Raw genomic sequence first — 144179 nt, 5'->3', positions numbered from 1 at the left:
TCTGATGAAGATCATCAAAGGTAAGTGAATATTTCTAATGCTATTTATTAATATTGTTGACTACCCAACATGGCGGATATTTCTCTGGCTGGCGGAACCCAATTCCTAGACAGGTTTAAGCCATTAGACTGCTGAACAATTCATAAAAATTGGCACCGGACAATTTACATTGACCCCCTCTTGTATGCTGCTGCTATTTGCTGTTTGTTTGTTACCTATGCATAGTCACTTCGCCCCCACCTGCATGTACAGATTACCTCAACTATGAAATTCAAATAAATAATCAACAAAATATGGATATTAACCAGTTGGATATAGGGGGCGCTATTTTAATTTTTGGATGAAAAACGTTCCCATTTTAAACAAGATATTTTGTCACGAAAAGATGCTCAACTATGCATATAATTGACAGCTTTGGATAGAAAACACTCTGACGTTTCCAAAACTGCAAAGATATTATCTGTGAGTGCCCCAGAACTAATGCTACAGGCGAAACCAAGATGAAGTTTCATACAGGAAATGCCCCAGATTCTGAAGGCGCTGTGTTCCAATGTCTCCTTATATGGCTGTGAATGCGCCAGGAATGAGCCTGCCCTTTCTGTCATTTCCCCAAGGTGTCTGCAGCATTGTGACGTATTTGTTGGCATATCATTGGAAGATTGATCATAAGAGACTACATTTACCAGGTGTCCGCCCGGTGTCCTGCGTCGAAATTATTGCGTAATCTCCAGGTCCATGCGCGTTCCATTTCTTCAGAGGATAAACTAAACTGCCACGAATGACTTATCATCGAATAGATATGTGAAAAACACCTTCAGGATTTATTCTAAACAACATTTGCCATGTTTCTGTCGATATTATGGAGTTAATTTGGAAAAAAGTTAGCGTTTTAATGACTAAATTTTTGTTTTTTTTCTTACCCAAACGCGATGAAGAAAACGGAGCGATTTGTCTACACAAATAATATTTTTGTAAAAACTGAACATTTGCTATCTAACTGAGAGTCTCCTCATTGAAAACATCTGAAGCTCTTCAAAGGTAAATGATTTTATATGAATGCTTTTCTTGTTTTTGTGAAAATGTTGCATGCTGAATGCCAGGCTTAATCCTATGCTAGGCTATCAATACTGTTATACAAATGCTTGTTTAGCTATGGTTCAAAAGCATATTTTGAAAATCTGAGATGACAGTGTTGTTAACAAAAGGCTAAGCTTGAGAGCAAATATTTATTTCATTTAATTTGCGATTTTCATGAATAGTTAACGTTGCGTTATGCTAATGAGCTTGCCTAGAGAATTACACTCCTGGATACAGGTTTTTTTCGTAGCCAAACGTGATGAACAAAACGGAGTGATTTGTCCTACACAAATAATATTTTTGTAAAAACTGAACATTTGCTATCTGAGAGTCTCCTCAGTGTTGTTAACAAAAGGCTAAGCTTGAGAGCTAATATATTTATTTCATTTCATTTGCGATTTTCATGAATAGTTAATGTTGCGTTATGGTAATGAGCTTGAGGCTGTATTCACGATCCCGGATCCGGGATGGCTAGAATCAAGAGGTTAAAAGGGGTAAACCAGTTGAACGTTTGTCGGCTGAATGAGCAACACCGGTTGAGCATATCTACAGCATTTCCCTCCAGAAACCATGAGAAAGTTGTCCGGCTGTGTGGACCGTGCGAGGGGATTTATACTAACGTTACTATCTGTACTTACTGGTGGCACAGACGCTGTTTCATCCTTTCTACACTGAAATTACCCTTGCCTAACGATTGCGTCTAAAGCTGGGCTTGCAACACAGCTATCGTCGCCTTAAGGCGATTGTTCTCCTGTATATTATGAGTACAGCGACTGCAATTAGAAGGCATCATGTTAATATTAGTACTTAGCTTCGGCTGTTGGAGGTCCTGACGAACCACGTCCAGATAAAGCGTCCGGAGAGAAAAAGTTGAATGAAAAAAAGTTGAGTGAGGGAAAAAACAAAAATATAAACGGAAATTAAAACCTTTGGATAATAAAGCATTTAATGCATTTTGAATATATAAACCACCTGCATTTGTTTATTAGGCTACTGTGCAAGTAAGCATATCCTAAAATAAATGCTGTAGTAAACATGAGAAAGTGCCTAATTCCTGGTGACCTCAAGTACCATCAATAATGGTGGTAGAGAATGCGGGAGACCAGGGTTCAATTCCCTGACAAGGAAGGAGTAGGTAAGTCAGTTAATAACAAATTCTTATTTACAAGGACAGCCTACTCCTTCCTCCCCATCTGGGAATTGATCACCAGTCTCCCACGTGCCCTGCCCACACGACACGGAGATTCTTTATCTAAATAGCCCAGTACTGTACTGTTGACCGTCATGTTGTTTTTTATTTTATTTTTTTATTTTATTTTACCTTTATATAACTAGGCAAGTCAGTTGAGAACAAATTCTTATTTTCAATGACGGCCTAGGAACAGTGGGTTAACTGCCTGTTCAGGGGCAGAACGACAGATTTGTACCTTGTCAGCTCGGGGATTTGAACTTGCAACCTTTTGGTTACTAGTCCAACTCTCTAACCACTAGGCTACCCTGCCGCCCCCCTGTACAGTAAGTACCAGTCAAAAGTTTGGACACACCTACTCATTTCAGGATTTTTCTTTATTTTTACTATTTTCTACATTGTATAATAATAGTGAAGACATCACAACTATGAAATAACACATACGGAATCAGCCACTTACTAATGATCCTCCACTTTTTTAAAAATTCTCGCCTAAAATGACATACCCAAATCTAACTGCCTGTTGCTCAGGACCTGAAGCAAGGATATGCATATACTTGGTACCATTTGAAAGGAAACACTTTGACGTTTGTGGAAATGTGAAAGGCACGTAGGAGAATATAACACAACAGATCTGGTAATATATAATAGAAAAAGATAATAGAAAGAAAAAAACAAAATGTCCTTTTGTATCTTTTTGTACCATCATCTTTGAAATGCAAGAGAAAGGCCATAATGTATTATTCCAGCACAGGTGCAATTTAAATTTTGGCCACTAGATGGCAGCAGTGTATGTGCAAAGTTTTAGACTGATTGCATTTCTGTTCAAAATGTTGTTTCAAGACTGCCCAAATGTGCCTAGTTTGTTTATCAATTTTTATTTCACCTTTATTTAACCAGGTAGTCAAGTTGAGAACGAGTTCTCATTTACAATTGCGACCTGGCCAAGATAAATTAAAGCAGTTCGACACATACAACGACAGAGTTACACATGGAGTAAAACAAACATACAGTCAATAATACAGTATAAACAAGTACGATGTGAGCAAATGAGGTGAGATAAGGGAGGTAAAGGCAAAAAAAGGCCAAGGTGGCAAAGTAAATACAATATAACAAGTAAAACACTGGAATGGTAGATTTGCAAAGAAGAATGTGCAAAGTAGAAATAAAAATAATGGGGTGCAAAGGAACAAAATAAATAAATAAAATAAATACAGTAGGGAAAGAGGTAGTTGTTTGGGCTAAATTATAGGTGGGCTATGTACAGGTGCAGTAATCTGTGAGCTGCTCTGACAGATGGTGCTTAAAGCTCGTTAGGAGATTACTGTTTCCAGTTTCAGAGATTTTTGTAGTTCATTCCAGTCATTGGCAGCAGAGAACTGGAAGGAGAGGCGGCCAAAGAAAGAATTGGTTTTGGGGGTGACCTGAGAGATATACCTGCTGGAGCGCGTGCTACAGGTGGGTGATGCTATGGTGACCAGCGAGCTGAGATAAGGGGGGACTTTACCTAGCAGGGTCTTGTAGATGACATGGAGCCAGTGGGTTTGGCGACGAGTATGAAGCGAGGGCCAGCCAACGAGAGCTTACAGGTCGCAATGGTGGGTAGTATATGGGGCTTTGGTGACAAAACGTATTGCACTGTGATAGACTGCATCCAATTTGTTGAGTAGGGTATTGGAGGCTATTTTGTAAATGACATCGCTGAAGTCGAGGATTGATAGGATGGTCAGTTTTACAAGGGTATGTTTGGCAGCATGAGTGAAGGATGCTTTGTTGCGAAATAGGAAGCCAATTCTAGATTTAACTTTGGATTGGAGATGTTTGATGTGGGTCTGGAAGGAGAGTTTACAGTCTAACCAGACACCTAGGTATTTGTAGTTGTCCACGTATTCTAAGTCAGAGCCGTCCAGAGTAGTGAAGTTGGACAGGCGGGCAGGTGCAGGCAGCGATCGGTTGAAGAGCATGCATTTAGTTTTACTTGTATTTAAGAGCAATTGGAGGCCACGGAAGGAGAGTTGTATGGCATTGAAGCTTGCCTGGAGGGTTGTTAATAGAGTGTCCAAAGAAGGGCCAGAAGTATACAGAATGGTGTCGTCTGCGTAGAGGTGGATCAGAGACTCACCAGCAGCAAGAGCGACATCATTGATGTATACAGAGAAGAGAGTCGGTCAAAGAATTTAACCCTGTGGCACCCCCATAGAGACTGCCAGAGGTCCGGACAGCAGACCCTCCGATTTGACACACTGAACTCTATCAGAGAAGTAGTTGGTGAACCAGGCGAGGCAATCATTTGAGAAACCAAGGCTGTCGAGTCTGCCGATGGGGATGTGGTGATTGACAGAGTCGAAAGCCTTGGCCAGATCAATGAATACGGCTGCACAGTAACGTTTCTTATCGATGGCGGATAAGATATCGTTTAGGACCTTGAGCGTGGCTGAGGTGCACCCATGACCAGCTCTGAAACCAGATTGCATAGCAGAGAAGGTATGGTGAGATTCAAAATGGTCGGTAATCTGTTTGTTGACTTGGCTTTCGAAGACCTTAGAAAGGCAGGGTAGGATAGATATAGGTCGGTAGCAGTTTGAGTCAAGAGTGTCCCCCCCTTTGAAGAGGTGGATGACCGCAGCTGCTTTCCAATCTTTGAGAATCTCAGACGACACGAAAGAGAGGTTGAACAGGCTAGTAATAGGGGTGGCAACAATTTCGGCAGATCATTTTAGAAAGAAAGGGTCCAGATTGTCTAACCCGGCTGATTTGTAGAGGTCCAGATTTTGCAGCTCTTTCAGAACATCAGCTGACTGGATTTGAGAGAAGGAGAAATGTGGAAGGCTTGGGCGAGTTGCTGTGGGGGATGCAGTGCTGTTGACCGGGGTAGGAGTAGCCAGGTGGAAGGCATGGCCAGCCGTAGAAAAATGTTTATTGAAATTCTCAATGATAGTGGATTTATCAGTGGTGACAGTGTTTCCTATCTTCAGTGCAGTGGGCAACTGGGAGGAGGTGTTCTTATTCTCCATGGACTTTACAGTGTCCCGGAACTTTTTTGAGTTTAGTGTTGCAGGAAGCAAATGTCTGCTTGAAAAAGCTAGCCTTGACTAACTGCCTGTGTATAATGGTTTCTAGTTTCCCTGAACAGCTGCATATTACGGGGGCTGTTCAATGCTAATGCAGAACGCCATAGGAAGTTTTTGTGTTGGTTAAGGGCAGTCAGGTCTGGGGAGAACCAAGGGCTATATCTGTTCCTGGTTCTAAATTTCTTGAATGGGGCATGCTTATTTAAGATGGTTAGGAAGGCATTTAAAAAAAACAACCAGGCATCCTCTACTGACGGGATGAGATCAATATCCTTCCAGGACCCATTACGGATGCAGGCAATGAGGCAGTGATCGCTGAGATCTTGGTTGAAGACAGCAGAGGTGTATTTAGAGGGCAAGTTGGTTAGGATGATATCTATGAGGGTGCCCCTGTTTAAGGCTTTTGGGAGTTTACTGGTAGGTTCATTGATCATTTGTGTGAGATTGAGGGCATCAAGTTTAGATTGTAGGATGGCTGGGGTGTTAAGCATGTTCCGGTTTAGGTCGCCTAGCAGCACGAGCTCTGAAGATAGATGGGGGGCAATCAGTTCACATATGGTGTCCAGAGCACAGCTGGGGGCAGAGGGTGGTCTATAGCAGGTGGCAACAGTGAGAGACTTGTTTTTAGAGAGGTGGATTTTTAAAAGTAGAAGTTCAAATTGTTCAGGTACAGACCTGGATAGTTGGACAGAACTCTGCAGGCTCTCTTTGCAACACCGCCCCCTTTGGCAGTTCTATCTTGTCTGAAAATGTTGTAGTTAGGGATGAACATTTCAGAATTTTTGGTGGTCTTCCTAAGACAGGATTCAGACACAGCTAGAACATCCGGGTTGGCAGAGTGTGCTAAAGCAGTGGATAAAACAAACTTAGGGAGGAGGCTTCTAATGTTAACATGCATGAAACCAAGACTATTATGGTTACAGAAGTCATCAAAAGAGAACGCCTGGGGAATAGGAGTGGAGCTAGGCACTGCAGGGCCTGGATTCACCTCTACATCGCCAGAGGAACAGAGGAGGAGTAGGATAAGAGTACGGCTAAAAGCAATAAGAATTGGTGGTCTACAACGTCTGGAACAGACAGTAAAAAGAGGTTTCTGGGGGCGATAAAATATCTTCAAGGTATAATGTACAGACTAAGGTATGGTAGGATGTGAATACAGTGGAGGTAAACCTAGGTATTGAGTGATGATGAGAGAGATATTGTCTCTAGAAACATCATTGAAACCAGGAGATGTCATCGCATGTGTGGGTGGTGGAACTAATAGGTTGGATAAGCTATAGTGAGCAGGACTAGTGGCTCTACAGTGAAATAAGCCAATAAACACTAACCAGAACAGCAATGGACAAGGAGAGGCATGCTTAAATCGAGTGATCAAAAGGGTCCAGTGAGTAGTGAGGTTGATTGGGGTCACGGCGATTTAGACAGCTAGCCGGGCCATCTGTAGCAAGCTAGCATAGGATGGAGGTCTGTTATTAGCCACCTCGTGCGTTTCCGTTGGTAGGATTAGTGGGGTTCCGTGTGGTAGAGGGGATGAATCCAATTCGCAAAAAAAACCAAATCGATATAGTTTTATAGAGGCCCAAGAAAAAAAGTAAAAAAACTTTTTATGTTCAAAATTGTGCACTCTCCTCAAACAATGGCACGGTATTTTTTCACTGTAATAGCTACTGTAAATTGGACAGTGCAGTTAGATTAACCGGAATTTACGCTGTTCTAGCAGAAACCCTCGCCAACAACCAATGAAATCGCAGGGCGCCAAATACAAATCAACAGAAATCTCATAAATCTAATTTCTCAAACATTCAACTATTAGGCACCATTTTAAAGATACAATTCTCGTTAATCCAGCCAGTGTCTGATTTCAAGAATGCTTTACAGCGAAAGCTCCACAAACAATTATGTTAGGTCACCACCAAGTCACAGAAAAACCCAGCCATTTTTCCAGGCAAAGAGAGGAGGCACAAAAAGCACAAATATAAATAAAATTAATCACTAACCTTTGATGACCTTCATCAGATGACACTCATAGGACTTCATGTTACATTATACATATATGTTTTGTTCGGTAAAGTTCATATTTATGTCCAAAAATCGTATTTTTTCATTGCCGTGTTACATTCAGTAGTTCCAAGACATGCAGTGATTTTGCAGAGATCCACATGAATTTACAGAAATACTCATTATAAATGTTGATAAAAGATACAACTGTTATGCATGGAATTTTAGATCCACTTCTCCTTGCAACTGCTGTGTCAGATTTCAAAAAAAGATTACGGAAAAAGCACACCATGCAATAATCTGAGTACGCGCTCAGACAACATAACAAGCCATACAGATATCCGCCATGTTGTGGAGTCAAAAGAAATTAGAAAAAGCATTATAAATAGTCACTTACCTTTGATGATCTTCATCAGAATGCACTCCCAGGAATCCCAGTTCCACAATACATCTTTGATTTGTTCGATAAAGTCCATCATTTATGTCCAAATACCTCCTTTTTGTTCACGCGTTTAGTACACAATCCAAAACTCACGACGCACGGGCAAGTCCAGGTAAATGTTCAGACGAAAAGTCATATTACAGTTCGCAGAAACATGTCAAACGAAGTATAGAATCAATCTTTAGGATGTTTTTATCATAAATCTTAAACAATAATGTTTCAACCGGAGAATTCCCTTGTCTCTAGAAATGCGAAGGAACGCACACAGCTAACTCTCACGTGAGTGATCAGCTCAAGCCACTCTGCCAGACCTCTGACTCATTCAGCTCTCATTAGCCCCCACTTCACAGTAGAAGCCTCAAACAACGTTTTAAAGACTGTTGACATCTAATGGAAGCCTTAGGAAGCCTTAGGAAGTGCAATGTGACCCCATAGACATTGTATATTCAATAGGCAATGATTTGAAAAACTACAAACCTCAGATTTCCCACTTCCTGGTTGGATTTTTTCTTAGGTTTTTCCCTGCCTTATGAGTTATGTTATACTCACAGACATCATTCAAAGCGTTTTAGAAACGTTAGAGTGTTTTCTATCCAATACTAATAATAATATACATATATTAGAAACTGAGACTGAGGAGTAGGCTGTTTACTTTGGGCAACTTATTCATCCAAGCTACTCAATACTGCCCCGCAGCCATAAGAAGTTAACAAGCTGGAGAGGTCACAGTCAAATGTAGAAATGTAGAAAGTACCGGTCTGAAGTCTGTTTCGTTGAGGCAGTTCTCTCCCGTTAGTTCTCTTTTACACAGACAAGTTGCATAGGCATGGTTCATAGAGTTGTTTCCTGCATGTGTCTGGCACTGTCCCCCATCTTAACTTCTAGAATATATTCTGGCCGTTCTACCAGACGGTCTTGAGGAGGGGGTCATGTCGCCCCCCCCCCCCATTTATTTTCCATGCACAGGCAGGAACCAAGGATTATGCATGACATGACAGACAATATTAACATTTTCAAGGCTGTCTCTTCACACAATTACATTTTTCTTCTTTCTTTTTCTTTTCACTTGGTTGAATGGAAGTGACATTTTATGACAAGCTGTACAGTAGCTTCTTTTATAAGAAATCCAGAATGTTGCAATGAATGATCACTTATGGAGTACATTAAGGGTGTTTGGTAGTATGGTGATCCAGCCAAGCCAAAGCCCAGCCTAATTACAATCCAATTTATCCTCCCTGAGATCTAGAAACTTGTGTTAATGCCAAGGTTTTGGCTCAGTGGCCTAACGTGATCTTGTCACTGGCAGACAACCTGGTTTTGCTATATGGCTGGCCCGAACCTACACCAGCCAATACCAATCCTACCACAGCATAATCCAGCCTATAGCAGAGATCCCAGTGCCCTACCTGTCACCTATAGGCACCTGTGCTGATAAGGGGAGGCCACCCTTTCTCCACCCTAGCCCTGCAGTGTAGCCCTGCCCCATCCTAGACGAGGCTCGGCTCAGTCCGGCCCGGTCCATCCAGTTGCAGTAGCAGTAAACCCCGTTGCCCTACATGTCATCTTCTCTAGGCTCATGTGCTGACGAGGGGACGAGGGAGGCCGCTCTGGCTGTCTGTCACGGGGTTATTCGCAGGGCGGAGACGGTTCAGCTGATTCGCTGACACCGGCTGACTCGCACAACGGCTGGAAGGACGTGAGTATGTGGGCATTTGTCGAGGAGGTACTAGGGTTAGCCCTGCCAGCTGACAGGTAGGCAAGGGGAGGGGAGAGAGAATATCAAGGTTGGCTCCAGTCACCAGTTACACACATTCCCAGCTGTGTTGTTGGGGTCTGGAACACTGCACAACGTCCTTCAACTGGTGCTGTGTGTGCGTGTGTGCATTCATGCATTTGTGTGTGTATCTTAGTGAGGGAGAGGGAAAGACAGAGAGCAGAATGTAGTATAGTCCATAAACTACTTTTATGTCAAAGCCCAGTGAAAGACAGTTTATTGAGGTTGGGTGTATCCAAAGCTACAATTATAACACATACAAGGTCAACAGCTGTTGAGGATGATAATTTGATGGCTGCAGATAAAAACATAGCAATTCATCTCTTAATCTTCTGTCGTGATACCTTTGATATCAAAGCTACTATATGTCATACAATAAAATTATTCTAAGATATCTGGTTATTTTGTAGTTGCTCATAAAACTTGAGTAGACCTCACCCCATTCTGGCACTGGGACACACTCACTACCGTGTGTGTGTGCTGGGCCTTAACCAGGATTTTAGTTTTAGTGAGGTCCTGAAGGGGACCACAGGATGTTAAAAAACAAGTTGAAGATCATTTACTGCGTTTTTATACAATTAAAACATTTTAAAATGCTATTTTGAGAACAACATAAACAAGCAAAAATGACCTCAGCCATTTTCACCTTGGCTGCTGTAGGGTAATTTACCTCCGTCGATCTACAAACACATAGCCTATTAGCTATACAATTGTAATGATATACCCCTAAAAGGGGGTAAATATGATAAATGATGCACACTGACACATAGCATCATCGACTGTTCAGTCAGTTGTAATGATGAATTGAATAAAATCACCATACAGTAGCTATCCTTTTTCTCAAAATGCAGAATTTTCACATTTGTATTTGTATGATGACAGCAAGTACCCTAGCGTTAAGAGTATTGGGTCAATAACTGAAAGCTTGCCGTTTCGAATCCCTGAGGCACTAACCCTACCTGCTCTGGATAATAGTGGCTGCTGAATTACTAAAATAGAAATGTAATCCTAGGCATTACTAGTCAAGCTCCGCACAAAAATAAATCAATGTAGCACACAAATTATCGTATTAATATTAGTGGTAAAAAAAAAAATTGGGTAATGGGTAAACTATGAGATCGAGATAAAACAAACAGCCACCGATATACATGAAAACATACATGTTTTAAGTGTATTGTTTGCATTTTGATTGCATTTTACTGTATGCCTAGGCCTTATAGGGACTTTCTATTTTTTGTTCGTAACTTGTTTGATAAGATTTGTATATATTTTCTCAGGGCCCACATGGGGTTCCGACACCAAGTTTGGGAACCACTGTACTAACCTCTTTTCTCTGTGTCCTCCTGTACGCATTTCAGTATGCCTCAGCCTCACCACTTAGGGCACATCACTGTCTTTCTCAGTAGCCTACGATCTGTAAAACAAAGTTATTATGAGAACTTAGTAACCTATTTTTTGCTCATGCTGAAGTAGGATCCATTTAACATTAGCTTCTTACTTCCTCCTTCAAACTGGCTAAGTAATACTCCTTCAACTTTAATGCAATAGACGTTTCTGCCGGCAGCTAGCCACCGGACTGACTGGCATCTACAAGTGATTATATACCAGGTTTTGTTATTATTATTACTTACCAGAGCTGGTTTTTGTTTCTTTGGGATATTTCTGTAGACACGGCAGGAGTCGTGTCTGCAGTTGGCCCTTTATCCGGCATCTCGCAAACACATGGTAAGCAGCTCCTCTAGTTGCCGACTCCGAGATGGGGTGATTCATTTCATGTCTCAGGCCCTCGGCCTGTTCTGAGAGAGGACGGGAGTTAGCCGTTCGAGAGAGTGGTGAATGTGCTGCTAAAAGGGCAAATCTGGGAGGCGAATCCAGGGAATGCAGGCAAAGATGACAAACAAACCCCTGTTCATTATTCCACTCATTCGCAAAGAACCAGCCGCGATTAGAACTCAGTCAGATCAAGAATATAAGCGTTCTGAGCTTTGATCAATGCTGGGAGCAGAATTTAGATTTGGACCTGTAATTGATTTTCTTTGTGTACAAATATAGATTTGTATTATTATTATATATATTTTTTTTAAATGAGAAAAAATTGGATTTCCTAAATTTTTTCCAATTTGATTTTTTTTTTTATACACATATACTGTAGATTTTGTAGTTGCAGCCCTGTGTGTGTGTGTGTGCATGCTTGTGTGTTGTGTGTATGCGTGCGCATGTGTGTATTCATGTGCTTCTAACAAGCTCTCACAGTCTCATGTCAGAATTAGACATGCCAGAATCGAACATCAATGTTCGAATGGTTCCAAATGTCAAATTTCGAACTGTTTGGTTACTTTTCTGTATTGTTCTCCAAGGTTATGTTTAGGCATTAACTCCGAAATCTTAAGGTTAAACATTTTTAAGGTTAGGCATTAAGGTAAGGGATAAGGTTGGCATAGGTTTAAAACATAAATATCAAAAACAACTTTCTACCACTGGAATCAAACACCTTTGGAACCAGATACTTACAACCATCCACCATACCATCCATAGCAACACCAAAGCCTGTTCACTGTTGCCCCTAGTGGACGTTATGTCTTCTCTCGACACCCTCAGACATAGATGGACGTGGAATACTGACTTGTATCACGGTTTGATCTGCCTGGTGCCTGTGTTTTTGTTAGTGTATGCGTTCATGCCTTGTTTCATGTGTGTCTGTATGTGCAGTGTACGTGCGGTCTGAGCAGTCTATTATCTCTACCCACAGACATTAGTGGCTACCTGGTTCTCACCTCCAGCCCAGTGCAGTGTACTCTTTACTGGGGCAGAGAATCTGTGGTTTCTGGGGCTTGGTTGTCAGGGGAACCAGTGACGGTGGTGTTCTGGGACTTGTATAGGGATATGTGTACCCAGCTCAGGTTGCTGTTCTGGGGCTCGGATGGTTAATTTTTCAGGCCTTGACACTGTTTAGTATGATCCACAAATATGAAGCTAAACTGTGCGTGTGCGTGCGTGAGTGTCTGTGGTCCCAGCACAGTGCTGCTGTTGACATTGGCCATTTTGAGTCAGGTCTGCCGAGGCGCCAGCCCTCTCATGTGGTGCCATGATATGAGACATACAAGGTTGTTTTCCAAAGGCTTTGTACTGATATGCATGCTAAGTAAAGTGTTGGAAGACTTCAGCTCAAGTCTATTCTTATGGTTTTGGTCATTTAACAAACATTCCCACTCTTATGTACTTACACTCAATGAATATACAACAGGGTTGAGTAATACTATGGATACTATTGTTGTATTCTCGTTAAGTAATATGTCTTTTCATAGCTTTTGCTTCATTGGCATCTTCAAAGTAACTTGTTTCCCCTTTTGTTGTTCCTTTTTCAGTTAACATAAAATACATTTACTCAAATCTTTCTGTCAATCTCTCCAAATACCATGCCGTTCGACATTCTTTGTTTGTCTCACTTTAATAAAGAAACTGCAGGTTTGTAGATGAATACGGGCAGAACAACTGGCATCCTGACACTGCAAATGTGATAGGGTTCAAACATTTATTGCGCTGTTAATTTGACCCCAGGGGCGCCACGACACAATCAGATCGGCTGCGAATCACTTAGCCTAAGGATTAATGACGACCATCTAAAACAATTTGGTTCCCAATCAGTTTAACTGAGGAGGGTAAATCTAATATGATAATTTAGCCCGCGACGTGAGGCAGCCTAGCGGGGTGGAGGATGCTATAGCTAATCGCTCCAACCCTTACCTTTAGCAACCGGCGAACGCGCAGCTGGGGCGTGATAGCTCTCTCGCCTGCTATTAGGGGAGGGAGGGAACTTTGGGGGGATTTTGCTGAAGCGAGTTGTCCTCTTGGAGGACGAAAGGGTGTGGGGGGGTGAGTGAAATCCCCTTCAGACACACACTGAGCCCCCAAAACCCCCTTATCCCCATACCTTCACCCCCCTCCATTACTATTTCCATAATATGCACCCTGACATGACATCAATACGCAAATAAGTGTCTAAATGGTATCAGATGGAGTTTTGTGGAGGACTGAAGGTTTTAATGTGCTCAGAAAGAAGGAAGGATGACGACACCCCCTCGGGACTCTTATTGCCTCTGTAGAATATCAGTTACACAGTGGCGACAATAGGATCTTTATTATCTGGAGATATAGCTTTTGCGAGGGTGGAGGCAGCGGCGGAGAAGGCCCTGTCAGCTTGCAGTGTAGGGTGGTCTCGCCTTCCTAGGAGGAAGCTTTGTACAACTCAGTGGTGGAAAAAGTACCCAATTATCATACTTGAGTAAAAGTATAGATACCTTAATAGAAAGTTACTCAAGTAAAAGTGAAAGTCACCCAGTAAAATACTACTTGAGTAAAGGTCCAAAAGTATTTGTTCTAAATATACTTAAGTATCAAAAGTAAATATAATTACTAAAATATACTTAAGTATCAAAAGTAAAAGTAAATTCCTTATATTAAGCAGACTGCACCATTTTCTTGTTTTGAAAATGTACAGATAACCAGGGGTACACTCCAACAGTCAGACATCATTTACAAGCGATGCGTTTGTGTTTAGTGAGTCTGCCAAATCAGAGGCAGTGGGGATGACCAAGTGTGATCTTGATAAGTGAGGACCATTTTCCTGTACTGGTAAGCATTCAACATGTAATGAGTACTTTTGGGTGTCACAGAAAATGTATGGAGTAAAAAGTACATTCATTTCTTTGGGAAAGTACAGTGTGACAGGTACAGATATCCCAAAAAACAACTTAAATAGTACTTTTACTTAAGTACTTTATATCAATTGCGCTACTTACCATGCCCCTGCTCAGCCATGCAGTTATTGTAAGGGTTTTCCTGTGGTGAAGTAGAGGAGGACCAAAACGCAGCGTGGTTATATTGATTCATGTTTAATAAAAACAGATAAACATGAACACTACAAAACAATAAACATGGAAAACCAAAAACAGCCCTATCTGGTGCAAAACACAGAGACAGGAACAATCACCCACAAACACACAGTGAAACCCAGGCTACCTAAGTATGATTCTCAATCAGAGACAACTAATGACACCTGCCTCTGATTGAGAACCATACTAGGCCGAAACAGAAATACCCAAATCATAGAAAAACAAACATAGACTGCCCACCCCAACTCACGCCCTGACCATACTAAATAATGACAAAACAAAGGAAATAAAGGTCAGAACGTGACAGTTATCCTCCTCAATTCCTCTGTCATTAGATGGAAATGAAGACGAACACACAACAACCGTTTCACTATTTGACCAGTGGAACTGTAGCCCTATTGGCTTATGTCGCTCCTTTTGTAGGGGGGTGGAGTGACTCATTCAGTTGGCCCGGCTTTAAATTGTGGGTCACTCTTACCTACAAACCCACACTCCTCATCCACTATAGCGCTGCCTAGAATTTCACCGGTATATATCTCCTAAGGAGACTGAGAGATGTCCGTTGGACTCTGCAGTCAAGAAGCGATTACAATGACTTCCTTCGCAGTGAATGGGGAGTGCAGATGTCGGCCTGGCCCTTCAGCCAAGCAGAACAATAGCCTCAAAGGCTCCCTCCACACAATAGACACCCTTTTCTCCCTCTGCCGGAGATGTCTCTCTATAGCCTCCCTATAGTAGCCACCGCTAGCCTTGGTGGATGCTAAGCAGGTGGCTGACACAGACACACAGTCACAGAGACCCTGTCGGGCCCCTTTCAAGTCCACATGGCTGAAAGGGCCAAGGCCTCAGTGGGGCTAGATACTGTAGAGGGAGGGTGGAGGAGGAGAGGCCTGGGGATGGCAGGCTGCTCTATGTGGCTGTCAGTTTGGGTATTAGCATCTGGAGGTGCCATTTAGATGTGGATTAGTCTTGCTGGCTGTTCTCTAAGGGATTGTATCCCATTGATACAGGTTGGGGAGACCAAGGGAGCAGGGGCGGACTGACAATCTGGTAATATTTTTGCAGAGTGGGCCTGTCTAACGTGTTATTATATGCACAACATGATCATTATTGGGCAAATAATGGGGGCCTCAAGGAAAAAATGAGCCGGTGTGGGGGCTCTATCTCTGCCCCTCTCTCTTTTGTATGATGACGGTGGGTTCAGGATCTCTCTCTCTCTCTATTTCCCTTTCTGTCTCTGCTCCTCTCTCTCCTTTGTATGGTGACAGTGGGTTCAGGATCTCTCTCTCTCTATTTCCCTTTCTGTCTCTGCTCCTCTCTCTTTTGTATGGTGACAGTGGATTCAGGATCTCTCTCTCTCTCTACTTCCCTTTCTGTGTCTGCTCCTCTCTATTTTGTATGATGACGGGTTCAGGATCTCTCTCTCTCTCTCTCTCTATTTCCCTTTCTGTCTCTGCTCCTCTCTCTTTTGTATGGTGACAGTGGGTTCAGGATCTCTCTCTCTCTATTTCCCTTTCTGTCTCTTCTCCTCCCTCTTTTGTATGATGACCTTTGGTTTAGGATCTGTCTTTCGCTCAATCTCAATTTATCTCTATCTCTCTTTTTCTCTCTTCCTTGAAAATTCCACCATAAGGGTATTATAAATATGACTTCAACATTGTAGTCAATAATAACAGTTCCATAAAAACGTTATGCTTAATTTTTTCCACCATAAAGTGCTTATGATGCATGAATCATGAAACCTGTTTTGTCCCAGATCTTATGCATGTGAAATAGCAAGGTTGAAGATGTTTGTAAAGTGAATAGATGCGTTGCAAGTTGGCTTATCGTTTTTAATACACATTTTGAAATGGTTGGTAGTGGTGGGTGTTATGGATTTGGATTGGTGTGTGTGCATTGTTACTCATTTGTGTGTTTTTTTGCTTGTGTGTGTTTTTGTGGTTGTATGTGTGTGCACGTGTGTGTACACTACCCACCACGTGTGTGTACTGCCACTGACACTCCCTACTCTTGTGGAAGTGTTTATTTCCACAGAGCAGGATTTCCCATCCTCTTCCGACTCTTCCCTGCATTACCGCGGTATTCCCGGGCCCAGCAGCGAGCTGCCACCCAGGCCTCATAGAGTTAATGTTTAATGAATAAATGAATACCTAATGAGGGTGGAAGCTATTATTAGATGCCCACTTGTGTTAATCGTCATTGATGGAAATCTATCAAAAAATGTTGAAAGTTCCTCGTGCTTCTTGGGTTTTAATGTTAAGTTTTTAATTGTGTTGTGTGCTAACAATACAGGTTCTGGTGAAGGCTCAGTTGGGATTAAAATGTTTTCCTAATGTACTAAGCACCTGGGAGCATATATCAGTGTAGATTGATTTATGATCTACGTTACTATCTACTCTAACCCAGTACCTGTGAAAATTTATTTTTATACAGATGTGCAAATATCACCCTTCAATTATATGTTTTGTGCTAGTGAGCCATGAGCCAAATCCAGTTTTCTCTTTTGTTTTAGCAATCCTAATAATATTGGTTTATCTTCAGTGCATCTGTGGGAGATTGCCTTTTTTCTTCTTTACGATCCTTTGCTCATACTGTTTTATTTGGGTTAGAGTGGTGTTAGTTCAATATGAAGCTGATCAAAGTTGCTTCTGGGCTCTCGTGAAACTAGTCTGATAGAAACGCAGCATCCTAAGAAGCAAATCTAAATGTAAAAAAATATTATCCAAACACATACAGTATTTATCATTATAAAATGATGTACATGCAATTGCTTGAAGCTGGTTTAACATTAATTAGCCTAATGAACATGGCATTTAACACTTGTTGATGTTCATTAAGCTAAATCTAATAGAATCAATCCCCCATTGATGTGAATGCTGCCATGTTAGTATTTGGCATATCAGTGGTTTAGCTATTGACTCTGACCCAGCAGTCGCTCTCAGATGAAAGAGCTCAAAGCTCAGGCATTTCCGTTCATTCTGCTCCAACCGTCACACACACGAACTTGAGCATACTCAAATACATACACACACACATGCACGCACACACACACACACACACACACATGCACACAAACATTCTGCCAGGGGCGGAGTGGGACAAGAATTCGACCCTGGCTTTTTATCCACACCAGCCAATATCGCTGGGCTTACCGATTGCGTGCCGCCAACTCACCCCAGTTTTGACTTAAATCGGCTTGAAAATCTATGGAAAGATTCAATAACCAATTCGACAAAATAATAATGTACAAATATTGTACAATCCAGGTGTACAAAGAAAGACTCACAGCTGTAATTGCTGCCCAAGATGATTCTAGCATGTATTGACTCAGGGAGTTGAATAGTTATATAATCAAGATTTACATTTACATTACATTTAAGTCATTTAGCAGACGCTCTTATCCAGAGCGACTTACAAATTGGTGCGTTCACCTTAAGACATCCAGTGGAACAGCCACTTTACAATAGTGCATCTAAATCTTTTAAGGGGGGTGAGAAGGATTACTTTATCCTATCCTAGGTATTCCTGAAAGAGGTGGCGTTTCAGGTGTCTCCGGAAGGTGGTGATTGACTCCGCTGTCCTGGCGTCGTGAGGGAGTTTGTTCCACCATTGGGGGGCCAGAGCAGCGAACAGTTTTGACTGGGCTGCGCGGAAACTGTACTTCCTCAGTGGTAGGGAGGCGAGCAGGCCAGAGGTGGATGAACGCAGTGCCCTTGTTTGGGTGTAGGGCCTGATCAGAGCCTGGAGGTACTGAGGTGCCGTTCCCCTCACAGCTCCGTAGGCAAGCACCATGGTCTTGTAGCGGATGCGAGCTTCAACTGGAAGCCAGTGGAGAGAGCGGAGGAGCAGGGTGACGTGAGAGAACTTGGGAAGGTTGAACACCAGACGGGCTGCGGCGTTCTGGATGAGTTGTAGGGGTTTAATGGCACAGGCAGGGAGCCCAGCCAACAGCGAGTTGCAGTAATCCAGACGGGAGATGACAAGTGCCTGGATTAGGACCTGCGCTGCTTCCTGTGTGAGGCAGGGTCGTACTCTGCGGATGTTGTAGAGCATGAACCTACAATAACGGGCCACCGCCTTGATGTTAGTTGAGAACGACAGGGTGTTGTCCAGGATCACGCCAAGGTTCTTAGCGCTCTGGGAGGAGGACACAATGGAGTTGTCAACCGTGATGGCGAGATCATGGAATGGGCAGTCCTTCCCCGGGAGGAAGAGCAGCTCCGTCTTGCCGAGGTTCAGCTTGAGGTGGTGATCCGTCATCCACACCGATATGTCTGCCAGACATGCAGAGATGCGATTCGCCACCTGGTCATCAGAAGGGGGAAAGGAGAAGATTAATTGTGTGTCGTCTGCATAGCAATGATAGGAGAGACCATGTGAGGTTATGACAGAGCCAAGTGACTTGGTGTATAGCGAGAATAGGAGAGGGCCTAGAACAGAGCCCTGGGGGACGCCAGTGGTGAGAGCGCGTGGTGAGGAGACAGATTCTCGCCACGCCACCTGGTAGGAGCGACCTGTCAGGTAGGACGCAATCCAAGCGTGGGCCGCGCCGGAGATGCCCAACTCGGAGAGGGTGGAGAGGAGGATCTGATGGTTCACAGTATCGAAGGCAGCCGATAGGTCTAGAAGGATGAGAGCAGAGGAGAGAGAGTTAGCTTTAGCAGTGCGGAGGGCCTCCGTGATACAGAGAAGAGCAGTCTCAGTTGAATGACTAGTCTTGAAACCTGACTGATTTGGATCAAGAAGGTCATTCTGAGAGAGATAGCGGGAGAGCTGGCCAAGGACGGCACGTTCAAGAGTTTTGGAGAGAAAAGAAAGAAGGGATACTGGTCTGTAGTTGTTGACATCGGAGGGATCGAGTGTAGGTTTTTTCAGAAGGGGTGCAACTCTCGCTCTCTTGAAGACAGAAGGGACACTAGTGTTTTATTTTTCATAAAATGTTCTTCCACTTTGACATTACAGAGTATTTTGTGTAGATTGTTGACAAACAAAATACAATTAAATCCATTTTAATCCCACCTTGTGGAAGAAGTCAAGGGGTGTCCCGTGTAGATCAGTTGATAGAGCATTTTCTGATTGTTCTGGTTCAACAGAGATGAATTACATAGATCTTTATGTTCACTAACTGATATCATAGGCTAATTCATTTGGGGTTCAACAACTGAGGAAGAGGAATCTCAAAACACATGAACTAAATCACAAACTCTAAATATAACACCCACAGCTAGTAGCATAAAACAAAAATCTCAGATTTGCCAGAGGGTCAATCCGCCCCTGCACACTGCACAGAGGTAAATATTTCAATTTAACAAGAGAGTTAATTTTACAAAAGTAGTTTCTTTGCTCAGAGAAGTAGCTATAAGTGAGAACATATCGAAGAGACTGAATTGTCCTCCAAAGTTCCCAATTGAGAAACATGCTGCAGCATCAAACCTTGTCCTTGAGGACATTGTGATGGCACTGGATCCCACTGCATCATTATAGATTCATTGATTGATTGGAGAGATTAGTTACCCTTAGCCAGTGGGTGGTATATTATATTCGAGGGAAAACTAATCAGACCTTGAAAGGTAAGAGAGATGATATCCCAGACTGCATCTATCCAGGGAAGGAATATAATTTAGAGAGGATTATCATTGGGATTTTAATCCCAGTAAATGCTCTTAGACCGGGAGCTAAACTACAGTGGACGTTTCAGTGATAACCTACTAAGTAATTTCTGCTGATGTAGCTACAAATCAAGCTATTTCAATGTTTCATCTGAGCAGGATCCTTATGCATGCAACTGGGTTATGGGTCGCATTCTCTCTCTCTCCTCTCTCTTTCTCTCTCCTTTAATAATTTATTGTGTTTGTAGTAGTATTGTGTTGTAGTTGAGGAAGGTGGAGGAATTTCCTGTCGCTAGCAGGGCCAACATCCATCTCTGCACTGGTCCATATTGACCCCCTCTGGTCCCCTCTCTGTGTACAGACATTGTATCAAGGGGGATCGAGATGATTACTCCTTGCCGCTAAGAATATCACATTGCCTCCAGGTTACAAGTTGAAAAGCCTGATCTCTGACCACTCCATTGTTTTACGCTCTGACGCCGACCTGTGATTGGACGAGGGACTGACTTGTCCACGCCTCACCTGCAAGGTCATTCTGTGATTGGTCAATGGGTTGACTTGTCCCTGCCTCACCTGCAAGGTCAGACCTCTGATGGTTCAAACTGGTTGCCTTGTCCATTCCTCACCTGTAAGGTTGACCTGTAATTGGTCAATGGGTTGACTTGTCCCCGCCTCACCCGCAAGGTTGTGCCCACACTTCCTCGGGTCCCCTAATTCACTAAGTACTCGTCGTCAATTCTACTTCCTAAGGATTTTTGTATGTGTGGTACTTTAAGTATTTAAGTATTTAGACTGCAAATTGTATTTCATGCTAAAAAGGATCTACAGTAAATGGCTTCTTGGACGTTTTTAGAAGGATACGTGATTGATGTAATGTATTGTTGCTTGGTTTTATAGTGATATCCTGATCTCCAGAGACATTGAGAACAGACACATTAGGAGTCAAAGACTTTTCCAGAATAATAGAGGGACTCAGAGATAATGTATTCTCATGAGTGGGCCTCCGCATTAGCAAGCACCCAGCAGGACCTCCCCTCCCCTCCACACACACACTCATACATCATTGAATACTCACATACACGCGCACACACACACATGCACGCACAGACACACACCTGTATACAGACATACACGCTCATGTACACGTGCGCCAATAACGTCCCAAATACCTCAATGACAAAAGATTCAAGAGAGGAAAGTCTTTGGGCTTACTGCCACTTCTCTCAGAAGACAGATTGTACTCTACTCTACTCTACTCTACTCTACTGTCAACCCGTTCTCTCAACAGAAGCGTAATAGAGGGAATATTTTAAGTCATTTCTGACTGATCTGAATGCCTGGTGACTACGCCCTCAAGCAGAGTTGAGACGAATTGCAGCAAGTGAAGACTAGAAATTACTTTTGCTAGGAGGTAGGTAGGGTTGTCTGGTGCCGTAACACGCAGGACAATGCAGACGTTTTTTGTTTTCTAAGCCTACAGTACCCCAAATTTTACCAAATTCTTAACCACTCACCAACTTGCATAGACTTAACCTCACCCTACCACTTACCTTTCCTTAACATTTAATAGCTAATCTCTCATGGACAGATGCACATTACATATATGATAGTAGCATCTGTCGAAAGACTGAGGGGCGGCAGGGTAGCCTAGTGGTTAGAGCGTTGGACTAGTAACCGAAAGGTTGCAAGTTCGAATCCCTGAGCTGACAAGGTACAAATCTGTTGTTCTGCCCCTTTCAGGCAGTTAACCCACTGTTCCTAGGCTGTAATTGAAAATAAGAATTTGTTCTTAACTTACTTGCCTAGTAAAAAAATATATTTAAAAATAAATAAAGACTGTGGGATGTGATGACAACTTTGTTCCGGTACTCTGATTTTCCATTGCTGAATATTTGGAGAAATCACAATTTCACAGGTGCTAGCATTTCAGAAGGTGACTGGACATTCGACTGAAATTTTCTGTTTAGAGGGGTGGAGACTTTGCTAGTCTCATTAGTAGATGTTCTAACACTTCTTCCCCCAGAACTTAATCGACCATCTGATGCAATTGGGCTGGATTTTAGTTCTGGATGTCTGAAGACTACTTGCTAGCATGCCTAAACCTCTCACACTTGGACCTTTTTTGCTGATTCAGTTAATAGTTTGTAATGTTTCTCAGGCTCTTTGAATGTTTATTGTGAGATCAAGTTGGTACTGAAGAATGGTGGTTGTGATGCTGTGGATCTTGGAACTTAAAAACACAACCACTGACTATCAACCAGCAGCTTTCTCACGCACCATATGAGACAGTAATTTATATTTTTCTATAAATGAATGCCAAATCGTTATACTATATCTGCTGTGTCGTAAGCAACAGACCAGATTACATTCCTGATTAACACCTAAAAAATGTTGAAATTCAATGATTGTGAATCTGAGTCATGGCACATTTATTTTTCAGACTAGCATGGTCTATCAATATAAATACAGTACATTGAGTTTAGCTTAATTTATTCAATTTATTTGACAGGGACAATTCACCACTTCAATCAACATGTGTGTAAATTATTTTGTACATGTGAGATATGGCTGCATGTAGTCCCTCAGGCAGGTAGTTAAAAACATTTTAAGATAACTTAATATGGTCTTGAAGTAGACACTTTTAGCTACTGTCAACATTGACAGTGACACATTATTCAGTATATGCATACCTGATTTTGCCAGCATCATGCTCAGTATAACCCACCAATTGGAACCAATGACAGCACACAAAAGAGTAAGTAATATGCAACAGGGTATTTTACATAGCAGTACATTTGAAGTGCTGCAGTACATTTGAAGACAGCTGAACACCCTGACATGGCTACGTCCCAAATGGCACCCTATGGGCCCTGGTCAAAGTAGTGCATTAAATACGGAATAGGGAATATTTTGGACGCAGGCATAGACTCTGTATCTCTCTCTCTCTCCCTTGCTCTCTCGCTCTCTCTTGCTCTCTCTCTCTCTCTCTCTCTCTCTCTCTCTCTCTCTCTCTCTCTCCTTTCTCTCTCTCCTGTCCTATCATCCGAGAGAGAAAGTGCTTTCACCTCTCTCAGATTACACACATAATACCATACTACAAATCCAATTGGCAGCGAAGACAAAACTATTTGTTTGTGTTAAGCATGCAATGCTACATCTATTGCTTCCCCCCAAGTATACTTACTCTACAGCTAATTTGGCTCTAGTTGAATTATAGAAAAAAGGCATTTGAGAGATTCATTTTAATGGTGATCATGTACACACCTATAGGGCATCCCATAGGGCATTCCATAGGGCATCCATTTATTTTTAATGGAAGATGTCACACATTTCATGTTGTACATTTCAATAGGAGCTCAAGAAAGTAATTCCATTTTTACTTTTAAAAGAGCCAGTTAGGCATACTTGTTTCAAGGCTATTGTAGTGTTTTTGTCTTCCTCTCATTCTTTTCCCTTGTTTTTCTGGTCACTGAGGCTGGTGCATGTACTGTGAGGGCCTGTGCATACCTACTGTCAATCAACTTAATTTACTACTACAACCTCTATTGTACTACTTCTCCCAAGCAAACAAACATGACTACTCATAAATGTACAATACGTGTAACATGCTTGTATAGTGACATCATTGCCTGCTGGTTGATTGATCACCCTATTGGTCCATTCTTAGAAGATAGGGGAACTGGTGACGATAAGCAGGGGGTCAAACTTGCGGAGATTTCATAGTGGAATCACCCTTGCGTCACCTGCAACAACCAATGTCCACCCAACTGTCCACCCAACTACCCCACCTTGACCTATCACCAACACATTTTTTGCCATTTAACTATGATTTAACCTGCTTTTAACCTGTCATTGAAAACAAGTTTTCTTTTACTATAGCAACCTTATTAGTCAAAAGGGGGGAACAGTTGAATGAAAAGGTGACAATGCAATTAAACAACTGTACAGAGCTGGAAACAACTATAAAACAGGAATGCCCCTTTAAGTCCTCCACCTTCCAACTCGGCTGGACTACAGAGGCAGGCCCAGGAGGACAATAAAGCCGTGTCAGTTTGCAGAGAAAAATAGAGACGAAGTGAAAGAGGAAACAATTCGTTCACAACAGGACACACGGCTCGCTGAGGATAACCTTCAAACGATAGGCCTCGGTGTGGCCGGAGTATCGGAATAGTTCAGAAGTGGGCACACTTCAAAAGGCCTCCTTAGAGGCGGCTTTTTGCAAATCGAGTCGCTTTTTCCTGCTATTCTTTTTGACTTGGGTTTGGTTTGCTATAAGTAGCCTGCATCCTGTCCCCTCTGTGGTCTCAGGTGGATAGGTTTTGTTTTTGTAGCTGGGACCAAAGCTTTATTGGTTCTCTGTGATTCTAGACGCTTCTGTTTGGCAGGCCTGGCTGGCTTGTTAGCAACGAGCTCGTATATTACGATGCTGAAGTGGACTGAACACGTCAGGACAGGATATAGGGATCTCTGTCTGTTTTTGTGTAGGAAGCTCACTTAAGAAAGAATTGTAGTGTGGAAGTGAAGTATACAAGGCATGATAATGTGTAGCTGTGAAGCCACCTGTGTCCACACATGTAGTTGACCATCTTTTTCACCTTTATTTATTTACTGGATTTCAAAATATTTTGGGGGGACAGACTTGCACAGAAACATGCTATTTAAAAAAATACACTTCTGCTTAATTAAACAGAGCAGGCCTATCAGTTTCTGCATCAAATTGACTATGTAGGCCTCAGTACTATCTGCAATACATACCTAAGTGCCTCCAGTGGGTCGGCAGTGATATAAACATACCATATCCATATCCAAGTACAACAATCAACAATCCATGTTGAGGATATTACAAATATTGTTCAACAAAATTGAGCCAATATGTATAAGCATAGGCAGTCATTGCATTTGGAGGCTGCATTTTATACATATTCTAAAATGATATTATTCAATACGCTACATGTAGGTACAAACTTTGATTGAGAAATTATAGTGTCATTTAGTTGTATTTATTTGCTCTGGCACCTAAAACAATTGCACTACACCACTGGTCCTGCCTCGCCGCACCATTTGGACCACATCAGACTGATCTAAATTGTTAGTTAGGTCACGGGGTGGGGGTTTTCCAATGAGTTGGTCCTAAGGTTGTTGGAACTGAATCGGATTGATATAAAAGGACCTTAAGAGAAAGTGCTGGGGAACAAAACACATGGCCTAGGTGGGGGGACTTAAGTGTGGGCCAGCTGGCAATGACGCCTGATTTCAATGCACAAGTAAGTGTCACAGTATCCCCCTCACTCCAGGATAAACACAGGTTAGCAGTGCCCTCAATCTGCTACTTAAAACCCTCTACCTGTCTGCGTTTGATGTCTGTCCCCATCCTTTCTATCTTTTCGAAAACGCCCTCCAGGTTTATCAGTGGCGGTCTGGCGGTATGGCCTGGTGGTTTGGCCCTGGCCCTCCCATACCAGTCAAAGGAACACATGGCCTATTGTTAGGCCACCACGCCTAATTATCGTGGGGCTAACCAACAGGGGTGGCAAAAGGGGCCACTTAGTTCAGTAAATTTCTTTTGTGGTACTGTAATTACCTTCTTGTTAGGGGAGCGGTTTGTGTGGTCACCTGTCGGAGGCCGGAAACAGAATGCCAGAATGCACCTCTTCACGGCACCTCCTCCTATTGGACCCGCCTGCATCATGTTTGTGAAGCCACCCATGTCACATAGACCATCCCAAGGCTCCCCTCTGCCTTTCCCTTCCTTTTAATGACTTTCAACTTTGTCTGCCTTTCCTCCTCTCTTTCCTCCTTTCCCCTTCCCCTGAATCGCAGGTTAATTGCGGTATGCCCAATGCGACCCATAACCCAGTTGCATGCATAAGGATCCTGCTGAGAGAGAAAGTGGAGGACTTTGCCCCCTTGTGTGGTGGGGACGAGCTAGAGGGGAGCCACAGTATGTTTACATACCAGTAGTAGTGGACCTGAAGTAAAGAATTCCCTGTCATTGTTACCGCTTTACTAGTGACCTCTGCTCTCTAAGGGAAGAGCGGCCTGGGCTCTCTTCCAGGTATGGCGATAGCGACGGACGAACATCTGGGCAGAAGGTATGCTGACCTCTTCCTCTTGCTCCAGGAAGAACAGAGGCTGATATCCCAGGGAATACTCAAAAGGCGAGAGACCCGTAGCAGAACAGGGAAGAGTGTTGCGAGCATATTCCACCCACACGAGTTGCTTACTCCTTGTGGTGGGATTGGTGGAGACGAGGCAGCGAAGAGTCATCTCCAGGTCCTGATTGACTCACTCCGACTGGCCGTTAGATTGGGGATGAAAACCAGAGGACAGACTGGCTGACGACCCAACAAGGGTGCACAGCGCCTTCCAGAACCAGGACTAGAACTGAGGACCGCAAATGGAGACCATGTCGACCAGCAGTCCATTGATCCGGAAAACGTGCTGCACCAAGAGTTGGGCCGTCTCCTTATCTGAGGGCAACTTAGGAAGGGGAATAAATGGGCGGCTTTGGAAAACCTGTCCACCACCGTAAGGATGGGGATGTTGCCATTTGACGGAGGGAGGCCCGTGATGAAGTCCAAGGATATACGGGACCAGTGGCGGTGAGGGCAGGGAGTGGTTGAAGGAGGCCAGCCGGAGCTTGCCGCAGAGTATTGTTCTGTGCACATACATTACAGCGACGAACGCAGAAATGTCAGGAGCCCATTGTGGGCCACCAAAAATATTGTCGGACGAAAGACAAGGTCTGACGGGAGCCAGCATGACAGGTGAGTCTCGAGGAATGTGCCCATTCCGGGAACTGGAGCACAGGCAGAGTCCGGGACAAACATCCGGTGAGCCGGGCCCCCCCGGCTGGGAACACTGTGCCTTGCGGAACAGACTCTCTCTTTGGTATTTAGTAGCCTACATATCAATGCATACACACAAACTATCTAGGTCAAATAGGGGAGAGGTGGTGTACCGTGAGGTGTTGCTTTATTATTTTAAAAGTATTTAATCAGCCACCAATTGTGCAAGTTCTCCTACTTAAAAAGATGAGAGAGGCCTGTAATTTTCATTTTAAAAAATCCAGAAAATCACATTGTAGGATTTTTAAGTAATTACTTTGCATTTTATTGCATGACATAAGTATTTGATCACCTACCAACCAGTAAGAATTCCGGTTCACACAGACCTGTTAGTTTTTCTTTAAGAAGCCCTCCTGTTCTCCACTCATTACCTGTCTTAATTGCACCTGTTTGAACTCATTACCTGTATAAAAGACACCTGTCCACACACTCAATCAAACAGACTCCAACCTCTCCACAATGGCCAAGACCAGAGAGCTGTGTAAGGACATCAGGGGTAAAATTGTAGACCTGCACAACGCTGGGATGGCCTACAGGACAATAGGCAAGCAGCTTGGTGAGAAGGCAACAACTGTTGGCGCAATAATTAGAAAATGGTAGAAGTTCAAGATGCCGGTCAGTCACCCTCGGTCTGGGGCTCCATGCAAGATCTCAACTCGTGGGGCATCAATGATCATGAGGAAGGTGAGGGATCAGCCCAGAACTACACGGCAGGACCTGGTCAATGACCTGAAGAGAGCTGGGACCACAGTCTCAAAGAAAACCATTAGTAACACACTACGCCGTCATGGATTAAAATCCTGCAGCGCACGCAAGTCCCCCTGCTCAAGCCAGCGCATGTCCAGGCCCTTCTGAAGTTTGCCAATGACCATCTGGTTGATCCAAAGGAGGAATGGGAGAAGGTCATGTGGTCTGATGAGACAAAAATAGAGCTTTTTGATCTAAACTCCACTCGCCGTGTTTGGAGGAAGAAGAAGGATGAGTACAACCCCAAGAACCCCATCCCAACCGTGAAGCATCGAGGTGGAAACATCATTCTTTGGGGATGCTTTTCTGCAAAGGGGACAGGATATCTGCACCGTATTGGGGGGAGGATGGATGGGGCCATGTATCACAAGATCTTGTTCAACAACTTCCTTCCCTCAGTAAGAGCATTGAAGATGGCTGGGTCTTCCAGCATGACAACGACCCGAAACACACAGCCAGGGCAACTAAGGAGTGGTCCGTAAGAAGCATCTCAAGGTCCTGGAGTGGCCTAGCCAGTCTCCAGACCTGAACCCAATAGAACATCTTTGGAGGTGTAACACTTGTATTCGTCCGCTTCTGACGAGGAGTAAGAAATGTCAGACCAATGCGCTGTAAGTGTTCATCCTTTTAATAAACTGAAATGAACACTAAATACAAAGTAACAAAAGAGAACAAACGAAACAGCTTTGTCAGGTGCAACACACACTAACAGAAAACAATCACCCACAACTCAAAGGTGAAACCAGGGTACCTAAGTATGGTTCTCAATCAGGGACAATGATTGAAAGCTGCCTCTGATTGAGAACCATACCAGGCCAAACACAGAAATCCCAAATCATAGAAAAAATAACATAGACAACCAAGCCAACTCACGCCCTGACCATACTAAAACAATGACATAACAAAAGAACTAAGGTTAGAACGTGACAGTACCCCCCCCCCCCCCCCCAAAGGGTGCGGACTCCAGTCGCAAAACCTGAACCTATAGGGGAGGGTCTGGGTGGGTGTCTGTCCTCGGTGGCGGCTCAGGCGCGGGGCGTGGACCCCACTCCACCATAGTCTTTCTCCGCCTCTTTAACCGCCTCCGTGGCCTCTTTAGAGCGGCGACCCTCGCCGCCGACCTCGGACTGGGGACCCTAGAAATGGGTCCCGAATGGACGGGAGATTCCGGCAGCACCGGACAGGCGGAAGACTCCGGCAGCTCCGGAGTGAAGGGCATTCCGGCAGCACCGGAGTAACGGACGGCTCTGGCAGCTCCTGACTGACAGGCAGCTCTCTTACGCTGGGGCAGCTCAGGACAGATGGGCGGCTCTTGCAGCTCAGGGCAGACGGGCAACTCTGGCAGCTCAGGACAGACGGGCAACTCTGGCAGCTCAGGACAGACGGGAGACTCTGGCAGCTCAGGACAGACGGGCGACTCTGGCAGCTCAGGACAGACGGGAGACTCTGGCAGCTCAGGACAGACGGGAGACTCTGGCAGCTCAGGACAGACGGGCGGCCGGGTAGTGCATGGGCTCTTCTCGCTCAGTAAAGCCTCAAACATAACTTGTCCGCAACGCTGACATGGCAACTTCTATGTGAATTAATGAGGAGGCGGAACACACTTCAATTCAAACTGTTGTTAGAAAATAATTTGAAATTGACAAGTTGAAACAACATAGCCTATAGATAATTAGCAGACAGCGCGTGTTAACTGTCCTGATTCGTAATAATCCCATTTTGGAACAGTGAGTGCATTCTGACATCACGTGCATAAAAAAACTTACGCTGGGGCGACCATTAGAGATATTTGGAACTCACGTATGAAAAATTAAGTTGTATGTGAAAACTATGCATACTTTCAGTTTTCTTGAACACCCTTCACTCGCACATAAGCGTTGGGAGAAGCTTACGCTGCTGGTGCTGGCACATGCAAATCAAATACACCGCTGCAGGTGACTTAGCCTCTGAAGCCAATCACAGAATGTGACAACAGAATTTAAGCAAATCGTACAACCTGTCCAGGTTGATATCGAGATTTTCATTTGGTAACATCACACAGTGAGTGTGAAGTGATAATCTGATTTACAGTTTGCAAAGGCCTTTTGATCTCTACTTGGATGTCATAGGTGAACGCACCAATTTGTAAGTCGCTCTGGATAAGAGCGTCTGCTAAATGACTTAAATGGAAATGTAAATGTACTTTCTGAGATGAATTACATCAGCCGAGACTATTTCCTATTAACTACTGTGTGAACATGACATCATTATTTCCCCTTGAACATTTGACCGCAGCTGCCATAGATTAAGTAAATTTCCAGTGAGGGGAATGCTGTGAGATTTGGCATCACTTTTGACCTTTTTTAACATGTTGGCTAGAGTTTTAACTGTTATCTATAGCCCGAAGGAGTCGTAACATAATTCAACTGGACTCTGGCTAATACTATTTTATGATGTTTTTCTGATTCTCTAATACACAATTGATACCTATGTAACCCGGGAGCAGGCTAAACATTTGGTAACCCTTTATTTGACACCTAGCGTCAAAACACGCTATGACTCGTTCATAACCATGCCATAATATGTCCTAACAGCTGACAAAACGTGGCATAACCTGTCATATATGGTCAGAACACTGTCATGACACATATACTTAGATCTGTTGTGAGATATATTGATTTATTTTATGGCTGGTTATAACACCTACATAACACTGTCAAAACCCACAAATCTTACCACACAAGGCAAATCATTCCATTAACACCATAGTAAAGGGTATGACTACATCCTTGTAAACCGTATGATTATGTTACATAACATTTTCTGAAATTTACCATCTTAATTTATCATTGTAATGATCTGTTGCTGATAACTGAGATGAATGCAGGAGCAGATTTCAGGAGCAGCACAAGACACCCTCTTTGTGACTATTGACTGACATAAGGGCATGTACGTGATAGGCCTATCTGGCTTTCATGATTATGATCCTTCTTGAGAGTGTCATAAAGTGTATTTTCTTAGTCAAAGTAAAGTGACACAGGATGGTCATAATGCTTCTTCACATTGTTATAAAGTGTATTTTCCTAGCCCAAGTAAAGTGACACAGGATGGTCATAATGCTTCATGATGACAGTGTCATAAAGTGTATTTTCTAAGTTATAAAAATACGATGAAAAAAACAACAACAACACCCAATACTCAGCGTGTCGTTCTCTGCCATCATCAAAGCAGTGACTCTCTCCTAGAGGTTCATCCTCTACAACATCCATGGAGTACGACCTTTCCTCGCATATGGCGCAGGTCCTTATCCAGGCATTTGTCCTCTCCCATCTAGACTACTATAGCTCTCTGTTGGCTGGACTCCCCGCTTGTGCCATCAAACCTCTGCAACTTACCCAGAATGCCGCAGCTCACCTGGTGTTCAACCTTCTTAAGTTCTCCCATGTCACCTACTTGTTCGCACACTCCACTGGCTTCCAGACGAAGCTTGCATCATCTTAAAGACACTGGTGCTTGACTATGGAACTAGCCCTCCTTACCTTCAGGCTATGCTCAAACCCTTACATCCCAACCCGAGCACTCCGTTCCGCCACCTTTGGTCTCTTGGCCCTTAGCTATTCTCTATCCTGGCACCCCAATGGTGGAACAATCTTCCCTCTCAGGACAGCAGAGTCCCTGCCCATCTTCCAAAATACTGAAACCCAACTCTTTGAAGAGTATCTTAAATAACTCTCACGACAGCCCCAACGCCAATTAATACTTTGTTGAGGGAAAATGTACTTGATACGATTGTGATGTGTTGTTGTCTCACTTATCTATCTCAAGATGACTGTACTAAATGTACATAATAGCAAAATGTTCAAATGTAACTCTAAATCATATTATTTATTCAAATGTGTTTTTTCCCTGGCAAGAAGTTTCCTTTCGTTTAAAAGTTTGCTTCTACAGACTCCCTCAGGGTCTTTACCTCCACCGTTGGATGGAGAAGATGCATTACATTCTCTGAAAAATGTACAAGTTAATTATAACAACTAGCTAACAACAACTAGTTAGCTAACGTTTGGGGTTAGCATGCGGCCTTTAGATACACATTTCATAAAAAGTAATCCTCTAAAATACATATCATTAGCGTGGTTCATATGTACTCATGTAAATACACTTAATACAAACAATTGTTTGTAAAGATTTAAGAGCCAAAACAAAACTACATTTTATCCGAGACGCCATCTTGTCTCATTGACTTACATACAAAGTTAGCTAGCTTACCCCATTCCGTACAAATGTGCACAACCGCAACATTCAAATGAGGCTGCAAAGAAAACTAATGGGACTGTAGCGACTGTGTTGACATCAAAATCTGGGGTGTGAACTATGTTTCTATTCAAGCGTTGATTGACATGGTAATGGCTGTATAGTATTGGAGAAAAGTTGAAAAAACTGACCCCTCCAACACTTTCCGTGACATTGTGACGTGTCATGGTGTCACGTACAGCACACATAAAGCAACTAATTCTGTCTTACATCGCCTACAAGTGTGATCGAGGATTTCTGATGGAGAAGCCGTTTTAACCCATCGTCATACTATACTACTGTCTTTGGCTTTTCCCATGTGTGTTCTGGCTCTGGCCCAACCCATCTGTTTCTGGGACCAATCAGAATGTTTAGAATGTGTTTGTGTTCCAGAAATCGTCTGGGACGTACTCATCGCAGAGAAGAAACTAACGTCCATGTGCGTGGCATAGCGTTTGGCTGGAGCAAGGACTTTGGGTCGCCAGGCAAACACACACATCCACCTCATTGCTTATTTTGTCGCCTATAAAGCGAAGAAAAGCAGTAGTCCCAGACTGAGGTAAAAAGTTTAAAACAGACCCACCACGGCGACAACGGGTGCAACGGCCTCTAGCATCCTGATTTGTACAGTGTGGACAATAAGGGCGGAGGGAGAGTGAGAAAGAAAAAGAGGGAAATGTGCGAGGCAGCTTTTCATTATGAGATAGTGTGTATTACAGTAATCCAGTACGGCCTCCTACACTTTATGGTGCCGTGTACCTATCTCCTGGGTGGGCAATCTCTGAGACAGTGGGGAGGCGGCGGATTATATCTGGGCACATTTGGCACGGCCTAGATAGCTGGCACAGGAACTAGAAAGTGGAACAGAAGTCATAAAATAAATTTTCATATTTTTTGGAGGGAAACTGTTATGTTCAGCACTGATCATATAGTATGGCATCCATGATTTGTATCATCGATTGGACAGTCTATTTTGTGTATATGTTTTTATGACTAGGTGATTTGGTGGTTCTATTTATTTTGTATTTTGAGATGCTACTCTCGTTAAAATAAATGTCAGCCTCAGCTGAGAACAAGAGTTTTTAAAACATTTTTACATAATGTTTGGCAAACGAGGATGGCTGAAACTATTTCTACAATATCCCTACCTCCACCGGAGCAGTTCTTGCCTCACGCAGGTGAACCAATAATCCCATGGGACAGATATAAGTTGTCATTTGAGACATACATGCTAGCTACCGGACTGAATGTGGTTAGCCCTGAGAGGAAGAAGGCCATTCTTTTCCACTGTCTCAGCGCCGAGGGCCTGCGCATCTTCCAAACGCTCGCTGAAGCGTACACATATGATGCCGCTGTTGAACTTTGGACGGATATTTTGCAAAGAAACAGTGTGCTTCTAAAGAGGCTGCATTTTCGGCAGCGTGCACAGCGCAATGGTGAGTAAGTAACACAGTATGTCAATGATCTTAAAGGGCTAGCTCGGTCATGTCAGTTTGGTTATCTTAGAGATTAAATGATCAGGGACCAGTTCATTGAAAGAACCTCAAGCTCACTCGTGCGGGACACGCTTCTTCTTGAAGATGATGAGCTGACTTTAGCAAAAGCTGTAGCCATAGCTTCCCAAGTGGAATCAGCAGCTCACTGTGCAACTAATATCTCTGTGGCACAGATACTGTGCCAGTGCTGTTCAAGCTGTGCAGCAGTCTCAGTGCTCAGACTGTAGCTGTCACTCAGACAGTAACATGACTGCTTCGGTGCAGTTGATGAGACCTCAGGCACGTCAACAGTGTTCCAACTGGGGTTCCAATAGACACAATTCACATGTCCCTGACTGTAGACGAAATCAGAAACTATACCATTTTGCAAAGTGGTGTAGGTCAGCTCCAGCCCCCCGTGCACAAAAGCTCACATCCCATGGACACATCCCCTGCTGTCATTGACACTGTTGGGTCAAACCCAGATGGGTTTTCCACTTGGGCTGTAAACCTGGGCGACTCCTTTATTATTCTCATGCTAGACACAGGAGCAAAGGTAATCGCTCCTCAACATGGCTTCCTACGAGCAGTTCTTATCCCACCTGCCGCTCCAACCACCCAGCCTTAGCCTGTATGGATATGGGCACTCAGTGATTGATGTCGTCGGCTTTATACATTCACCTGTGCCGTATGACAGCAAGGCCCTTAGTTCCCCTTCCACATCACATGGCAGGGCACTAGAAGGTCTAGAAGTGTTCACCAGCCTGGGGTTCTCTCTGTTGGACAACAGTACCTCAACAATCCTGCACGTCGCCTCCCATGGCAAGAGCAATGGCCCACCCACTTCAATAGCCTAGGTGCTTTGACAGCGTACATACATAAGCCCCTCCTCAACCCTATGGTGACTCCAGTCATTCAACCTCTATGCAGTATTCCACTGGCTTTAAGCGAGGAGGTCACTACGGATCTACAAAAGCAGCTGGAAGATGGATTCATTGAAACAGTGGATGCCTTCCCATGGGTGTTCGCCTTGTCATCGCTAAAAAAAAGTCTGGAGAGCTGCAGGTCTGCTTGGATCTGAGAGGGGCCAACAAGGCCGTCATACTTTATTTTTATTTTTATTTTTTATTTTACCCCTTTTCCCCCCAATTTCATACTATCTTGTCTCATCGCTACAACTCCCTTACGGGCTCCGGAAAGACGAAGGTTGAAAGTCATGCGTCCTCCGATACACAACCAAACCAAGCCGCACTGCTTCTTAATTAATAACACAGCGTGCATCCAACCCGGAAGCCAGCCGCACCAATGTGTCGGAGGAAACACCATGCACCTGGCAACCTTGGTTAGCGTGTACTGCGCCCGGCCCGCCACAGGAGTCGCTGGTGCGCGATGAGACAAGGATATCCCTACCGGCCAAACCCTCCCTAACCCGGACGACGTTAGGCCAATTGTGCATCCATGCCGACCATGGAGGAACTGACCACTCACTTGTACGGATCAACAGTCTTTACAAAGCTGGACCTTCTCCAAGTTCCCGAGCACCCAGAGAGTAGGAACCTGGCAGCCTTTGTCACTCATATCGGGGGTGTTCCGCAACACAAGGATGCCTTTTGGTCTCAGGTCGGCCCCCAGCTGTTTCCTGAAGATAATGTCCACCATCCTTGCTGGGGTCTCTGCAGTGGCAGTGTACTTGGACGACATCATCATCCATGGTCCCAACACTGCCGTCCTTGACGAATGTCTACAAGCAGCCTTCACAGTGCTCAGTCAACACAACCTCACAATCAACCCTGAGAAGTGCCTGTTCTCAGTGCCAGAGATCGACTTTGGTTGGGTTTCGCTTGTCAGCGTGAGTGCTCTTGCCGCTGCAGTCAAATGTGGAAGCAATCCATCGTGTACCAGAAATGACATCTGCAACACAACCTGCCTCATTTCTGGGAAAGACGGGTTACTACATGTGCTTCCTGCCCCAGTACTCGGCCATCACTTCCCCTCTGAGTCAGCTGTTAAAGAAGGAGATGTATTGGGCCTGGACACCTGACTGCGCACAGGCTGTCCACTCTCTCAGAGAACTGTTGACCACTTCACCTGTCCACTTTAACCTCATCAGCCCAACTGTGGTCACCTGTGACGCATTAGGCACAGCAGTGGGAGCGGTCCTCTCTCAGCTTCAGGATGGTATTGTGGCTTTCGTGTCTCGCACATTGAGCCCCATCGAACAGAAGTACTGTTGGAGAGAGAGAGGCACTTGCATGCATCTGGGCGATATACCTTCTACGGATGTTCTTTTACCCTGCGTACTGACCACCAGGCACTCACAGCCTTAAGGTTTACCTCTGTATAGGGTCTCATGCCCCTCCGCATGTATTGCTGGTCAGACTGCCTTCATTAGTATAACTTTAAGCTGCAGGTACAATGAGGTGGCTGACCTCCTTTCGCACTCAGTTCCCCCAGACTCTATCTGTGGCCAGGTCGACTCTGAGGAAGACCTCATCCAGCTCCGACACTCACCTCTCCAAGACACAGTGTCGCTCCAGAATCAGCCAACGACCACATCTTCACAACCTTGTAGGAATACGTAGCCAATGGCTTGCCTGCACAGCTCCCATCGGAACTCCAACCATATGCCAAGTTCAAACATGAGCTGTCATGCTGGAATGACACATGTCTGGCTTGCAGAAACTGCACAGTCATAGCGAGCAGTTTCAGAGGACAAGTGTTGGCCATTGCTCATGAAGACCACCTTGGCATTGTAACGCTAAAGCAGTGCTGCCGGGAACTGGTGTGATGGCCTGGCATCGATGATGATATCGAAAGGCTAGTACGTGACTGTGCTCCATGTCTTGTCAGTGGCCACTGGCCTGGCCTTCCCGTCCATGGGAACATATCCAACTGGACATCTGCGGTGACCTCTACAGTGTGGGCATCACCAACACTTCATGGTGGTTGCGGATGACCTTAATTCAAAATGGCCAGAGGTCACACCCATGGGTTCTGTCACATCAGGGCCCATCGTAAACTTCATTGATATACTATTTTCTCACTGGGGACTGCCTGAAACTCTGACCACTTACAATGGCCCTCAGCTGGTCTCGGCTGAATTCAGCTCTTAAATCCTAAGCAAGGGGATCGAGCACCTCAGGACAGCCTACTACTATGGGGGGAAGATTTGGGGCAGTTCAATCAAACCCTGAAAGATGGACTGAGAGCGCGCCTAGCTCAGGAATGCTCCTTCACTGAGTCCTTGTCGTAAACTCTGCTGCACTACAGAGCTGCTCACCACTCCACCAACAGAGTCACTCCTGCCAAGCTGACGTGAACTAGAGCTGCCCCTACACAGAAACCATCCCTCTATTGGCAACCCGACAGCCTCAACAGTCAAAGCAGCAGTGCAAAGCCAACAGCGTAAAAGTCAGGAGCGCTACAACAAAAGAAAGAGAGCACAGCTTCCTGGAATCCAAGTGAGGGATTGAGTCAGGGTGCAAAAACCACACGTGCAGACAAGCCCCACACCTTCTTGTCAACACCCTGTCAAGTTCAATGTCAGCTGGGCCCAGCAACATTTCAACTGACTGATGGCTATCGCTGGCATTCCAGCCAACTGAGGAAGGTGCCACCTCCTGCATGTCCCCATTCTGCCATCGATGCCACCCTGAGTGGTTCACTACCATTGGCACATGCTCCCTTGGCACCAACTGAAGTACAAGTGCCATCCCCACAGGCACCTGCTGCTGTCGCTGCAGCACCCGTTCTGCGGCCTGTAAGGATGCGCTCCAGCCCTGCTCACCTTCAAGGCTTCATCACCTCCTTTCATGTCTAGTTTAAAAGAGGCGGGGGTGTTTTATTATGTTCTGCATTGTTTGTCTAGTATAGCATTCATGATTCATATTATCGATTGGACAGTCTATTTTGTTGATATGTTTTTATGACTAGGTAATTTGGTGGTTCTACTCCGTTGTATTTTGAGATGCTACTAGGAAGATGTTCCAAATGTTTGGTATACTCAGTGTATAGCATTGTGGTCTTGCTAATCTTGATCCACTTTTTTCAGAATTGGTCACTATGGTAATATTACTCTACCTACAGTATCATAACACATCAGCTGGAAGGGCAGTCTTTATTCTGACACCCATCATACTTTCAGTATGTCTCCCTCTCTCTCTCCCAATCCAGTCCAGCCCAACCCCTTCTCACTCCCACACTCCTGTCCTCTCTTCTCCTGCCTCATCTTCCCTCTTTGTTTTCATCCCTTTTTCATTCTAATGAGAGTTGTGTGATCATATTTCCCTGTCCAGATACTAAGGATGAGAGGATGAGAGAGAGAGTCTTCACCCTCCACCCCTCTCCTGCTATGATGTCCTTCTCATCTGGCCTCTTTTTGGTGGGCAGATTGAAAGGACTGTCCTGACATGTCTACCTCAGCCAGGCTTGGACACCAAACACCCGCACCCGCACCCAAACACCAGACCCAGCACTACGCCATGCCAAGGCCCACAGACCAACTGCCAAACCTAGGGGAGGGGAGTGGCTGGGCTAGGCAGGGTCATTGTTGTGAAGGAGGGAATTCTTAGAAACAGTAGCTGCATCACAAATGGAACCCTAATCCCTTACAGTTCATTACTTGTAACCAGAGGTCTATATGCCCTGGTCAAACGTAGTGCACTAAAAAAGGGAATATTGTGCCATTTGGGACATAGAGAGTGTTTACTTGGTGTCTGACTCCTGTCATGGATGACTCTGGAGTGAAAGCCCCCAGCCGAGAGACTGTCAGCTCAGCCTTGAAGACCGCTTGTTGGATCCCTCTAGGGGACCTGGAACTGGCCCCTAGATTCTGGAACCAGGCTCAAAGTTCTGGAAGCCAGTCAAAGTTCCGTCAGTGAGATTAGCGCACTATGACGCTGGCAGCAGACTGTCACTATGCTGGCACTAGGCTGGCACCAGGGCACGGTTCTCCGCTGGGAGAGAAAGAAAAGGTTAGCGTCCCACAGGAGTTGTGTGTGATGCCTGTTGAGGAGTCTGCAGGCGTATTGGCATAGGGCTGGCACAGTGATGTGTGGTGGAGGCCTTAAGTTTACCAACACATACACACGGAAGCACACATGTGCACCCAAGCACACACACACACAAATTGACACACACACATACACTTACACACACACACACATAAACACAAGAACAGGCACACAAGTGCAGGCAGGCACACACCCACCCAAAGGCACATTTTTAAATTTTCTCTGAAAAAATTCCCCTTCTTCTAAGGTTCACTACCTGCCTCCAAAACAGACATAAATCAAACCAGCATGTCAATAAATTGAAACAGAGCAGTAGACTAGGATAAACAGCCACCTCTGACAAGTTGCCTTGGTCCCGTTTAAAACTGGAAATTGGCCACTTGCTATTTTGCTTTTGTTTGTGTATAGACCTGTCTCTTGGTCACCATAGATACTTACACAACAATGGCCCATTTCCAAGGTTGCGACCCTGTGTGACCTGGGTTCAGCGGGAGGTCGTCGGTGCTTTCCTGGGAAGAATAACTGGGAAACGGGCATTTCCAAGACCTCCCAGTAACCCCCTGACTGACTGATTTAATAGCCCAGTGTGGTGTCTGATTGGCTTTATGGTGACCACTTCCACAATCCTTCCACCCGCTCTTCTGCTGATTGTCTTAGAAGGGATGGAGGGGTGTCCCACACTAAATATAGTCACCCCTATGGGAGTGTGTGAGGGTGACGTTATGCTCACGAGTGAAGGAGTGTGTGTGTGTGTGTGTGTGTGTGTGTGTGTGTGTGTGTGTGTGTGTGTGTGTGTGTGTGTGTGTGTGTGTGTGTGTGTGTGTGTGTGTGTGTGTGTGTGTGTGTGTGTTTCAATGTCACTGTTAAAAAATGTAATGGGGTAAGTTTAATGAGGGTTACAGGTTACTGGGCTCTCCATCTTGTGTTGTCGTAGGTAATAGTTGAGTGCACCTCTCTGTGCACCTTACCCAAATATATCCCCCACTACACACACACAAACTCAAATGTTTGTTTTACCAAACAATTGATTCCCATTAAAAATCATATTTTCCCTAACCTGTATCCCTAACCACCTTAACACCAAATCACTAACCCTAAACCTAAAACTAACCTTAACCCTAACCCCTAGCCATAATTGTAAACCTAACCCAATTGTAACCCAAACTCTAAACCTAACCACTAAACCTAAATTAGCCTTTTTCATTGTTGGGACGGACAAATGTTCCTAGTTTTACTATCCTTGTGCGGTAAAACCAAACACACACACACACGATCAATGCAATCCTGAATAGCTCCCTGCTGGAGTTAATGCTAACAACCGTTAGCTTAATCCATTCCACTTCTCCTAAAATGTGTGACAAGTTCACCCAGCACACCACCCCAGCTCCGATGACTAGAGGTTTGCTGCTCCTACTTTAACCCCTGGGGCCTCATTTGGTCTGTCCAGTAAAGGCCTCTAGAGGCTACTGGGCTTGTGCCTCAGTGGATAGAGTGTGAAGAGTGTGTGTGTGTGTGTGTGGCAATCTGTGTTTTAGATGCTGTCCATTCTCTCTAATGACAAAACTATCCTCCCCTACAGTAACTACAGAACCTAAAAGGCGAGGATGAGCTCTGCCTAGCAAGCCACACTACAGGCTTTGCAAAGAGAGACCAAACTAGGATTTTAATATGGTGGCTTTCTACTACATCTAAAGCTTCTCTATTTCACTCTCTGCTCCCCTAGTTTGAAGAAACACCAGTCAGAGTGGACTTAATTTAAAAGGCCTTTCTGCAGAGGTCAGAGCCTAACAAAGGCTTAAATGATTAGCAAACTCTGCCCAGGTCCTTAAGGACTTCTAATAGCTGGCAGAAAGTCACCATGAAATATGTCCAGTGAGCATGACCACCGGGATAATGGCGCCAGCCCTTCCCCAGACCGGTGGGCTCTCGCAGGCCTCCCCCACTCGGAGAACCCCATGCATGGGACAGATGGCAGGCTGAGGCCCTTGTCTCTCCTGGTTGGTTGGGTGGCAGGGAAGGGTCGAGCCAATGGGGTATGACAGTGGATCATGTGCAAATTGAGGAAGGAACAAAAGTGTCTCGTTTGTTTGCCTCTCTGTTCTCGGCAACAGTGGAAGAGTGATTAGGCTCCTGTGGATCGGGAAGAAATTATTTGGCGTGTGTAAGTTTATATACAGTGTGTGTGTATGTGCGTGTTGTTTGTCTGCGTGCGTGTGCTGTCACGTGTGTGTGTGCTTGCATGTCGAAAACCAGACTCTAGGAAACAATGACTAGGTTCTGGTTTCAATGATGGATTCTTTTGGAAGTGTTGACATAGTTCCTCTATAGGGTCTGGTTTTTTGAGACTAGTGTTTATTTGTGTGTGTGCGTGTGTGTGTGGGATAGGACACCAGACAAGCATGCTTTGATAGCTTTATGTAGCGCTAGACAGGCGTGATTTTTAGGACACTAGACAGGCATGATTTTGTAGAACATTCTTTTAAAATAACTGTCTTCCCCCTTTCCTCGCCTTGCTCCAATTTAGCTTAATCAGTGTTAAATGGTGCGTCAGTACTCCTTCTCTGTATTTGTTTGCAGCATGTTTCAGGGTGAATCAAAAATTGCATTACGCAAATTCTGGAGTAGTGTAATAGCAGTAAAGTGTCAAGGGAATGTTTGTACAACTGGACCTAGAGCTGTGGCGGTCATGATATTTTGTCAGCCAGGTGATTGTCAAGAAAATAATTGACCGTTAATTAACATGAACACATTTAGCATCTTCTGGCTTCCACGCATAGTCTACAAGCCACTGATGCAGACCGTTGCAGATCTACATTTTAAAAAGTATAATAAATCCATGTAATACAGCCTACTCCATCAAAATAAATCTAGTATTTATTTTAGACAGGTCTAAAGAAACAAGATATGAAGAAAATCTAGCCTATTTCAGAAGAATAGAATAGCATACTCTGAGTTATGATAGTGCCTGATCTGGCTGTGGGCTACACTAGTTCATTTAGCAGACAAGATTTGCTTATAATTCCATGGCATTATTTAATATTATTTTATAGTATGAAGAATATAATTGAACATAGCTGAATAAAATAGAAAGGATATTTTCTCCAAACGATTTGAGGGAGTGCTCACATGCGACTATTCTGTGTTGAGCAGTTAACAAAGAAACAGGTACTCCTATATGCTTCATTTAGAGTTATTTATGTAACTTTATTTGTGATACAAATGTTGGGGTACACTACTGGTCAAAAGTTTTTGGACATCTACTCATTCAAGCATTTTTTTTTATTTTCACTATTTTCTACATTGTAGAATAATAGTGAAGACATCATAACTATGAAATAACACAATCATGTCGTAACCAAAAAAGTGTTGTACAAATCAAAATATATTTTGCATTGATGACTGATATGCATACTCTTGGCAGTCTCTCAACCAGCTTCATGAGGTAGTTACCTGGAGTGTGTTTCATTTACCAGGTGTACCTTGTTAGAAGTTCATTTGTGGAATTTCTTTCTTTCTTAATGCATTTGAGCCAATCAGTTGTGTTGTGACAAGGTAGGGAGAGTATACAAAAGATAGCCCAATTTGGTAAAAGACAAAGTCCATATTATGGCAAGAAAAGGTCAATTAAGCAAAGAGAAACGACATGAGTCAATACGGAAAATTTGAAGAACTTTGAACGTTTCGTCAAGTGCAGTTGCAACAACCATCAAGCGCTATGATGAAACTGTCTCTCATGAGAACCGCCACAGAAAAGGAAGACAAAGAGTTACCTCTGCTGCAGATGATAAGTTCATTAGAGTTACCAGCCTCAGAATGTACCCCAACAGACACATCTCAACATCAGCTGTTCAGAGGAGACTGTGTGAATCAGGCCTTCATGGTCGAATTGCTATAAAGAAACTACTACTAAAGGACACCAAGAAGAAGAAGAGACTCGCTTCGGCCAAGAAACTCGAGCAATGGATAACCAACCGGTGGACATTTTTAGATTTTTGGTTCCAACCAACAAAAAAGCCCTTTGAATTGAATTGAGAGAGGGAGAGAGGGAAAAGGGACAGATACAGATATAAGAGAGAGAAATAAAGAGATAGTGAAATAGTGTGTTAGAATGAAATAGAGAGAGAATATGAGAGAGAGGGAGAGAGCATCATCTCTAAATAAAGCCAGTGGATGAGTGTCCTCTGGTTTGTGGTGTGAACTCCCGACCAGGGGCCACCGAGAATCAATGAGACAGCTCAGCTCAGAGAAATTGGAGGGGAACACAAATAAACGAGAAAGACTCCACTAGGAAGCTCCCACCACCTGCACAATGGACAAAGAATGAACAAACAGAGAGAGAGATGGAGAGGGGGAGAGAGAGAAAGAGAGAGAGAGAGAGAGAGAGAGAGAGAGAGGAGCTTAGGATGAATTGTTTCCCGAAGGAGAGGGTTTCTGTTATCTTTACAATGATTTCTATGACAAGGAATTTGATAAAACTTTGAGAATGTAAAATAGGAATAAAAAAACCTTGTCCAAATCATTTACCTTTTAAAAAAAAACTTTATTTAACCATGTAGGCTAGTTGAGAACAAGTTCTCATTTACAACTGCGACCTGGCCAAGATTAAGCATAGCAGTAAACAATAAACAAGTCAATAACACAGTAGAAAAAAAAATAGTCTATATACATTGTGTGCAAAGGCATGAGGAGGTAGGCGAATAATTACAATTTGGCAGATTAACACTGGAGTGATAAATGATCAGATGGTCATGTGCAGGTAGAGATACTGGTGTGCAAAAGAGCAGAAAAGTAAATAAATAAAAACAGTATGGGGATGAGGTAGGTAAAATGGGTGGGCTATTTACCGATGGACTATGTACAGCTGCAGCGATCGGTTACGTGCTCAGATAGCAGATGTTTAAAGTTGGTGAGGGAGATAAAAGTCTCCAACTTCAGAGATTTTTGCAATTCGTTCCAGTCACAGGCAGCAGAGAACTGGAAGGAAAGGTGGCCAAATGACGTGTTGGCTTTAGGGATGATCAGTGAGATACACCTACTGGAGCGCGTGCTACGGGTGGGTGTTGCCATCGTGACCAGTGAACTGAGATAAGGTGGAGCTTTACCTAGCATGGACTTGTAGATGATCTGGAGCCAGTGGGTCTGGCGACGAATATGTAGCGAGGACCAGCCGACTAGAGCATACAGGTCGCAGTGGTGGGTGGTATAAGGTGCTTTAGTAACAAAACGGATGGCACTGTGATAAACTGCATCCAGTTTGCTGAGTAGAGTACTGGAAGCAATTTTGTAGATGACATCGCCGAAGTCGACGATCGGTAGGATAAGCAGTTTTACTAGGGTAGGTTTGACGGCGTGAGTGAAGGAGGCTTTGTTGCGGAATAGAAAGCCGACTCTAGATTTGATTTTTGATTGGAGATGTTTGATATGAGTCTGGAAGGAGAGTTTACAGTCTAGCCAGACACCTAGGTACTTATAGATGTCCACATATTCTAGGTCGGAACCATCCAGGGTGGTGATGCTAGTCGGGCGTGCGGGTGCAGGCAGCGAACGGTTGAAAAGCATGCATTTGGTTTTACTAGCGTTTAAGAGCTGTTGCAGGCCACGGAAGGAGTGTTGTATGGCATTGAAGCTCGTTTGAAGCTTGTTTGGAGGTTAGCACAGTGTCCAAGGAAGGGCCAGAAGTATACAGAATGATGACGTCTGAGTAGAGGTGGATCAGGGAATCGCCCACAGCAAGAGCAACATCATTGATATATACAGAGAAAAGAGAACCCTGTGGCACCCCCATAGAGACTGCCAGAGGACCGATAAAGGAGAAGCTGCGAGGCTTGGGCGAGTAGCTGCGGGGGGGGCGGAGCAGTTGGCCGAGGTTGGAGTAGCCAGGAGGAAGGCATGGCCAGCCGTTGAGAAATGCTTGTTGAAGTTTTCGATTGTCATGGATTTATCAGTGGTGACCGTGTTACCTAGCCTCAGTGCAGTGGGCAGCTGGGAGGAGGTGCTCTTGTTCTCCACGGACTTTACAGTGTCCCAGAACCTTTTGGAGTTAGAGCTACAGGATGCAAATTTCTGCTTGAAAAAGCTGGCCTTTGCTTTCCTGACTGACTCCGTGTATTGGTTCCTGACTACCCTGAACAGTTGCATATCGCGGGGACTATTCGATGCTATTGCAGTCCGCCACAGGATGTTTTTGTGCTGGTCGAGGGCAGTCAGGTCTGGAGTAAATCAAGGACTATATCTGTTCTTAGTTCTGCATTTTTTGAACGGAGCATGCTTATCTAAGATGGTGAGGAAGTTAGTTTTAAAGAATGACCAGGCATCTTCAACTGACGGGATGAGGTCAATATCCTTCCAGGGTACCTGGGCCAGGTCGATTAAAAAGGCATGCTCGCAGAAGTGTTTTAGGGAGCGTTTGATTGAGGGCATCTAGCTTAGATTGTAGGACTGCCGGGGTGTTAAGCATATCCCAATTTAGGTCACCTAACAGAACAAACTCTGAAGCTAGATGGGGGGCGATCAATTCGCAAATGGTGTCCAGGGCACAGCTGGGAGCTGAGGGGGGTCGGTAGCAGGCGGCAACAGTGAGAGACTTAAAATTAGTAGTTCGCACTGTTTGGGTATGGACCTGGAAAGTTTGACATTACTTTGCAGGCTATCTCTGCAGTAGACTGCAACTCCGCCCCCTTTGGCAGTTCTATCTTGACGGAAAATGTTATAGTTGGGTATGGAAATCTCAGAATTTTGGTGGCTTTCCTATGCCAGGATTCAGACACGGCATTGACATCAGGGTTGGCAGAGTGTGCTAAAGCAGTGAGTAAAACAAACTTAGGGAGGAGACTTCTGACGTTGACATGCATGAAACCAAGGCTTTTTCTATCACAGAAGTCAACAAATGAGGGTGCCTGGGGACATGCAGAGCCTGGGTTCACCTCCACATCACAAAGGAGGAGTAGAAGGCTATCAAAACTGGTCGCCTAGAGCGTTGGGGACAACGAATAAAAGGAGCAGATTTCTGGTTATGGTAGAATATATTTAGGGCATAATGCGCAGACAGGGGTATGGTGGGGTGCGGGTACAGCGGAGGTAAGCCCAGGCACTGGGTGATGATAAGAGAGGTTGTATCTCTGGACCTGCTGGTTGTAATGGGTGAGGTCACCGCATGTGTGGGAGGTGGTACAAAGGAGGTATTAGAGGTATGAATAGTGGAACTAGGGGCTCCATTGTAAACTAAAACAATGATAACTAACCTGAACAACAGTATACAAGGCATATTGATATTTGTGAGAGACATACAGCAAGGCATAAAGTAACCGCAGGTCTTGATTGGGAGAGCTAGCTAAAACAACAGGTGAGACAACAACAGCTAATCAGCTAACACAACAACAGCAGGTAAAATGGCGATGACTAGGCAGAGAGGGTCGGATTAACTACACACAGAGCCTGAGTTCGCGGCTGGGGCCGACAGATAAAACACAAATAAACAGAATGGAGTACCGTGATTAATGGACAGTCCAGCAGGCATCAGCTATGTAGCCAAGTGATCATAGTGTCTAGAGGGCAGCAGTAGATGGAACAGGGGAACCGCCACTACGCTAGTACTCGGGCGACACGGCATTTGGTGGTGGTGCGGTGGGGGGCCGTGTCGACAGAGAATCTAAGCCAATGGCGAAAGAGGTATTGTAGAATTTAGTTTGCTAGCCGGGAGATGCGCCTGGCTCACGGCTAATTGGTGCTAGCTTCGTGGCAGTGGCGTTAGCCACTATAGCCAATCGGTAGCAGCGGTGAACCGGTGCCAAAGTCCAGAGTTTACAGCAAGGATCCGGTGGAGTATTGGGCTCTAGCCGTGTATGAGTGGGGTTCGGGTGAACAGCTGAGTAGGCCGGGAGGTGGGCCTCAGAGATAGCTTCGGTACTGGATGCCACGGTGAGTGGAAGTTAGCTGTGAGCTAGCTAGCTGCAAGCTAGCTGTGAAGATCAGAAGTAGTGGTCCAGGGATTACGGCAGGAATTTGGCGTTGTTGTGGAGAGAGAGTCCGATACTGGTAGACTGGCGAGTATTATCCAGGCTAAGAACAGGGCTGGTATCTGTGCAGAAGGTAAAAGCCGCTAGCAGTTGCTAACAATGACTAAATAGCTTGTAGCTAATTAGCTGGTTAGCTTCTGGAGGTTCTTGAATGTGTTCTAAAGTTATTTTTTTTTATATAATAGCGATACCGTATCACATTGGGTGAGGCAGGTCACCGGAAGGTATAATCGAATTAAAAATAAAGTTGTTGAAAATAAAGTTGAAATATATTTACAAAATAGTTTGTGACTTATAAACTTGATCTCCACTATAAAAAGCATCTAGACATTATCTCACATTTCTTTTAGACAAACATGTTGTTTTCAACAGCGGAGATTTGTATAAACCTTGCTGTCTGTCTCTCCGACATTTGCAACATTGTTTCAATATTCAAATTCGTTCTCCTGCTGTCCCATAGCAATGAACGTGTCGGGAGTCGGGACGAGACAGAAAAGCAGGCAGCGTTTCTCAGCCAGTCGAAATCATGGATCAGCTGGCATCAGTCTTATGAATATATACAAATTTAATTGAAAAAAGGTCAAATGAAATGCAACTAATTTGAAGTCTTTCCTGCTTCAATCCTGATTGTGTTACTATAGCTGTATTGTTGGCTAGCTCCTCTGAACCATAGTGTCCTGATGAGAGAGCACATTTTTTATGCCAGGCAAAATCGCGCCTCATTAGACATTTACATTTACATTTAAGTCATTTAGCAGACGCTCTTATCCAGAGCGACTTACAAATTGGTGCATTCACCTTATGACATCCAGTGGAGCAGCCACTTTACAATAGTGCATCTAAATCTTTTAAGGAGGGGGGGTGAGAAGGATTACTTTATCCTATCCTAGGTATTCCTTAAAGAGGTGGGGTTTCAGGTGTCTCCGGAAGGTGGTGATTGACTCCGCTGTCCTGGCGTCGTGAGGGAGTTTGTTCCACCATTGGGGGCCAGAGCAGCGAACAGTTTTGACTGGGCTGAGCGGGAACTGTACTTCCTCAGTGGTAGGGAGGCGAGCAGGCCAGAGGTGGATGAACGCAGTGCCCTTGTTTGGGTGTAGGGCCTGATCAGAGCCTGGAGGTACTGAGGTGCCGTTCCCCTCACAGCTCCGTAGGCAAGCACCATGGTCTTGTAGCGGATGCGAGCTTCAACTGGAAGCCAGTGGAGAGAGCGGAGGAGCGGGGTGACGTGAGAGAACTTGGGAAGGTTGAACACCAGACGGGCTACGGCGTTCTGGATGAGTTGTAGGGGTTTAATGGCACAGGCAGGGAGCCCAGCCAACAGCGAGTTGCAGTAATCCAGACGGGAGATGACAAGTGCCTGGATTAGGACCTGCGCCGCTTCCTGTGTGAGGCAGGGTCGTACTCTGCGGATGTTGTAGAGCATGAACCTACAGGAACGGGCCACCGCCTTGATGTTAGTTGAGAACGACAGGGTGTTGTCCAGGATCACGCCAAGGTTCTTAGCGCTCTGGGAGGAGGACACAGTGGAGTTGTCAACCGTGATGGCGAGATCATGGAACGGGCAGTCCTTCCCGGGAGGAAGAGCAGCTCCGTCTTGCCGAGGTTCAGCTTGAGGTGGTGATCCGTCATCCACACTGATATGTCTGCCAGACATGCAGAGATGCGATTCGCCACCTGGTCATCAGAAGGGGGAAAGGAGAAGATTAATTGTGTGTCGTCTGCATAGCAATGATAGGAGAGACCATGTGAGGTTATGACAGAGCCAAGTGACTTGGTGTATAGCGAGAATAGGAGAGGGCCTAGAACAGAGCCCTGGGGACACCAGTGGTGAGAGCACGTGGTGAGGAGACGGATTCTCGCCACGCCACCTGGTAGGAGCGACCTGTCAGGTAGGACGCAATCCAAGCGTGGGCCGCGCCGGAGATGCCCAACTCGGAGAGGGTGGAGAGGAGGATCTGATGGTTCACAGTATCGAAGGCAGCCGATAGGTCTAGAAGGATGAGAGCAGAGGAGAGAGAGTTAGCTTTAGCAGTGCGGAGCGCCTCCGTGATACAGAGAAGAGCAGTCTCAGTTGAATGACTAGTCTTGAAACCTGACTGATTTGGATCAAGAAGGTCATTCTGAGAGAGATAGCGGGAGAGCTGGCCAAGGACGGCACGTTCAAGAGTTTTGGAGAGAAAAGAAAGAAGGGATACTGGTCTGTAGTTGTTGACATCGGAGGGATCGAGTGTAGGTTTTTCAGAAGGGTGCAACTCTCGCTCTCTTGAAGACGGAAGGGACGTAGCCAGCGGTCAGGGATGAGTTGATGAGCGAGGTGAGGTAAGGGAGAAGGTCTCCGGAAATGGTCTGGAGGAGAGAGGAGGGGATAGGGTCAAGCGGGCAGGTTGTTGGGCGTCCGGCCGTCACAAGACGCGAGATTTCATCTGGAGAGAGAGGGAGAAAGAGGTCAGAGCACAGGGTAGGGCAGTGTGAGCAGAACCAGCGGTGTCGTTTGACTTAGCAAACGAGGATCGGATGTCGTCGACCTTCTTTTCAAAATGGTTGACGAAGTCATCTGCAGAGAGGGAGGAGGGGGAGGGGGAGGAGGATTCAGGAGGGAGGAGAAGGTGGCAAAGAGCTTCCTAGGGTTAGAGGCAGATGCTTGGAATTTAGAGTGGTAGAAAGTGGCTTTAGCAGCAGCGACAGAAGAGGAAAATGTAGAGAGGAGGGAGTGAAAGGATGCCAGGTCCGCAGGGAGGCGAGTTTTCCTCCATTTCCGCTCGGCTGCCCGGAGCCCTGTTCTGTGAGCTCGCAATGAGTCGTCGAGCCACGGAGCGGGAGGGGGAGGACCGAGCCGGCCTGGAGGATAGGGGACATAGAGAGTCAAAGGATGCAGAAAGGGAGGAGAGGAGGGTTGAGGAGGCAGAATCAGGAGATAGGTTGGAGAAGGTTTGAGCAGAGGGAAGAGATGATAGGATGGAAGAGGAGAGAGTAGCGGGGGAGAGAGAGCGAAGGTTGGGACGGCGCGATACCATCCGAGTAGGGGCAGTGTGGGAAGTGTTGGATGAGAGCGAGAGGGAAAAGGATACAAGGTAGTGGTCGGAGACTTGGAGGAGTTGCAATGAGGTTAGTGGAAGAACAGCATCTAGTAAAGATGAGGTCGAGCGTATTGCCTGCCTTGTGAGTAGGGGGAAGGTGAGAGGGAGAGGTCAAAAGAGGAGAGGAGTGGAAAGAAGGAGGCAGAGAGGAATGAGTCAAAGGTAGACGTGGGAGGTTAAAGTCGCCCAGAACTGTGAGAGGTGAGCCGTCCTCAGGAAAGGAGCTTATCAAGGCATCAAGCTCATTGATGAACTCTCCGAGGGAACCTGGAGGGCGATAAATGATAAGGATGTTAAGCTTGAAAGGGCTGGTAACTGTGACAGCATGGAATTCAAAGGAGGCGATAGACAGATGGGTAAGGGGAGAAAGAGAGAATGACCACTTGGGAGAGATGAGGATCCCGGTGCCACCACCCCGCTGACCAGAAGTTCTCGGGGTGTGCGAGAACACGTGGGCGGACGAAGAGAGAGCAGTAGGAGTAGCAGTGTTATCTGTCGTGATCCATGTTTCCGTCAGTGCCAAGAAGTCGAGGGACTGGAGGGAGGCGTAGGCTGAGATGAACTCTGCCTTGTTGGCCGCAGATCGGCAGTTCCAGAGGCTACCGGAGACCTGGAACTCCACGTGGGTCGTGCGCGCTGGGACCACCAGATTAGGGTGGCCGCGGCCACGCGGTGTGGAGCGTTTGTATGGTCTGTGCAGAGAGGAGAGAACAGGGATAGACAGACACATAGTTGACAGGCTACAGAAGAGGCTACGCTAATGCAAAGGAGATTGGAATGACAAGTGGACTACACGTCTCGAATGTTCAGAAAGTTGAGCTTACGTAGCAAGAATCTTATTGACTAAAATGATTAAAAATTATACAGTACTGCTGAAGTAGGCTAGCTGGCAGTGGCTGCGTTGTTGACTTTGTAGGCTAGCTGGCAGTGGCTGCGTTGTTGATTCGGGGGCTAGCTGGCTAGCTAGCAGTGTTGATTACGTTACGTTGCGTTAAAAGAATGACAATAGCTGGCTAGGTAACCTAGAAAATCGCTCTAGACTACACAATTATCTTTGATACAGAGACGGCTATGTAGCTAGCTATGTAGCTAGCTACGATCAAACAAATCAAACCATTGTACTGTAATGAAATGAAATGAAAATGTGATACTACCTGTGGAGCGAGGCGGAATGCGACCGGGTTGTTAAGTTCTATTCGGTAGACGTTGGCTAGCTGTTGGCTAGCTAGCAGTGTCTCCTACGTTAAGGACGACAAATAGCTGGCTAGCTAACCTCGGTAAATTAAGATAATCACTCTAAAACTACACACTCTAAACTACACAATTATCTTGGATACGAAGACAGCAAAGACAACTATGTAGCTAGCTAACACTACACTAATCAAGTCGTTCAGTTGAGGGTAATAGTTACTACAGTGCTGCTATACGGTAGACGGTGGACGTTAGCTAGCTGGCTAGCTGCTGGGCAGATAGCAGTGTAGGCTACGTTAGGACGACGAAATACGATAATTACGCAATTATCTTTGATACAAAGACGGCTATGTAGCTAGCTAAGAAGAAATTGCTAAGATTAGACAAATCAAACCGTTGTACTATAATGAAATGTAATGAAATGTAATGAAAAGTTATACTATCTGCAGACCGAAGTGCGTATGCGACTGCTCGCTCCAACCCGGAAGTTGAAGATCAGATTAGCTCATTGTTATGGATGTCTCCAAATAAATGTCACAAGAAAGCAGCTTAAACAAATGCAAATGCCGCTACTGTTGTTATTCTGGCTGCTCTGTTTGACGTGACTGTAAGTTAGCCGTAGTTGGCTAGCTAGCAAGCAAGAGATAAGAACGTTGCCAGCCAGTATGGCAATGGAACATATAGACCAAACGACTGGGTCGTGTCCATAGATACAGAACAAAAAAGACTGAACGACTGGGTCGCATCCATAGATACTGAACAAAACGACTGAACGACTGGGTCGCGTCCATAGATACAGAACAAAAAGACTGAACGACTGGGTCGCGTCCATAGATACTGAACAAAAAGACTGAACAACTGGGTCGCGTCCATAGATACAGAGCAAAAAGACTGAATGAATGGGTCGCGTCCATAGATACAAAACAAAAAGACAATGAATGGGTCGCGTCTCTAGCAACCCTCGAGACTATATCTTGTGGAAGGATGAAATAGTATGAATAAATTAATAAAAATAAAGTTTTTTATGAAAATGTGTCAATCATTATTTGAATATGTTGGTAACCCATTGTATGAAAGTGATAATGCCCTTGAAGCTGGTATTTGGAGAATATATTGACACGGTTTGCAAAACATCCATGCCAATATATTCTTCAAACAATGGCTTCTCGGGCATTATCACTTAAGGATAATACGAGCTCTTAGTACTCTCTTGTCTAAGTGAACTAAGTCTCTTGACCGTAGAGCCTAGGGACCACAGTATCAGATTCTTACACAAACACACGTAAATACACCACAAGTTCTTATAACATTAGTATTTAAAACATGTCTAAACCAACATGAATGTGTATATTTTTGTCTAATTAAACAAGTGCAGCCGGTTCAGACAGAAAACCAGAGTGTTGCATCAGCTGATAGCATAAGCTGTTATTGCACCAATGACATCATCACTCATATGTTAATATGATGTTCTATTTAGTCCAGCAGGTTGTGCACACACTTCTCTGATGGCTACTGTGTGCAAACTATGCACTGGTGTTCTTGGTGAAATTCTATTGCTGTAACATGCGTTACTCACATGTGTGTCTGTTTTCTGCTTTCCCACCACCCACCCGAGCCTCCACCTGTTTGGTTCTGTGTTTCCTTCCTGCATGGGGATTGGTATAGCATACCTTGCTTTCTGCCTGTAATTATCATTATCTTAACATTATGTATGCTTTGGCAGTGAGATACTCCTAAGGAGCAGAGCCTAACGCCAAGACTAACATATTGCATGTATTATAATCTTTTCTAATAAATGGTTAAATGAACACGAGGTGTTTCATGTGTGAACCTGATCTCTCTGAATACCTCCAAAGAATAAATGCAATCTGACAAGAGGAATCTGCATACGAAAACACACGGCTCTGGCGTACAGTGTTTCTGAATCTCCCCATTCACACAGAAGTCCTCTTGGGCTGGTAGGGTCTGTTCCGTCCATGCTCTAACTAACACAGATGGCAGTGAGGCATTCTGTCACACATTCAAACATCTGTTTGTCTGCTTGGCATCTGCCTGTCCTCTCACTCACTCATTCAACTGCAGTCTAGCTTCCTCTAGTTTAGTTGGAGAAGGGTATCTAGTGCTAGACATGTTTGTGCAGAAGGGGAATTTAAAAACATCTTGAGAAATCACCCCAAAACAATCATCTGGAAAGATGAATCAAATATAATTATATTGATTAATAAATAACAAACCAATTGCTACAGCAAAACCTGAATATAGCTTTTTAATCGTCTCCTTTGTACACTCACTCATCATAGTAAATTACATTTAGAATCAGACCTAGGGGCTAGTCTAGATTAACAGGTTCAAGGCATGCCATGCTCCTCTTCTTTGAACATGATCCTCTTCTGATGCTGATTCTCCATCCAACAAAGATCTCAGAAAAATCCAATGGGAAGTGTAACACAGTCAAGACCAGACATTCACCCCCTATGCTTTCATTCATCATTTTGTTGTCTATGTCCATGTAAAACATTGTAAAGCACACATGCGCGCACACACAAACACAAACAAGTGACCTGTATGTACTTTTTACGCTCCACTGCCCATTGAAGTGTCTTTCTCTGAAATAAAAAAAACACAGTTTCTAAACAGTGATCAGTAGGCATGGTGCTAGTGGGCATTTAGAGCAGCTCTTTTCAAAGCAGTGCCATCTCCATATGGTGGACACAATAATCTTTGCTCCTCCATCTTCAGTTCTCGCTTATTCTCTCTTTCGCCCCGGGCTACCTTTTTATCTCTGCATCAATTAGCACAGTGATTAATACAACAAGCAAGCAGTTTAGAAGTAATGGTACACAATTAACATCTCTCTCTCCACCATAAAGGGGTATGTTAAATGCCTGCGTCACTGCTCCTCTCTGCCTTAAATGGGAAATAAGTGTTTGTCCCTAATTCATATGCTCTGAGAAGTGGCGAGGGCCGTGCTTTGTGCTGTGATGCCATCATAGTGTTAATCTAAATATAGCGAGCTGCAAATGAAGCTCTGTCACACAAATACACACAATTAACAGGCACGTGCTTAAACATACACAGACACTCTTACACACACACATTATATCTATTGTTCTTTGACATTTAGCATTATGCCACCATGGAAACGTCAACCCAGACACTTCAACACCAACATGGGAATCCAACTGCTGCCTGATCGCATAATATAACATATTTTTGCTCTTTTCTATTTCACCCCCCTCTTACTCTTCTCTGTCCTTCTCCTCCTCTTCCTCCTCTTCCTTTTTATGTTGTCTTGAAATCTGGACAGTGTGCATTGGTAAATAAAGCTGTATTTACACTGTTATGTGCTCTGGAGGAGAGAGAATATGTTTGTGTGGGATAAGACAGGCATGTTTTGATAGCGTTTTGTAGTGCTTGGCAGGCATGATTTTTAGGACACTATGAACGCATTACTTTGTACCACATTCTTTTAAAATAACATTCTCCCCTCCTATCCTCACCTTGCTCCAAGTTAGATTAATCAGTGTTAAACTGTGCATAAATTCTCCTGTTTTATTTGCAGCATGTTTTGGGGTTTAATGCAATATTAAACTAATTATGGAGTAGCGGTATGTAGCAGTATAGTATGAAGGGCATTTTTGTACAGCTGGACCTCTATCTATACACTAAATACAGCAGAGGGAATGAAATAGAGAGAGAGAGAGAGAGGGGTCCTTGATGTGCTGGGGGAAAATATGATTTGTTGTGATTGACAGGTACCTTGAGAGTGCCCTGATGGAGTTGTCAAAGCCTGTATGCTAACAGCCTGTGCGACTGACACTGCAGATGTACTCTGCTCCGCTGTACTGCACAGACACTCGGCACACACACGCACATGCACACATGCGCTCTCTCACACACACACAAACACCCACACCCACATGCACACCCACTGTATTTGGTGACACACAAACACTCAAGGAACACACTAATGCACACACACTGAAACACACACACATTGAGATTTGTACCAGATCTGAATTGACTGCACTATTTTTGATCAAATACAGATCAATACGTAAAGATAGGCTAATACATACTCAATCCTATAGGAAACAATATTTTGCACTCAATCTTTTTTTCTCAATCAAAACTCAGAGCCTTGTTTTTGGGGATTCTTTATAGGTAGTGTTAGCATTGAGAACGCAGCGGGATTTATGGGAATGTTCCACCCTTTCGCATATGTTGTTGTTAGAAGGTGTGCACTTTACAGGGATGATTGTGTTACAACTGAAAACAGTATTTCATGGAACAAGTGTAAGTGATGATTGTAACTGTACAGATTTGATGTGAGAAATACTCTGTTGACACAAATCTACTGAGACCACACGGGATTGATCTCTATTCACGTTATGGTAAAGAATATTTCACACTTACACAACATTTCCAAGGAGGGTTTTCTTTTATAAAAATGTTGCTGTTGAAATATAGAATAATATCTTTGAAATACCTCCTTGTTGTCATTGCCTTAAAACAGAATGCAAAATATTTAAGATCTCACCCTCTCGCATCTCTTCTGCAATCTACACTGATGTAGATGGCAGTACAAAACATTAGGAACACCTGCTCTTTCCAAGACATAGAGAGAGAGAGAACAGGTTAATCCTGGTGAAAGCAATGATCCCGTAGTAAATGCACTTCAATCAGTGTAGATGATCAACCTATGGGGGCGCTATGTCATTATTGGATAAAAAGACGTGCCCGTTTTAAGCGCAATATTTTGTCACGAAAAGATGCTCGACTATGCATGGAATTGACAGCCTTGGAAAGACAAAACTCTGACGTCTCCAAAACTGCAAAGATATTATCTGTGAGTGCCCCAGAACTAATGCAACAGGCGAAACCAAGATGAAGTTTCATACAGGAAATGCCCCAGATTCTGAAGGCGCTGTGTTCCAATGTCTCCTTATATGGCTGTGAATGTGCCAGGAATGAGCCTGCGGTTTCTGTCTATTCCCCGAGGTGTCTGCAGCATTGTGACGTGTTTGTAGGCATATCATTGGAAGATTGACCATAAGAGACTACATTTACCTGGTGTCCCGCCCGGTGTCCTGTGTGCGTAATCTGTAGGTCCATGCGCGTTCCATTTCTTCAGAAGAGAAAGTAAACTGCCACGATGGATTTTATCGTCGATAGATATGTGAAAAACACCTTAAGGATTGATTCTAAACATCGGTTTGCCATGTTTCTGTCGATATTATGGAGTTAATTTGGAAAAAAGTTTGCGTTTTAATGACTTAATATATATATATTTTTTTCCCTCCCCAAATGTGATGAACAAAACGGAGCGATTAGTCGACACAAATAATATTTTTTGTAAAAACGGAACATTTGCTATCTGAGAGTCTCCTCGTTGAAAACATCTGAAGTTCTTCAAAGGTAAATTATTTTATTTGAATGCTTTTCTGGTTTTTGTGGAAAAAGTTGCATGCTGAATGCTAACGCTAAATGCTACGTTAGCCATCAATACTGTTACACAAATGCTTGTTTTGCAATGGTTGAGAAGCATATTTTGAAAATCTGAGATGACAGTGTTGTTAACAAAAGGCTAAGCTTGAGAGCAAATAGACAAATTTAATTTCATTTGCGATTTTCATGAATAGTTAACGTTGTGTTATGCTAATGAGCTTGCGGATAGATTTACACAATCCTGGATACAGGTTTTTTTTCATAGCTAAACGTGACGCAGAAAACGGAGCGATTTGTCCTAAACAAATCATCTTTCAGGAAAAACTGAACATTTGCTATCTGAGAGTCTCCTCGTTGAAAACATCTGAAGTTCTTCAAAGGTAAATTATTTTATTTGAATGCTTTTCTGGTTTTTGTGGAAAAAGTTGCATGCTGAATGCTAACGCTAAATGTTACGTTAGCCATCAATACTGTTACACAAATGCTTGTTTTGCAATGGTTGAGAAGCATATTTTGAAAATCTGAGACGACAGTGTTGTTAACAAAAGGCTAAACTTGAGAGCAAATAGATTAATTTCATTTCATTTGCGATTTTCATGAATAGTTAACGTTGCGTTATGGTAATGAGCTTGAGGCTGTAGTCACGATACCGGATCCGGGATGGCTCGACGCAAGAAGTTAAAACACCATAGAGTCGATTGACGCACCAGTGCGTCAATCTAAGTGACATCATTTAAAAATCCCATCAAAATCTGTCAGGTCTTTTTCTTTGCATTGGATGCGTCTCAATCCACCACATCCGGGGATGTCGCACTTCTGCATATGCGGTGACAGAGCTAGAGCGGTGTTAGTCAGACCATGAGACATTCCGAAGATCGGTCTTCTCACGAAAACGTCTGTAGCGTCTGAACGGTTTGATAAAAAAACTACACAATGAAGTTCTCCGTTTTGCTCTAGAACCCCCACAAGTGTCACGGGACTCGTCTGATGGTAACTGGTACCGATTGTTTTTTTATGGAAGTATGGATGTAGTTTGTGCCTACCCACAAAAGAGCTTAAATATGTGTAAAGAAATTCATATGTCTCATGAGCTGAAATAAAATATTCCAGAAATGTTCCATAGGCACAAAAAACATATTTCTCTCAGATTTTGTGCATAAATGTGTTTACGTCCCTGATAGTGAGAATTTCTCCTTTGCTTAATTTTGAGGCCGTGTGCAATTTGCATGCTAACTGCAGGCATGCAGTATATCCCACTGGCGCCACAAACACAGACCATGTGTATGGAATTGTGTGGGCAGTGATTTGCTGATGTCAACGTTGTGAACAGTGTGCCCCATGGTGCCGGTGCGGTTATGGAATGGGCAGGTATAAGCTAAGGACAACAAACACAATTGCATTTTATCAATGGCAATTTGAATGTTCGGAGGTACCATGACGAGATCCTGAGGTCCGTTGTCGTGCCATTCACCCTCCACCATCACCTCATGTTTAAGCATGATAATGCACGGCCCCATGTTTTTTAAAATATTTTTATTTAACCTTAATTTAACTAGGCAAGTCAGTTAAGAACAAATTCTTATTTACAATGACGGCCTAACCCGGCCAAACTCAGATGACGTTGGGCCAATTGTGCTCTGCCCTATGGGACTCCCAATCATGACCGGATGTGATGCAGCCTGTAGCAAGGATCAGTACACAATTTCTGGAAGCTGAAAATGTCCCAGTTCTTCCATGGCCTGCATACACACCAGACATGTCACCCATTGAGCATGTTTGGGATGCTCTGGATTGGCGTGTACGACAGCATGTTCCAGTTCCCGCCAAAATCCAGCCACTTCACACAGCCATTGAAGAGGAGTGGGACAACATTCGACAGGCCAAAATCAACAGCCTGATCAGCTCTATGCGAAGGAGATGTGTCGCACTGCATTAACGGAAAATTGTGGTAACACTGACTGGTTTTCTGACTGGTTTGCTTATCCACACCCCTACCTTTTGTCTGTGTCTGTGACCAATATATGAATATCTGTATTCCCAGTCATGTCATCGATTAGGGCCTAATGAATTTATTTCAATTGACTGATTTCCTTATATGAATTGTAACTCTGTAAAATCTTTTAAAATGTTGTGTTTTACATTTTTGTCCTAGATATAGGACACCAACTTTAAAACGTTGTTTCTTATGATGTATTTTTTGCCATTTATGAATGTGTTATTCAGTGCGTTTCTCTGGGCTATAGTAGTAGGAAAAGGAAAAATTTGATATTCTATTGAATAAACTTTGTATGTGTTTTGGGGGGGTACCTTACAGGGTCCTTAAATTCAAAATTAAATGGCTAATTGATTGACAGTATGACCATCTTAAACCAACTTAGACCCCACCCTACAGACATTTTACAATTAAAGAAGCATTTGTATGTATTGTGTCACGCCATGACCATAGAGATCCTTATTATTCTCTAATTTTGGTTAGGTCAGGGTGTGACTTGGGTGGGAAAGTCTATGTTTTCTATTTCTTTGTTTTTGGCCGAGTGTGGATCCCAATCAGAAGCAGCTGTCTATCATTGTCTCTGATTGGGGATCAGTTGTCATTTTCCTTTTGGGTTTTGTGGGATTTTGCATTCTGTTTAGTGGTTTTTGCCTGACAGAACTGTTCGCATTTTGTTTCTGTTTTTTAAAATATATATTAAACTCTTGAACACTTTCCACGCTGCATCTTGGTCCACTCTTCATTCAACAAACGAGAGTCGTTACAGAAGATCCCACCAAAAACGGACAAGCAGCATGGCCAGGAGGAGTGGACATGGGAAGAAATCGTGGATGGAGAAGAGCAGATGGAGGCAGCGAGAGCGGAACGGTGACGATACGAGGAGTTAGATCAACCTTGACGCAAGCACGAGAGCCAACCCCCCCAAAACATTTTGGGGGGGTGCACACGGGGAGATTGGCTGAGTCAGGGTTTAGACCTGAGCCAACTCCCCGTGCTTACCATGGGGAGCGTGTGACCGGTCAGGCACCGAGTTATGCGGTGATGCGCACGGTGTCTCCAGTGTGCATTCACAGCCCGGTGCCCTCTGTTCCAGCTCCCCGCATTTGCCAGGCTAGAGTGGGAATTCAGCCAGGATGAATTGTGTCTGCTCAGCGCTCCTGGTCTCCGGTGCATCTCTTCGGCCCAGGATATCCTGCACCAGCTCTACGCACGGTATCCCCAGTTCACCAGCACAACCCAGTGTTGCCTGTGCCAGCTCCCCGCACTTGCCGTGGTACAGGGGGTATTCAGCCAGGACGCATTGTGCCAGATCTACGCTCCAGAACTCCAGTGCGCCTCCACGGCCCAGTATATCCTGCCCCGGCTCTACGCACTATGCCTCCAGTGCGCCTTCATAGCCCAGTGTGTCCTGTGCCAGCTCTCCACACTCACCGAGCTAAAGTGGGTATCCAGCCAGGATGCGTTGTGGCAGCTCCACGTACCAGGCTTCCAGTACGTCTCCTCAGTCCGGTGAGACCTGTTCCGGCTCCACGTACGAAGCCTCCAGTGATGATCTATGGCCCGAAGCCTCCAGTGATGATCCATGGCCCGAAGCCTCCAGTGATGATCCATAGCACAAAGCCTCCAGTGATGATCCATGGCACGGAGCCTGCAGTGATGATCCATGGCACGAAGCCTGCAGTGATGAGCCAGGGAAAGGAGCCTCCAGCGACGGTCCCCAGTCCGGAGCCTCCAGCGACGGTCCCAAGTCCGGAGCCTCCAGCGACGGTCCCCAGTCCGGAGCCTCCAGCGAAGGTCACCAGTCTGGAGCCTCCAGCGACGGTCCTCAGTCCGGAGCATGCAGCGACGATCTACGGTCCGGAGGTCCCGGCGACAATCCCTGCACCAGAGGCGCCACCGAAGTGGGGGGAGCCTCAAGCGGAGCGGGGTCTGCGCCCCGCACCGGAGCCCCCGCCAAGAGTAGATGCCCACCCGGTCCCTCCCCTATAGGTTCAGGTTTGCGGCCGGAGTCCGCACCTTTGGGGGGAGACGGGGTACTGTCACGCCCTGACCTTAGAGATCCTTATTATTCTCTAATTCTGGTTACGTCAGTGTGTGACTCAGGTGGGAAAGTCTGTTTTCTATTTCTTTGTTTTTGGCCGAGTGTGGTTCCCAATCAGAGGCAGATGTCTATCGTTGTCTCTGATTGGGGGTAATATATATGTTGTCATTTTCCTTCTGGGTTTTGTGGGATCTTGTTTTCTGTTTAGTGTTTTTTACCTGACAGAACTGTTCGCTTTCATTTTTACGTTTGTTATTTTGTTTGAGTGTTTTTTTAATATGTATTAAAATCATGAACACTTTCCAGCCTGCGTCTTTGTCCAGTCTTCATTCAAAAAACAAGAATCATTACATATTGGGACAATAGAGATATGGATTCTGTATGTGTGCCATTCAGATGATGATGGGCAAGACAAATATTTAAATGTCTTTGAACAGGATATTGTAGGCGACACCGGTTTGAGTGTGTCAAAAACTGTACCGCTGCTGGGTTTTTCATGCTCAACAGTTTCCCGTGTGTATCAAGAATGGTCCACCATCCAAAGGACATCCAGCCAACCTGGAGGCATTGGAGTCAACATTGGAATGCTTTAGACACCTTGTAGTCCGTGCCACGGCGAATTGAGGCTGTTCTGAGGACAAAAGGGGTGCAACTCAATATTAGAAGGTGTTTCAAATGTTTTACACACAATGTGTACATTAACCCAGAAGAGAGAGAGAGAGGAAGAGAGAGAGAGAATTGTGTTGTATTGCATTGTGTCGCATCATGTTGCGTTGTGTTGGGTGACAGTGGTAACAGTTGCCCACAGAAAGCCTCAACACTAGACTCAACACTTAGAGTCCGGCCTAGCGGGACAAAGGTATAGTGTGACTACCCTTTACACCATATTTTGTCAGTGGATTTCTCACACACCCCTTATTCACTTTTTGTCGCCCTCTTTCTTCTCGTCTTCTCTGTCTTTCCCTCCCCTTCTCCCTCTTTCTCTCCCCCTCTCACTTCAGCGAACAAAAGATACGTTTTTCCCTCCAAACCTCTCCCAGATCAAGAGCTCAGTGCCTCTTCCTCAACAGGAAAAGGTGAAAAAAACCAACATGGAGGATACAGAGGAATTGGCTGTATCGCGATACCTACCTTCTGTTGCTTCAGAGTTCCTCAAACTGCTCACATGTGCACCTCTCCCTTGTCTACCCGCCCAGCTGCTGCCGAGCCTGGGAGGCTTCTGTGTGTCTCCCTCTCTGTCTCCCCGTGCCGGCTGGTCCCCTGGGAGGGAGGCGAGGCGGACTGACTGGCACCCAGTCTGCCAACCAGATGATGGATCCTGCCAGGAAGGATTGTGATTTTGATGGTGACAGGGAAGAGGTGGTGACGTGGGGTCTGGGCCATGCACTGAACCTAAGGATGAGGGGGCATAGTGGGCAGATGAGAGGATCTGTGAGGGGCTGCCGGGAGGTGTGTGTGTAGTCTGTGTGTGTGTAGTCTGTGTGTGCTTGGAAGGGGGGGTGAGTGGGTTGGGGTGTATTCGATTAGAGTACAGCATGCATGTGTACATATGTGCAGCTTAACTGTGTGTGTGTTCTTGCCTGTGTGCGTGCACATGTGTGCATCCCTTTGTGCATCTGTGAATGTGTGTGTGATGTACATCCCTGTGTGTGCGTCCACACGTCCCTGTGTGCATCTGTGTATGTATGTGTATGTCTGGCATTTCAATTCCCTGTGTGTGTGTGTGTGTGTGTGTGTGTGTGTGTGTGTGTGTGTGTGTGTGTGTGTGTGTGTGTGTGTGTGTGTGTGTGTGTGTGTGTGTGTGTGTGTGTGTGTGTGTGTGTGTGTGTGTGTGTGTGTAGGTTTTCACTCAAATCCACATTCCCCATCTGGACCTAGCTGAATGAATTCATTAGCTCCAGGAAGAAAAATCCCATGTTGAAGCTGACAAAGATGTCTGTGGTCTACGATTTTTTTTATTTGATGTCATACTCATGTCTGTTTACAGACCTACCAAAATCGAACAAGACAGATGCCAAAACACACATGTTCAGTGGTAAATCATAAATACGGGTATCCCAACTCAATATTTTAGAGCAGTCTTAACTGGGATTTTTCTTGTAATTTCTGTGTCCTATCCCAGGAATGAAAAGTGGTGCTATATAGTTGGTTTGGCCTTTCACCCAGTCCCAGTCTCAGCACTAGAGACTCATTTGTAGTCCAACCCTTGCCCCAGCCACGTATTTGTAGTCCAAACCTAGCCCCAGTCTCAGGCCTTGCCCTCGTCACATTTCCCTGGCCTCCCCCATCACCACACTTCCTCATTACCATAGAGCAGAGCTGTTCAATGTTGGTCCTGGAGGGCCCAAACACTTCTGTTTTTGATCCTATCCTTCTAATAAGGGACTAATTCAGACTTGGGACACCAGATGAGTGCAATTAATTCCCAGGTAGAAACAAAAACCAGATCGGAATTGAACAGCCCTGGCCTAGAGAGACTGAGTACTGCCTTCCTGACAAAAACTGAACTGCAATGTGACTATGCCCTGCAGTGCCAGACCTAACTAGAGACTGTGATGGTAAGTGACTGCTGTAATTGTCCTAGTCCCAACTGTGTCACTTTGCCCATCGCCCACATCTGGTCTTGTGTGTTTATGTGTGTGTGTGTGTCTTCTCCTCCCCCCGCAGGTAAACTTCACACATACCCTCTGCTAGTGCAGTTTAGGTTGTATTAGACATTGATTGGTTGTACTGTATCATGTTAGTGTTGGGCTGGAACAAAAACATGCAAATACTCAAATGGCCAGAGAGGAGAGGAGAGAAAGTGTTCTGCGTGGTGCGTACTGTACTGTTCAGCACATCAACTATTAAGTTGTTTACCATGGCAAATGGAGACATCTTAGTGCAGTCTGTTTGAAAATCCATGTATTTCAGCAGCTGAGGGAGAGTGCCGGGCTCATCTCTCTCTGTACAGTACCGAGATCACCAAGACATTCACTCTGTTCTCTCCCTACATCAGAGACTCCTCTATTAAATACACAGTGAGTGGAGAGTCTATCAATATCAGTCAGTATGTTAGTCAGTAAATCAACAGTAGGAATAGTGTCCCGGGGTGGTTTCTTTGTTTCTCTCCAGCTTACGTAACAAGAGGGAAGAGAGGAGGAAAAGAGGAAGAAGAGAGGAGGAAGAGGAGGAGGAAGAAGGGGAGGGGGGGGACTTGGAGATGTGTGTGCCATACCGGTGCTGGGCCATAGGTATCCCACATCTTTCTTTGGCCAGTCCGACACACACACTACACGCATGCACACACACACACACACATTGTCCATAACCAACCGGAGAGATCAGACTGCCTGTCTTTTCTATTGCCTAACCAGTAGTCAAGCCAGGCACCTTCTGAATAATTCACTCTATTTACCCGCTTCTCTCCTCACGACTTGCACTGTTTGTATTTTAGGACAAGTAAATAATAAACCAATAAATACAGTAGGTGGATGGGTAAATATATATATTGAAATGGCAGAGTATCCAACCTTGTGCCTCAGCCAGAGGTATGTTGCCATCTTCTGGATTTTCAGCCAAACTTCAGGGAGTGAAGAGATTGGCCCATAGAAACGTACACTACTGCTCCACTCTCATCGCCTGTGTTCACAAAACAATCATTTTGACTACAAAGGGCTGTACTTGAGTATTGAAGGCATATACAACATGTAGAGTTATAAACCTAAAATATAAATATGGTTACATTAGTACAATATGTCAAACATTGAGTTAGAAAATGTATATTATTTCTAAAAGCGTGTAGATAAATTATTATCAATAGTCTATTCAAATCTGAATAACATATTTGACATTTTTCTAACTAAATGTGACTGTATGGATATTTTCTTCTGTAGAATATGTAAGGGTTAATCAACAAGCGGCTATGTGTTCTATTGAAAATAATGAATGACGATGTGGAAGGTGTGTTCCCCGACAGCGGAGTGGAACTGACCTTCTGCAGAGTTGCATTAAGCAAAGAGCCCCAAGTTGATTATCCTGGCTATAATTTAACACATTTGCCACTGGGTAAATATGTGTTCAACATCCACTGAAGTAGCTAGCAAGTTTACTAGATAGTAGTTGCCGTGGTAACCAAACAAAAACAGACTTGCCAGTTTAGCTAACCAAACCATCAGTCCTAGCTTGCTATTATGAAAATTGAATTCAACAATACCAATACTGTTTTCAATTAGACTTTTGCTTTCAAAAGAACGTCAAAGAAAACATGTTAACATGAACTATAGCCATTTAATTATGCCGTGCAAATATACAGTGCGTTACCTGGAAATAATGCCCGCTCTAGAATGCCCTTCAAGCCAATCAGAAAGGAGTATTCAATGCCATGGTATATGATTACCCTTTCTGTGATATAATATAATTTTTGCCTTGCTTATCCTCGTGCACTCTCTCACTCTCTCTCTCTCGTGGCATTCATGGATTCCTAGCATGATCTGTGTTATGGCAAGGTGTTAATTGGCTTGGCCTTGTGTGTGTGTGTGTGTGTGTGTGTGTGTGTGTGTGTGTGTGTGTGTGTGTGTGTGTGTGTGTGTATCCCCTCTGTTCCTGACATGTTTTATGTGCCTCCCTGTCCCTCTGCTCTGGGTCTGTATCCCTGTCTCTCATATACCTAACACATGTCCCACTCTGATCCAGTGTCCCTCTCCTCGACACAGTGTGTCCTAGAATATCCCTCTACCCACAGTACAGTGTATGTGTCAATTGTGCTGCTATACTGCGTCCCTCACCTCTGTGTGTGTTACATGTACCCATGCTTAGAGTGTGTCATGTTCACTGAATCCCTTACCCTGTGTGTGTGTGTGTGTGTGTGTGTGTGTGTGTGTGTGTGTGTGTGTGTGTGTGTGTGTGTGTGTGTGTGTGTGTGTGTGTGTGTGTGTGTGTGTGTGTGTGTGTGTGTGTGTGTGTGTGTGTGTGTGTACGTGCATCTATCCGTGTGTTTTACTGTCCCTTGAGTCCTTGCCTGTGTGTGTTCAGTTGTAGTTTTGTTTTGATTGGCGGAGTGCACTGTGTGTTGTCATTACTCCATGGATGGAACCTTGTGTGTGTGTGTGTGTGTGTGTGTGTGTGTGTGTGTGTGTGTGTGTGTGTGTGTGTGTGTGTGTGTGTGTGTGTGTGTGTGTGTGTGTGTGTGTGTGTGTGTGTGTGTGTGTGTGTGTGTGTGTGTGTGTGTGTGTGTGTGTGTGTGTCTGTGTGTGTGTGTGTGTGATTCCATGGCCAGTATGTGTGTTTGTTGTACCGCGGGGTGCTGAGTAAGCGGGATGCCATGCTGAGTGGGCACATGCTGTAGAAAGTGCCAAAGGACAGGACACTAGCGCTACCCTTCTCCACTCTTTTTCTCTCTCGCCACTATGAGTTTCTTCATGGTACCCGAACCAAAAACTGATTTAATGAATGTCATCATAGAATTCTCGGCCACCAGAAATGACTCAGCACCTATCCTCTTTCTAAAGAACAAATTCAAGTGTATGGTATAAGTATATTAATATGTATATATCAATAGTATCCATATCCGTCAGGCCCAGAGATATGAGTAACACATGCTAACAACATGGCCCCACTCTGCTCTGGGACAAGCAGTTTCTTGATTTTCATTTCATCCAAAATATATATTCATTGATGCTTTTTGATACATGTAGTTTCAAAACAATAGTTAGTTTAGAGATGTTAAATCTAGTGTTTTATTATAATCTGGTTTAACCTACATTATGTTAGTGACTATTGTACTTACCTATCACAAAATAAATGTTTTTCTAGAAATAAAAAAGCTTTTCAGTATTTCCAAAGCCTTTCTGTGATTTACATTATGAACGAGGTAAAATATTATTTTGGCTTTTAAAAAACATGATCTCTTCTCTCTTTTCAAAGATTTCCTTTTTGATCCTTTCAAATGTCACGCTACTATTAGGTAACCTATGTCTGGACACTTCTTCAATCGGCACTACAGTACTTTAGAAATAATATCCATGTAACACTTGAGCTGCTTTCTTTCTTCGAGCATGTGTTTCTTTCAGGGGCAACGTTTTTCAGATGTCTCTTGAATGTTTAATTTTCCCTTTTTGATTCTCTATCAATTAGTGGGCCATTTACTTCAGTCTATCAAATGCTTTCAAGTGGCACAGACGGCCACCCAAGTATCAACTCTTCATTTAGTTCCTGAATAATGAGGACTGGCCCATCCGTGTGTCCAATGGTGTGGGAGGGTGAAAGAGATCTATTATAATGACATGCTTGGCTAGCTCTGAGGGAACTGTGCACTCTGTAGAAAGGGCTTTTACTCCCATTTACCTGAAGCCCGCTTGCTCAGCAGACTAATAAGGGCTCTATTCAATCCACATTGCGTAAATTCAGCTTTATAGCGTGATTGAAATGTAAAGGCAATGTTCCCTCTTTAGCAGAGACTGCATTCAAGGTAAGTACTGCTTATGTCGACTCAATCGGAAATTACCTTTACATTTATATTGCGGAATCTGTAACACTTCAGCTTTACAGATTGATTAGAGCCCTGAGAAACAACGTTTTAGGAGTACAGTTGGGTTTTATAGAGGACTAAAGAGAGAAATGTAGGAGTACTTTGTGTGTGTGCACAGACTAGTGTCATGGTTGAAATGTGAAATAAAAGATGAGAAAATAAATGATAATAGTGCAACCAGGAGATAACGTCATAGGATGCGCTTAAATCTTCATTTCCCCTTTATCATATATTGATTCATATGCAAGCAAAACCGGGCTAGTTATTTCTGAAAACTAAGGGCTCTATTCAATCCATTTTGTTAAAGCATTACAGACTGAGCGATAGAAATGTAAAGGTCATTTCCGATTGAGCCGACATATGCAGAGTTGACCGTGAATTGACTTTTAATTTGAATTGGACATTAGTGTTGAATTTCCACGACACGGACAGAATAGAGCCCTGGGATTAGCACATGTTTAGTTTTCACATGAATATAATGTTTTGTAGTTTTATTAATCATCGTTTCTCTAACATGTATTTATTAATAGAGAAAATGCACAGTAACTAACATCTTAAAATATTAAATAACTAACACGTTAAAGAATGAATTAGTTACAATAGGCCTAACAAAATGTCTAATTTTCATCTGTAGTCTTTGGACAGGCTAAAAACCAATACAAATACTACAAATAAAACAAAATTAGCCCAAGTGACACAGTGCCATACTGACTGATGTATTACTACAAAACAACAAGAAGGACCAAAGGCTGTATAACAGTCAAACACAGCGTGAGAAACTAACTAAATATTTTAAATGTACTTGGTCATAGAATTTATTTATTTGCCACATTTTTTAAGTATGTATCGCAGTAGTAAGGAAAGAAAGAAAAACAAATGAGTCTCTAACTGAAAATGGGTTCGAATTTTAGATTAAATCCACTTAGCCTTAAAGGCTTTGAAACGTCTCCTCTCAAAACAGATGTTGTATGACTGAAATCAACAGTATCAAATCAATACATTAAAATGTTGATATGCTGCACCATTTTGTTGAAGTTTTTTTCAGGATGATACTATGATTATTGCTGTTCGTCGTGATAAGTACAAAAATAATTAAACTAATGATGTGTTGTTTTTAAACACTGAATTGAACTATTTTAGTGCACATCATTGTTTACTAAGTATTGTAAGGAGTAGGCCTACTATTTGTTCATTAATTAGGAACGTAACTATTGAATTACAGTCATCAATTAATTTTTGGAATCCTTAGTCAACATTGATATCAAATCAAAGTTTATTTGTCACGTGCGCAGAATAAAACAGGTGTAGACCTTACAGTGAAATGCTTACTTACAGGCTCTAACCAATAGTGCAAAAAAAGGTATATGATATACATTACCACAAAAGTTTAGATGGGCTTAATTTGGATGCTTGGGTTTTACTTTGCTACAACAGCTACAACAGCTTGAATCTCTTTGATGTACTGAAACTGGATATCAACGAAAATATGGAACACTCTCTCTGTGTGGTCACTGTGGTTTTGAGGTTAACTTGTAGAGCTCTTCTACATAGACTTCAAACACGGCCTGAATCCATAAGGAGCCGAGTAAAATAAATAAACAGATAAATATAGGTTGTATTTACAATGGTGGGTGTGCTCCACTGGCTGCACTTTTCTTCTCTCTCTCTCTCTCTCTCTCTCTCTCTCTCTCTCTCTCTCCCTCTACTCTCCCTCTACTCTCTCTCTCGCTCTCTCTCTATGACCCCCCTTTCTTTTTCTCCCTTTGAGTGATGGAGGACCATTTGAAGAGAGGCGCCTTGCTCTCCGTGACCTGTGCTTGTCAGTGTTAATTGTATGGGTTTAATTACAAAAACACATTGACCACGTTGAAAGGACTCTAAGTTAAATCCTTCCCCTTCAGACCAAACATCTGGGATTTATACCAGGGCAGGGCCATAGACAGCAAGATGAAGGGCTGGACGGACGGACAGACGGATGGACAGGCAGCCATGCGGGCAGGCGGGCAGACAGACAGACAGACAGAGACATTCAGGGGTCAGTTTCATCTATTTGTTAGAGATCAGACAGTAGCTGTAATGTTATGTTCTGTCATGTCCTGTATTAATAATTTCAGTAAAAAAAGATGAATTGTACAAAATGTAATTGATCTCAAAATAATTGTTTTATGAAACAATGACTATCGAAGACATGTTTTCTGTCCTCTCAAAACACCAGTTTTCATTCATTAAAGACTTTAGTTCAGGCACAGCAAAATGTTAGCAAGAAAATGTAGAATTCTGTGAATTTTAGGCCTTTTGTCATGTCCTGACCTTAGTTCCTTTTTTATGTCTCTATTTTAGTTTGGTCAGGGCGTGAGTTTGGGGTGGGCATTCTATATGTTGTGCTATGTTTTTGTATTTCTGTGTTTGGCCTGGTTTGGTTCCCAATAAGAGGCATCTGTTTATCGTTGTCTTTGATTGAGAACCATACTTAGGCAGCCTGTTTTCCCACTATGGGTTGTGGGTAGTTGTTTTCTGTTTTGTGTTGCTGCACCTTACAGGACTGTTTCATTTCACTCTCTTTGTTATTTTGTTTAGTGTTTCTGTTCTAATAAATATAACATGAACACTTACCACGCTGCACATTGGTCCGATCCATCCTATTCTTCATCAAAAGAGGAAGAAAACCATTACACCTTTGTTAAAAGCAGACTGAGTGAAGATACTTTTTTAAAGAAAGATTTGTCAAGATTCAAATTTCAGTCTTGAATGTTATGTGAAAAGGGAAACGTCCCAGAATTAAAATTACTACACTCCAGCAACCCAAAGGTTTTGAGGGTCTAGGTTAACCCAACTTCAAGTTACATGCTTTGTCTCTAGTGCTCCACCCACTTAAGAAATGGTTTGATCAAGATAAATGTCTTCCTTGGTTTGAAATATAGGAAAATATACACTGAAATATTTACTATTCTCTTCCTTATCTCCTAAGTTTTGCTGTTCTCAGTTTGGACCAATCATCGGCCACTCAATACGGACCTGGCAACAAATTGAAAAACTTGGTAATTGGGAAGTGCAATAGCCCATACACATAAACACCAATATTTATAAATAACTCCTTACTTTTGGGAGGAAACCCTATCATTTTTAAACAATGGTCTGAACAAGGAATTCATACACTTTTGGAAATAATGATTAATGAAGGTTTATTATCCTTTCATGACCCCCCCAAAAATGTGTATGATTTAGTTAGTTGGTCTTTGTTTGTTTTTTCCAGATAAGAACCGCTATGAGAACGTATGAGTCCTATGGAGTCAACCACTCCCATTTCAGCCACTCATTGAGTTTTTAGGTAGCCAGAACACAAGTGGAGGTTTTCTATCCAATCTATATTGAAAAACTACCTATAAGCTCTACATAAACCAATGGGAATAGTTACAGTATGGAAATCAGATTGAAAAGACTACAAACAAAATACAGATTGGAAAAGAACAATATCCCAGTGTCTTCCCGAAATTTAAATCATCATCCAATACACTACAAATTAATTCAGAGAGTATATTTGACTCTGTGGAAACGCTGCCCATTTGAACTTGCTCTTATTCCAAATTGTCTGTTGTGTTCTCAAATAAATATTGGAACTTACGTGCAAATGATGTGGGACTGCCCCAGTGTGAAGACCTTTTAATCACAGGTTGCCAGTTCTCTACCGAGCACAGTTGGTGTTCCCATTCCCTATCTCCCCAATATATTATTGTTTAACAATGACTCTTCACTGACTCTCACAGGATCCCAGAAATGAGTGTGGTTGTCTGGCCTGACTGTGACAAAAAGGATGTTAGTGACCAGATGGAAGCCTCCACATAACTTAGCATAATTCAATGGATACAAAACTTCCTTGATGATGTCCTTTCACTAGAGCTCTCCATAGCTCTTGTGAATAGCTCCAAATAAATAACATTAGATACATTCAATAGAGCAGTCGAAAATGTCAAAAGATAATGTAATGTAATCATGTTTGAATTCATCCATTGTATTTTGAATATCTGTATCGAATATCGATATATGTGTCTCGGTCCCTTTACAAACATATGACGAGTTACCCACAATGTTTTTTTTTTATGCATAAATATGGCCGCACCATGAGCCTGTGGGGGGGGGGGATAGAAATGGGTCTCACCTACTGAGAAGGGGAAGTGAGAGGGGAGATGGTATAGTATAGACAAGACAAATAATGCTTTTTATGTTTCGTTTTTTGATTCTTTGTGTATTATTTGAATATTATTGCCTGTCTGTGATCTGAACCTCTCACAAAAAAAAAAATAAATAGTTGGTCACAAAAAAATAAGGATTTGTCATCTGATTGACAGGCTGTTGACAGCAGTATTGGGGTAGTATTTAGCAAGGTCTCGGGACCCCCGTGGCTAAAGTGAAATTCAGGTAGCATAAAGAGAGGGGCTGGGAGTTTGTAAAGCTGATGCAAAGGAAGGTATTTCATGTTGACATCTCATCGTTTGTCGTGTGATAGCTGATCACATTTTTGTTGAGTAGAAAAACAAAAGTGGACGCAAAGCCAACCCAGCAGCACAAAAGGGGTGACAGGGTCTCTGATTTCTGTGTGTGTGTGTGTGTGTGTGTGTGTGTGTGTGTGTGTGTGTGTGTGTGTGTGTGTGTGTGTGTGTGTGTGTGTGTGTGTGTGTAAATATATCTGTTATGAGACTATAGTTGTTTTATCTGTGTTTCACGTTTGTCAATTTTCTCTAGCCATTTTTATTTACTATCTATTCAAACTATATGTGTAAATGAACTAGCTCTTGTTTAGTTCTAGTTAATTCTTGTCAATGTATTTGAAAATGTTTTGGACTAGAAGTTGTATGCTTCTGCTCTATGCTGAGGGGAAAGACAGTCATTTAGAAAATTAGATTTAGATTCTGTTCTTCAATGCAAATTCACTGATTATGCTCATTTCCATGATTAGCTATCTTAGTAATTAAAACACAGCAAGTGAGACTTTAATTAAACATATTTTGAATTGTTTACGAAATTAGCTACTGTATTTGAACAGGGAAAAATACTATGGTTCTTTGGTTAGGAAGTCTGGGGTCAAGGAATTTGTTCTCTTTTCTTTTTTACTTAGTAATGTAAATGTGTTTGCCAATGTATCTGTAATGCAACACATTTTCAATGTTCATTGGCATCTTACATAATTGCGTTGCACTATTTCAAGCATGTTGTGTTTCCAAAATCAAATATTGTTAAGTGGAAATTAATTATACCACTCCAAATAATCTCATTCAGGGCAGGCTCCAGACATAAGCGACATAAGCGGTCCCTTAGGATCCCGGCCACTGTTTTTTGGAACTCAGTCGGGGTCTCAAATTATTGTTAAGCATTAGGATAGTAGAATGCACAAGTTAGTATAGTGGAAGTTAGAAATATCAGCTAACCATTTTTTTATTGGTAAGTTAGTTAGTCTAGCCAGTTATTTCAACTAGTAGTCATGGCCGAATACCCACCGTGCGACCTGATCTCCAGAGGGCACCTGTTGATTTTGTTAGTCACTCTCACTCAGATATCTTTAACATGGTATAAGTCATGGCAAAGTGGGTAGAATGGCAGGAAAAATGTATATTTGCCTCATGCCAAAATCCGTCAGTTATAAAATTGCTAAATGTTCTCTCCTCCCCATGGCACAATATGTAGAACAGCAGAAAACTTGCTTTAAAACTGCAAGATTTTCTCTTTGCCCCATGGCAAAAGTGTAGAAAGTAACATTTCAATTTCTCTCTCTGCTGTCAAGAGGGGGACCACTAAAATATTGTGCCAGCAAATCTTGCTTAGGCAAGAGCCAGCCCTGATCACATGTTGGTAATACTAATTAATAGAAATATATGATAAATTCAACCACTGATTATTTGTTTTGTAAAAATCTGTCTGTGTTTGCATTTCATCTGTGTTAGTTAACCTTTAAATATCAAGACGTATTCAAAACAAATTATACATAATACTTTCTGACCCACCTCACATTTATTCATGGTAATTCCTTTGATTTAAGTTGTTCAATCTCTTTCGCTCCCAGTTGCACCTTAGAGAGCTTTAAGGGATGGTGGTTTTATTGGGCAGCACTGCCCCTACAGGGACAATTGAAAAACTACAGCTCTTCAGGCTCTCAAACTGACTCAATATTCAACATTGCCAGTTTTTTGTCATGTTCAACAGCCCAATTCATTTTGGAAACTACTCAGCCAATTTTCATAAACACCTTTTATCCTTTTACACATGTGCAGACATGTTTATCCATGCAATGTATCATGTTATTATTTTTTGCATCCAAGTCAGAAAAGCCTATTTAATTATATACATTTACAAAAGGTATAACATAGGAGTACCAAAAAAATCTACAGTCAAATCACCAATACAGTCCTAAATAAACCATATAAGCAACTTTCATAGATCCTCACTCAAGTGAACTGATTATGTTGACATTTTTTTTCAGCGAGAGAAAGATAGATTGATGAAAAACGAATTAAAGTCATAGCTCCGAGGTCTAATTGCTTTTTCATGATCCAGCAATCCTGCAGAAAGAAAATGTGGGTGTAACAAAAAAAACAACAACACCCAATTAGAGTCTTTTCACTTTGTGCGTCAGACAGCAGGGTTCAGGGCTGATTGTCTCTCTACTGCTCTGCGCTCTGCGGCAGAAGGTGATACCAGGTTGGGTTAGACCCCCGTTACCCCTCCGAGCCTTCTGTTAAATTTGGCAGAAGAATACTGGGCTACTAGACCAAGAACAAAGAACCTGCTGATTTCTGTTTCCACCCATAGAACCAGAGAAAGAATCCTAGAGACCAGAGACATAATGCAATGGCTTCATTTAGATCTAATCTAAGAGAAACCATTGCTTTAGGCTACTCCCGAAATGAGTGAGTTTTAGAGCAGGCAGGAAGCTTGGATTGCTTCAAATGGTTGGGAAGTTCTTTAACGTGTTTCGTTAGCTCAATTCTTGTGTGTTTCCCCTCTATAGGCTACAGCAGATTCTGTGCATTAACTGGCCTATGAAGGCTTGACATGAGCTTCCTAGCCGAGGGTTTAGAGAGCTTAGCTATTATTTTCTATAACCTGGCGTACATGATGTGTACTCAGGATGGCCTGGTATTGCCTTTTCACGGGCTGTGCAGGTTCTAATGTCGCATGGACTTGTGGGAAAGCAGGTGAGAGTGAGAGAATGAGAGATAAAGGAAATGGTAGCTTAATTAGAATACAGCTCTAATCGCTATGTTTTCTGTGAATTTTGACTAATAACGAAAAAAAATTCAGCACATTGTAATGCCATATGCCGCTGCCACAGTTTCTCTGCCCAAGCCACCTCCTAGAAGTTCCGGGGAGAGAGGGAGAGAAGCAAGAAGACAACGGACAGAGAGAGATAAATAAGAAGGCTGGCGAGGGAGAGGAAAACACAGAGATAGAAAGAAAGAGAGAAAAGGGGGTCCAGAAAGAGACAGACAGACAGACTCGCGGGCGCACACACACACACACACACACACACACACACACACACACACACACACACACACACACACACACACACACACACACACACACACACACACACACACACACACATACACACACATAGAGGCCAGTCCAGCAGCATATATTGTATTTTTATTAACAGTGGTGGTCCCAGGCTCTCATGTGTCCGTCCATCTGTCCAGCCCGGCCCCTTTTCCAGCCCTGCCGACGCCCCCTCATGAGAGGACCACAGCTGTTACTGTAAAGCCCTGTCCAGAGAGGTGTGAGCACTCCCTCCTTCCCTCTCCCCCAATCTTCTATCCCTCTGTCCCAGCATACTTCTGTCCCTCGATCCCTCCACCCCTCTGCCCATCCATCCATCCCTTCATCCATGCCTCCCTTCCCACTCCACCCCTCCCGCCCTCTTCCAAAGGGATGAAACGAACCAGCGAGCCCAGCCTGCGCGTCTGCAATTTCAGACCTCTTTAGATCATTTTTCATGCTCACCCGAAATGAATAATGCACGCATTAGCTGGTGCCAGTTAATACATTTCCGTCTCACTGCACTATATTTTTCAATAAGGGGTGTTTTGTTTTGTTTTGCAAAACAGGCCTCAGAGGGTTCCTGCTGAAAATGACACCATCCCTCCCTTTTCTCCTGGCTCCGCCACTGCCACGCCACCAAAAATAAGAATATATAGATACAGTAACATCCAATCTATTTAATATTTTCAGTTTTTTACTACACAAGCTTTATGACTGTGATATAACATTTTTGCAAGTTAGCATATTAGGATTTTCTCTGCAGTTAGTAACGGATTTCATTTTTCTCAGCACCTTGGCAGTGTTATACATAATGAAAATCAATCTTGGGGATGATTCCAGTTCCAGACCGGGTAATAAGAGCCAAATTGGCAATGTACCAACATACTCTATGTCTATCAGATCATTGCAGCAGAGCCCTGGGTATCATCTGGACTTTACAAAGACTAGTGTCTTCTTTCTATGTCACTAAGGCATCAGCAAATGGTTATCTGAATAAAGAATTAATTAATCAGAATCTGGCCTCTCTGGATGTTTTATTGCCCATCTCTAATGATTAATCACCAGTAGTGGACACCCGAGATACCCAGGCGATCTAGGGTGGGTGGCTGGGATAGAGTGTGACAGCGAGCCCTACTGAAAACGTCACCACGTATGGACATAGCTGTCCCACCAATGGTCCAAACATTCAGTGACAGCAGCCTCCTGCACGTGACAGAGTGCATGGAGCAGACGGGGAGGCCTTCCAGTGACGAGGGGTGACAGGCGGGATCCCATCTCGAACATTCCCTCTCCAAATGCCACCCCGTGCCCTACTGGCCACATTGTCTGGTGATGCGGTTATAGTGCGTTTCCAGGGGGCTTGTCATGTAATGGGTTCTAGATGAAAGGGACAGGGAGGTTCCATCTTTCTGACGCGACCGTGGAGGGAAAGGAAGGAAGAGGTGGAAGGCGGCGAGGGATGGATGGATGGAGAGATGGATGGAGAGATGTAGCTGCATGGGGTGGAAGGGATAGAGGAGCAGAGGAAAATAATTTGCGGAAGGTTAGATAGAAGGGATGGAGGGATGGAAGGATGTTGAGGTGGACGGAGGAGTTTGACAAGCTGTTACCTATAATAAAGCCTGTCAGTCTAATGATCACACAGTGATCCTGACTCTTGAAATGTAGGATGGCAGAGATACCGTTGGTCGAATTGTACACCTTGACGGTGTTTTACATCAATTAGACAGAGGAGACAGAAGTGTCAATCAGAGCCCATAAAGATTGTTGTGGTTTGGATGACGAGGGGGATGGAAGGGGTGAGAGGAGGCACCACACACTGATCACATCCTGTCAGATTAATTTGACGTTTGTCAGAAGACCACTATCAGATGAGGGGGGTACTGGGGGGGGGGGGGGGTCAAATGAACACACAAACATGATGCTAGAGATATGTACAGTATGTGGTCAACACGCATATAATAGGTCCAACTCCTATCTTAAGATCTGCACTCATAATTTGAATTTAGTGCTTCTTTGACATCATGGCATGAAATCTGCACATCTCAAGACAGCACATCTCATTAAGGCTAAGTTTTGAGAAAATACATTTAGGGCCAGTTTCTCACATGAAGTGTATACCTCAGGCCCTTATGTATCAAGCATGTGATGATCTAGGATCAGGTTCTCCCTGTCCATGTAATGTTATTCATTGAAAAGGATAAACTGATCCCAAGTCAGCACTCCTACTTTGAGAGGTTTGACACACACGGCACCTGGACTAATACTTAAGCCCTTAAAATGGACATTTTCAATTAAACATGATTTTTTGTACACCGCTAGGCTTAATGTGTGTCCGGAAAATCGGATATTGGTGTAGGATTAATTTACTATATCAGCAGAGCAATCAATTGCAAAGAATCTGTCTTCGTTTTCAACTTCAGTGTCTGAAATTGTGCCTTTAACATGGCCTGTTCAGTGATTTAATGGCTAGGCAGCCACCATGCCCTAATTCTTGGAGTTGGTGTATCTTGGGCCCCCAAGCTGGGACATTAATTGATGCCACTTCAACCCAGTGTGGGGCACCCCAGTTCAAAGCCCTCACTCTCCTCGTGGTCCCTCATAGTCATCTCTGGTGCAGAGAAACACACTCAACCTCCTGTATCCCCATCAGTGCCTGTTTTTAATCTTTGAGAAAATATCTGACTGGGGCTGAGATTCAATCTGATTGCGGGTTATAGGCATTGTGGTTTTAAAGGCAATCTCCCCACGTTTGTGGAGATCCAATTCACAGTAAACGCTGTATATGTCGGCTCAATCGGAAATTGCCTTTAAAAGATACAACGCCTATATCCTGACCTGACTTTATGTGTTGCCTTTTCTCATAGGTGGTTGTGTATGCATTTGAAGATGAAAAATAGATAGCACACCCAGTGAAGTTCAATTACACCCTGGGTAAGTTCAAATTAATATTATGCGGTTGGGGAATTTAGAAATGTATGACTTTATTTTTCGACTTAAAGACAAAAGGGAATACATTGATGAATAAGGATGAGAAAGGAGGTTATATACAAAATACATTTAGGGCTCTATTCAATCTGATCCCTGTAGCGTTAAAGATTGCACGATAGAAATGTAATGGTAATTTCAACAATTGTTTACAGACAGATTATTTCACTTAGAATTCACTGTATCACAATTCCAGTGGGTCAGAAGTTGACATACACTAAGTTGACTGTGCCTTTAAACAGCTTGGAAAATTCCAGAAAATGATGTCATGGCTTTAGAAGCTTCTGATAGGCTAATTGACATAATTTGAGTCAATTGGAGGTGTACCTGTGGATGTATTTCAAGGCATACCTTCCAACTCAGTGCTTCTTTGCTTGACATCATGGGAAAATCAAAATAAATCAGCCAAGACCTCAGATTTGTTTTTTGTTAACTTCCACAAGTTTGGCAATTTCCAAATGCCTGAAGGTACCATGTTCATCTGTACAAACAGTAGTACCCAAGTAAAAACACCATGGAACCACACTGCCGTCATACTGCTCAGGAAGGAGACGCGTTCTGTCTCTTAGAGATGAACGTACTTTGGTGCGAAAAGTGCAAATCGATCCCAGAAAAACAGCAAAGGAACTTGTGAAGATGCTGGAGGAAACCGGTACAAAAGTATCTATAACCACAGTAAAACAAGTCCTATATCGACTTAACCTGAAAGGCTGTTCAGGAAGGAAGAAGCCACTGTTTCAAAACCTCCATCAAAAAGACAGACTACGGTTTGCAACTCCACATTGGGAGAAAGATCACATTTTTTCGAGAAATGTCCTCTGGACTGATGAAACAGAAATAGAACTGTTTGGCCATAATGACCATCGTTATGTTTGGAGGAAATGGGGGAAGCCTTGCAAGCCGAAGAACACCATACCAACTGTGAAGATTGGGGGTGGCAGCATCATGTTGTGGGGGTGCTTTACTGCAGGAGGGACTGGTGCACTTCACAAACTAGATGGCATCATGAGGAAGGGAATTATTCGATATATTGAAGCAACATCTCAAGACATCAGTCAGGAAGTTAAAGCTTGGTTGCAAATGGGTCTTCCAAATGGACAATGACCCCAGGCATACTTCCAAAGTTTTGGAAACATGGCATAAGGACAACAAAGTCAAGGTATTGGAGTGGCCATCACAAAGCCCTGACCTCAATCCTACAGAAAATTTGTGGGCAGAACTGAAAAAGCAGGCCTACAAACCTGCCTCAGTTACAGCAGCTCTGTTTGGAAAAATGGGCCAAATTCACCCAACTTATTGTGGGAAGCTTGTGGAAGGCTAACTGAAACATTTGACCCAAGTTAAGCAATTTAAAGGCAATGCTACCAAATACGAATTGAGTGTGTAAACTTTTGACCAACTGGGAATGTGATGAAAGAAATAAAGGCTGAAATAAATCATTATCTCTACCGTTATTCTGACAATTCACATTCTTAAAATAAAGTGGTGATCTTAACTTGTAACGGCTGTTGGTGGAAGAAGGTGAGGACCAAGGTGCAGCGTGGTACATGTTCATTATTATTTATTAGAACAGAATGCTGAATGACAAAACAACAACCAAAACAGTTCCGTCTGGTACAGACACAAAACCCATGTGGGCAAGAGCTACCTAAATATGGTTCTCAATCTGAGACAACGACAGACAGCTGTCCCTGATTGAGAACCATACCCGGCCAAAAACAAAGAAATACAAGACCATAGAAAAAAGAACATAGAATGCCTACCATAGTCACACCCTGGCCTAACCAAAATAGATAATAAAAAGCCTCTCTATGGCCAGGGCGTGACATAACTGACCTAAGACAGGGGATTTTTCCTAGGATTAAATGTCAGGAAATGTGAAAAGGGAGTTTAAATGTATTTGGCTAAGGTGTATGTAAACTTCCGACTTCAACTGTAGCCCTATAGAATTCTAGACCAATACACTGACTTTTTTAATGAATTTAGTGTAATCAAGTCTAATCGAGTTACATTTTGCATTAATAATAGCAGTATTTAATTCATTGTGTCAGGGTGATTTAGCAGATAAATATGAAGTGAAGTGAAAACCACACTGTAAAAAAATAAGTATTCATAAAGCACCGGTAGGTAACCCATCTTTTGAATGTAAGGAGATTACAGTATTAATCCAAATGTTTGCTCCTTACTGATGAGTTTGGTGTATGTGATATCCAGCCAGCCAGAAGAATATGGATTAACATCCACCTTCAGGCCTAGGATGAGATAAAAAAGGATGAGACAGATTGTGTCCTAAGAGAGACCTGACTGTTCCAAACAGTTTAATTCAGTTCCATTCAGTTCTGGGAGCTCCATTGGACACTAGTGCCAATGCCCTCCAAAATCTTTATGTTTGTGAAACCACCGACTGATCCACTTTTTCATCTCGTTTTAGCTTCAGGCTATACATAGAGGGTCATACTGAACTCAGTGACCTTAGCATGTTATCCAATGATGAACCCGGGTTTGATCTTCAATGGGACGCCATTGGTGTGTGTAAGTTATTTGTTGTCTTTTCAAACCGCCCACCCCCTCCCCACCCCGGCGAGTGTATCAGTAACATCATCAAAGCATCAAAAGGGCTGCGTTCAGGCACAACTAGTGTATTGTACTGTATGCGTAAACAAATGTTGCTGGCCTTAAAAGGAGAGACACACTAGCACTTCAAAAGTTTCCTACGAGCCGAGGGAAGCAGGTGAAAAAATAGAAAGTGCATTGAACTTTGAACCCAAGTTCCGTGTTGGGGTCAACCCTTCCTTCAATGGTATCCTTTCAGAGAAGCCAAAGTGTGTGTGTGTGTGTGTGTGCCAGAGCATGTGTATGTGAGAGAATGAGAATGTGTAAGCGTGTGTGTGTAGCTTCGAGGGGAGCTCATCTTTCCTCTCTCTCTTTGAAGCCTCTATGCTTTAATCGTGAGCTGTTTTTATACAGCGATGGCCGCCGACGCTGACTTCCTGTCTCGGCATATCCCTCGTCGCCTCGGCGGACACTTCAGAAAAACTTCCCTGACAAAACACCTTTCTCACATTAAAGGCTGGGAGAAGGGGGCAGAATGCTGATGTCTCACACAATATGCACATTTATGTAAGGAAACACAATGTAACGGTTAGTGATTATTTTTGTCCATGTAAGAAAGTGTCAACAAATATTGATAACAAAAGAGGAAAAGTTGATAACCGGATGATAAAATGATGTGCAACTTTTCAATTGAAACATTGGTTTCCTCTTTTGCGAGGAAAAATCGTAAGATGTAAGAGGAAAAAGGTTCTATGGTCAAACAGCTTTCTTATATTAAAACTGCAGAGGATGGGGAGAGGAGGGAAGAACGAGGGATGGATGAGAGGTGAAGGGTCCTGACCCCATCCCAGTTAGGAAGAGAACAGAGACATGTCAGTCAAAATAAACACCGTAACACAAACCGTTTGAATGGCCAAATCCCATCTGCCGATGCACCTCACAATGATTGAAATACACCCCCAGAGTAAAATAATGTAGCGTATTGTGCAAGAATGCCATAAGCAGTAGACTTCCAGTATGGCAACCGAAGGCACTCCCTTGCGGAACTGGGTTCAAATAGTATTTGAGAATAACATAACTTTATTGATCCTCAAGGGAACCCCAAGGGGAAATAAAAGTATATTATATAAAGGTTTTAAAATACTTTTTGAACCCAGGTCTGCTCTCGGGGGCTAGCCAAGCTAAACACAGTTTTACAATGCCTGTTCTAGATACACAAATGTGCGGTGCTCCTCACAGCTGAGATAACATGGGGGTCAGAGATGAAAGAGGAGAGGGTTCTCAGAGGATGGGTTCCACATGGCCCCTTGAACCAGGCCACACAGATGGAATACAGAATCGTAGATAGACATTTGACTAGTGTTTGCTTCTAGAGCACCAGCTTCTTACACGATGTTTAAGCAAAGCCATATGGGATCAAATCTGTGGAGCTTGAACGTATTCCACGGTACTAGCAATGGTAAAGGAGTTAACACAATCTCTCTATCTCTTTTTATCCTATCCAATAAACATTCAAGCTTAAATCATTAGTTGCTAAATCCATTCTTAGACTTATAAATTAATTATATATACGCATTGATTATTGAAAAGCATAACTTGGAAATTAGCTTAGTTCAACTGTCGTACCCATTCAGAACCCATAATATTGGCTTGTTGTTTGTAAACAATGTAAATGTAAACAAACACTGTACAGTCTCAAAACATAGTCTGGTTGTAGTCTCTGTTCAGCTATTACATTCCACAATGTGCCAGTCATGTCATTTGCCAAAGAGATCTTAGAATATTAACATTCTATCATTAATGATCGAGAGAAGATCAGAGGATTTGATTCTGATTCAATAACCCTCACCCAATCGGGCATGGAGGTCAAGTCTATCCTACATTGGTTCAAGAAACAAAATGAATTTAACCAGTGTGCTCCAAGTGGGACAGCTATTATCCAATCAAAATGGTTATGCAAATTAGAATGTTAGGAAAACTAACTTAATTCATACATTTGATTTGAAACATTCTAACATTGGGGATTCTGATTGTCACGTTCTGACCTTAGTTCCTTTTTTATGTTTTATTTTAGTTGGTCAGGGCGTGAGTTGGGGTGGGCCTTCTATGTTGTTTTTCTATGTTTTGTTCTGTTGTTATATTTCTATATGTTTGGCCTAGTATGGTTCTCAATCAGAGGCAGGTGTCAGTCGTTGTCTCTGATTGGGAGCCATATTTAGGTAGCCTGTTTTCTATTGTGTTTTGTGGGTGGCTGTATCCTGTGTTAGTGTTTTCACCATATGGGACTGTTTGTTTGTTTGTTTGTTTGTTTGTTTGTTTGTTTGTTTGTTTGTACTTTTGTTATTTTGTTCAGTGTTGTGTTGATTTATTAATTATATCATTATGGACACTTACTACGCTGCACATTGGTCTGATCCTTGCTACTCCTCCTCTGAAGAAGAGGAATTCCGTTATAGACCCACCCACCAAAAAAGGACCAAGCAGTGTGGTAACGGGCAGCAGAAATCTCAAGACTCCTGGAAATTGGAGGAGATTCTGGACGGCAAGGGAACCTGGGCACAGGCTGGGGAATATCGTCGCCCCAAAGCAGAGCAGCGAAACGTGAGCGGCGGTGGTATGAGGAGGCAGCACGGTAGTGCGGCTGGGACGAGAGGCAGCCCCAAAAATGTATTGGAGGGGGCACACGGGGAGTGTGGCTAAGTCAGGTAGGAGACCTGAGCCAACTCCCCGTGCTTACCATGGAGAGAGGAGGACCGGGCAGGCACTGTGTTATGCCGTGAGGTGCACGGTGTCCCCGGTGCGCAGGCATAGCCCGGTGCATTACATAGCAGCACCTCGTATCGGCAGGGCTAGAGTGGGCATCGAGCCAGGTGCCATGAAGCCAGCTCAACGCATCTGGTCTCCAGTGCGTCTCCTCGGGCCGGGGTACATGGCACCAGTCCTACGTATGGTGTCCCAAGTTCGCCAGCACAGCCCAGTGCGGTCTATTCCACCTCGCTGCACTGGCCTGGCTACGGGGAGCATTCAGCCAGGTAGGGTTGGGCAGGCTCGGTATTTGAGACCTCCAGTGTGCCTTCACGGTCCGGTCTATATCCAGTGCCACCTCCATGCACCAGCCCTCCGGTGGCAGCCCCCCGCAACAGGCTGTCTCTCCGTCTCCGCCCTACAGGTGCTCCCGACTGTCCAGCGCTGCCAGAGTCTCCCTCCAGTCCGGATCTGCCAGAGTCTCCCTCCAGTCCGGATCTGCCAGAGTCTCCCTCCAGTCCGGATCTGCCAGAGTCTCCCTCCAGTCCGGATCTGCCAGAGTCTCCCGCCTGTCCTGAGCTGCCAGAGTCTCCCGCCTGTCCTGAGCTGCCAGACCGGAGCTGCCAGAGTCTCCCGTCTGTCCTGAGCTGCCAGAGTCTCCCGTCTGTCCTGAGCTGCCAGAGTCTCCCGTCTGTCCTGAGCTGCCATTGCTAGGGTCCCCAGTCCGAGGTCGGCAGCGAGGGTCGCCGCTCGAAAGAGACCACTGAGGCGGTTGAGGAGGTGGACAAAGACTATGGTGGAGTGGGGTCCACGTCCCGCGCCAGAGCCTCCACAGACACCCACCCAGACCCTCCCCTATAGGTTCAGGTTTTGCGGCTGGAGTCCACACCTTTGATGGGGGGGGGGGGTACTGTCACGTTCTGACCTTAGTTACTTTGTTATGTCATTGTTTTAGTATGGTCAGGGCGTGAGTTGGGTGGGTTGTCTATGTTCTTTTTTCTATGATTTGGGATTTCTGTGTTTGGCCTGGTATGGTTCTCAGTCAGAGGCAGCTGTCCCTGATTGAGAACCATATTTAGGTAGCTTGTTTTCTATTGTATTTCGTGGGTGATTATTTTCCGTCTTTGTGTATGTTACCAGACAGGACTGTCATTCTCGTTTATCGTTTTGTTGTTTTGTTCGAGTATTCGTTTTCATTAAAAGGCATAATGAATACTTACCACGCTGCACCTTGGCCCTCCTCTCTTTCTCCCACAGACGAACGTTACATCTACGAATAGGTGCTCTTCTTTGCGAGGCATTGAAAAACCTCCCTGTTTTTTGTGGTTAAATCTGTTTTTGAATTTCACAACTTACAGGTAAGACCTAACAGATAATTGTATGTGTGGGGTACAGAGATGAGGTAGTCATTCAAAATTCATGTTAAACACTATTATTGCACACAGAGTGACTTGTTAAACACATTTTATTCCATCTTATTTAGGCTTGCAATGACAAAGATGTTGAATACCTATTGAGTCAAGACATTTCGGCTTTCATTTGTAATACATTTGGAAAAATTTTGAAAATTATAATTCGACTTTGACATTATGAGGTATTGTGTGTAGTTCAGTGACAAAAAAAAGGTTTGCAACACAACAAAATGTGGAAAAAGTCAAGAGGTGTGAATACTTTCTGAAGGCACTATATGTGCGAGGAATGACGACAGGCACCAGTATTGCATTTCTTTCCTCTCATTAATGGGATGCAATTGAAGCAAACATAGCTGGATTGAATCCTGTAGGTTAATATTTTCTCTCTCTCATTAGGCCCTAATCTATGAATTTCACATGACTGGCAGTACAGAAAACCAGTCAGTATCTGGTGTGACCACCATTTGCCTCACACATCTCTTTCGCATAGAGTTGATCAGGCTGTTGATTTTGGCCTGTGCAATGTTGTTCCACTCCTCTTCAACAGCTGTGCAAAGTTGCTGGATATTGGCGGTAAGTGGAACACGCTGTCGTACACTTCGATCCAGAACATACCAAACATGCTCAATGGGTGACATGTCTGGTAAGTATGCAGGCCATGGAAGAACAGGGACATTTTCAGCTTCCAGGAAGTGTTTATATATCCTTGTGACATGTACATTATCATGCTGAAACATGAGGTGATGGCGGAAGATGAATAGCACAACAAAAAGCTTCAGGATCTCATCACAATATCACTGTGCATTCAAATTGACATTGATCAAATTCAATTGTGTGTCTATAGCTTATACCTGCTCATACCATACCCCACTCACCCACATGATGCAATATATACTGTCTACTATCTGCCCGGTACAGTTGAAACTGGGATTGAGCTCACTTCTCCAGCGTGCCAGTGGCCATGAAATATGAGCGTTTGCCCACTGATGTTGGTTATTACGCTGAACTGCAGTCAGGTCAAGATCCTGGTGAAGACGACAAGCTCGCAGATGAGCTTCCCTGAGAGGGTTACTGACAGTTTGTGCAGAAACACTTCGGTTGTGCAAACCCACAGTTTCAACTGCAGTCAGGTCAAGATCCTGGTGAAGATGACAAGCTCGCAGATGAGCTTCCCTGAGAGGGTTGCTGACAGTTTGTGCAGAAACATTTCGGTTGTGCAAACCCACAGTTTCATCAGCTGTCTGGGTGGCTGGTCTCAGACGATCCTGCAGGTGAAGAATCCGGATGTGGAGGTCCTGGTCTGATGTGGTTATACGGGGTCTGCGTTTGTGAGACTGGTGGGACGTACTGCCGAATTCTCTAAAATGACGTTGGAGGTGGCTTATTGTAGAGAAATTAACATTCAATTAATGGCAGCCCTGCAGTCAAGACATTTCAGAGAAATAAGCTTTTTGTGCGTATGGAAAATATTTTATTTCAGCTTATGAGACACGGGACCAACCCTTCATGTTGCTTTTATATTTTTGTTCAGTGTATATTGAGCCAAATTAGCGAGCAGCCCATGTTTCATAACGTTGTCATGAAAAATATGAATGGCTGGCACTGAGAATACTCATAACATAGTTAAAACTGTTATTTTTACGTAATGGATGGTCAGTACTTGCATTCTTACCCCTGTCTGGGAATTTCTCCATGCCCATCCCTCAGCTTTTTACCAACACCACTTTGATTTTGTTTTTACATTTTTATTTTATTTTGACAGGGATAGCAAAAATTAGACTGGAAGTTTCAAGCATGATTCAAAGAACTGTGTGTGTATGTGGCATGCAGTCAGTAGTTGAGTGCCTCAGGGTGGTTTGGCCATGTAAAGCTGGTCCAGTTTGCATTGCAGCATGTTGTCCTGGTTACCCGGGGCCTCTGGGTCCAGCATCAGAGACCGTTCATAGTGCTTTTCTGCCAGCGCCAGCTCCAGCTTCCCCCACTGATGTGGAGCGGAGAGAGAGCAGAGGTACAAATACTTTTTATTGTGAAGCTGAAGACACACTTTTAGCAGGACATGTTGTAGAACACTCAGATAGAAATATATTATGTAGAAGAAACATGCCTTTAACATTAAGACTAAGGAATTTCAATTGACGTTAGTCTGTATTCATTACATTAATATCTACAACGTTCCACCTTATACACGCTTACGGTTAGGAGTTTGGTATATTTTTAGGGTTAGTGCTTTGGGTTTAATGTTAGGTTAGATTTAGAGAAAATAGGATTTTGGATGGTAAATCAATTCTTTAGTCCCCACAATATTAGCAATACAAAACGTGTGTGTGTGTGTGCACCATTTTTTTTATACAGTCTGATATCCCATTGACTTCAATGCTGGACATCACACATGCACATATCTGAAGTTCGGATTGGATAGAGGTAAATTAATTGTAAGCAATTTCTCACTGTGCTGACCTCATGCTTCTGTAGTTTGCCCAAAACGTTAGCCAATGAGTACATTATGGTGTGGTCATTAGGGAGGAGCTTCAGGACATCACGGCCAATCACCTCCGCCTGGGACAGGTTGCCTAGACAACATGAAAGAGAAGGGATAGACATGAGAAGGACAGACTGATAGAGGAAATCCAAGTCATGAGGAGGACGCATTTTGAAACTGACATACTACACAAGCCTGCTTACAAGTTCTCTTTATTGGAAGTTAATGGATTCACAGAGTAGAAATGTCAACTGCTTGTAAGAATGCATGGAGATTTAAAGCAAGTGCATACCTTCATAGAATGGATAAAATTATAGAAGTATTAATCCTACTATACACTGAGTGCCAAGTGTGTGTTTATGTTGTCAGTGGTGTGTAGAGCAGAGTTTTTCCTCGCCACACATGGAAGACCGCTTTAACCTCCTAATTAGGAGCTGAACACAAGGACCACTGCCTTATTGATATATGTCAGAGACCTGTCTGTCAGTCTGACCAGGGAGGGAAGGTGTGAGGGAGAGAGAGGGCTGGGGGTGAAGAATGAGGGCCTGAGTCATGCTCTGTGCATACATATGATTTGTGTGTGTGTGTGTGTGTGTGTGTGTGTGTGTGTGTGTGTGTGTGTGTGTGTGTGTGTGTGTGTGTGTGTGTGTGTTAGCTCAGCTTTATCTCTGTGCAATATAAGAGAGAAGAAAGACACCAACAGCAAAACGTACACCCCAGTTAATTTTTGTTTTTTGGTGAGATGTACCCTTGGCAGATTTGGGGAACAAATTATGTGGGGTGTTAGGAAGGGGGATGCTGAATTCTGAGGAGGCACTTCTCTGATTGTGTCTGCTTTGCGTTTGATCATGGCCTCGCTAGCTGGTTCATTGGCCCTCTTGGGATCCTGACAAAAAGGGCGCCAGCATCTGGAAATCAGCGCATTCTCCACACGGCAGGGAAGAGTGCTTTTAGAAAACTCCAAACACAAAGTTTTAATACATACATTTCAAGCATTGCCGGTTCCTGCTCTTCCGGTCTAATCACATTGGGTGCTTAGATCAAATGTTTACCCCCAAAAAATGAAATGTTGTCTCTGTCTTTACTGCTGTTACCGTTTGGAAACAGTCTTTGAAAAACTGTGCATATGGATGAATGTGTAGAAGTATGGGGAATTTGTCTAATCAATGAAAATTCATCCATAACTGGATTTTGAATATCCAAAATAGATTTGGCACAAAACACAGCAAGTGATGTGTATTGTCACTCATAGTATCTCCCATTAGACAGCAACTGTGGTGTGTGTGTGTGTGTGTGTGTGTGTGTGTGTGTGTGTGTGTGTGTGTGTGTGTGTGTGTGTGTGTGTGTATGTGGTGTATGTGTGTGCCTGCGTGTGTGTGCTTACCAGTGTTGTCCAGCACTATGACCAAATGTTGAAGGAATTCTAAATTCCTCTGTGTTATTTCCCAATCAGAATTAAATACTCTGTCAATGCATTCGAAGGGTTTGTAAGACCCTATATTTTTATAAGAATGGACAGAGCCCCGGTCTCAAAAGTCAGGTAACAGCGTTTAATTCAAGAGAGTACTGGGTACATACACATTTTTCCACAGGTTATAAACTGAAAATGACGTCAGCGTTTTCTAAATGTTCTATCTCTTCATGACACTGGTAGAGAGGCCCTATAGTTCTCGAGCCTTCCCTCCTCGCCTGAAGCCAAGGTCAGTCAGTGTAGATAGCATTCTAGACAGTCTGGAGATAGTCCGTCCCTGCCATCTGGAGATAGTTCATTCATTTGTACCAAGGCTATCAAACCCAATTAGTCAGAGAAGTATCCACCCCAGAGTTGTCTGCCAAACCGTGAGCCAGGGTGGTCAAACCAGCTGAGGCTTCGGGCACTGATTCGTCCGGAGCTGTGTTATTTGGGATGTAAGCACAAACATGATCCTGATAATCACGCATACTTCTCCCTTTTCAGCCATTAACATATCTAATGCAATTATATTCTGCCAAGCCATCCAGCTGGTTGCTTCAGTCTGTTCTGCAAAACCTGAACGAGACCTAAAATACCTGAACGAGACCTAAACAAAAGATTTAGCGGTAGCCGGCGCTACACAAAACGCAGAAATAAAATATAAAACATTCATTACCTTTGACAAGCTTCTTTGTTGGCACTCCTATATGTCCCATAAACATCACAATTGGGTCTTTTTCCAGATTAAATCCGTCATTGTATACCCAAAATGTCCATTTATGAAGGCCGGTCTGATCCAGGAAAATTCACCTTTACAAGACGCAACGTCACTTTTTAAAATTAAAAAAGTTGCCTATAAACTTTTACAAATCACTTCAAACTACTTTTGTAAACCAACTTTAGTAATCGATCAAATTGATCACGGGGCGATCTGTATTTGATAGCAGCAAGTCTTGAAATCATCGTCCATTTTTTCACTTTCATAACTTCCTCGGTGCACCCCAAGACAGGAAGTGCCTATACGTCATCCCACCAAGGATAAACATACAATGAAATTCCAGTACTGGCGACATCGTGTGGAAGCTGTAGGCATTGTAAACGGAACCTCATCTATTTTCTATCGCCATAGACAATACATTGACTGGCGGATGAATATTTTTTTTGTGTTTTTGGTGAACAGTTTTCCCTGGGATTTTTACTCCTAAACACGTTCTGTTATAGCCACAGACATGATTTAACCAGTTTTAGAGACTTCAGAGTGTTTACACACATACTTATCATATGCATATACTAATATTCCTGGCATGAGTAGCAGGACGTTGAAATGTTGCGCGATTTTTAACAAAAAGTTGCGAAAAGCTGCGAAAATTCGCATCATCCCTAACAGGTTAATAGCATCTCTGGTATACTTGTTAAAGCGCTGTTGATTATCATAAATATAATTAATCCAGTCCACGTTCTTATTGAGAGTAGAAATGCTTAACTCTAATCCTGCTAGGATCTGATTTCTTGCTTTGACTCATCTGGCACCCCCCCTGGAACCCCAATGTTATCAATGTATACTTAGTCAATAAGAGACCCGGATGGAATAGCTCTTTTCTCCCATTTGGCTATACTTCATGTCTTGGTGTTGAATGAGTGTGAAAGGCATTACAATGGAGCATAATCCTGTCCAATCTGTCGGTAAAACCTCGCCCTGACATTATTTCCCAAGAGTACAGTACCGGGCCAAACTGTAATAATCTCCTCCGGTCACTGTAAAGGGAGGAACCTGGGGATTTAAATAGTGCAAATCAATACAACTGTCATTATCTGGCATTCCTGCTTTCGTGAACAGCTTTACCATACCGGCCTAAACTCCTCTACCCAGAACAGTACTAGGGTGTCAAACAAGACCTGGTCATATCCATACCACAACCCTAGATCCTCCTTAATTTCTGTTTAAAGGGTTAAGCGTATCTTTATGCAATACATCCCTCTCCTGATTACAATCAAAAACTCTCATCTTCACTCTACTCTACCTTCTTCCATACTGGGTGAGTGGATTCATATAGCCCTCTCTCTCCAAATGAGCTATGACCTGTGTCCACGATCAATATGGGAACCTGCACCGCTATATGCCATAATGGCTCAGAGTCCTAGACTGCCATGTAGTTAGAGACTCCATTTTGGTCTACATAAAACTCCATTGAGAGATCCTTCCCAACCTCCACTCTAACTTCCTGTCTACCCAGATCTAGGGATCTCTTATGCTTATTTTGGAACAAAATCCTCATCGTCCAAACCATGGGTCAAATTACCACTCTCCGCATACTCAAGTAGGACGTGCTGTATCAGGAATATGTCACCCACGATAAAACAGCTCAGACGAACAGCTTCCATGTGAAGCCCCACCCTCTACCCAAGAACACATCACTTAGCAAGAGCCAGACACATCTTCACTTCTATGAACAACAACAGGGATGAAAAGACAGGGAGGGTTTTTTCATTCGAGAGAGATGGCCCCCGGAATTCTGTTAATTCCAGTTCTCCTCTCGAACACTGTTTATTGTTCGATAGTGTCAATGTGTTTTACCCTCCCGCCGTGCAATATGAATCTGGGTAGCTCTTTCAGCTAGCTGTCACCAGGAGTCCTTGGTATGGTCCCCCCAACAAGCCTCTGGGACTGGATTGAGTGACTTCACCCTGTAGTTCACCTGTAATGCATAAAATCCTGGACATACAGGCTTGGTTAACAAACAGTTTCTCATATGTTTTATCTGATAGCTAAAAAATAAAATAAAAAAATGTATTATTAGTTTCTTATCCAATAGGCCACTAACTTACCCACCCCCCTTTTGATACCTGGCTCTGCCCAGGTATCAACCTTATATACCCTAAATAATGACTAAGGTAGGATTAGTAAATTATCCTTATTTTCTGACATTATCATGTATGTCCCGGAATGAAGAATCCTACTTAAACACGCCAGAATACAATGTTTACCTAAATTAAATCAAACTCCAAAATTGACCATAACCAGTAAACAAATAAACAAACCACTTTTATCAGCTAAAAACAAACTATACGAAAACTCACTACTTATAATGCTTCAGATGGCAAAATTACTCAGAGATCTCACATTTACATCTGTTAGTTCCTCAAGAAGAAAAAAAGAAAAAACAACTTGCCCCTGTTACGGATGTCTACGTATCAGGGGAAAAGCTCGAATAACCAAATTCAACCTAGCTAACTTCCCGAAACATATGCAGTTAATGTTTTTCTATAGAGGTTGCTTTTCAAACTTTAAATACCCTAACATGGTTCCACACAATGGAAACAGTGCTCAAATTCACTGGTGTTACATAAACAATCAAACCTGGAATCGACAACCATCAGAATCCATTGTCACGATGTTTTACGATTCCGACAACCCGTCTCCCTCTCTCATAGTCTAATTCAATCCAAATAAACGTCACAAATCTTATGATGCCCACCTAACGTATCAGCTGCTAGTTTTTAGCATCTTTCCTGACTATCCTGGCGACTCTCAAATTACTTTTAAATATGTATTTAGTCATTTTTATCAACTTCTGAAAAGTGACTCGAAACTTATGCAACCATTTTCCTTCTAACAGACAAACAATTTTCTCCGTTACCCCCCAGTCACAACGTAATTTCCGTGGCGACCAAAAGTGCTTTGCGAGTGACGTCATCAACAAGCGCTCAACCTCGGCAATGAATTTAAATAATTGTTGTTCGATAAACCAAACCTAATTTATCACCTCTGTTCGAATCTTGAATTATAATTTACAACACACAACCAATATCTCTAAATTCGCTAATTTTATAAAACATTTCGATGGACATAAATCGTAATTGTCTTTTCGTTGTTGTTTTTTTAACAGGGAAATCCCCTTAACCCAAACTTTTACTACAACAACACAACCTAATAATTCTGATAATCCCTTCACATCATTTGTTTGAAATCTCTCGATGTTTCATGTAACTCATTCAGTCTATCTTCAAATTGTCGTCCCAAAATATTTTATACACTGCCATACTCTCAAACCACTGTGATAACCGTGCACTGTCCCTTTAAGATTAAGACATTTTATTTATTTATTTATTTTCCCGCAATGAAAACGGAAAACAGATAATGTTTAGAATACGTTACTTTTTGTTCGAATTCACTGGCGTTACCTAACCAAAAATCAATACTTGGGAAAACAATCACAACTTTTTGCGATTAAACTAGTCTTACCTATTTTATAGTCCAAAGCGTTGCACTATATAGCCCCTTTTGAGTGTCTAGCAATTCCGTTGTTGGCTGTAGCATCTTTTCAGAAAACGACGCCACAAATCTGCCTGCCTCTCTGAAATACTGTACCTTGGTGTCCCGCTATTAAAATGATTGTGTTTCCCCGCCAATTATTATATTATTATAATTGTCCGTAGTCGCAAAACTTCGACACTGGGAATTCCCAGAAAATCATCCTAATTTAAGACCCTTCCTGGCTATATTAGTTATATCAGCTTCCATTCAGGTTCTTTGTCTGAGTCAGATTTTGGACGCCTCCCTTCCATTCTCTTTGTTCTCCTATAACGGTAATCTCCCGCTAGTTTCCGACAATTCATTTGTTTTTACCCGATTGTCCCCTCTGACTTTCTCCACAGTTAAATTACAACCTTGTTGACGACGTTTTCAGGGAGTGTTACACTCCCGGGCGAAATGTCCAATTTAGTTACAATTAAAACATCTTATATTTTTCTTTTGACTCACCTTATCCACTTTTCTAGACTTTATTCCCTTCTCTAACTCCATTATACCTCCCTCGGCTTCAACGGGATCCACATACTTGGGTGGTAATTTCACAGGTAGCTCCTGCAGCCGTATTCTTATAACCACTATTTTGTGGACTGGATTATCTCTATATTGTTGGTATAATCGAGGAAGATATAGTTTGTTACCCTCACCTCCACACAATTGGTTAACTTTTTCATCTGCGGGAGCGGAGGGCAGCGCCTCTCGAGTCTTGTCAGATTTAACCTTTTTTCCTGCGCGTCCAATTCTCTTTTTTGCTTCCGAAAGCCAAACTCCGGCTGTGTATAACCCCTGTTTATTCTGCTTTTTCACATTATTTCCACATTCCTTATGTATCTGTTTTATAAGGGATTCCAGCTTTTCTACATTTAGACGGCCATCAAAATCGTATTTCTTTCTCCATCTTAGACCGAAATCGATGTTTCTCTTGTCTTTCTGTTCCATATAACGCTCATCTCCCGTTAGTTCCGGGGCTTCTTTTGAGGCATTTCCGCCCATTCTTAATCCTTACAGTTACTAGTAGCTATGGTAATTTAATCCCTTATCTATGCCTTACTATATTTAATTTTAAATCCTATGTGTGTGTGTCTTTCTACGAATTTGCAATTTACCGTTACTTAGTTACTTTCAGTCCTTTTCTGTCTGACTATGTGTGTGTCTCTTTAATAATAATCAGTATGCATTTTCCTTCCTGTGAACCGCGTCCATAGAAGACTTTTGACCGGACATTTACATTTCACCCATAGGATATTCTTTTTGGGACTTTCAACGTTAATGTATCATATCTCACTACTCTATACTAAGTTAATCTCTCCTTTTTTGGATATTAATTTCTTTCAGCATTGTACAGGTTCAATTATTCTGTTCGCCTAGAATTACCCTGCGTTCTCGCCATGCCTAATTTATCCTCACCTGTTATATATATATCTTATCTGCTACTTCTTGATAGTCAGACTACCTCCCATATACAGATAGACTGCTCAGGTTCAAACTTTATTTAGGTATGTTTTTTGAATTAATGGTTATCCTATTTGTACGGAACAAGCGTCCTAATTCTCCAATGCGTACTATATCCCTTCCTTAATAACCTTCTGGCTTGCAAAACCAGGATTTATTAAGCTCTAGTTTATTTATGGTAGTGCACCTTACCACCGGTCAATTTCAGGCCTGTTTCCTTCCTATCGATTTTGGTTAAAAACCAAGGTAGAAACCCATTTAATTTGTTCAGAATATTCAAGCACCTATTATTGATCAACTCCAACTCCTTTATAACATTTTAATCAATAAATATCCTAAATTATCCCTCCCAAATTCGAGAATAGTTAAGAACAAATTCTTATTTACAATGACGGCCTAGGAACAGTGGGTTAACTGCCTGTTTAGGGGCAGAACGACAGATTTATACCTTGTCAGCTCGGGGGTTTGAACTTGCAACCTTCCGGTTACTAGTCCAACGCTCTAACAACTAGGCTACCCTGCCACCCCGGGGTACTATTTTTATGTTTGGAAAAATAACGTTCCCAAAGTAAACGGCCTATTTCTCAGGACCAGATGCTAGAATATGCATATAATTGACAGATTAGGATAGAAACACTCTAAAGTTTCCAAAACTGTCAAATATTGTCTGTGAGTATAACAGAACTGATATTGCAGGCGAAACCATGAGAAAAATTAAACCAGGAAGTGCCTTCTATTTTGAAAACTCCATGTTCCATAGCCTCCTATTGCTTCCTCAAGCTGTCAACAGTCTTCAGACGTAGTTTCAGGCTTTTATTTTGAAAAATGAGCCAGAAAAATAACATCGCGTCAAGTGGTCACATGAGTTTAGCTCGCGCAACAGAATTTGGACAGCTATTGTTTTTCCCTCTCCTACTTTGAAAGACATTTGCGGTTGATGTATTATCGATTATATATTTTAAAAACAACCTGAGGATTGATTATAGAAAATGATTGACATGTTTCTGTGGACATTACGGATATTATTTGGAATTTGTCTGCGTTGTCGTGACCACTCTTTCCTGTGGATTTCTGAACATAATGCGCCAAACAAACGGAGGTATTTTGGATATAAAAATAATCTTTATGGATCAAAAGGAACATTTGTTGTGTAACTAGGAGTCTCGTGAATGAAAACATCCGAAGATCATCAAAGGTAAACAATTGTTTTGATTGCTTTTCTGATTTTCGTGACCAAGCTACCGATGCTAAGTGTACTTAAAATGTTTTGTCATGCGATCGATAAGCTTACACAAACGCTTGGATTGCTTTCACAGCATAATTTCAAAATCTGAGACGACAGGTGTATTAACAAAAGGCTAAGCTGTGTTTTGCAATATTGCACTTGTGATTTCATGAATATGATTTTTTTTGTAATATTATTTGACTGAGGCACTATGCTATTCAGCGGTTGCGGATGACAATTATCCCGCTTAACCTTTTGTAACTAGGGGGCAGTATTTTCATTTTTGGATAAAAAACGTTCCCGTTTTAAACGGGATATTTTGTCACGACAAGATGCTCGACTATGAATATAATTGACAGCTTTGGATAGAAAACTGCAAAGATATTTTCTGTGAGTGCAACAGAACTGATGTTACAGGCGAAACCCAGATAAAAATCCAAACAGGAAGTGCCCCAAATTTTGAAAGCCCTGCATGCCAATGACTCCTTATATGGCTGTTAATGGGCTACGAATGAGCTTACGCTTTCTACGTATTCCCCAAGGTATCTACAGCATTGTGACGTCTTTTTACGCATTTATGTTGATGAATAGCCGTAAGGGACCACATTGAGCAAGTGGTCACATGATGGCTCCCGCAGAAAATCTTGCGTAAAGTATTGAGGTAGCCATTATTCCAATCGCTTCTTATGAGAAACCAATTGTCCCGGTGGATATTTTATCGAATAGATATGTGAAAAACACCTTGAGGATTGATTCTAAACAACGTTTGCCATGTTTCTGTCGATATTATGGAGCTAATTTGGAAAAAAGTTTGGCGTTGTAGTTACCGCATTTTCCGGTCGATTTCTCAGCCAAATGTGAAGAACAAACGGAGCTATTTCGCCTACAAAAATAATATTTTTGGAAAAAAGGAACATTTGCTATCTAACTGGGAGTCTCCTGAGTGAAAACATCTGAAGTTCTTCAAAGGTAAATGATTTAATTTGATTGCTTTTCTTATTTACGTGAAAATGTTGCCTGCTGCTAGCAGAGCCTAGCATAGCATTATGCCATGATAAACTTACACAAATCCTTGTCTAGCGTTGGCTGTAAAGCATATTTTGAAAATCTGAGTCTGAGATGACAGTGTGATTAACAAAAGGCTAAGCTGTGTCTCAATATATTTCATTTGTGATTTTCATGAATAGGAACATTTTCTAGGGATATTTATGTCCGCTGCGTTATGCTAATTAGTTTGAGGCGATGATTACGCTCCCGCATGCGGGATGGGTAGTATCAAGAAGTTTTATTAAGGGATGGGTAGCGTCAAGAAGTTAAAGCAGGAAGCACCAGTGACTCGGTCTATAAAAAAAATGGTCAGATGAAGCAGATGCTAAACCACAGGACTGCTTTGCTATCACAGACTGGAACATGTTCCGGGATTCTTCCGATGACATTGAGGAATACACCACATCAGTCACTGGCTTTATCAATAAGTCCATTGAGGATGTCATCCCTACAGTGACTGTACGTACATACTCCAACCAGAAGCCATGGATTACAGGCAACATTCGCACTGAGCTAAAGGGTAGAGCTGCCACTTTCAAGGTGCGGGATTCTAACCCGGAAGATTACAAGAAATCCCGCTATGCCCTGCGACGAACCATCAAACAGGCAAAGCGTCAATACAGGGCTAAGATTGAATCATACCTCACCGGCTTCGACGCTCGTCTGATGTGGCAGGGCTTGCAAACTATTACAGACTACAAAGGGAAGCATAGCCGCGAACTGCCCAGTGACACGAGCCTAAAAGACGAGCTAAATCACTTTTTTGCTCGCTTCGAGGCAAGCAACACTGAGGCATGCATGAGAGTATCAGCTGTTCTGGACGACTGTGTGATCACACTGTCCGTAGCCGACATGAGTAAGACCTTTAAACAGGTCAACATACACAAGGCTGCGGGGCCCGACGGATTACCAGAACGTGTGCTCCGTGCATGTGCTGACCAACTGGCAGGTGTCTTCATTGACATCTTCAACATGTCCCTGATTGAGTCTGTAATACCAACATGCTTCAAGCAGACCACAATAGTCCCTGTGCCCAAGATCACAAAGGCAACCTGCCTAAATGACTACAGACCCGTAGCACTCACGTCCGTAGCCATGAAGTACTTTGAAAGGCTGGTAATGGCTCAAATCAACTCCATTATCCCAGAAGCCCTAGACCCACTCTAATTTGCATACTCTCCAAACAGATCCACAGATGATGCAATCTCTATTGCACTCCAAACTGCCCTTTCCCACCTGGACAAAAGGTACACCTATGTGAGAATGCTGTTCATTGAGTACAGCTCAGCGTTCAACACCATAATACCCTTAAAGCTCATCACCAAGCTAAGGATCCTGGGACTAACACCTACCTCTGCAACTGGATCCTGGACTTCCTGACAGGCCACCCCCAGGTGGTGAGGGTAGGTAGCAACATCTTCCACGCTGATCCTCAACACTGGAGCTCCCCAGGGGTCCCCTCCTGTACTTCCTGATCCCCCATACTGCATGGCCAGGCACGATTCCAAAACCATCATTAAGCTTGCAAATGAGACAGCCTATAGGGAGGAGGTCAGACACCTGGCCGGGGGGTGCCAGAATAACAACCTATCCCGCAACATAACCAAGAATAAGGAGATGATTGTGAACTACAGGAAAAGGAGCACCAAGCACGTCCCCATTCTCATCGACGGGGCTGTAGTGGAGCAGGTTGAGAGCTTCAAATTCCTTGGTGTCCACATCAACAACAAACTAGATTGGTCCAAACACACCAAGACAGTCGTGAAGAGGGCACGACAAAGCCTATTCCCCCTAAGGAATCTTAAAATATTTGGCATGGGTCAAAATGTTCTACAGCTGCAACAGCTGCAACATCGAGAGCATCCTGAACAGTTGCATCACTGCCTGGTACGGCAATTGCTCGGCCTCCGACCGCAAGGCACTTCAGAGGGTAGTGCGTATGGCCCAGTATATCACTGGAGCAAAGCTGCCTACCATCCAGGACCTCTAAACCAGGCAGTGTCAGAGGAAGGCCCTAAAAATTGTCAATGACCCCAGCCACCCCAGTCATAGACTGTTCTCTCTACTATCACATGGCAAGCAGTACCGGAGTGCCAAGTCTAGGACAAAACGCTTCTCAACAGTTTTTTCCCCCAAGCCATAAGACTCCTGAACAGGTAACCAAATGGTTACCCGGACTATTTGCATTGTGTTCCCCCCTCAACCCCTCTTTTACGCTGCTGTTACTCTCTGTTTATTTTATATGCATAGTCACTTTAACTATACATTCATGTACATACTACCTCATTTGGCCCGACCAACCAGTGCTCCCGCACATTTGCTAACCGGGCTATCTGCATTGTGTCCCACCACCCACCAACCCTTCTTTTTACGCTTCTGCTACTCTCTGTTCATCATATATGCATAGTAACTTTAACTTTTTATGGCTGCAGGGGCAGTATTGAGTAGCTCGGATGAAAAGATGCCCATTGTAAACGACCAGCTCCTCAGTCTCAGTTGCTAATATATGCATATTATTATTAGTATTGGATATAAAACACTCTGAAGTTTCTAAAACTGTTTGAATTATGTCTGTGAGTATTACAGAACTCATAGAGCAGGCAAAACCCTGACAAATTCCACTCCCTGTTTTTTTCTGGAGGTGGCAGATTTTCAACCAAGCTCTCATTGAAATTACAGCGAGATATGGATGAGTTTTCACTTCCTATGCCTTCCACTAGATGTCAACAGTCAATAGAACTTTGTCTGATGACTCTAATGTGAAGGGGGGGTCGAATGACACAGGAAATAGTCACCACTAGTCTCTATATCTATCTGTTTATTATACCTATTGATACAGGGCTCATATGTAAAACTAGTCTAACTGAACATTTTCTTTCACAGTAACACTGACTCCGAATGGGAGTCTTATCTGGTGTCCTGTGTGAATTTAACCTCTTACAGCTTCCCCCCTACTTTGTGCAATTTCCGCCTGAAGTCATACCCAAATCTAACAGCCTGTAGCTCAGGCACAGAACCAAGGATATGCATATTCTTGGTACCATTTGAAAGAAAACACTCTGAAGTTTGTGTACATGTGAATTGAATGTAGGAGAATATAACAAAATAGATATGGTTTAGATAAAACAATGAAAAAAACCATACGTTTTTTATTTTTGTATCATCAACTTTAAAATAAACAAGATAACACAGACAATTAGATAGGATGATAGGGACAATTTCAGTGAAAAACATAAGAGGGCCACAGTACTTGTGCAAAGTTTCAGAATGATAACTTCCAAAATGTGTGTACTACACAACATTTATCATGAAGTCACCCAGGTGTACCACACAAGTAGCCCAAATGTAGCCCACAAGTGCCCAAATTGGTGAAGGTATACATTTTGAAACAAATAACTATATACAAAATACCAAAATGGTATTCTAACACCCCCTCCCAAAAAAAATGGGAAAAAGAAAAGAAAAATTAAAATAAAAAAAAATTAATTAAAAAATAGATGAAAAAATATATATATATACATTTACAAAATAACAGACCCTCAGTCCTCTATCAAATCAAATATATTTATATAGCACCAGCCTAAAACCCCAAACAGCAAGCAATGCAGGTGTAGAAGCATGGTGGCTAGGAAAAACTCCCTAGAAAGGCAAAAAGATGGGAAGAAACCTAGAGAGGAACCAGGCTATGAGGAGTGGCCAGTCCTCTTCTGGCTGTGCCGGGTGGTTGTAGAGGGTGCAACAGGACAGCACCTCAAGAGTAAAAATGAACAGTTTAGGGTTCCATAGCCGCAGGCAGAACAGTTGAAACTGGAACAGCAGCAAGGCCAGGTGGACTGGGGACAGCAAGGAGTCATCATGCCAGGTAGTCCTGACACATGGTCCTAGGGCTCAGGTCCTCCGAGAGAGAGAAAGAGAGAATTAGAGAGAGCATACTTAACACAGTGTCCAAAGAAGGGCCAGAAGTATACAGAATGGTGTCATCTGCGTAGAGGTGGATCAGAGACTCACCAGCAGCAAGAGCGACATCATTGATCTATACAGAGAAGAGAGTCGGTCCAAGAATTGAACCCTGTGGCACCCCCATAGAGACTGCCAGAGGTCCGGACAACAGACCCTCCAATTTGACACACTGAACTCTATCAGAGAAGTAGTTGGTGAACCAGGCGAGGCAAACATTTGAGAAACCAAGGCTGTCAAGTCTACAGATGAGGATGTGGTGATTGACAGAGTCAAAAGCCTTGGCCAGATCAATGATTACGGCTGCACAGTAATGTTTCTTATTGATGGCGGTCAAGATATCGTTTAGGACCTTGAGCGTGGCTGAGGTGCCCCCTTGACCAGCTCTGAAACCAGATTGCATAGCAGAGAGGGTATGGTGAGATTCTAAATGGTCGGTAATCTGTTTGTTGACTTGGCTTTCGAAGACCTTAGAAAGGCAGGGTAGGATAGATATAGGTCTGTAGCAGTTTGGGTCAAGTGTGCCCCCCTTTGAAGAGGGGGATGACTGCAGCTGCTTTCCAATCTTTGAGAATCTCAGAGAGGTTGAACAGGCTAGTAATAGCGGTGGCAACAATTTCGGAAGATAATTTTAGAAAGAAAGGGTCCAGATTGTCTAGCCCGGCTGATTTGTAGGGGTCCAGATTTTGCTGCTCTTTCAGAACATCAGCTGAATGGATTTGGGAGAAGGAGAAATGGGGAAGGCTTGGGCGAGTTGCTGTAGGGGGTGCAGTGCTGTTGACCGGGGTAGGGGTAGCCAGTTGGAAGGCATGGCCAGCCATAGAAAAATGCTTATTGAAATTCTCATTTATAGTGGATTTATCAGTGGTGAGCTTCAGTGCAGTGGGCAGCTGGGAGGAGGTGTTCTTATTCTCCATGGACTTTACAGTGTCCCAGAACTTTTTTGAGTTAGTGTTGCAGGAAGCAAATTTCTGCTTGAAAAAGTTAGCCTTGGCTTTTCTAACTGCCTGTGTATAATGGTTTCTAGCTTCCCTGAAAAGCTGCATATCACGGGGGCTGTTCGATGCTAATGCAGAACGACATAGGATGTTTTTGGGTCTGGGGAGAACCAGGGCTATATCTGTTCCTGGTTCTAAATTTCTTGAATGGAGCATGCTTATTTAAGATGGTTAGGAAGGCATTTTTTTTAAATAACCAGGCATCCTCTACTGACTGAATGAGATCGATATCCTTCCAGGATACCCCAGCCAGGTCGATTAGAAAGGCCTGCTCGCTGTTTCAGGGAGTGTTTGACAGTGATGAGTGGAGGTTGTTTGACCGCTGACCCATTACGGATGCAGGCAATGAGGCAGTGATCGCTGAGATCTTGGTTGAAGACAGCAGAGGTGTATATAGAGGGCAAGTTGGTTAGGATGATATCTATGAGGGTGCCCGTGTTTACTGCTTTGGGGAGGTACCTGGTAGGTTCATTGATAATTTGTGTGAGATTGAGGGCATCAAGCTTAGATTGTAGGATGGCCGGGGTGTTAAGCATGTTCCAGTTTAGGTCGCCTAGCAGCACGAGCTCTGAAGATAGATGGGGGGCAATCAGTTCACATATGGTGTCCAGATCACTGCTGGGCAGAGGGTGGTCTATAGCAGGCGGCAACGGTGAGAGACTTGTTTTTAGAGAGGTGGATTTTTAAAAGTAGAAGTTCAAATTGTTTGGGTACAGACCTGGATAGTAGGACAGAACTCTGCAGGCTGTCTTTGCAGTAGATTGCAACACCGCCCCCTTTGGCAGTTCTATCTTGTCTGAAAATGTTAGGGATGAACATTACAGAATTCCTAAGCCAGGATTCAGACACAGATAAAACATCCGGGTTGGCAGAGTGTGCAAAAGCAGTGAATAAAACAAATTTAGGGAGGAGGCTTCTAATGTTAACATGCATGAAACCAAGGCTATTACGGTTACAGAAGTCATCAAAAGAGAGCGCCTGGGGAAAGTGACTGGGGAAAGTGACTAGTGATCCATTTATTAAAGTGGCCAATGATTCAAGTCTGCATGTAGATAGCAGCCTCTCTGTCTTAGTGATGGCTGTTTATCAGTCTGATGGCCTTGAGATTGAAGATTTTTTTTAGTCTCTTAGTCCCAGCTTTGATGCAGCACCTGTACTGACCTCGCCTTCTGGATGGAACAGGCAGTGGCTCGGGTGGTTGTTGTCCTTGATGTTCTTTTTGGCCTTCCTGTGACATCGGGTGTTGTAAGTGTCCTGGAGGGCAGGTAGTTTGCCCACGGTGATGCGTTGTGCAGACCGCACCACCCTCTAGAGAGCCTTGCAGTTGAGGGCGGTGCAGTTGCCGTACTAGGCAGTGATTACAACCCGACAGGATGCTCTCAATTGTGCATCTGTAAAAGTTTATAGGGGTTTTAGGTGACAAGCCACATTTCTTCAGCCACCTGAGGTTGAAGAGGCGCTGTTGAGCCTTCTTCACCACACTGTCTGTGTGGGTAGACCATTTCAGTTTGTCCGTGATGTGTATGCCGAGGAACTTAAAACTTTCCACCTTCTCCAGTGCTGTCCCATCGATGTGGATAGGGGGGTGCTCCCTCTGCTCTTTCCTGAAGTCCACGATCATTTCCTTTGTTTTGTTGATGTTGAGTGAGAGGTTGTTTTCCTGACACCACACTCCAAGGGCCCTTACCTCCTCCCTGTAGGCTGTCTTGTTGTTGTTGGTAATCAATCCCACCACTCTTGTGTCATCTGCAAACATGATGATTGCATTGGAGGCGTGCCTGGCCACACAGTCATGGGTGAACAGGAAGTACAGGAGGGGACTGAGCATGCACCTTTGTGGGGCCCCAGTGTTGAGGATCAGCGAAGTGGAGATGTTTTTTACCTTCACCACCTGGGGGCGGCCCGTCAGAATGTCCAGAACCCAATTGCACAGGACTGGGTTGAGACCCAGGGCCTCAAGCTTAATTATGAGCTTGGATGGTACTGTGGTGTTGAATGCTGAGCTGTTGTCAATGAACAGCAATCTTACATAGGTTTTCATCTTCTCCAGTTGGGATAGGGCAGTGTTCAGTGTGATGGCCATTGCGTTATCTGTGGACCTGTTGGGGTGGTATGCAAACTGAAGTAGGTCTAGGGTGGCCGGTAAGGTGGAGGTGATATGATCCTTGACTAGTCTCTCAAAGCACTTTTCATGATGACAGAAATGAGTGCTACGGGGCGATGTTGGGCGATGTTGGAACATTGCTGCGGGGACTTGCTTCCATTCAGCCACAAGAGCATTAGTGAGGTCGGGCACTGATGTTGGGTGTTTAGGCCTGGCTCACAGTCGGCGTTCCAATTCATCCCAAAAGTATTGGGTGGGGTTGAGGCTAGGGCTCTTCCACCGATCTCGTCAAACCATTTTTGTATGGACGTCGCTTTGTGCACGGGGGCACTATTATGCTGGAATAGGAATGGGCCTTCCCCAAACTGTTGCCACAAACCTGGAAGCACAGAATTGTATAGAGTGTCATTTTATGCTGTAGCATTAAGATTTCCCTTCACTGGAACTAAAGGGTCTAGCGGGAACCATAGAAAACTACCCCAGACCATTATTCCTGCTCCACCAAACTTTACAGTTGGGCCAATGCATTGGGGCAGGTCGCATTCTCTTGGCATCCGCCAAACCCAGATTCGTCCGTCAGACTGCCAGATGGTGAAAAGCGTGACTCATAATTGTAGAGAATGCGTTTCCACTGCTCCAGAGTCCAATGGCAGCGAACTTTACACCACTCCAGCCGACACTTGGCATTCTACATAGTAATTTTAGGCTTATGTGTGGCTGCTCGGCAATGCAAACCCATTTCATGAATCTCCCAACGAACAGTTCTTGTTCTGACGTTGCTTTCAAATACAGTTTGGATCTTGGTAGTGAGTGTTGCAACTGAGGACAGACGATTTATACGTGCAACACACTTCAGCACTCGGCAGTCCCATTCTGTGAGCTTTTGTGGCCTACCACTTCGCGGCTGAGCTGTTGTTGCTCCTAGACGTTTCCACTTCACAATAACAGCACTTACATTTGACAAGGGCAGCTCTAGCATGGCAGAAATTTGACAAACTTACTTGTTGGAAAGGTAGCATAGCGGTGCCATGTTAATAGTCACTGAGCTCTTCAGTAAGGCCATTCTGTGGCTCGATTCCATGGCTCGAATTTATACACCGGTCACCAACAGGTGTGGCTGAAATAGCGGAATCCACTCATTTGAAGGGGTGTCCACAACCTTTTGTATATAGAGTGTATATTGGAAGCTTTAGTAGTAGAGCTTTGAAAAACTGTCATCAGTAGTAAAGCAAATTGCGTTATGGTAGACAGCATCCAAAGGTTTAAGACTAGAGGCTGTTGACTTCTGGTTCATGGTGTCACCATAGCCAAGAGCTAGCAGGAAAGTTGACTGTACAATCTGCTTCCTGCTGTTCATGGAGAGGCAAGATCTATTTCTAGAAAAGAAGCCCGCTTTAAATCCTAGTTTTTTAACTAGCTCATCAGTATATTTTTAAACGTTAATCCAAATGCCCGATATTTAAAGGCTGGAACCCACTCAATGACAGAACCATCCAATGAGAGAATTTGTAGCACATCTGAGAAATTTTTCCCTAAATTAGAGAAAAACATGCTGTGTATTTAGTTTTGCCCGCTTTAAGTACACGTTTTAAATAAACACGGGCTTTCTGTAATGTAACAAAATCAGATTGCATCTCTAACATAGGTTGGTCAACAGTCGGTCGATAATAATTTGCCTAAAAGATTCCTATGATAAACCAGAGCAACAACTACACTTTTTCGTAAATATACAATTCCAACTGCGGAGGAACACTTCAAAAGCTCTCCAAAAAGATGAAAGGTAAAATGTATGTACGTACAGTATATTCTACATTACTTCCACCCATCCTTTGATGACATAATCATGATCTTTAAGGATGATTGCTGATTTGTGTTGCCTTGCTTCTACAGTACCACTCAAAGGTTTGGACACACCTACTCATTCAAGGGTTTGTGTTTATTTTTTTACTATTTTCTACATTGTAGAATAATAATGAAGATATCAAAACAATGAAATAACACATCAAATCATGTAGTTACCAACATTTTTTAGATTTTATATTTGAGATTCTTGAAACTAGCCACCCTTTGCCTTGATGACAGTTTTGCACACTCTTGGCATTCTCTCAACCAGCTTCATGAGGTAGTCACCTGGAATGCATTTCAATGAACAGGTGTGCCTTGTTAAAAGTTAATTTGTGGAATTGATTTCCTTCTTAACCTGTTGCTTCTACCCGGGACGCTTGCGTCCCAACTAGAGCTCTGGAAATGCAAATGTGCTACGCTAAATGCTAATAGTATTAGTTAAAACTCAAAAGTTCATTAAAATACACATGCAGGGTATCAAATTAAAGCTACACTCGTTGTGAATCCAGGCAACAAGTCAGATTTTTAAAATGCTTTTCGGCGACAGCATGAGAAGCTATTATCTGATAGCATGCACCAATACACTACAACAGAAAAGCAAAGCAGGGGACGTAAACAAAATAATTAGCATTTCGGCGTTACACAAACCGCACAATAAAATAGAAAACAGTCATTACCTTTCACCATCTTCTTTGTTGGCACTCCTAGATGTCCCATAAACACTATTGGGTCTTTATTTCGATTAAATCGGGCCATATAAAGCCAAGATATCGTTATATGTAGACTGTGTGATAAACGAAAAAAACAGCGATTTCACAACGTAACGTAATTTTTTTAAATTCAAAAAGTAGACGATAAACTTTCACAAAACACTTCGAAATACGTTTGTAATGCTACTTTAGGTATTAGTAAACGTTAATAAGCGATAAAAATCATCCGTAGGCGATGTAGATATCATTAGCTGTCGTCTTGGAAAAAATTTCAGGAGAGAGCTCTTCCGGAATGATCTGGGCGGAGACCGGAGGTAAGCGGTGCCCCTCTTTCGGTTCAACCAAGAATCAAAGATGATTAAATTCACAAGATACTCAACAACATGGGGATGCTGTGGGAGTTGAATGCTCGGTCTTATCTAATTCGGCTCACTGTTAACAATTGCTTGAAGTGGCGCAAGGATATTTATTTCCATTTTCTGTGATCAGGTTTTCCTGCGCTTTCCGATGTAACGCACGTTATGTAATAGCCACAGTCGTGATTTAACCAGTTTTAAAAACGTCCGAGGGTTCCCTATCCACACATTCTAACCATATGAACGTACTATATTCCTGGCATGAGTAGCAGGGCGCTGAAATGTTGCGCGATTTTTAACAAAATGTTCAAAAAAGTAGAGGGTCGACTGAAGAGGTTAATGCATTTGAGCCATTCAGTTGTGTTGTGACAAGGTATGGGTGATATACAGAAGATTGTATTTGACCAAATAAGGCCAAGTCCATGTTATAGCAAGAACAGCTCAAATTAGCAAAGAGAAATGACAGTCCATCATTATTTTAAGACAAGAAGGTCAGTCAATTCCTAAAGAACTTTGAAAGTTTCTTCAAGTGCAGTCGCAAAAACCATCAAGGGCTATGATGAAACTGGCTCTTATCAGGACCGCCACATAAAAGGAAGACCCAGAGATGCCTGTGCTGCAGAGGATAAGTTCAATAGTTACCCGTCTCAGAAATTTCAGCCCAAAGAAATGATTCACAGAGTTCAAGTAAAAGACACATCTCAACATTAACTGTTCAGAGGAGACTGCGTGAATCAGGGCTTTATGGTTGAATTGATGCTAATAAACCACTACTAAAGGACAGCAATAAGAAGAGGAGACTTTCTTGGGTCAATAAACACGATCAATGGACATTAGACCATTAGACAAATGAACAGGCATTGGTTGTGAACTATGAAACACGCCCTTCTCTCCCCCACTACAAAATCCCATTGACGAAAGTCAACCTCTTGTGTTCCCAATGACGTGAGGACTGCTGTCCATATGTTTAAAAGGGCTAATATCAACTACAGAACTAAGCTAACCTCAGTGTGATCTCTGGTTGAGAATGGTTGAACGACTACAACCTAGAGAAATTAACATTGTGTTCCCGATGAAGTGAGGACTGATGTCCATACGTTTAGAAAGGCAAATTTCAACGTGGAGGTGATGATCGCCTCGCTGGAAGGATGAACGTGACTACACCAGCCAGAATATAGCATGAGCTTATAGTGTGGCAACTTGGTATGAACTTTGAACTCTTATTCACAAAGAAGTGATACATCCGAGACGTCAAGTTATCAGCAGCAGCTGTAAACATGCTTGGCCTTGGAAAAGACGGACAATCTCTTCAGAACGACAGGTACTACATTGTACCCGTTCTACCACCAGACAACATGGTACTACAACGTATCCGTTCTACCACAAGACGACACACTAAAACATATCTGTTCTACCATATTCTTCAAAGGACAAGGGAGATCTCTGCTGGGCAACACCAGCCTTCCATCTTCGACCAATCTATCGAAGCACAGCTCAGAGTAAATATATTTCTTGCATTTTCCTTTTCCGAATGGGCGGTTACATAGAATGCATAAGATTCTGTATTTATGATAGCATAGCTTCATAAGCTCTGATAGTGACCCAATCTTTTTGTTCCTCAGTCTTCCTGCGCTTTCATTCAAGCCCAACCACCTTTCTTTGTGTAACCAGCCGGCATATCAGTTTCGTCCGCAAGGGACGTTTTCTTTTATGACATAATTAGTCATCAATGTATGATCCATCCTGTGTATATGTAATTCTGTGCGATTATTTAGGTATTTAGTAAATAAATACTTAAACCAAATGCTGTATTGCTGATTCAACTTGTTAGCCAGGGTTTGTGAAGAATTTTACGGCGTTCAGATGAGACTGAATAAGGTGACGATTAATATTTGACTGCTATTGACATAAAACATTACCAGGTCTTTAAGAGTTTATTCGGAAGAAAACAGCTCTATAAATATTATTCCATGGTGCCCCGACTTCCTATTTAATTACATTTACATGATTTGTTTATTCAGGGAATATTAATTACAGAGAATTGATTTAATAAAATAGCATGTCATATCATTTAATCCGTAGTAAAGAAACGACAAAGATTACCAGAGATTACCATTACTACAGGACAAAATAAAAATCCTCCAAACCAAAAAGACCTGTGGCGGTGATGGTATCCTCAATGAAATGATAAAATATACAGACAACAAATTCCAATTGGCTATACTAAAACTCTTCAATTTTAACATCATCTTTAGCTCTGGGATCTTCCCCAATCCACAAAAGTGGAGACTAATTTGACCCCAAATAACTACCATGGGATTTGTATCAACAGCAACCTTGGGAAAATCTTCTGCGTTATCATTAACAGCAGACTCGTACATTTCCTCAGTGAAAACAATGTACTGAGCAAATGCCAAATTGTCTTTTTACCAAATGATCATATGACAGATCACATATTCACCCTTCACACCCTAACTGACAAACAAACAAAACAAAACAAAGGCAAAGTCTTCTCATGCTTTGCTGATTTCAAAAAAGCCTTCGACTGAATTTGGCATGAGGATCTGCTATACAAATGGATGGAAAATGGTGTTGGGGGGAAAAACATCAAACATTATAAAATCCATGTACACAAACAACAAGTGTGCAATTAAAATATTCAAAAAACACATGTATTTCTGCTCAAAGGGCCGTGGGGTGAGACAGGGATGCCTCTTAAACCCCACCCTCTTCAACATACACTACAGTCAAAAGTTTGGTGTCACTTTGAAATGTCCTTGTTTTTGAAAGAAAGGCACATTTTTTGTCCATTAAAGTAAAATTGATCAGAAATACAGTGTAGACGTTGTTAATGTTGTTAATGACTATTGTAGCTGGAAACGGCATATTTTTAATGAAAAATCTACATAGGCGTACAGAGGCCCATTGTCAGCAACCATTACTCCTGTGTTACAATTGCACAATGTGTTAGCTAATTGAAGTTTATGATTTCAAAAGGCTAATTGATCATTAGAAAACCCTTTTGCAATTATGTAAGCACAGCTGAAATCTGTTGTCCTGATTAAAGACGCAATAAAACTGGCCTTCTTCAGACTCGTTGAGTATCTAGAGCATCAGCATTTGTGGGTTCAATTACAAGCTCAAAATGGCCAGAAAAAAAAGAGCTTTCTTCTGAAACTCATCAGTCTATTCTTGTTCTGAGAAATGAAAGCTATTCCATACGAGAAATTGCCAAGAAACTGAAGATCTTGTAAAACGCTGTGTACTACTCCCTTCACAGAACTGCGCAAACTGGCTCTAACCAGAATATAAAGAGGAGTGGGAGGCCCCGGTGCACAACTGAGCAAGAGGAAAGGTACATTAGAGTGTCTAGTTTGAGAAACAGATACCATACAAGTCCTCAACTGGCAGCTTCATTAAATTGTTCCCTCAAAACACCCGTCTCAACGTCAACAGTGAAGAGGCGACTCCGGGATGCTGTTCTTGTCTTCTCAGACTGGCCAATAAAAACAAAAGATTAAGATGGGCAAAAGAACACAGACACTGGACAGAGGAGCTCTGCCTAGAAGGCCAGCATCCCTGTGTCGCCTCTTCACTGTTGATGTTAAGACTGGTCTTAAGTTTATATTCTTGTTCAGTATAGTTGCAGTGGCATCTTTTGAAACATACATGTCTGTAATCTGGTTGTCTGCTGTCACTTCAAGCAGAATACCATTTTTCAATATGAAAATATCATACTGTGCCTTGCAAAAGTATTCATCCAACGTGGCATTTTTTTCCTATTTTGTTGCATTACAACCTGTAATTTAAAACCTCTCTAGGGTAGGTGAGACGCTAACGTCCCACCAGGCCAACATCCGGTGAAACTGCAGGAAATGGCCCAGATTTTGAAGGCGCTGTGTTCCAATGTCTCCTTATATGGCTGTGAATGCGCCAGGAATGAGCCTACACTTTCTGTCGTTTCCCCAAGGTGTCTGCAGCATTGTGACGTATTTGTAGGCATATCATTGGAAGATTGACACAAAGAGACTACATTTACCAGGTGCCAGCTTGGTGTCCTCCGTCGAAATTATTGCGTAATCTCCAGCTGCGTGCAATTTTCCATTTGCTTCAGAGGAGAAACCCAACTGCCACGAATGATTTATCATCGAATAGATATGTGAAAAACACCTTGAGGATTGATTCTAAGCAACGTTTGCCATGTTTCTGTCGATATTATGGATTTAATTTGGAAAAAAGTTCAGCGTTGTAATGACTGAATTTTCGTTTTTTTTTCTTAGCCAAACGTGATGAACAAAACGGAGCGATTTCTCCTACACAAATAATATTTTGGGAAAAACTGAACATTTGCTATCTAACTGAGAGTCTCCTCATTGAAAACATCCGAAGTTCTTCAAAGGTAAATGATTTTATTTGAATGCTTTTCTTGTTTTTGTGAAAATATTGCCTGCTGAATGCTAGGCTTAATGCTATGCTAGCTATCAATACTCTTACACAAATGCTTGTGTAGCTATGGTTGAAAAGCATATTTTGAAAATCTGAGATGACAGTGTTGTTAACAAAAGGCTAAGCTTTTGAGCCAATATATTTCTTTCATTTGCGATTTTCATGAATAGTTAACGTTGCGTTATGGTAATGAGCTATGATTACGCTCCCGGATACGGGATTGCTCGACGCTAGAGGTTAAGATATTGTCTCTAGGAAACATGGAAATCTCCTCAAACGCAAAGGATAAAAACAAACAAAACATTTCCTGGCCTTTTCAATTTGGCAACAACATGCCTCTATCACACTCGCTCCCTTCAAGATTTACAGCCCCCAGAAAACATTCCAAAGAAAGACAATGAAGCACTCCTTTTCCCAGAAACACCACATGGTCAGCATTCATTATACTACCCCGATTCAGAAACCCAAATGTTACCAACAAACAAAACCTAATAATAATGATAATTCCATTGAACTCCCTCCAATCAATTGTTTTAAATTTCCTCAATGGTTCATTATACTTAATTGAAAGTGTGCTACCCTTGGTTAAAATACTGTACTTTAAATCCATGAAATTACCCGACTACTTGACTAGTTTAGCCCAAGCTTGCTTTGCAACATTAAAACCCATTCGGTCTGTCCACAAACAGTCTCTCGAAGTGATTATATGAAAACCCTGCCATTAGACACACACAACTGTGATTAATGTGCACTGTCCCTGCAAAATAAAAATAACTCAACCTGCAATCCACTTTACTGACCTGACATTGTTCCATGTAATGGAAACGGATTATAATGTTAGAATACATTCACTTCCTGTACCAATTCACTGGTGTTTACCTAAACAATCTACAACTTCCCCTTCTCTTGCGGTTTCACCCTTATGAATTGTTCCAGCCTTAAAAGTAATATGTAAATCGGCTAAATAAATGTATAACCTACCTCAGTCAATCCACAAAGAATAACAAACACAATTTGATGGGCACAACTCTATCGCAATTATCTCCCCACTATTATTTAAAATTCATTACATTTAGGTAACTGTCTCTTCTATGAATCAGTCATTTAACTTCTTGGTGACGGGGGCAGAATTTTCACGCCCGGATGAAATGCATGCCCAAATTCAACTGCCTGCTACTCATCCCCAGAAGATAAGATATGCATAGTATTAGTAGATTTGGATAGAAAACACTCGAAAGTTTTTAACCTCTTGGTGTTAGGGGGCGCTATTTTAATTTTTGGATGAAAAACGTTCCTGTTTTAAACAAGATATTTTGTCACGAAAAGATGCTCGACTATGCATATAATTGACAGCTTTGGAAAGAAACCACTCGGACGTTTCCAAAACTACAAAGATATTGTCTGTCAGTGCCACAGAACTGAAGTTACAGCCGAAACCCAGATAAAAATCCAACCAGGAAGTGCCACATTTTTTAAAACCCCCTCATGCCAATGACTCCTTATATGGCTGTGAATGAGCTACGAATGAGCTTTTCCACGTATTCCCCAAGGTGTCTACAGCATTGTGACGTCTTTTTACGCAATTCCATTGAAGAATAGCCGTAAGGGAGCATATTTAGCAAGTGGTCACATGGTGTCTCCCGCAGAAAATCTTGCGTAATATACTGAGGTAGCCATTTTTCCAATCGCTTCTTATGAGAAACCAATTGCCTCGACGGATATATTATCGAATATATATGTTACAAACACCTTGAGGATGGATCCTAAACAACGTTTGCCGTGTTTCTGTCGATATTATGGAGCTAATTTTGAAAAAAGTTTGGCGTTGTAGTGGTAGCATTTTCCGGTCGATTTCTCAGCCAAGCATGATGAACAAACGGGAGCTATTTCGCCTACAAAAATAATATTTTGGGAAAAAAAGAACATTTGCTATCTAACTGGGAGTCTCCTGAGTGAAAACATCCAAAGTTCTTCAAAGGTAAATTATTTAATTTGGTTGCTTTTCTTATTTTTGTGAAAATGTTGCCTGCTGCCAGCAGAGCCTAGCATACCTTAAGGGAACATTTTGACATTTGCTGTATGGTTAGTGAGAAAGTCCATATTGCAAATGTACGGTCCCTTACTAGACGTCCGAAAACGTTTGTAAAATTCACGGACGGCGTCGGGCCGAGCGGCAGACTTCCTCCCGGGAAGTCATCAAATGAACTTTCTCGGACATTCGGTTTCCATTTGATAAAATAATCAAATTTTGGTCATTTTTCCGCTGTCCCGGAAAATCCAACAAGAGGGCATAAGCAATCATATTGCAATTGGACAAAACATCACGAATCACGACGGGGCCTTATCTCCAAAACGGAAAATATTTTGATGCCGAAACTTGGTATGCGTAGGTTTGGCATAATGGGCAGTTGGCCCCGAACAAGATGGCGTCTAGGCCTCAACGGTTTTTGAGTTATGGCAATTTCTCTGGGATTAAAGGTCCAAAATGAAAATAGAGAAATTATTTTTCCACTTCACGTCAAAGTCAAGGAGCCTCTGGTGTCAATAAAAAAAGAACCAGCCATTTATCTATCGTCATTTAAGAGAAATCGTACAATGACAAACTGGTGATGTTCAAAGATAGATGTTGTTTTTTTTCAACAGTTACAGATCCAGTTGCAGGGTGTTCATACGAATCTTTTTAAAGTGTGCTGTGGAGCTCTGCGAGATTTCTGTGATTTTCTATGATTTTCTGAAATAACACACACTCACTAAACCCTCCGTAAATAACTCAGTTCTTAACAAAAAGACTTAAAACTCAGGATTCTGTAAAGGCATACCCCAATCAGGATATTAGTGTATTTATAGCTTCCTGTGCCAACCGGAAGTGCCTTAAATGGTGTCATAGTGGCAGTTTCCAAGGGTTAAAAAGGTCAGATATTTTCAAAACTTCATATGTGTGATTAGGCAATCCCCATAACATGTAAGTCAGTCATTTCTCCCAACAGATGTCAAAGAAAAGCTCTCTCTCACACACACACACACACACAGACACACACACACACAGCAAGGATGGAGTGACAAAGTGCGGTGCTTAAAGACACACAGAGCCTGCAATGACATTTCCATATTCTCTAGGCCGTGCCGAGTTCAACGAGATGCCCCGCTTGACCGTAGCTCACTCGGTCTAAACCATTAGAAAAGTAGGCCCAAAATGAAGCCTGCCCCTCAACGTAATTTGCTTTTGGGTGACAGTGAGAGAACCGTTAGGGTGAGAAGCACAATTCGACCTCAGGTACGTTCCTAAGGTCCTCCCGATCTGTGCAAACCTTGACCGTGTAGCATTAACCCTTAACAGTAAAACAGGGTTTTTTGATCTCACAGATTACAATGACATCTCTCCCCAAAGGAATACATTGCTTGCTCCTCTAAATTCAACCTGAGGCCTATGTGGGTTATGAATGCCTTATGAACCTGTCTTCGATGACAGTCCATCAGGACACTATGAGGTCTACCTGTGTCGATTCTAAGCTTCCTGGACCAAACGGAAGTGGTTAAAATCACCCTAAAAGTGTATATCCATACCCTGCCTGCAGTTTGATAGACATAGTGCATTCAACCCTGTGTAAATCAGTCAGTTCTTAACGTAAAGACTTAAAACTCAGGATTCTGTAAAAGCATACCCCAATGAGGATATGTGTTGACTTCCTGTGCCAACCGGAAGTGCCATAATTGGTGTCTCAGGGGCTGTTTCGAAGGGTTAAAAAAGTCAGATTTGTCCAAAACTTCATATGTGTGATTAGGCAACCCCCATGAACTGTAAATCAGTCATTTTTCCCATAAAATTTCAAAGGAAAACTAAATCACACACTCACACAACTTGGAAGGAGGGACTTGTTGGGGTGCGTAGAGACAGACAGTGCCTGCAATAGTTAGCTTTGTTCGAGCTAAAAAAGAACCGTCAGACCTAGAGTTCCGAAACTTTAGAAACCTGTTCTAGACCTCAGGTCGATAATGCGTGGTGAGTTACGTGGCTCTAGAAGGTTCTCGGACCGAGAAACAGCCTCGTACATTTGCAATGACTTCAATTCATTTTGACCATTACGAAAATGACGACATTTAGAAAAGTCTCAGAGACACAAGACTAGGTGCATTGAAACCGGCTCGGCCCATAGAGACGGCGGACCCCAACGTTTCTGTCCGATAGCTCATTCAAGGACCCCATAGCAAGGCATGGAAAAAAGTGGATTTTCAGCACCAATTAGGGTTTTGCTCGGGCACCGAAGGACCTATCGAGCCGAAACTCGGGCTTCCGGGTTGCCTCACATAGGCCTACACATAGGCCCGCAGCTAGAACGTAACTATGAGTTTTACGTTTTTATTATGTTTTAAACTGAAGGCGTTGTGAATTTTGGGCCAGCTCTGAAGTATATGATAGTTGGCTACTAAACGAGTTGGAAAAAGTGGGTTTGGTGTCAGTTTGTATCAGTTTATTCGACCTGGAATATATATTTTTGAAGTCTTCGTCTGAGTTCGCCTGGACCAGCGTCAGCTTTTGGGCACGTGAGCTGAAAGTGGTAGCAAATGCATCTAATTGGACACTAGTAATGGACATTATGGAACAAAACAACAATTTATTGTGGAACTAGGACTCCTTGCACTGCATTCTGATGAAAGATCATCAAAGGTAAGGGAATATTTATTATGTAATTTCGTATTTCTGTTGACTCCAACATGGCGGAGAAATATATTTACGTTTTAGCGCCGTTTTAGTTTATTGCATGGTATGCTTTTTTCGTAACGTTTCAAAAATATCTGACACAGCGGTTGCATTAAGAACCAGTGTATCTTTAATTATATGTAAAACATGTATCTTTCGTCAAAGTTTATAATGAGTATTTTTGTAATCTGATGTAGCTCTCTGTAATTACTCCGGATATTTTGGAGGCATTTCTGAACATGCCGTCAATGTAAACCTATATTTGTGGATATAAATATGCATATTATCGAACAAAACATAAATGTATTGTGTAACATGATGTCATATGAGTGTCATCTGAGGGAGAATATCAAAGGTTAGGGATTCATTTTATCTCTAATTCTGCACATGTTTAAACAGTGAGGTACCATCACCAAAGTGACATTCTGAAATCAACCCTAAAGAGCGATTGAGAGGAACCAGAGTCACTGCCCAGCCATCCCAAGTTCATCGGGCCAGTCAATTTCGCATTCCTGCAGGATTTTTATAGCATGACAAATTCGTGATGGTAAATGCCCATTGAACCATATTGCAAATACACAGTGACTTTGCAAAAGTGAGAAAACATAAACAAATGGACATGATGAAATCAACACAACGAGCGATGGAGAAGACCCACTTATCAATGCCCGGCAATCCTGAGTTCATCAGGCCAGTCAATTTTGCATTTCTGCATTATTTTTGAGCATGTCAAATTTCTTATGGCATTTGGCCCCCCAAAAAAGTGACTTTTGACTTTGACTTCCTATGAAATCATATTGCAAAGGACAAATCATTTTCCTTATGCACAAGTAAAAAAAAAGATTATGATAACATTTTACAAAAGTATATTCATACAGTTCCTACACATGATTAATTGACATAAAATCGAAACAATTTCGAAAAACGGTCCAGAAATCACTTTTTTACGAGGATGATATGTTTTTTTTTAAAGTTCACATTTTCGACTTTTGACTTCCTATGAAATCATATTGCAAATGGAGAAAACATATGCCTTATGCACAAGTTTTAAAAAATGATGATGATAAAATATGACTAAAATATGTTGATACAGTTCTTATACATGTGTAATTGACACAAAAATCGATAGTATTTTGAAAAACGGTCCAGAAAGCACTTTTTTAAGGGTGAGGTGAAGTTTTTTATAAAATGTTGCTATTTTTTACTTTTGACGTTTGACTTCCTATGAAATCATATTGCAAATCGACAAAACATATGCCTTTTATGCGCAATAAAAAAAATGAAAAAAATGATGATAATAAAATTGGACAAAAGTATTTTCATACAGTTCTTACACATGTGTAATTGACAAAAAAAATCTAAAGAATTTCGAAAAATGGTCCAGAAAGCACTTTTTTAAGGGGTGATAAGTTTTTGACCAAAAAAATCATTTTTTCAAAATTTTGCTTTTGGATGTTGACTTGGGTTACATTTCCATTATGAAAAACCAAGGTGGAGCGCACTCGCCACCTGTTGGATTTTTAAAGTGTTACAACTGGCATTTGCCATATGGCATTTGCAATCAACTTTGCATGAATCAACGTCACATTGGGTGGTATTGGACATCGTGTATATGGTTTGTCCAATGCCAATTACGTCCCATTATTTTTTGTCCATTTCAGGGGGGTATTCCCTTACATAGCATCATGCCATGATAAACTTACACAAATGCTTGTCAAGCGTTGGCTGTAACGCATATTTTGAAAATCTGAGATGACAGTGTAATTAACAAAAGGCTAAGCTTGTGTTTGAATATATTTCATTTGCGATTTTCATGAATAGGAAAAGTTTCTAGGGGTATTTATGTCCGCTGCGTTATGTTAATTCGTTTGAGGCTATGATTACGCTCCCGGATCCGGGATTGCTAGTCACAAGAAGTTTTAAAACTGTCTGTGAGTATAACAGAATTTATGTAGCAGGCGAAACCCCGAGGACAAACCATTCAGATTTTTTTTTAGGTCACTCTCATTTCAATAAGTTTTCATTGGGAATCCAGATTTCTAAGGGACCTTCTTGGAGTTCCTACCGCTTCCCCTGGATGTCACCAGTCTTTAGAAATTGGTTGAGGTTTTTCCTTTGTGTAATGAAGAAGTTGCCCTGTTCAAAACGAGGGTCACTTCAAGTGTACTGTTAGATAGAGGCACATGACCAGAAAGGTAGCGTCAGTTTGTTTTCTTCCTGTATTGAACACAGATCATCCTGTCTTCAATTTTATTGATTATTTACTTTAAAAAATACCTAAAGTTGTATTACAAAAGTAGTTTGAAATGTTTTGGCAAAGTTTACAGGTAACTTTTGAGAAATTTTGTAGTTACGTTACGCAAATTGGAACCGGTGTTTTTCTGGATCAAACGCTCCAAATAAATTGACATTTTGGATATATATCGACGGAATTAAACTCTTGAAGCTAGGGGGCACTATTTTTATGTTTGGAAAAATAACGTTGCCAAAGTAAACTGCCCATTTCTCAGGACCAGATGCTAGAATATGCATATAATTGACAGATTGGGATAGAAAACACTCTAAAGTTTCCAAAACTGTCAAAATATTGTCTGTGAGTATAACAGAACTGATATTGCTGGCGAAACCCTGAGAAAAAAATCAAACCAGGAAGTGGCTTCTATTTTGAAAACTCCATGTTCCATAGCCTCCCATTGCTCCATTTAAAGGGATGTCAACCAGATTCCTTTTCCTATCGCTTCCTCAAGGTGTCAACAGTCTTCAGACATAGTTTCAGGCTTTTATTTTGAAAAATGAGCCAGAACAATAACATTGCGTCAAGTGGTCACAGCTATTGTTTTGCCCTCTCCTACTGTGAAAGACATTTGCAGTTGATATATTATCGATTATATATTTTAAAAACAACCTGAGGATTGAATATAAAAAAACGTTTTAACATGTTTCTGTAAACATTATGGATATTATTTGGAATTTTCATCTGTGTTCCGCTAACGAAACCCCCCCCCCCCATTCAGCTGAAAAGGTGGCGCGGGAAATTCAAAAATATTTTTTTGAAATATTTAACTTTCACACATTAACAAGCCCAATACAGCAAATGAAAGATAACCATCTTGTTAATCTACCCATCATGTCCGATTTTTTAAAATGTTTTACAGCGAAAACACAACATATATTTATGTTAGATCACCACCAAATAAAAAAAAAACACAGCCATTTTCCCCAGCCAAAGATAGTCACAAATGCAGAATTAGAGATAAAATGAATCCCTAACCTTTGATAATCTCCCTCAGATGACACTCATATGACATCATGTTACACAATACATTTATGTTTTGTTCGATAATATGCATATTTATATCCACAAATATAGGTTTACATTGACGGCATGTTCAGAAATGCCTCCAAAATATCCGGAGTAATTACAGGAGAGCTACATCAGATTACAAAAATACTCATCATAAACTTTGACGAAAGATACATGTTTTACATATAATTAAAGATACACTGGTTCTTAATGCAACCGCTGTGTCAGATATTTTTGAAACGTTACGAAAAAAGCATACCATGCAATAAACTAAAACGGCGCTAAAATGTAAATATATTTCTTCCGCCATGTTGGAGTCAACAGAAATACGAAATTACATAATAAATATTCCCTTACCTTTGATGATCTTTCATCAGAATGCAGTGCAAGGAGTCCTAGTTCCACAATAAATTGTTGTTTTGTTCCATAATGTCCATTACTAGTGTCCAATTAGATGCATTTGCTACCACTTTCAGCTCACGTGCCGAAAAGCTGACGCTGGTCCAGGCGAACTCAGACGAAGACTTCAAAAATATATATTCCAGGTCGAATAAACTGGTCAAACTAAGTAGAGAATCATTCTTCAGGATGTTAGTTTCATATATAGCCAATAATATTCCAGCTGGAGCATTCGTTTTCGTCTGCAGTCAAATGGAACGCAGGTGAACAACAGACAATTGCGCAACCAGGAAATGGCATTCTGCCAGGACAGTGACTCATTCCCCTCCGGTCGGTCAAAATTTACACTAGGATGTTCATTCCATGTTCTACTGAATGCTGACATCTAGTGGAAGGCGTAGGAAGTGCTAACAGATCCATATCTTGTTTGGAAGTGAATAGGCGATGACTTAAAATTAAACCCGCCTTCAGAATTTCCACTTCCTGTTTGGAAGATTGCCTGCCCTATGAGTTCTGTTATACTCACAGACTTAATTCAAACAGTTTTAGAAACTTCAGAGTGTTTTCTATCCAATACTAATAATAATATCCATATATTAGTAATCTAGGACAGAGTAGGATGCAGTTCACTATGGGCACGCAATTCATCCAAAGTGAAAATGCTGCCCCCTATCCTTAACAGGTTTGAATTTTTAGTGTACATAATGTTTTGCTGTGCTATCGATAAACTTACACAAACGCTTGGATTGCTTTCGCTGTAAAGCATATTTTCAAAATCTGCTACGACAGGTGGATTAACAAAACACTAAACTGTGTTTTGCAATATTGCACTTGTGATTTCATGAATATGAATATTTTTGAGTAATATTATTTGACTGTGGCGCTATGCTATTCAGCGGCAGCAGATGACAATTATCCCGCTTAAGGGAAGGGTAGCGTCAAGAAGTTAATCGAAGAAAAGGACCATTTGTGATGTTTATGGGACATATTTGAGTGCCAATAAAAGAAGCTCGTCAAAGGTAAGGCATGATATATATTTTTATTTCTGCGTTTTGTGTCGCGCCTGCAGGGTTGAAATATGTAATACAACTTTAGGTATTTTTTTATGTAAATAATCAATATAATTGAAGATGGGATAATCTGTGTTCAATACAGGAGTAAACAAACTGTAGCATGCTTTCTGGTCATGCGCCTCTATCTAACAGTACACTTCAGGTGACCCCCGTTCAAGATGGCCATATTTCTTCATTACACAAAGGAAAAACCTCAACCAATTTCTAAAGACTGTTGACATCCAGTGGAAGCGATAGAAACTGCAAGAAGGTCACTTAGAAATCTGGATTCCCAATGAAATACATTGAAAAGAAAGTGACCCCAAAAAAAGAACATTCTGAATGGTTTGTCCTCAGGGTTTCGCCTGCTAAATACGTTTTGTTATACTCACAGACATGATTTAAACAGTTTTTGAAACTTCAGAGTGTTTTCTATCCAAATGTACTAATAATATGCATATCTTATCTTCTGGGGATGAGTAGCAGGCAGTTGAAGTTGGGCATTCATTTCATCCGGATGTGAAAATACTGCCCCCTGTCACCAAGAAGTTAATATCTCTTTCTCACTCTGCTATATTAGGTTTCCCTTCTTTCTCCATTTTTGTTTTACTTTATTTCAGTATTGTCTTTTGAATCGGATATATGGCTAATTCACTTTTGTTAATTGACCATTTGAGTTATCTTGTTCGCATAGAATTACCGTCCTATCTCACATATCTCTTTATATCCCTTGCTATTAACCTCTCGGCCATCCCTCAAATAACCTTTCGGCCATTCCTCACAGACCTCAATTATTAAGCTATTTTTATTTATGGTAGTGCACATGTAACTCAGGTCATTGCGGATCTGTTCCCTCAATCGATCTTACTTTACTTTATTTCGCCTTAAAATCACCTCTCACATTTATCTTGCTTTTTTTGTAAGTTTAGAATTTAACCCCAAACTAATGAATAAAGATCATCGATTTCGTCACCGTTTTCTGTCGTGTACCAGTTTGCCTCTGGCCTGAAATGGAACCTCAATTTCCAGAGGCCAGGTCTTTAACTTTCGGATCTCTGATCCATCCGTGCATGGTTTTCGGCACTCCCGTGGGACGACAGAAGACAGGTATTGAAATCCGGCTTCGAAGGACCAAGTTATCATGAGAATTTTCAATCCTAATGATAATAACCAACAATCAATAGCTCCGACAAATTCCCGAGGTTTGTAAGACCATGGGTATAATAATAATTAGTCAAAGACTCAGCATGTCAAAAGGTTAGTACAGTTTATTCAGAGAACGTTCGAAAGTCAAGAATACAAAGACATCCATTTAATAGCTGCGCACATACTTCCACACAAACAGTAGGTATCCTACGCACATACTGTCCTGCTACCCAGCCGACAAAGTTTAGGGGAGGCCGTGAGAAACCCTCCCCGTCCTCCCTCAAGATAGGGAGACCCTGGGAAGTACTCTCAATGGCCCCCAGCCAAGGTCGGCACCGAATCTTGCTCGGACAGTCTGTTTTTAAAAACTACACTCACGGATATATAATTCTACTGACTAAAACCACACACATCATTAGAATAATATCATGATTCCAATCAATTTCATACAATCATATATGGTTTCAGGGTGAGAATATTCTAATCATTCATTTAAACATATAAATCCCATTAACAGCAAGCCACTGTAGTTTTGTCATCCGATGCTAAATTGCATCAACTGGGGTGTAGCTTCTACTTTTTACATTTGATCATTATTGCTCAACAGCCTTTATGCTTTTTGTATGCCAGTGTATGACTACAGGTAATTCTCTGGCACTGTAGTTACTTGCTCAAACCCGTACTGAATCAGGTCCAACTCTGCTGTCAGATGGATTTGCAGGTGTGGTGAGGGTGAGTCAGCATGGCATCAGTGACAGGCAGACAAAAATCTTTGTCTCTGGAGTATCTGGAGTCAGTCATGAGCCAGTTCTCTGGGTCTGGATTGCTACGATCTGCCTGACGACTCCAACGAGGAAGTGGTCCTATGCTGTCATTGTGACCATTGCGATAGGAAGCTACCAGGCCAGTGACTGGTCAACTTTCACCTCAAGATGCCTGGATCACACACACACACACACACTATCATCCAGTTTATATAAGTATAGCTTTATTCAGTATGTTTTGTTGTTACAACTGTAATCCCCTTCTTAATTTTTCAGAGACTAGAATCATTCCTATTCATGCATTTTACAACTTTCTTCGGTTCAAGTCCTTTGATTATGTGGTGTTTCTGGAGAACTCTCCTGATTTATGTTAGTGAACATTTCTCCTTTGCCAAGATAATCCATCCACCTGACAGTTGTGGCAAATGAAGAAGGTGATTAAACAGCATGATCAGTTTTAGAGAATTTGGATGTTGGTCCAACCAGACTCACAACCGCAAACCACATGTATGGGGTTGTGTGGGTGAGCGCTTTGCTGATGTCAAGGCTGTGAACAAAGTGCCCCATTGTGGTGTTGGGGTTATGGTATGGGCAGGCATAATAGATAACAAACACAATTGCATTTCATTGATAGCAATTTGAGTGCGCCAGACATTGAGCACGTTCTGGGATGCTCTGGATCGACGTGTTCGACAGTGTATTCCAGTTCCTGCCTATATCCAGCATATTCACAGCCACTGAAGAGGAGTGGGACAACATTCCACAGGCCACAATCAACAGCCTGAACGACTATATGCGAAGGAGATGTATCGCTCTGAATGAGGGAAATGGTGGTCACACAAGATACTGACTGGTTTTCAGATCCAAGCCCCTATCTTTTTTTAAGGTATCTGTGACCAACAGATGCATATCTGTATTCCCAGTCATGTGTAATCCATAGATTATGGCCTAATTCATTTATTTAAATGGACTGATTTCCTTTGAAATTAATCCATTTTGCATTTATATTTTTGTTCATTAATAGTTCAGAGTTTCTAATTTAGACTCCAAATTCTCTTTAGCCTATTTGCTTTAATTCAGTTATGGGAAAGCTATCCCTCAGCATATCCTTTCTATCATGTAATACTGATGCAATATTTTTCAAGATGTAGTGTAAATGTAATGTGCTGAACTGAATTGTGAAAAAGCTAAAGCAACCCTCTTCATACAATATTCAACTGCGACACTTTTAGCATTTTCACTATGACTTGTGAGTGTCACACTACTCAGATCAAAGAAACAAAACATTTCTTAATGTCACGATCTCTCCAAAAAACTCTGCCCTGTAGAAGAGACACAGTATTGTTTTTTCCCCATCTCATCTCCTCCTTAGTGCTTTGTAAGGTAGTATTGACGAGTGTTGACCTGAACTTGTGTCTTTTGAAACATTCACCTCAAAGGTGTCGAATCCCAACCTCTACATGATTGAGCTAAGCCACGGGGACTTCACGTGGAAAATCAAATGTTGTTTCAAACAATTCTAGCCCATTAAATGTTCTATATTCCCTAGTGTTCATTTCTCAGCTGAGGGTGCTCAATTTACCTCAGATATTAATTAGTGTAGTTATTATTCAAGATACATTCCTTCACTATTTTATTTCGCCTCTTTTATCCAGGTTAATCTAATTTCAATAAGATACATATTTAATTAAGAGATTTTGAAAAAGCAACTATGAATTATTGAAGGCATTTAAGATTGCTGTTACTTCTGTCCCTGTCTCCTCCAGCCACTCAGTGACGGGGTGGTCCTTTAAATGCCCCAAGCGTTTCCAGGGAGGACAGATCCCGACATTACCATGGAGACCAGATGCCCTGGTCAAAGAGGTGCAACAGCAGAAAAGTCAGAGAAAGTTTACATAATTATTCATCTTGCGCACATGAGTGTGTGTGTGTATGTAAGCTCATGTACACTACCGGTCAAAATTTTAGAACACCTACTAATTCAAGGGTTTTCCTTTATTTTGTACTATTTTCTACATTGTAGAATAATAGTGAAAGTATCAAAACTGTGAAATAACATATTTCAAATCATGTAGTTACCAAAAAGGTGTTAGATTTTATATTTGAGATTATTCAAAGTAGCCACCCTTTGCTTTGATGACAGCTTTGAACACTCTTGGCATTCTTTCAACCAGCTTCATGAGGTAGTCACCTGGAATGCATTTCAATGAACAGGTGTGTCTTGTTCAATGTTCCTTTGTGGAATTTATTTCCTTCTTATTGAGTTTGAGGCAATCAGTTGTGTTGTGACAAGGTATGGTATACAGATCCTATTTGGTAAAAGACCAAGTCCATACTTGAACAGCTCAAATAAGAAAAGAGAAATGACAGTCCAACATTACTTTAAGACATGAAGGTAAGTCAGTTTGGAAAATGTCAAGAACTTTGTACGTTTTTTCAGGTGGAGTCGCAAAAACCATCAAGGGCTATGATGAAACTGGCCCTCATGAGGACTGCCACAGGAAAGGCAGACCCAGAGTTACCTATGTTGCAGAGGATACGTTCATTAGAGTTAACTGCACCTCAGACTGCAGCACAAAATAAATTATTCATTGTGTTCAAATAACAGACACGTCACAACATCAACTGTTCAGAGGAGACTGCGTGAGCCAGGCATTCATGGTCAAAAAGCTGTAATAAAACCACCACTAATGGACACCAATAAGTAGAAGAATGAACAGAAACCTTAAATGCCTTCAATAATGAATTGTTGTTTTTTCCAGATCTCTCTTAAATATATATCTTATTGAAATTAGATTAACCTTGTTAAAAGAGGCTAAATAAAATATAAGATGGTGCCGGAGAGGATGGCTGCTGTTTCATGGGCTCTTAACCAGCAGTGCTATTTTGTCTCAAAAAAATGTACATAATGTTGCTGCTACCGTCTCTTATGACCGAAAAGAGCTTCTGGAAATCAGAACAGTGGTTACTCAACTTGAATTGGACAAAGAATTTATCATTAATGAGTCGGACGAGAAGGATTTACTCCAGGCACCCGTCATTCGCAGGAGAAAGAGATGGAAATGATATCGCAGAAAGAGATCGGGGTGCCTTGTGAGATTCCACCGAGTTGCTAATATGCCCTTGAAATCCGTACTACTGACCAATGTACAATCGCTGGAAAATAAATTGGACATGGATTAAAGGTAATCCATGAAGCCATGGATTAAAGGTAACATCTGCACTGAGCTAAAGTGTAGAGCTGCAGCTTTCAGGGAGGGGGACTCTAAACCCGGAAGGTTATAAGAAATCTCTCTATGCCCTCTGACGAACCATCGAAGAGGCAATGCGTCAATACAGGACTAAGATCGAATTTTACTACACCGACTCCAACACTTGTTGGATGTGGCAGGTCTTGCAAATTATTACAGACTACAAAGGGAAGAACAGCCGAGAGCTGTCCAGTGACACTAGCCTACTAGATGAGCTAAATTACGTAAATGTTGACTTCGAGGCAAGTAAGAGCACCAGGCATGAGAGTACCAGCTGTTCCAGATGACTCTGTGATCACACTCTCCACAGCCGATGTGAGTAAGACCTTTAAAATAATGTCTGTGAGTATAACAGAACTGAAATGGCAGGTGAAACCCCGAAGGACAAACCACCCCCCCCCCAAAAAAAAAACAATGAGAGCATTGTTATTTTTCTCTGGCAAAGACAATAACGATTCTCCGTCTTAAATGTTATCATTTATTTGCTTATTAGGGTACCTAAGGTTTGATTACAAACGTTGATTGACTTGTTTGGATAAGTTTATTGGTAACGTTTGGGATTCAATTTGTTTGCATTTGAAGGAGGGAATTCGAGTGGATTATTGACTGAAGCGTGCCAGCTAAACTGAGTTTGTATGTATAAAAAGGACCATTTGTAATGTAACTGGGACCTTTTGGAGTGCCAACAGAAGAAGATCTTCAAAGGTAAGGCATTTATTATATCGCTATTTCTGACTTTCATGTCGCAACTCCCTAGTTGAAAATTATTTGTTATGCATGTGTGCTGTGCGCTGTCCTCAGATAATCGCATGGCTTGCTTCTGCCGTAAAGCCTATTTGAAATCTGACATGGCCGCTGGATTAACAACAAGTTAAGCTTTATTTTGATGTATTGCACTTGTGATTTCATGAAAGTTGAATATTTAGTCATTTAATTTGAATTTGGCGCTTTGCAATTTCACCGGAAGTTTTTGAAATGGGATGCTAGCTTCCCACTGATCCGAAATAAGTTATTAAACAGGTCAACGTTCACAAGACTGCAGGGCCAGACGGATTACCAAGATGTGTACTCCAAGCATGCGCTGACCAACTGGCAAGTGTCTTCACTGGCATTTTCAACCTCTCCCTGTCTGTAATACCAACATGTAATACCAACAATACCAACATGTTTCAAGCAGACTACCGTAGTCCCTGTGCCCAAGAACACTAAGGTAACCTGCCTAAATGACTACCGACCCATACCACTCACATCTGTAGCCATGAAGTGCTTTGAAAGGCTGGTCATGCATCACATCAACACCACTATCCCAGAAGCCCTAGCTCCAACAGATCCACCGATGATGCAATCTCCAAGGAGATGATTGTGGACCTCAGGAATAGGAGGACCGAGCACACCCCCATTCTCATTGACGGGGCTGTAGTGGAGCAGGTTGAGAGCTTCAAATTTCTTGGTGTCCACATCACCAACAAACTAACATGGCCCAAGCACACCAAGACAGTCGTGAAGAGCGACAAAACCTACTTCCCCTCCGGAGACTGAAAAGATTTGGTATGGGTCCTCAGATCCTCAAAAGGTTCTACAGCTGCACCATCAAGAGCATCCTGACTGGTTGCATCACATGCACTTCAGAGGGTAGTGTGTATGTCCCAGCACATCGCTGGGGCCAAGCTTCCTGCCATTCAGGACCTCTATACCAGATGTGTCAGAGGAAGGCCCTAAAAATTGTCAAAGACTTCAGCCCCCTTAGTCATAGACTGTTCTCTCTGCTACCGCATGGCATCTGGATTACTGACCTCTGCCTGCCCTTGACCTGTCGTTTTGCCTGCCCCCTGTTCTAGTAACAAACTTTTGTTACTTTGACACTGTCTGCACCTGGGTCTTCTCCTGAAAAGTGATAATCTCTAGAGTGGCGCCTCTAGAGTGGGGACCCTCGTAGCAGGCCCCGGACTGGGCACCCTCGTTGCGGGCCCCGGACTGGGCACCCTCGTGGTCTCCGGACTGGAGGGCGACACTGGAGGCTTCGGACTGGAGGGCACAGGCACAGGACTCACCAGGCTGGGGAGACACACAGGAGACCTGGCTCTGGGAGCAGGCATAACCTGGGGAGTCCTACTGTACGCCTGGTCCGTGGAGGAGGCACGGGATAGACCGGGCTGTGGGGGAGCCCACTCTAGCCCGGCACCTCCAGAGCGCAGACACAGGTCAAACCGGGCTGTAGGGGAGCACTGGAGCTCTGGTGCTTAGCACTTGCACCTCTCCTCTTGGCTGCATGCCCACTTTAGCTCGACACGTGCGGGGAGCTGAAACAGGCCACACTGGGTTCTCGCACTGGCAAACTGGGGAAACCGTGCCTAGAGCCGGGGCAGGACTCACCGGGCTGTGGAAGCGCACTGGAGGTCTCGAGTGCCAAGCTGGCACAAGACAGGAGGCCTGGTGAGTGGGGCTGGCACAGTCTTCACCAGACGGCTAGCATGCACCTCAGGACGAGTATGGAGAGCTGACTCAGGGGACATCAACTCGAGGACACGCTCCGTAGGGCGAATGTCGTGCCTCATGCACCAACACAGCAGCTCTCTCATAGCTCTCTGCTCCAATCTCCCCATCAACTCCTTCACTGTCTCTGCTTTGCTCCCTTCGCTCACCTCCAATTTCACCCGACTGGCTCTGGTTCCATCCTCGGCTCCGCCGACCGTCCCGTGTGCCACCCCCAAAAAATTATTGGGGCTGCCTCTCCTGGCCACGCTGCTTGGTCCTTTGGTGGTGGGAAGTTCTGTCACGGCCGATGAAAGGAAGGGACCAAGGTGCAGCGTGGTGAGCATATATGTTCTTTAATTAAGAAAAATACGCAGAACAAAACAATACACACTACAAAACAAAACCGTGAAGCTTCAGGCTACTTAGCCTGTAGCTTCACGGTTTTGTTTTGTAGTGGTAGCCTTAAGCTTCACGGTTTTGTTTTGTAGTGTGTAAAGAAAGTCAACTTCCCACAAACACAGGTGGGAAAAGGGGTACCTAAGTATGGTTCCCAATCAGAGACAACAATAGACAGCTGTCCCTGATTGAGAACCCGGCCAAAACAATACATACCCGGCCAAAACATAGAGATAGAAAATCATAGAAACACAAAACATAGAAGTGCCCACCCCAACTCACGACCTGACTAAACCAAAATAGAGACATAAAAAGGATCTCCAAGGTGAGGGCGTAACATCCAATCAATTAATTTTACCAAATGTAGACTCCAATCAAGTTGTAGAAACATCTCAAGGATGATCAATGGAAACAGAATGCATGCTCTCAATTTCGAGTCTCACAGCAAAGGGTCTGAATACTTATATAAATAAGATATTTATGTTTTTAATTTTTAATACATTTGCAAAAAATTCTACAAATCTGTCTTTGCATTGTCATTATGGGGTATTGTGTTTAGATTTCTGAGGATTTGTTTTATTTAATCCATTTTAGCATAAGGCTGTAACGAAGGAAAATGTGGAAAAAGTGAAGGTGTCTGAATACTTCCCGAAGGCACTTAACAATAACAATATGCTAACAAGTTTTTAAGTGTTTACATATTTGATAAACTGTAAGATACAGAGAAAGGCATTGTCTCAAACATCGGTAGAAGATGAAAAGTGACAGCGTGGAGAACATACATCATACCACAGTGTGACGTGAGACATTCACAACTTCATGTACATAATCATTTCTCAATTACTACACAACAACAAACCAAAACTTCACCACTGGGTAGGTCAACTGGTTAAAGAGAGATCAGGAGGGCTTTGGAGCTTCAGCAAACAATGGAAAGGAAGGGTGCTCAACAATGACAAAGATCATGAGAATCGCTTACCAAGGAAAACTTCCAAAAGGACTAATTTGAAGTAAAAAAGGAGTAGGAGCACTCAACAAAAAAGGCAATTTTTGTTGAGTGCTCCTACTCCTTTTTACCATAAATTAGTCCTTTTGCAAGTTTTTCTTGGTAAGCCATTCTCATGGACAAAGAGAGCACTTACCTCGCTTGACGACCTACAGGGGACAGAGGAGAAACCAGACAGCCCACTCCTGCTCAGTCCTCCTTCTGCTCTCCTATCCTCTTCCTCCTGCTTCTGAAAATTAAACACCACTTCTCTCCTCCTAAACTTCCTGTATATGATTAACCCACCACTCATCCGTAGGTCACAGTTGCAGTTGCTATGGTAACCGAGCTACACCGCCAAAGTGTTCATGTAGTCCTGCTGTGTCATACCTCTCAGGTTTTTGGGTCCTCAGGGAAGAAAGTGACTTTGATTAATATCAAAACAATAAAACACTTCCATTCAAAACTTCCATTCACATGCTTTACAAGCTGAATAGATTAAAAGGGATGAGAGACAAGGATGGGTGCATCAGAGTGAGTATGATCTCATAGTCAGACAGTGAATGGGGTTTGTTTGTTTGGATGTCAGTGAGGGATGAGGGGGCTACTATATTCACAATATTCACTGAGTGCTGTGTGTGTGTGTGTGTGTGTGTGTGTGTGTGTGTGTGTGTGTGTGTGTGTGTGTGTGTGTGTGTGTGTGTGTGTGTGTGTGTGTGTGTGTGTGTGTGTGTGTGTGTGTGTGTGTGTGTGCGTGTGTGGTCAGGGCTCTAAATTGCATTTTTGTTGCAAAGTCAGGGTCCGAACGTTTCTAGCATGAGAGCTACAAAAGAAAAAAAAAAAAGAAAAAAAAAAAGAAAAATGAAACATGTCGCGAGCTAATATTTTTTTCTAGCTTTCAAATAGGCACATTCTTCTCTTGTCCCCTGCAACTCTTCCCCTGGTCCTACATACACTAAGGTTGAAGTCATTAAAACTCATTTTTCAACCACTCCACAAATTTCTTGTTAACAAACTATAGATTTGGCAAGTCGGTTAGGACATCTACTTTGTGCATGACATTTTTTTTTTTTTTCAAACAATTGTTTACATACAGATTATTGAATTTATTATTCACTGTATCACAATTCCAGTGGGTCAGAAGTTTAAATACAAATCAAATCAAATTTATTTGTCACATACACATGGTTAGCAGATGTTAATGCGAGTATAGCGAAATGCTTGTGCTTCTAGTTCCGACAATGCAGTAATAACCAAGGCAACACTAAGTTGACTGGGCCTTAAAACAGCTTTTAAACACCAGCAAAATATGTCATGGCTTTAGAAGCTTCTGATAGGCTAATTTACATAATTTGAGTCAATTGGGGGTGTACCTGACCTGTGAATGTATTTCAAGGCCTACCTTCAAACTCAGTGCCTCTTTGCTTGACATCATGGGAAAATCAAAATACATAATCCAAGACCTCAGAAACAAATTGTAGACCTCCACAAGTCTGGTTCATCCTTGAGAGCAATTTCCAAACGCCTGAAGGTACCATGTTCATCTGTACAAAGAATGGTACACAAGTATAAACACCATGGGACCACACAGCCGTCATACCATTCATGAAGGAGACGTGTTCTGTCTTCTAGAGATGAACATACTTTTGTGCAAAAAGTGCAAATCAATCCCAGAACAAAAGCAAAGGACCTTGTGAAGATGCTGGAGGAAACAGGTACAAAAGTGTCTATATCCACAGTAAAACGAGTCCTATATCGACATAACCTGAAAGGCCGCTCAGCAAGGAAGCATCCACTGCTCCAAAACCGCCATAAAAAAGCCAGACTGCACATGGGGACAAATATTGTACTCTTTGGAGAAATGTCCTCTGGTCTGATGAAACAAAAATAGAACTGTTTGTATATTGAAGTGGCCATCACAAAGCCCTGACCTCAATCCTATAGAAAATGTGTGTGCAGATCTGAAAAAATTGTGTGCGAGCAAGGAGGCCTACAAGCCTGACTCAGTTACACAAGCTCTGTCAGGAGGATTGGGCCAAAATTAAATGTCAGTAATTGTGAAAAACTGAGTTAAAATTTATTTGGCTAAGGTTTATGTAAACTTCCGACATCAACTGTATTTACTCATAATATACTTCTGCCAGGTAAGCCTACTTTACAGTTAACATTAATTGAGAAAGTTTGGGGGTATTTCTATCAAACAACAAGACCGTTATCACATCAACTGGCTACAGACGGAGTGAGAGACAAACGTGCACACCTCACAGATAGATAAGGGAAATATTGATGGAAATTCATTTGAATATATTGTGTTAATGTCATGGGTGGGATAAAGTCAACGTTGCTTTGATTTGATAGATGTTGGTAGCTTGCAGTGTCTGATACTTGTGAGATGTAATTTTCACGTGATCCAAACAATCATAATCAAATGTACTTTCAGAATTGTTTGACGAGCTACTCATACGTGGGCTGTGAGCTCGTATCCCCCTATCCATTTTCCAATCGATCTGTTGGAGACCCCTGATCTACACTGAGTGTACAAACATTAGGAACACCTAATGTTGAGCAACACCCACTTTTTTCAGGGGGTAGATCAGCTTTAATATTGCAGATAGATTGTATCTTCCATCAATGTAATTGTCTGCATAAATTCAAATCCCCAAATTATTTGGGGGGTAAATAAATATATATATATATATACACATACATACCCACATTGTCAACGGTGGGTGTAGCTGGTGCATAGAGGTCAGGTGCAGGAGAGCAGAGATGAGTGGGCAAAGCACTTTACTGAGGTAATCATTATAACAGGACACAATAGCTTCACGAAAACAAATGCCCAAAGAACAAGTGAGACAGCACAAACCTACCCACATCCTGGTTCACTCTCTCCACCTGCCCGTTACTCTTGGGGTGAAAACCCGAGCAAAGGCTGATCGAGACCCCCAGACGTTCCATGAAAGCCCTCCAGACCCTCGAAGTGAACTGGGGACCCCGATCAGACACTATATCCTCAGGCACCCCGTAGTGCCGGAAGACGCGTGTAAACAAGGCCTCCACAGTCTGTAGGGCCATAGGGAGACCGGGCAGAGGGAGGAGACGGCAGGACTTAGAGAAACGGTCCTGCCGTGGAGCCTTACACTGGGAGCACACCGAGCAGGAAGAAACATAAACCCTCACGTCCTTAGCCAAAGTGGGCCACCAGCACTTCCCACTCAGACAGCACACGATGCCTGGATGACCAGAGGAGGTTGACGTGTGGGCCCAATAGATCAGCCGGTCACGGACAGCAGACGGAACGTACAGAAGCCCAGCAGGACACTGGAGGGAAGTGGGCTCTGCACGTAGTGCCTGCTCAATGTCCGCATCCAGCTCCCACACTACCGGCGCCACAAGGCAGGGAGTATGGAGGTGGGATCCACGGGCCGCTCCTCTGTATCATACAGCCGGGACAGTGCGTCTTCCTTCAAGTTCTGGGAACCTGGTCTGTAAGAAAGGGTGTAAACAAAACGGGTGAAAAACATGACCCACCTTGTCTGGCGAGGGTTCAGTCTCCTCGCTGCCCGGATGTAATCTAGATTGTGGTGGTCAGTCCAGATGAGAAAAGGGTGTTTAGCCCCCTCAAGCCAATGTCTCCACGCCTTCAAAGCCTTGACGACAGCCAACAGCTTCCAGTCAGTCCCCCATGTCATAGTTTCGCTCCACCGGGCTGAGCTTCCTCGAGAAGAAGGCACAGGGGCGGAGCTTTGGTGGCGTACCCGAGCGCTAAGAGATCACGGCTCCTATCCCAGCCTTGGACGAGTCCACCTCCACTATGAATGCCAGAGAGGGATCCGGATGGCCCAGCACGGGAGCCGAGGTAAACAGGGCCCTCAGGTGACCAAAAGCCCTGGCTGCCTCAGCCGACCACTGCAAACCTTCATCAGTGAGGTAATGGGAGCCGCTACCTGACCAAAACCCCGGATAAACCTCAGGTTAACCCTAGAAACCGCTGCACCTCCGTTACCGTGGTAGGAGTCGGCCAATTATGTATGGCTGAAATGCGGTCACTCTCCATCTCTACCCCTGAGGTGGAAATGCGGTACCCTAGGAAGGAGATGTACTGTTGGAAGAACAGGCATTTCTCAGCCTTGAGGTCATTCTCCAACATTCGACCAAGCACCCTGCGCGCCAGGGAGGCATGCTCGGTGTGTATAGCGGAGTACATCAGATTGGCATCAATATACACCACTACACCCTGCCCGTGCAGGTCCCTGAAAATCTTGTCTACAAAGGCTTGGAAGACTGATGGAGCATTCATCCATCCGTACGGCATGACGAGGTACTCATAATGCTGAGGTAGTACTAAACGCCGCCTTCCACTTGTCTTCCCTCCCGGATACGCACCAGGTTGTAAGCGCTCCTGAGATCCAGGTTGGTGAAGGAGTTGACTCAATTGCTATGGCTAGCGGGTAACTGTACCTCACAGTGATCTGGTTAAGGCCTCAATACACTGGTGCAGGCCTCCCTTTTTCTTCTTCACAAAAAAATTACTTGAGGAGGCGGGTGAAGTGGAGGACCGAATGTACTGATGCAGGGATTTGGAGAAATATGTTTCCATAGCCACCGTCTCCGCCTGTGACAGGGAATACACGTGACTCCTGGGAAGTGGGCAAAGATTTATCGCAAAATCCCCCCGTTGATGGGATGGTAATTGAGTCGCCTTCTTTTTGGAGAAGGCGAGAGCCAAATCGGCATATTCGGGGGGAATGCACACGGTGGAGACCTGGTCCTGACTTTCCACCTTAGTAGCACCAACGGAAACCCCTAAACACCTCCCTGAGCCCTCGCGACCATCCCGTGAGAGCCCCCGTTGCCATGAAACAGTGGGGTCATGACAGGCTAACCAGGGTAGGCCTAGCACCACGGGAAACTCAGGAGAGTCAATAAGAAAGAGACTGATTCTCTCCTTGTGACCCCCCTGTGTCACCATGCCCAGGGGAGCGGTGGCCTCCCTAATTAGCCCTGAACCCAATGGTCGACTGTCTAAGGCGTGAACTGGGAAGGGCACAGCCACGGGAACATTGGGGGTCCCTAAACTATGAGTGAATGCTCTGTCTATAAAATTCCCAGATGCACCTGAATCAACGAGTGCCTTATGCTGGCAATGCGGGAAAAACTCAGGAAAAGTAACCAACAAAAGCATGTGTGCAACAGAGGGCTCTGGGTGAGAATGGTGCCGGCACACCTGGGGAGATGCCAGAGTGCCCTGCCTGCTGCCTCGAACCCTGGAGGAATCAACCCGGTACCGACCGGCAATGTGACCTCTGCGGCCACGGATGGTGCACGAGACGGGACCTCCTCTTGCCTCCCTGAGCGCAGCACCTCCCAGCACCATGGGCATCAGAGCGGTGGGGCTGGGGGATGGAAACTATGTGTGTGGGAAAACAAAACAAAACAAATGGAAAAGGAAAAGGAAAGGTGGATCGGCGATGGATAGAAGACCCGTGACGTTGACCGCCGAACGCCGCCCGAACAAGGAGAGGAACCGACTTCAGCTGAAGTCGTGACACACATATACATAAACTCAGCAAAAAAATAAACGTCCTCTCACTGTCAACTGCGTTTATTTGCAGCAAACTTAACATGTGTAAATATGTGTATGAACATAAGGTTCAACAACTGAGACATAAACTGAACAAGTTCCACAGACATGTGACTAACAGAAATGGAGTAATGTGTCCTGAACAGGGGGTCAAAATCAAAAGCAACAGTCAGTATCTGGTGTGGCCACCAGCTGCATTAACTTCTTATGGTATAGGGGACGCTTGCGTCCCACTTGGCCAAAAACCAAGGAAAATGCAGTGCGGCAAATTCAAATAAATTGATAGAAAAATCTAACTTTCATTAAATCACACATGTAAGATACTAAATTAAAGCTACATTGAACCCAGCCAACATGTCAGATTTTAAATAGGCTTTTCGGCAAAAGCATAAGAAGCTATTATCTGATGATAGCACAACAGTAAACAAAGAGGGTAGCATATTTCAACCCTGCAGGCGCTACACAAAACGCAGAAATAAAATCTAAAACATGCCTTACCTTTATGAGCTTCTTTTGTTGGCACTCCAATATGTCCCATAAACATCAAAATTGGTCATTTTGTTTGATTAATTCCGTGCATATATATCCAAAATGTCAATTTATTTGCCACGTTTGATCCAGAAAAAAACAGCTTCCAAATTGCGCAATGTCACTACAAATTATTTCAAAAGTTGTCTGTAAACTTTGCCAAAACATTTCAAACTACTTTTGTAATACAACTTTAGGTATTTTTAAACGTTAATAATCGATCAAATTGAAGACGGGTCTATCTGTGTTCAATACAGGAAGACAACAAACCAAGCTACTTTTCAAATTTTGCGCAACTGTCAACAGTGTTACGCAGTTCCTAGATGGCCGTACTTCTTCATTGCACAAATTAATAACCTCAACCAAATTCCAAAGACTCGTGACATCCAGTGGAAGCGGTAGGAACTGAAAACAAGTTCCTAAGAAATATTGTTTCCCAATGAGATCTCAGTGAACAGTGACAGAGTGATTGTTCAGTGAGAGAGACCTCAAAAGAAAATATTCTGAATGGTTAGTCCTCAGGGTTTTGCCTGCTACATAAGTTATGTTATACTCACAGACATGATTCAAACAGTTTTAGAATCTTCAGAGTGTTTGCCATCCAAATATACTAATAATATGCATATCTTCTATTCTTGGCATGAGTAGCAGGAAGTTGAAAATGCTGCCCCCTATACCTTAAGAAGTGAAGTACTGCAGTGCATCTCCTCCTCATGGACTCCACCAGATTTGCCAGTTCTTGCTGTGAGATCCTACCCCACTCTTACACCAAGGCACCAAGACACCTAGCCCTCACCCTCCGATCCAACAGGTCCCAGATGTGCTCTACGGGAATGAGATCCGGGCTCTTCGCTGGCCATGGCAGAACACTGACATTCCTGTCTTGCAGGAAATCACGCAGAGAACGAGCAGTAAGGCTGGTGGCATTGTCATGCTGTAGGGTCATGTCAGGATGAACCTGCAGGAAGGGTACCACATGAGGGAGGAGGATGTCTTCCCTGTAATGCACAGCGTTGAGATTGCCTGCAATGGCATCAGGCTCTGTCCGATGATGCTGTGACACACTGCCCCAGACCATGACGGAGCCTCCACCTCCAAATCGATCCCGCTCCAGAGTACATGCCTTGGTGTAACGCTCATTCCTTCGACGATAAACGTGAATCCGACCATCACCCCTGCTGAGACAAAACTGTGACTTATCAGTGAAGAGCACTTTTTGCCAGTCCTGTCTGGTCTAGCGACGGTGGGTTTGTGCCTGTAGGCAACATTGTTGCCGGTGATGTCTGGTGAGGACCTGCCATACAAGCCCTCATTCCAGCCTCTCTCAGCCTATTGCGGACAGTCTGAGCACTGATGGGGGGATTGTGCGTTCCTGGTGTAACTTGGTCAGTTGTTGTTGCCATCCTGTACCTGTCCTGCAGGTGTGATGTTCGGATGTACCGATCCTGTGCAGGTGTTGTTACGCGTGGTCTGCCACTGCAAGGATGATCAGCTGTCTGTCCTGTCTCCCTGTAGCGCTGTCTTAGGCGTCTCACAGTATGGACATTGCAATTAATTGCCCTGGCCACATCTGCAGTCCTCATGCCTCCTTGCAGCATGCCGAAAGAACATTCACACAGATGAGCACGGACCCTGGGACCCACCATATTTATGATGGTGTTTTTCAGAGTCAGTAGAAAGTCCTCTTTAGTGTCCTAAGTTTTCATAACTATCACCTAAAATGATTGGCTATGAACAGCCAACTGACATTACTCTCGATGTGCTGACCTGTTGCACCCTCGACAACTACTGTGATTATTATTATTTGACCATGCTGGTCATTTATGAACATTTGAACATCTTGTCCATATACTGTTATAATCTCCACCCGGCACAACCAGAAGAGGACTGGCCACCCCTCATAGCCTTGTTCCTCTCTAGGTTTCTTCCTGGGTTTTTCTATGTTGTAGAATAATAGTGAAGACATCAAAACTATGAAATAACAAATATGGAATCATGTAGTAACCAAAAAAGAAGCCACTGCTCCAAAACCACCATAAAAATACCATACTACGGTTTCAACTGCACATGGGGACAAAGATTTAACTTTTTGGAGAAATGTCCTCTGGTCTGATGAAACAAAAATAAAACGGTTTGGCCATAATGACCATCGTTATGTTTGGAGGAAAAAGGGGGAGCCTTGCAAGCCGAAGAACACCATCCCAACTGTGAATCACGGAGGGTGGCAGCATCATGTTGTGGGGGTGAATTGCTGCAGGAGGTGCTGCTGCACTTCACAAAATAGATGGCATCATGAGGGCGGAAAAGTATGTGGATATATTAAAGCAACATCTCAAGACATCAGTCAGGATGTTAAAGAGTGGGTCTTCCAAATGGACAATGACCCCATGCATACTTCCAAAGTTGTGGCAAGGTATTGGAGTGGCCATCACAAAGCCCTAACCTCAATCCTATAGAAAATGTGTTGTCAGAAATGAAAAAGTGTGTGCGAGCAAGGAGGCCTACAAAATTGACTTAGTTACACCAGTTTTGTCTTTAGGAATGGGCCAAATTTCACCCAACTTATTGTGGGATGCTTGTGGAAGGCTACCCAAAATGTTTGACCCAAGTTAAACAATTTAAAGGCAATGCTACCAAATACTAATTCAGTGTATGTTAACTTCTGACCCACTGGGATTGTAATGAAAGAAATGAAAGCTGAATTAAATCATTCTCTCTAATATTATTCGGACATTTCACATTCTTAAAATAAAGTGGTGATCCTAACTGACCTAAGACAGGGGATTTTTACTAGGAATAAATGTCAGTAATTGTGAAAAACTTCATTTAAATGTATTTGGCTAAGGTACATTTAAATTCAGTTTTTCACAATTACTGATATTTAATCATACGGGTACGGGTTCCCACTGTGAAGCATGGAGCATGGAGGAGGAGGTGTTATGTTGTGTGGGGTGCTTTGCTGGTGACACTGACTGTGATTTATTTAGAATTCAAGGCACACTTAACCAGCACGACTACCACAGCATTCTGCAGCGATACGCCATCCCATCTGGTTTGTGCTCATTATTTGTTTTTTCAACAGGACAATGACCCAACACACCTCCAGGCTGTGTAATGGCTATTTGACCAAGAACGAGAGTGATGGAGAGCTGCATCAGTTGACCTGGCATCCCCAATCACCCGACCTCAACCCAATTGAGATGGTTTGGGATGAGTTGGACCACAGAGTGAAGGAAAAGCAGCCAACAAGTGCTCAGCATATGTGAGAACTCCTTCAAGACTGTTGGAAAAGCATTCCAGGTGAAGCTGGTTGAGAGAATGCCAATAGTGTGCTAAGTTGTCATCAAGACTGGCTACTTTGAAGAATCTAAAATTCTTATAACTTTTTTGGTTACTACATGAATCTATGTCTTAACCATTATTTTACAATATGGAAAATAGTACAAATAAATAAAAACCATTGAATGAGTATGTGTATCCAAACTTTTGACTGGTACTGTGTATGTATATACAGTGGGGCAAAACAGTATTTAGTCAGCCACCAATTGTTCAAGTTCTCCCACTTAAAAAGATGAGAGAGGCCTGTAATTTTCATCAAAGGTACACTTCAACTATGACAGACAAAACGGAGAAAAGAAAATCAGAAAATCACACTGTAGGATTTTTTATGAATTTATTTGCAAATTATGGTGGAAAATAAGTATTTGGTCAATAACAAAAGTTTCTCAATAGTTTGTTATATACCCTTTGTTGGCAATGACAGAGGTCAAATGTTTTCTGTAAGACTTCACAAGGTTTTCACACACTGTTGCTGGTATTTTGGCCCATTCCTCCATGCAGATCTCCTCTAGAGCAGTGATGTTTTGGGGCTGTTGCTGGGCAACACGGACTTTCAACTCCCTCCAAAGATTTGGGGTTGAGAACTGGAGACTGGCTAGGCCACTCCAGGACCTTGAAATGCTTCTTACGAAGCCACTCCTTCGTTGCCCGGGCAGTTTTTGGGATCATTGTCATACCTTAACTTCTTCGATATAGGGGGCGCTCTTTTAATTTTTGGATAAAAAAAACGTTCCCGTTTTAAACAAGATATTTCGTCACGAAAAGATGCTCGACTATGCATATAATTGACAGCTTTGGAAAGAAAACACTCTGGCGTTTCCAAAACTGCAAAGATATTATCTGTGAGTGCCACAGAACTGATGCTACAGGCGAAACCAAGATGAAATTTCAAACAGGAAGTGCCCCAGATTTTGAAGGCGCTGTGTTCCAATGTCTCCTTTATATGGCTGTGAATGCGCCAGGAATGAGCTTACACTTTGTGTCGTTTCCCCAAGGTGTCTGCAGCATTGTGACGTATTTGTAGGCATATCATTGGAAGATTGACCATTTTACACTACATCTACCAGGTGCTCGCTTGGTGTCCTCCGTCGCATCTCCAGCTGCGTGTATTTTTCCATTTGCTTCCGAGGAGAAACCCAACTGCCACGAATGATTTATCATCGAACAACGTTTGCCATGTTTCTGTCGATATTATGGAGTTAATTTGGAAAAAAGTTCGGCGTTGTAATGACTGAATTTTCTGTTTTTTTTCTTAGCCAAACGTGATGAACAAAACGGAGCGATTTCTCCTACACAAATAATTTGCTATCTAACTGAGAGTCTCCTCATTGAAAACATCCGAATTTCTTTAAAGGTAAATGATTTTATTTGAATGCTTTTCTTGTTTTTGTGAAAATGTTGTCTGCTGAATGCTAGGCTTAATGCAATGCTATAGCTATCAATACTCTTACACAAATGCTTGTGTAGCTATGGTTGAAAAGCATATTTTGAAAATCTGAGATGACAGTGTTGTTAACAAGAGGCTAAGCTTGTGAGTGAATATATTTCTTTCATTTCATTTGCAATTTTCATGAATAGTTAATGTTGCGTTATGGTAATGAGCTTGAGGCTATGATTACGCTCCCGGATACGGGATTGCTCGACGCAAGAAGTTAAGGGAACATTTTGACATTTGCCATATGGTTAGTGAGAAAGTCCAAATTGCAAATGTACGTTCCCTTACTAGACATCCGAAAAAAATTCTAAAATTCGCGGACGGTTTTCGGGCCGTGTGGCAGGGCTGGATCTTCCAGGAAGTCATCAAACGAACTCTCTCTGACATTCGGTTTCCGTTTTATTTACCGCTGTCCCGGTAAATCCCACAAGAGGGCGAATGGAATCATATTGCAAATGTACAAAACATCACAAATCACGACGTGGCCATATCTCCTAAACGGAAAATATTTTGAAGCCAAAACATGGTAAGCATAGGTTTGGCATAATGAGCAGTTGGCCCCGAACAAGATGGCATCTAGGCCTCAACGGTTTTTGAGTTATTGCCATTTCTCTGGGATTAAAGGTCCAAGATGAAAATAGAGCAATCATTTTTCCGCTTCACGTCAAAGTAAAGGAACCTACGGTGTCAATAAAAAAAAGAACCAGCCATTTATCTATCGTCATTTAAGAGAAATCGTACAATGTCAAATTGGTGATGTTCAAAAATAGTTTTTTTTTTTAAACAGTTACAGATCCAGTTGGAGCGTGTTCATACGAATCTTTTTAAAGTGTGCCTCGGAGCTCTGCGAGATTTCTGTGATTTTCTGAAATAACACACACTCACTAAACCCTCCGTAAATAAGTCAGTTCTTAACATAAAGATTTAAAACTCAAAATTATATAATTGCTTACCCCAAGAAGGATATGCGTTCACGTTCAGCTTCCTGTGTGAACCGGAAGTGCCTTAAAATGGTGTCATAGGTGCTGTTTCGAAGGGTTAAAAAGGTCAGATCTTTTCAAAACTTCATGTGTGATTAGACAACCCTCATGAACTGTAAGTCAGTCATTTCTCCCAACAGATATCAAAGAAAATCTGTCTCTCTCTCACACACACACACACACACACACACACACACACACACACACACACACACACAGCAAGGATGGAGTGACAAAGTGCGGTGCTTAAAGACATAGAGAGCATGCAATGGCATTTCCATATTCTCTAGGCCGTGCCGAGTTCAACGAGATGCCCCGCTTGACCGTAGCTCGCTCTGAGTGCAGCGACTGTGCAAAAAGTAGGCCCAAAATGAAGCCTGGCACTAAATGTCATTTACTTTTGGGTGACAGTGAGAGAACCGTTAGGGTGAGAAGCACAATTCGATCTCAGGTACGTTCCTGAGGTCCTCCCGATCTGTGAAAGCCTAACCGTGTGGCATTAACCCTTAACAGTTAACCTCTTGCTTCTACTCGGGACGCTTGCGTCCCAACTAGAGCTCTGGAAATGCAAATGCGCTACGCTAAATGCTAATAGTATTAGTTAAAACTCAAACGTTCATTAAAATACACATGCAGGGTATCGAATTAAAGCTACACTCGTTGTGAATCCAGGCAACAAGTCAGATTTTTAAAATGCTTTTCGGCGAAAGCATGAGAAGCTATTATCTGATAGCATGTAACACCCCAAAAGACCCGCAGGGGACGTAAACAAAATAATTAGCATTTCGGCGTTACACAAACCGCACAATAAAATAGAAAACATTCATTACCTTTCACCATCTTCTTTGTTGGCACTCCTAGATGTCCCATAAACACTATTGGGTCTTTATTTCGATTAAATCGGTCCATATAAAGCCTAGATATCGTTATATGTAGACTGTGTGATAAACGAAAAAAACATCGTTTCAAAACGTAACGTCATTTTTTTAAATTCAAAAAGTCGACGATAAACTTTCACAAAACACTTCGAAATACGTTTGTAATGCAACTTTAGGTATTAGTAAACGTTAATAAGCGATCAAATTCATCAGGAGGCGATGTAAAGATCATTAGCAGTCCGTCTGGAAAAATGTCCGGCTAGAAACTCAACGAAAATATCCGGTCCTAGACCTGAGGAAATACGGTGCCCTGCATGTGTTTGACCAAGAAAAAACTCGAAGGGAAATGACAAGACTCTAGACACCGTGTGGAAGCTGTAGGTACTGCAACCTCAGTCAATTAATTGTGGTTCACCTTTATCAATGGGTTCAAGTAGCGCATGGATATATTTTCCCATTTTCAGTGATCAGTTTTTCCTGTGCTTTTCGATGTAAATGCCGTTCTGGTAAAGCCACAGCAGTGATTTAACCAGTTTTATAAACGTCTGAGTGTTTTCTATCCACACAGACTAAGCAAATGCATATACTATATTCCTGGCATGAGTAGCAGGGCGCTGAAATGTTGCGCGATTTTTAACAGAATGTTCAAAAAAGTAGAGGGTAGAAGCAACAGGTTAATCAGGGTTTTTTGATCTCACAGATTACAATGACATCTCTCCCCATAGGAATACATTGCCTGCTCCTTTAAAGTCAACCTGAAGCCTATGTGGGTTATGATAGCCTTATGAACCTGTCTTCGATGACAGTCCATCAGGCCACTACAAGGTCTACCTGCGTCGATTCTAAGCTTCCTGAAGCAACCGGAAGTGGTCAAAATCACCCTAAAAGTGTTTTTCCATACCCAACCTGCAGTTTGATAGAAATAGTGCATTCAAACCTGTGTAAATCAGTCAGTTCTTAACGTAAAGACTTAAAACTCAGGATTTTGTAAAAGCATACCCCAATGAGTATATGTCTTTACCTTTAGCTTCATGTGCCAACCAGAAGTGCCATAATTGGTGTCACAGGGGCTGTTTCGAAGGGTTAAAAAAGTCAGATCTTTTCAAAACTTCATATGTGCAATTAAGCAACCCTCATGAACTGTAAATCAGTAATGTCTCCCATTAAATGTCCAAGAAAAACTAAATCACACACACAGCTTGGAAGGAGGGACACATTGGGGTGCGTAGAGACAGACACTGCCTGCAATAGTTAACTTTGTTCAAACTACTAAAGAACCGTCAGACCTAGAGTTCTGAAACTTTAGAAACCTGTTCTAGACCTCAGGTCGATAATGCGTGGTGAGTTACGTGGCTCTAGAAGGTTCTCGGATCGAGTAACAGCCTCGAAAATGCCGACATTTAGAAATGTCCCAGAGTCGCAAGACTAGGTGCATTGCGACCGCCTCGGCCCATATAGACGGAACCCAATGTTTCTGTCCGATAGCTCATTCAAGGACCCCGTAGCAAGTCATGGAAAAAGTGGATTTTCAGCACCAAGTAAGGTCTTGCTCGGGCACCAAATTACCTATCGAGCTGAAACTTGGGATTCGGGGTCGCTTCAGCTAGGCCTACACAATGTCAGAACTGGACCCGCAGCTAGAACGTAACTACGTGTTTTACGTTTTTATTATGGTTTGAACAGAAGATGTTGTGAAATTTGGGCCAGTTCTGAAGTATGTGATAGTTGGCTTATAAACGTGTTGGAAAAAGTGGGTGTGGTGTCAGTTTGTATCAGTTTGGTGTCAGAATGATGGACAGTGCCTTGCTGGTGACTTTTATCCATTTGCAATATGTTTAATTAACTGCACCTGTTTGAACTCTTTACCTGTATAAAAGACACATGTCCACACACTCAATCAAACAGACTCAAATCTCTCCACAATGGCCAAGACCAGAGAGCTGTGTAAGGACATCAGGGATGAAATTGTAGACCTGCACACGGCTGGGATGGGCCACAGGACAATAGGCAAGCAGCTTGGTGAGAAGGCAACAACTGTTGGTGCAATTATTAGAAAATGGAAGAAGTTCAAGATGACGGTCAATCACCCTCGGTCTGGGGCTCCATGCAAGATCTCAACTCATGGGGCATCAATGATCATGAGGAAGGTGAGGGATCAGCCCAGAACTACACGGCAGGACCTGGTCAATGACATGAAGAGAGCTGGGACAACAGTCTCAAAGAAAACCATTAGTAACACACTACGCCGTCATGGATTAAAATCCTGCAGCGCACGCAAGGTCCCCCTGCTCAAGCCAGCGCATGTCCAGGCCCGTCTGAAGTTTGCCAATGACCATCTGGGTGATCCAGAGGAGGAATGGGAGAAGGTCATGTGATCTGATGAGACAAAAGAGCTTTTTGGTCTAAACTCCACTCGCCGTGTTTGGAGGAAGAAGGATGGGAACACCATCCCAACCGTGAAGCATGGAGGTGGAAACATCATTCTTGTGGATCCTTTTTTGCAAAGGGGACAGGACGACTGCACCGTATTGAGGGGAGGATGGATGGGGCCATGCATCGCGAGATCTTGGCCAACAACCTCCTTCCCTCAGTAAGAGCATTGAAGATGTGTCGTGGCTGGGTCTTCTAGCATGACAACGACCCAAAACACACAGCCAGTGCAACTAAGGAGTGGCT

The 144179-nt window shown here is 43.0% G+C and overlaps 1 long non-coding RNA gene across 1 annotated transcript; it reads right to left on the bottom strand.

Moving 5' to 3' along the window:
• Positions 1-85694: 85694 nt before the first annotated feature.
• Positions 85695-129000, bottom strand: LOC115115170 (uncharacterized). Its single transcript, XR_003861334.2, has 3 exons — positions 128917-129000; positions 86365-86477; positions 85695-85888 (listed from the first exon to the last, which is right to left on the bottom strand). It is a non-coding gene; the product is annotated as an uncharacterized LOC115115170 (long non-coding RNA).
• Between the last annotated feature and the right edge of the window lie 15179 nt (positions 129001-144179).

The sequence above is a fragment of the Oncorhynchus nerka genome, linkage group LG3 (genome assembly GCF_034236695.1).
Source record: "Oncorhynchus nerka isolate Pitt River linkage group LG3, Oner_Uvic_2.0, whole genome shotgun sequence".
Classification (NCBI taxonomy): domain Eukaryota; kingdom Metazoa; phylum Chordata; class Actinopteri; order Salmoniformes; family Salmonidae; genus Oncorhynchus; species Oncorhynchus nerka.
This window is presented reverse-complemented; position numbering and strand designations above follow the sequence as displayed.